Consider the following 137,991-nt stretch of genomic DNA (forward strand, 5'->3'; position numbering starts at 1 on the left):
ACCAGAGACAGGCTAAGGAACGTGTGACCTTCAAAATAAATTCAGGACCACGACACTGACGCCAAAGAGAAAATGACTTCTGCTGAAACTATTTGTACTATGACAAATTGCAATAACAGTATACAACAATTTATGTATTCACATTGAACTAATATCTAATGGAATTATTAATATAAAAACATACATCAAACAATCAGAAAAAAAATGAGTGTGTGTGTTGTTTAGGTACTGACATGAAAGAATATAAAACAGAATTCAAAAACAACAAAATAGATATAATAAAAAGAGTAAGAAGAACATGTTGGATAACACAGTTCATCATTGTGACACTGAAAAATCAAATTGTATTCTCTGAAGACACAAAATAAAACGTGCAAAATATTGTTGCATTTCATATGCTATTTTGTAAGTTTAAGTTTTATGACCATATTTTCAATTGTTGCAAATTGAGAGTCTAATTCAGGGGGATGAACAAGTTTGGGTGTTGACAGACAGGGAATTTGATTTGTGATCTGTGAGTCGTAGAACAGTTTTGTAAAAAAAAAAGAAAGAAAGAAAGAAAGAAAAAAATATATTTTACCATTTTTTATTGGTTAAATTTTAAGATTTAAATCGTGTGATAATAGACGCCAATATATGTAAAACTACCTAAACTAAATTACAAAAGAACAAATTACACAAGAATGCCTATGTTGCAGCTTAGACTTTTATTTTGAAATCTATAACCGGAAGTTCCGTGTGTTGCCCGTGTCTTGACCACTTCCCACTCAAACCCATGACAGAATCGTGCAGGCGGGCTAGTGGCTAACAAGTTGCCGGAACATCGGTCACAAATTGCCAGTAGAAAATATAGCAGCGCTTGTAAAAGTTATTGTTTTAATTTTTTTTATTTTTCACCGTCCAGACTTTAATGTTGGACCTACACGAGGCGGCCGGACCGAGGAGAAGAACCGCGGCCATCACGGACTGAAGCGGCGACTCTCTAGTAACAAACATTAAAACGTCGTCAGCTAACAGTTAGCAGACGGACAGACAGACAGACAGACAGACGTCCCTGAGGACCGGCGGAACAGGCAGACAGCCCCCCCACCGGCAGACCGACCCCCAGCGACACAGAGGTGAGCGCCTAAACCACCGTGTGTGTGTGTATGTGTGTGTGTGTAGCCTATGTGTGTATGTGTGGCGAGTTGACAGCCGTGACTCTGCAGTCGAGCAGTGCGTACTATTATGTAATAAAACAAGGTTAGCGATAGCTGAGGAGGCGCGAGTCTGACTGGCAGCTTCTGCATCTCCGCCTGCGTCTCTGCAGACTGTCCCGACTGGCTCACACGTTGGGAGGAAAGGTCTATATTTATTTACTCAGTGCTGGTAAATGTCGGCGTATGTATTTGCATCTGTGCGGTCACAACCTCATGCAGCAAAGTGGTGAGTAGTGAAGCGCGTACGATCTGTATCCTATATCCTTGAACAGCATTGTGTCATGTTGATGTATATGGATGAGGATGTGGATCTGGGATCTGTTTTGGCCTTGTTGTGTGGAGAGTGATACGTTATAAGATCGGATGGATGGTAGTGCCGGAGAGGTGTTGCTTTATTCTCCATCCATGATCCTGCTGCAGTGTTGCATGTCTGCAGCCTCCTGCTCAGCCCTCTGGTGCTCTGTTTCCACTTTCACTTGGCGGTAGGACCGGTGGGCAGAAACAGGACACTACACCGGCATCAGGAACAGGTCCTGATTGTGTCAAACAACTGATGCATCCGGCAGATCCTGGCCTGTCATTGGATACCAGACATCAGCCTGTCATGTCGTCCTCTTTGTGATATTATGATGCTTTCTCTTTCCAGCTCTGTGCACAGTCTGTGTAATCATACACAGCATTGAATAGGTTCTATGATTAAATGCTAATTCTGCATTTAAAGGCACATAGAATATCAATATCAGTGCATTTAGTATAAATATGGGAGTATCCTGCACCTCAGGTGGTTTGAGGTAGAAGATGAAAACACCCATCTGTGCAGGTTCTCTCCCAGTCGCAAGTTGCATTTCCATGTTTTCCATCCATTTGTGTATGTGCATTTAAATGAAGGGTAATCCCAAACTTTCCATGACAAACTTTTGTTGAGGTGAGGTGCGCAATCCAGGGTCACAACTAGAGCAGGCCAGCTCATTTGTCAGTCAAATGCAGTTTCCATTCAGCCCTTCACGAAAACCACAGCTCGTTGCCTACCTGTGTGTGCGCACCTCTGTGGTGGACACACGTGTATAGCTTTGAATTTAAATTCAGAACGTATTAGTGAGCGTCAGAAATGTATTAATAGTGGCACAGGAATAAACAGAGTGTGGCTGGTTTTCACAGTGATGGAAGGAAACTACTGAGTCAGAAATAGAAATGGAAGTGGTTTTAACATGGTATAACACGGTGGCATTGGTTGCACAAAATAAGGGTTAGGGTTTTTTATTTAAGCAAATCTGGATGCCTGTTATAGGTCAGTCTTATTTGGTACTCAATTTATTAATACATTTTCTATAGATTGTAAGAAAATGTGAATGTATTATGATGTTGTGTAACACGTCAACACATCTGTGCCTGACTATACTGTGACAAATTCATCTTAACCCAAATCTCCACAAACAATGGACAAGGTTTGGAAAATCTAGAGTATAATCCTTGTCCAATCTGCAATGTGTTAGAATCAAATGAAATGTAAGATGCAGCTGTCATGGAGGGAAATTTGGTTACAGCTTCAGGAATGGCTGAGCATCCCTAGGCCTACTGTTGTTGCTCTTTGGTGCAAAATGCATTCTGCGATACTTCGCTGTCTCAAGTCCACACAAGTCACACACTCTGATGCAGCCTTAATGAAATAAAGGGGAGGCGGAGCGAAACACTTCCAGATATGTGATGTGTAATTTGGTTGCTGTAGACTGTGAGGCTGATGGTGTTTCACAATAGTATATGGAGGAGAACGCAGATTGAGAAATTGTTGTGGTCTCTGTTAAAGGGACAACAAGGAGTTTTGGAAAAGTGAAGCATTTTCACACTACATTTATGAGCCTCCGTGCACCGTGAAATTCTTTGACCGGCGCAAGACAGACTCATGTTTTCATTCATCAAGAATTAAAGTCAGAGGTTCAAAGACGATAACATACCGTCGCAGTTCCGACCATAAACAGCGATTCTGCTGCGTTATTCTCATAACTCGCCGCAAAACCGAAAGTAAAAAACGCTGGTCGGTTCGCCCAGCGTTTCCGCCACCACTAATAATAACAAAATAACAATAGAGACAAAACCATATATTTATCGAAAATGGGCCCATTAACAAGTGGTAACGTAGATTCATCCACATTAATATGAGACTTTTTTGTAACCAAATAGAAACTCCTCGTTGTCCCTTTAATTATCAGATTATAACGTCCTCTAGGTAAAGATCTACAATCTTGGATAATTTACTTCTTCCTCTCCTAAATGACACCCTACAGACATATTGACTGCTTTGAACCAGTGAATCTTTAAAAAAAATATGTTTATTGATTTTCAATATAGAAAAAATAAAGAAAAAAGAGAGAGAAAATACATAGAAGAGAAGAAAAAAAGAACACAACACATAACATGTAGAACACAGCACATCTAGCATTAGAACGCTATTTCATGGTCATTATAAGGTGAGTATCTACTAGACAGAAAACATATAGGCTAAGAGTACAGAAAATAAAGTTATACAAAATCGTATACTCGTTTGCACTGTGAGGTTTTGTACAATAGCCAGTGATTCAGTACCGGGTCCCATGTTTTATCAAACTCATCTCCTCTATCTTCATTGTAGAATCTCCGTTTCTCCAGATGTAAAGTGTTTGACAATTCTCCCAACAATAAATTATATGTAGGCACGGAGTCTGTTTTCCACACTCGTAAAATCAGCTTTTTCACAATCACCATCCCAAATTGAATTGGTCTTATTTAAAATTCATTAACAGAAGAAAAGACAGTTGTGGCCCCTAGAATGGCAACCAGAGGGTTGGGTGCCAGATTCTTACCAAAAGCCTCAGAAAAACACTAACAAATACACTTTGAAGCAATGAATCTTGACTTTTTGGTGCTCGACTATAGTTCAGATGTTTTGCAGGAAAAACCTTGTAGCCTATATTTACCGTTTCCTGTTGTTGCCACTTATTGCCACTTGTTTGAAAGCTTTCATGGAGACTTGTGAATGTGAAAAGCTGTCAGTGGAACATTTACCTTGATGCACATGCACAGTTATGTTAATGAAGCTGATTAATTATGCCGAGTGCTGCTGTATAGAGGACCAACTTGTGGGAGTGTGGCTGTTTGTTTCTATACAAGGCCGTGTCTGAAGAAAATGTTCTGGGAGGTGGCATATTTGTGTTTTATGGATAGAATTCTTTCCTAAGTATATTGGACAAGATACTACACGTGCCACTACATGTGTTTTTACAGAGCAGGATGTGTCAGCACTACGGTATAGCTTTCATTTGTTTGTTGTTGCTTCATCTGTTTGCAAATGAGAACTCACATGACGGTAAAATGAACTGGACAAAATGTGGGGAGCAGCAGATATGACCGGCTCTTCTTCCAGTCGTGTTCTGTTGAGCATGAAACTTTTTGTCAGCTCCACCTTCTTCTTCTTAAAATCTCCTTGTCATGAAAAGAAATGTGAATCTGAGGAGTGTTTTTTCAATATATTTTTGACTGTGACTGTCCAATGTCAGCTCCTTTCTTGTGTGCACCTAATCGTTTGCCTGAGATTCCAACAGAATCAACTATCAACTAGAAGCTCAATAGGCTGCAAGAGATGCAATCATTCATACTCAATAATATTCTTATTGAGCAGTTCAGATAATTCAGACAAATTGTGTTCATTATAAAATTCATTTGACATGTGTTTATTGTTTTAGATGTGAAGGCACTTGGTTGCTCTCCAGTTGAAATGAGTCACTCAGTCATACAAAGATCTGCTGTCAGACACACATGACTGTGACTTGCAGCAACATGTCTGTGTGCCATCCTTTCAGAATGTCATACACAGTCAAACTATACAGAGTTCATTCAGTCTTATGAGCAGCAGTGCTAGTGAAGTCAACCTTTAATATGACTAATTGACTGGGAAAGTCTTTGGTTGGGGGAAATCCCTCTTAAATATAGCAATATATTAATATCATTGCTGAAACTGCTGATGCCCTTTTCCACTAGCGCTACTCGACTTGACTCGACTCAACTTGACTCAAATGTTTTGATACCTGATACTGTTTATTTTGGTATCACCACTGGCGAGGTTCCAGGCGAGCTGAGCAGAAACCAAAATGTGCCGTCAATCGACTGCCGACCACTGATTGGCCAGATTGTCGTCACTGGAAGAGTCATGAGCGCGACGTCCGACATAAGAATCAAACCGGATAGAAGAGCGAAAAACATTAGCATATTACTGGAACGCACACCTGAACAGGGATGTCTTCAACTGACTTTTAAAGGTCATGGGATTTCTTGGTTTCCCTCATCAAACTCATCAAATACACAATCCAACAACTCCACAACGCTCTGGTGGACAAGTTGTGAGTTGCACATTCACCATGCTATGAGATAATAACACAACGTTACGAGATGGAGTTGTTTTAGAGGTAAATTCATGCAAAACCGCTGATGCACATTACTGTCGGGGGCAGTTTTTCGGCAAGCAGTCTCTGCATTTGCCTCAAAAACAACTCTTCTGCTTGCGCTCCTAAAATTTAAAGTCAGGGGGCCACTGTGCTCTTCGTAAAAAAAGTTGGTCTGTAGCCCTGGTCGCGTGGAGTCGTGCTGTAACTGTAATGGAAAAGGGCCAGTAGACAGAACACAGTTAGTGTTTTCCATGTATTACCAACAGAGGCTAAGCACAGCGCCTTGTGAAATAAAGAATATATTTATAGTCCTCAGTCCCAGTTACAGTCTTTGAAGGTCTTCACAGCAGCCACATTATGAAACAATAAAACAATCCCAGCATCTTGCATCCCTGTCTGGTCAAATACTCACCTGTCAGTAAGTCAGCGGTCTCCCTTCGCCTCCAGACTGAAACTCAGTCAGGAGACATAACAAATACCGCGCTGCTCTTGCACTTATCGAAATGCCAAGGCCGGTGCTTCAGTGCAGGCTGATCTTCCCAGCTGGGACACTCTGGCCACTGGCTGCGGTTTGGCTGATTGGATGCATTTGCTCTGACAAATGCCAGATGCGCTTGAAGTGAGATAGTCGACTCTCACTTCTTGTCAGTGGGGATTAATCCAACTGAGGCACACAAATCAGGTTCAACTCTGGCCCACTTTGCCTCGGTGTTGTAGTTCGGCAGCCTTTGTTACCGTCCACGAGAGGGTTAGCCAGGGCTTAACGGTGAAAACAGCTGTTTTTATCCCACTGTGACCATATTATTGTGTAACTTTGATTCCATTGTCTCAGCCTCCGATATTCCGAGGAGCCGGACCGCTGTCGGCTCACACATCACATCCGTGGCTTTAATTTGCACCTGTCTCCAGCGACGACGGGGTTCATCCGAGCGTGGCCTCTCATGTCGGCAGATAGAGCAGAAATATTTGCTTATTTGATAAAGCAGCGGGGGCGCGTCAGGCCCTGTGCGAGTGTCTCAGTCTATTAACTGGAGTGTCCACCCCCGTCAGGCCCAAGAGCATCGTTTCCGAGGGAGCCTTATTACTGCCCACCTGAGCTGCTGCCTCTGCCTGCACCACACACAGATCTGCAGGCTTCCTGAGCCACACAGGTGGGCTGATCCCATTATTAAACACTGCAGGAAACCCTCAAGTCCTGGCAGCATGTGGCAACCACACTTTTATAACTTTGGGACTGAGAGACACAAAATTAACTGCTCATTCATTCCTCTTTGATCAGGCAACAGCAAGATGATTGCTGGCTGGCACAACTGTCATGTCTGTCAATGACCTGCAAAGTTTTCTTTAGATTAACTTTGGCTGTAAAGCCGTGTGGGAAACTGAAGGCAGCAACGGGCTACAATAATGACTTTGCTTTGCACCATGTCCCTGACTGACATGTAGTTAATAAACCCTGCACTCTCTGTGTTAGCAGTCAGGACACTGGCCAAATGAAGGTGTAGGATGATACTTAAAAACATCAGGGACAAAAATGTGAAAAATTTTCATTGATTATTTATTCATGTATTTGATTAATTTATTTCTTTTATAGTGAAGTGTTGAGAGACATCATCATATCATGAATTCCCCAAGGGATAAATTAAATATCCATCCATCAATCAATCCATCCATGCATGACACCTTGGCAGTTTAAAATGTGTGTGTCCTATTTGGAAAAGTGTAATGAGATGAAAGATTTGTGCAGTGTAGCAGTTTTGACTCTCTATGTCAGGGGTCTCCAACCTTTTTCCTCTGAGAGCTACTTTTACAAAGTGAAAATGGCAAAGAGCTACTCATGTTTTGTAACATTAAAGGTTGGGTTGGAGATATTTTTCTGGATCATTTTTTACTAATCTGCTAAAAATCCTCTTAACACCCGATTGTAAATAAAGGCTTTTTCACAAAAATGAAAAAAATCACTTGCCTGGGGAACGAACAAGCCTCAAAAAACACCATCCAATCACGTACAATGTCACGTTGTAGTCAATTGGATCGTGATGTGTCAATCAAAAAAGGCGAAGGTGGCTTTAGACAGAAGTCTGAAGATAGGGGCTGGGACTTTTGACTTGTGTATTTTCTAAATGTGGCCCGAACCGATTTTCCAGGATCTCCAACCCTTTGTTTTTGGCCTCTATCATACTGAAACTGAAATTATGACTTTCAAGTATTGTCCCTCCTCTATTAAATATGAAAGGAGGCTGAAAATCACATGTCTGTTCTGATGATACAAGTCAGTGGTCCTGAAATGTGTGTTTCTCTTCTATAATACACATTCTACATCTTGGGGCAGCGCTCGTGGGAAACGGTAGCGGAGAAACGGCTGGACGGGGAACCAGGATTTGACAAGCTCTGAGATGTTGCTGTATAGGAGAAGCAGGTCCATGGAGCTGATTGGTCGATTCTTATCACATGAAATGTGGTGCACTTGCTGCCTCCCAAAAAGTTGATATTTTTCCTCTGTGTGCCTCAGACATGCATGAAAAAACAGACGCAATCAAGTTTTCAAATTTATGTATGATTCATTAATCCTTTGGCGAGCTACTGGGAAAAGGGCTGTGAGCCACTGGTAGGCTGCGAGCGACATGTTGGAGATGACTGCTCTATTTTATTCTTGCTAATTTATTCTGGTATTGACGGTCGTGTGTATAATTGGTGTGTATTGGTATGAGGGGTGGGGGTTTTGCCTGGGGAACCAAATAAGCCAGAACAGCCACTCGGTACAAGAGCTTCAACTTACCACCATGTAGGAATCTTGCCTTGCTGCATAACAGTCATTTCCAGACTCCATACTCACAGAACACAATGCTTCCACCCCAAAAATTAATTGTGTCCGAAGTGAAGAGATGAGTGATGACCGCCAGACTGAGAGAGAAGCTTGGCTCAGGACACGATGTGGAACTGGAGCTAATTTTAGCCACTGACCACACCTGCAGTTACACAGAGGACAACTGGAGGCGTGTCGCAGCAGGTCTACGAGAGGGAAAAACAAACACTAAATAAAATGTGTGCCAGGTGGTGCCAGTGATCGCCAGTGAACCATTGAAGCTGAATGACTCCAATCCACTGGTGCAGCGTTCTGAAGGGATTAGCAATATTGTTTTCTACTGAAATCATTAGGGAACAAAGGCACCAGAGTTTACTTTCCTTTTGCTGTATTACTCCACCTTTGTGCCCTGGGCGATGGTTTTTGAAGGTTTATATTTTGAGTGGTTGTAAATATTTTCCAGAGCGGAAACAAAGAGTAGATACAGGTAGTAAAGGAAAAGGAAAAACCATCTCAGAGGAGTGCTTTATCACAAGTACAACTTTTTTAGTTTGTGGACAAAGAGCTTGTTCGAAGTGATTTTTGTTTTAGTTTGGAGTTGTGTTGCTTAATGCCTTCTTCCTCGCACTGTTTTGAAGGGGAGGCAGCAAACCAAACAGCACTTAAAACTGAGCATGCTAATTAGAAGAGAAGTGGTATTTTCTGTCCCCATGTTAAAGCAGGAATATAATATTCTAGCATCAAAGATCTGAAACTAAATGCATTTTGTGTTATACTGTCCATTCTATGATTCTGTCACAGAAAGACTGTTTAGTAAGCTAGACCCCAAAAATGAATTTGTGTGGTTGGACGATGTGGAGAGGCTAAAGCGTCTTTTTCAGTTTGATATATTAGCATTTTCTTGGTATTTTGAAAAGGCCACAGCGGTGGCATGACACGAAAATAAAAAATATTCATTCATTCATTCATTCATTCATTCATTCATTCATTCATTCATTCATTCATTCATACATACACAGATGCTCATTTATGGGCAAAAGGGTGGAATCACAAATCAAAATCTGAATAATTATTTGCACCATCATTATACTAACGAGTTTAAATAAAGGTAACTAAACTAAACTAATGATATTTTTCTACCATAGTTTTATTGTGAAAGTCCTGACTGGAATTGGCGATAGGTGCCACCACTTTGAGTTTGGATGTTAGCAGGCTAACCGTTAACAATGGGATGCTTTTTCAGCAGTATGTTCTTGCATCTTTATGCTGATTAAGATTTTTCTTGGATCTCAACATGGATTGAGAAAAAGGAAACTTTTATTTATTTTGTGATGTATTGTTTGACTTTCATATCTCTGCTTCTCTTTTGTTCTGTTGTGCTTATCAACTTTTTAAGTGTTTTCTGAAACCTCCCCGAGCCTTATCACTTCCTAGATAAGTTATCTTGTCGGGCCCACCTCTTCACCTTTGTGTTCAGGTCGAGCAGGCTTGACTGAAAGATTTGGTCTGATAATAACAGTAGGTGACAGGCCTGCTCCTTTAACAAAGAGATGTTTAACTTTGAGGTATTCTTGAAGAATGAAGCCTTTGGCTCTGCTCCTCCCTCTCTTTTACTTTAAAACTCTCACAGAACTTGTAGTCGATGCTCCACACTCTCCACAAATTTGACTCCGTTTTTTTCTATCTTTCTTGATGCTCATTAATCCCTTTAAAGATGTCTTTTCCTTGCAGTGGGGTAATCTCCTCACATTGGCCATGACTTGTTCAAGGTCAGATGAGCTCCCCTGGCCTCTCATTCAAAAGCTCATTTGCAGGCAACATTTAGTCTGATCTTGGAAACTGCTGAGGGAGATGGTTCAGGTTGAATTTAAAGCTGAGCCAGAGGAGGGGCTGATGCTTTCCAGGCCAAAAAACTTGATTACTGATTAATCTGTTTCATAAGCCTAAAGTAGTTTCATCCAAATCTTGTTTTGTCTGACCAACAGTCCAAAACTAAGATTAAGATAACCAGTAAACGCTCACTTTTAAAGTCTGGGGCCACATTTGAGGACAAATTCTTTAACATAATTAAAAGATTGCACAAAATAGACGGTTGATGAAATGCCTATTGACTTCTAAAGGTTTATAATTCTAGTCATCTCTTGAAAGTGCCTCTCTTCTCGCACTCCTCCATTTTGTTCACCATTTTAAATCATTTTGTTCAATAAGTGGTGGAAAATGAGAGACATGCACTTGCTAACGGTCAGTTAGCAAACTCATGAGCTCATTAGCATAGCTCAGTCAAGCAATAAATTGACTGAGTTTATTCAAAAGACATTGTACCATTAAGTCCTGTCTGGTAACTGCCTGCAGACCATTACCGGAGCTGTTAATGACAGAGGAAGTTAAAGATAAGTGGATGATGACACATGGCTAAAAAGCTACAAGGCTTCCCACCATTTTGCACTCTGTGGCTCTCAGAGGTTAGAAAGGTCGACATGTCAGGCTGCTGGTTGGTAGCTCAGATTTGAGGAACAAAGTTGAACAAAGTGCTGTGATAAGGCAGTTCTGGTGGCAGCCCGTTCTTATTGAAATACGACTTAGAGCCTGTCCACACGGATACGGGTTGAAGTGAATCCGCATACGTTTTTTATCATTTCGCTTTTGTTTTGTCCGAACAGTGTTTAATTTATAAGCCCAGCGGATTGAGACACTTTAGGGGGGTTATTATTCATAGCCTTTTTCCACTTGTGTGACTCGGCTCGACTGGCCACGGCTCTACTTGGTTTTTTGATGTCGTTTTTTTCTTTTTTTTTTGCTTTTCCACTAGCACTCAAATGCAATGTCCGACACGAGAATCAAACCCACTAATTTTAAAAACACAATGGCAACAGCGCCCACTGATCTGTACTGAGACTGTTGTTGTTATTTCACCTGAGTTCACTAACTGCTGTATGGAAAACCACGCTGCGGTCCGTTAACAAGGTGTAGAAGAATGAGTTTGGAGGATCGAAAAAAGAGAGCGAGATGACGTGGCCGTAGCCGTTGGATATGATGATGACCCCGCCCACACTGAGGAGGAACTATGAAGAACTCAGCTGTGATGGAAAAGCACCTAAACCGAGTCGAATAGAGCTGTAACTGTGTAGTGGAAAGGGGTGCAAAGTAATGGTAACTAGTAGCAGAAACCCTGCTTTACATTGTTTTAACATCTAAAAAAAAAAAATCATAATTCTGAAGGTGTGGCGGCTTTTATTTTACCATGGCGGTGCGCCACGATCAATTAGGCCTACATGTAGCGGAAACCCTGAAACAAGAAAAAGATTGTTTTGGGTGAAGCTCCGTTTCCAAGTGGACAAGGCGTTAGAAATATCCTTCAGCCTTCAGCCTAAGAGCATTTGAGAATGAGGATTTTAATTGTCAGACAAAGTGCTGGTTGACAAATGGGTTTGGACAGCTACCAATCATACAAGCAGATGCGCTATCAAGCTACAACAATCCCATTAACCTGTCGATAAATACTGTATAAATCATCAATCATCATTGTTACATAAACAGGTCCGTTTGTGCAGGATAGACACAGCAGCATAAAACACAAATTAAAAGGCAGATAAAAATGCAGAAGTGACAAAGTGCACACCAGAGAACAGAAAACCATTTAAAAAGCCTGATGAAAACAATGAACCTGCCAAAGTTTGAAGACACATTTTTCACAATATTTCTGCTGCGGTGCATATTTTGCAGGAGATGGGTGGTCTGTATGTGCTGCCTTATCATCTGCTGCTCCGTTAGATTAGTCCAGTGACTGCAGCCTCTCGTCTGCCACAGGCTGGTCCAGGCTGATGCTCCACTGCTGCTTCAAGCTCCATACAACTGTGTAATTCAGTTTAGAGCGGTGCATCTATCCATGGAGAGATGCAGGAATAGAGAGAGATAGAACGGTTTCATTCTTCCCCTCCGGTCAGCCAGGTCTCCAATATATATTTTTTCCAATATCGTTTTGACAGATAAATACTGAAAGCAGCTTTTAATAGATCTTCTAGAAACATTTTGTTATGTTCTGGGAGTTTTGCTAAATGTTCCAGCAGGATGGATTTTTTTTCTTCTAATAGATGTGTGTTTTTGATGTTAGGCTGTTGTAGAAATCAGGCTGTTTATTTCTTCAGTGGAGCAACTAACAGAGCAGTGAAGGTTGGAAGTTCATGTAGGATCTCAGACTCCATTATGGCAATTCAGTGAAAAATCATAAAGCATCAGTATACGGTATCAGTGGTCAGGTGATGGGTGAAGGGCAGCAACACACGATGCACTCGGCACCATGCAGCAAGGTGCATCGAATAAAATCACCCTTCAAATTCCAAATGTCATGTGCTTTCATTTTATCATCCTTATCCAAACGCCCATGGCTATGCATCGCTCCGATATAGTGTGCATGAGTGCGCACATGTATACTGTGTAAGTGTGTAGCGTAGATTCGTGGGCCATCCTTTCTGACACACCAAACTCAGCCCTGACCTGCCTGCTCTTCCCTCAGGAGGACACTCACAGCTGGGTGCTTTTGTCGGCAGCATGTGATCCCCTGCAGCTGGACCGGGACAAGACACACAACACAACACAACACAACACAATCACAAAGACATCTGTTAGTGAAGCGACGCAACAGCTCGGGGAAAAAAAGACACATCGCGTCTTCAATCTTAAAGGAGACATATTATGCCCCCTTTTCTACAAATTTAAATAGTTCCCATGTGTCTTAAAGACATGTCTGTGACATGCTTTGGTCAAAATCCCCCAAGGATCAAACATCACAGCTCTTTTCATCCTCTCAAAACAGCCCTGTTCAGAACGGCTGGTTTCAGTGCCTGTCCCTTTAAATGCAAATGAACCACTGCTTTCCCCGCCCTTATGCAAATTCAAAAACTAGCTACATCCCTGGAAGACAACTGAGGGAACAGCTCATAAAACCACATGGATTTCTGAAAATTACAGATTTTTTTTGTAAATTCTCAGATTTTGGGGGCCGGAAGGCAAGACAAACACCCAAATATATGTTAAAGAGCCTTCAAAAAGTGATAATATGTCCCCTTTAAAATATAAAACAAACACTGGGCTGCGTTACCTCTTTTCCATCACCACGGTTCTTCCAAAAGCAGCGCCTCGGTTGCACTTTGTGCCACAAAAGAATAAACTTTGAGCGTTATCTCACCGTATTACAAGCAACTGCTGGGACAAGGTCAGAGCATGATTATGCTCCTGCTGTGCTGCACCATAACAATATAGAGGGTAGGTGTAGAAATGGGACATAAGGGGAAAGAAGAGGAGGATTCATTTTGATGTTATGAGCCACACAAGGACCTGAATCCACTTAACCGGGAAATTTCGAAGCTATCACATCGGGTGAATTATGGTGGGCGCCATTTCCACCATCACTATCGTGTGTAGATTTTGTTGTTCAGACTCCTTTACTTTTTTCAAAAAAACAATGAGTGACAAATCTACTTGCTTTTTTATTGACAGTTGCCACCAAACTTGGTGTCTGGTTTTGACTGCAGCCCTGCTGGCTAACATGTAGTCTTATTGGGCTTTAGTATTCTTCTGAATGATGTAATTGTTGCACTGATGGTAGACACATAAAAATATGTAATGTGGTGATAAATCTGCTGATTTGCTTTTTATGATGTCATTTACCGACATTATGTATTGACTTGTCAAATAAAGAACTGAATAATATGTTCTACACCGATAACTCAAGGTAGGCCAATGTTACATAATGCTTACTTATTGTGACTGACCAGCCCAGTCCAGGCACATGCATGCAGCACACTCTGCACCCTGAATGACAGGCTCATAGAGAAGGCAGTAAAGAGACAGAAGGTGAAGACTTAATGATTTTTCCTTGAGGAGGCTTAGAGAGGTTTAGCTAATCAATGCATTGAACACCTCAAGACTGAAGTGGTTAAAAAAATATGTGTTATCATCAGTGATAATGTTGGTTGGAAAAACACAAATACATTTTTGTGTGAAACAATGATAACCTCAAACATGTTTTTTTTTGGTATCCAAGGAAAAGCAATTTAAAAGATAGTGAAAATCAAAGCCTTGCAGTGGCAGCACATATTTGCCCATTAAGATGCAGTACAATAGGCCAGGGGCAGTGTTTTCCATTGTCTCATATCAGTCTTGCTTTGTTGTAATCGTTGCTCTCATGCAGGTCACTGGCCTCATTCACTGTTAGAAGTAAAGTCGTGTCTACTGCTCTTAATGACTGAATGAATGATTTAAACATTGGGGAGTTGTTTACAGTTCCTGGGTCAGTGACCGGGCTCAGTGAAGTACTTTTGAACATGTTAGTTTTTAAAGAAAACAGCACTCGGCTTCAGTAACTGTCAGTAGTCTGGGTTTGGGTAGAAGTAGCATTAGTTCTGAACCATGGAGTTAATTGCATTGTGTTGATTGCTCTTGGTAATCTCAGTATTGGCACACATCCGAGTCGGTGTGGTGTAACTGATCACACAGAACCTGATCCATTTCTTGTCTTTGCTATGTAATGGTTTAAAGGTCTCTTAAAGTGTAAGGGTAGATGTTCATGTGTTCTTTGATTATAGATCAGCTCTAGTTAATACTGTGAAAGTATCAAAGCCTCAGTCCACAGAGAAAAACACAGTCTGTATTCAGAAACTGAGACTTAAAACCAGCCGTCAGGACTTCTGTGACTTTGTAATGTCACGACTCTCAGCCATGACCCATGCTCCGCCCACCTGGATGCACCATCCAACCTAGCAGGATGTGGTTTCTCTTATCTTTTCATTTTTTTTATTTATCGCTCAGAAAACAGCCAGCCAATCAGAAGAGAGGATCAGTGCTTCCTTGCTTCTCATTGGCTCATCGACATATTGTCACCAGAGCTCTAAAAAAAAGCCAGGTGTTAAAGGTACATTGTGTAGGAATTACTCCCATCTAGCGTTGCGGTTGTATATCGCAAGCAACTCAATCGTATTTTTCATGCTGCATTCACGTGAAATTGGGCAGAAGGGCGACAGCCGCTGCACGTAACGGCATAAACAAGTGGTCCGTCAGCACGAGGCAAAACAATACACCTGACAATATGTTGTCATGGCGATGTGGTATTGTTTACCTGACCCACGTTTTACCGGCTTTCTCTCCACTTCTGTGACTAAAATGACATCTGGTTTGTTACCGACGGCCGTCTGCCCGACTGCACATGAATGCAGCATCAGAGTAACGCTCCATTCCTCCTCGTTACCGCGGTGACTTTTCACAGACGCCACCTCGACCTGAGCCGACAGTGTCTCCGCTGAGTTTCCGTGGTTTCCTACCGTCACGCTGCCACTGAACGTAAAAACATGGCGACACCACATGGCAGCCAGCACCGAGCTTACCCGCTCCATGTAGATATGAATGATATGAACGGCTCATTCAGAGCTTACCGGAATTTCGTGAATAGATAACAGGTGAAGTTACACAATGTCCCTTTAAAGCAACAACCACCATATTCATCACTCAGAGTCTCCTACTGAGGTTCAGCTTATTGCAGCACTTATATAAGTGTTGTTGCACGATACTGTTCGATTTTAGAGTGAGAAAAGAGTTCATTCCCTCAGTGTGTGTGCATGTGAGTGTGTGTGAGACTCTGCTGGGGGTCTAGACACTAAAACACTGAGGTCACAGCAGCAAGGGAAGGCTGTCTGCCGCTGAACGTGACGCGAGCTGGCGCCGCCGCTCGCCTAGCCTACATTTCAGAGGAGGAGGGAGAAAAGTACGGTGATGTCATCTCCACGTCTCTCTCCCTCCCTCCCTCTCTCTCTCCCCTTTCCCTCTCTCAGAGGCTGTGTTGTGAATGTAATGGTGCTTTCGCCTGCCCGGGCTGCACGAGGTAGGTTCCTTCATTTTACTCCCCCCCTGTCCTCCACACGTGCATGCTGCGTTGGTCTGGTTGCATCCACGCCTCCGTGTTTGCGTCTTTCACTTTAAATTCACTTGATCTCATCTTTTTATGACGTTGTGGGTCATAATATGTAACCCTTGTGGCATATTTTTGATGTTTTTCTACTCCGTTAGAGTAAAAGAGGCTAATAAATTGAGGTCACATCACACAGTAGCCTGGTTATGTGTCCTGATCCTGAGCTTGCTGCTTAGTCCTCATGTGGCGTTACACTGTGGATCGCTGTCAAAATCCCAGGCTGAGAGGAGATGGTGCTGCTTCACAGATGATGTCTTCCACCTCCATGTTTTTTTCCCACGTTCTATTTGCTTCCAGAGGCTGTTGCTGGGTCACATGCATACCACCTGCTTCCATGACCTATGCTCCCTCACCTTCCACGTGATGTGCAAATTCTTTAGCATCTACAAAATGATGGATTTGCACCTGTAGACCGAGTGGATGCGTCCCCGTCTCAGCCTCACATCTTGCCTCCCTTTCCTGTTATGCAAGAGCCATCACATATACACAGACACATATTATTCAACTCAGGCTGTGTGCGTCACATACATTCTCAGCGTGCGGCTCTGTAGTGGAGTCGTGTCTTTTGTTCTGCGGTCTGTGGCAGTGATGGGTTCGTGCCGTCCGTTCGAGTCGACAGTGAGTTAAAATAAAACCAAGAAGCCGCCGCGCTCCTCCTCCGAGGGAGGAATCAATCGTCCGAGGTCGCCACATTCTCCTTGACACCACACGAGTTCAGACCTTCTCAATCTTCTCCTCTTCATTAGCATTCCCGTCCGCACGTCGTCCTGATGGATCAGATAAATGGATGTCAGCGAGTGCTGAGTCACCTTGTATCATTTGAAAGCGTAATACGGTTTTAATTTTGCAAGGTGACACACGTGGTGCTCCACATTCCTTTCTCCCACATGAGGAGGGGGATATAATAGAAAGAAAAGAGAGTCGGTGTCGTTAGGGAATTACGGTGTCCCCTCTGAGGCACATGAAATTAATAATGATATTCTTAATAGGCAATTTTATCTCTTCCTCAGCAACCCGACTCTTGACAGTGTCACCTGTTCTGACCAGCTTTAATGGAGCTGATATATGACACTGCGTTTCCAACTACTGACAGATTGTAAATAGATTAGATAGAATAGATAGACTTAATTGTGTTTCCTTGGAGTAATGTGGATGTATAGCAGCTCATTAGTAGTAATATTATTAGGTAATAACAAACAGTAATAGAAGTAGCGTAGGTCAGGAGCCACTTCCTTTGGCTTGAAATTGTAATATTTCCAAATCTTTGTTTGATCACACTACTCGACAAGACTACTGGTAAACCAGGTGAATTAGAATTAACGCTTGATCAGTGTGTGACATGCATTGTTTGTAGCACAAACTGACAGACCTCTATCCATAAGTCAGACAGTTCCCAGCAACGATTCCCAGTTTGAGTAGCCTCCTGACAAGACCCGGCATCTCAGAACCCAAATGCACGACTCTGAAATCCAGTTTCTGTAATTGGACGAGGTGCAAACAAAAAATCACTCTTTCGAGAGCAAAAAACAACAGTTACGGTACAAAACAAAAAATCACTCTTTTGAGAAAGAAAGAAAAAGCAAAACAAAGTAGCAAACAAACGGGCAAAACCAGACTTGGGCAAGAGAGCGTGGCATGGAGTAGACACAGAATAATGCTGCGTTCGAGACAAGTTGGAAGTCTGATCGTTCTGACCTCCTACTTGAAAAAGTGCAATTGAACTCCACCTGAAGTCAGAGCTCCCACTCTGCGAAGTGGGAGAAAAAAGTCTACCCCGACTTCTCAGAGAATCAGTTGTGTGACATCACACAACATTCTGCACCGGTGCAGAACCACACCGTCAAAGGTGAAACATCAATGAAAATGCATTTAAATGCATTTTGTAATGTTTTTATGTGAATGCAAAGTTTGTCCAGGACCGCCATGTTTGTGGTTATTCTGGCGTGGTGCGTCTCGAACGCTTTGAAGACGGAACTCAGAGTTTTCAACCGGGACATTCTGAGTTCCAACTTGTCTGCAACGCTGCATAAGTCAATCAGGGCGGGGAAGACAATCAGACGGAAGGGGCAAGTCACCTGAAACTAGAGGAGAGATAAATTTCAAAATAAAATAGGAAACCACAAGACAACATAGACTAAACAAAACAACCTAAACATGACTGGACACGACAGCACCACGTCTGTCTGTAAAAACATTTGCAGCTATCATTCAGGCCAAACAGGCACTGTCCAACAGGGGAGGGTGTGCTGCCAATATTACTTAAACAGGAACTTGGGAAATGGAGAATTGGGAACTGAGATTTGGCATAACTAAAGGCCAGTCAAGGTTCCTGAGCCAGCCGACCTGCTTTTTTTAGAGACAGTTCTTCTTTATGAGACGGACGTCACGTGACGACACTGTCTCCAACCAGACCTTCACGGCTCTCACAGGGACAGAGAAATGTAAAGTCATCCTGTACTTATGAAAACAGGATCTACAGAGGGCTGAGATTTAATCTGAGCGAAGCGGCTGCCAGATAATATTTAATTGTGCAAAGATCTGCAAGTCTCTGTTCTCTCCAGCATCGTCATGCTATCCTGCTCTCTGAGACTCTGTGTTCCTGCGTGTACAGTATCACCACTTAGATTATTTTCTCTCCCGGTCACAGGGGCTGGAAAGTGATTCCTCCAGTGCTGGTTCTCTGTGGTCTAGCGAGGCAGAATCCTCTTCCTCTGCTTACATGCTTGATTAATATTCCTGGCTCCCTGACCTACATGGATTAATTCTGTTTAAAGATGTCTCTCCGTGAGCACAGCACCAAACTGGGACAGACAGAAGATTACATTTGACTCAGCAACTTTGGATTCACCTGTTCCCCTCGTCTTTGTTCAGTTTGTTTTTCATAGAGAGCATTAGGGTGAGAACGCTTCAGTCCCTCAGTCCTGAGCTGCATGTTTGATTTGACTCTATGTTGGCTCAGTAGATTTTACCTCCATATAATATGAAATAATATAATATAATATATCTTAGCTAAAACAACCAGATTGAATGCAAGTACACTTGAATATCCTTTCATTTAACATTTTGAATGGGACTTTTTTGGGGGGGATAGGGGGTAATATTGTACTCAACATTCATGTTTTTGTTGTTCAGTAAAATAATTGATTAATCATACAAGAATTAAAACTTGATAAAGTTCTACTCACAAATAAATCTGTTGAAATGTCATATTTTTTTAATTTAACAAAACAAGTTTGTTTAAATTACCCACAATTTCCAGTTCATTCCCATAAATTCCTAATAATTCCCAATAATTCCTAGAATTCCCATGGAAAGTTTCCAAAATTCCCCAGCTTAACTTCTCATGGAAAGTTTCTGGAAATTTACTGGAAATCTTCCGCCCCTTTACAAACCTAAATATAATATGATATAATATAATATAATATATCTGTACTATAGTCAACGTACTGATGATGTCACAGTTACCAAAACCGTCACATCATGTTTGAACCTGAAGCTGTGGCTGACCACAGAGGTTTGGAAAATTGCTGCGAATCTGAGCTATTGTATTCAGATGTGCAGAGGCAGCTCAACAGCTCAAAGCAGCAAGAACTGACATGTCACATGACTTCAGAGAGAGAGAGAACAGAATTATCTGCAGAGAATCAGCAGCCACTTCGCCGACAAACAGAGACACACAGCAGCACTGGAGGTGCATCCAGGCCATCATCACAGAAGACAAGGCACAACCACACACTCGTGACAGCGATGCGAATGATGGAGACAATAATGGAGGGACTGGAGCTTCTGCTTGTGACTGCAGACGGTGGGAGGAGGTTGTTCTCCAGTGTTAACCCTCACAAAACAGCAGGATGAGACAACAGCATCCAGTGTTATGCCTTCAAATCCTCTATGGCGTTTTCTTCTGTATTTTTCTCGCTTGGCCTCCTTGTGTGTTAATGCTTGTAAAACCTCAGCCCTGTGATGCACAATCAAGTAACTGACAGTGTTTTATTCAGGACAACCTTGGCTTTCAGAATATTCATTCTGTAGTGGTGTCATATGAATGTAGAAAAAGCTATTATCTACTATCCGAAACAGAAAGGAAAATCAAAAATGGAACATAAATTCACATATATTTGTTGGAAACACACACAAAATTATTATAAACATCTTTTTAGACACTATATAACTGTTCTTTAAGGCATTGGGTATTAGGGGAAAAAGGAATAAGGGCTTGATACAAAATATATTATTTCCAAAAGTGCCCCACTCGCCTGGCATGAAAACAGTGTGTGTCTGCAATAAGAAAGACTCCTACAGGACTTTGGCCCATCCTGTGATGTGATAGGAGTCTCCTATTGGACACAGGTGTTTGAGGCAGGACTACTCCGCTTCTGGGTGAGCTACGGACACATCAGTGGACTCTTTGTAAAGGCAGAAGTGTCCCGCTTTCAATAAAAAAACAATTACGTCGCTTTCTTTCGGCGTTCCAGTGATAGACGCGAGTAAAACAATACTACCCCCACCATCGTATACGACGACACCGACCTCAGAGGGTTAAATATCTCTCTGTCATTTCCACATGTGTCAAACCAACCACCATCATCTCCTGTCCTGTGTGCTGTCTGAATAACTACCACCTCTGGTAGCATATTAAGTCCAGCCTCCCTGCATCAACATCTGCCCTTCACCTGTCCTACCTGGAAAATACAGCTCAACTCAGTCCAACACACAGAGCAGATACAGTATACCTCCCTCTGCAACCGGGTCCTGCAAAATAATCAATTATCACATTAGAATCACATTAGAATTTAAAGTCTGTCTCTACAGATACAGAATGGATTGATATTAGCCTGCTTGTGTCACAGCGAGTTTAGCCCGCCAGTCCGGGAAATGGCTCCACGTCGGTTTCTGGCAAAGTATCCCTCTGTGGCTTCGAGTGAGAAAAAAGTGCAGTGAGCGGTGGAAGATAGAAAAAAAGTAATTCACCCCGCTCCAGCTTCTCTGAAGGCAGCGTTTGGACACATTTCAAATTTCAGAAGGCGAGAAGGAAAAGGGAAGAGGCAGCTCTTTCAGGCTCATGTTATCTGCAGGCTTCATACACACACCTTTAGAGATCTGATCATCACTAAAACCCATGTCATGTAGAGATCTGATAACAAACTAAAGACATTTTCAAGGTTGTCATTGAGATTTGAGGTGGATCAATCGATTTCCAGACACTGTGGTCATGCACACACACAAGAAAACAATCCACCTTAAAAAGTTGGCGTTAGCTGCTGGTAGCTGCTGATACTGGTGAATGGTGACATCACCTGTCTGACTGGACAGAAGCTTCTTCCCTCAACCTGTGGAGGCATTAGGATGCTCAGAAGCTTCAGATTCTCCCATTTACATCAACTTGTTGTGATTGCAGATGTATTTTATTTGATGTATTTACTTCAACTGTGATGTCTCTGAGCTGAACTTCCAGAAAACTCTTCAGATCTTAAAGGGATAGTTCAATATTTTGGCAAATTGGCCCATTTGTCGGTTTGTTACCTTTAATTGTCAGTGCAAGCTGTTTTTAGAACGGCGGAGCAGAGCTGCGAGCTGCTCAGAGCTACGCTACAGAGGCTAATGGGATTGCTTGGTTTCTCTCATCAAACTCATCAAATACACAACTCCGAAACACTCGTGGAAAAGTTGTGACCTGCACATTCACCACGCTATGAGATAATAACGGAACGTTATGAGACAGAGTTGTTTTAGCGGTAAATGCAGAGACTGCTTGCCCCACACGGGAACGCGCATCAGCACTTTTGCATGAATTTACCTCTAATACAACTCTGTCTCGTAACGTTCCGTTATTATCTCATAGTGTGGTGAATGTGCAGGTCACAACTTGTCCACCAGAGCGTTTTGGAGTTGTTGGATTGTGTATTTGATGAGTTTGATGAGGGAAACCAAGAAATCCCATTAGCCTCCGTAGCGTAGCTCTGAATATGAAAATAGCTTGCACCGACAATCAAAGGTAACAAACCTACTCCTAAAACTATAGGGATTATGGCAATGGGCCATTTTGCCAAAATGTTGAACTATCCCTTTAACGTTAATTCCTATCAGGTTTGTTTTATTAAACTGTGAAACAAAAAAAATGTAATCATGCGAGCCACGTGACTTTAGGGATGGCACCATATTTCTTTATGCATTAAACGTCAACATGTCGATACGCTAACCTGAAATGTGGACTGTGTTAATCTTTGAACCTGCTGAACATCAGCATGTTGACATCGATATGCTGATGTTAACATTCAGCTCATGGCATAGCATTCATCTTGGCCTCGAGGCGGGGTATATATTTGTGGTTACCCCGCCGCTTCCTCTCCTGCAGTTCATCAAGTTTGTGTCCCGGCCCTTGTCAGTGATCTTAATGAGTCTTGATGAATGTTAGCCTGGAGCTGCAGTAAACTGGCGCTGGAGCCAGCGCAGGTGTCAACGAGCCGACAGTCAGTCATTTATAAGCAAACACAGCTGGTATTTACTGTTGGTTTGGTGGTATGAGCAGCACAGTGAAAAAGGCTGATTCAGACAGACGAGTTCAGCACATACAGGATCACACACTGATGATATATATTTACAGCAATGGAACTGGAGGTGCTCTTCAACAATTAGTCATTGCTGCCTCTAGTAAACGAATGCATAACAGCACATCTTTTCTTTTCTATCAGAGCCATTCGGTGTCCTCCTCCTCAACATAGGTGGCGATATGCGTCGTTTCAGCAGGATAGTACGGACCCCTTTCTGCCTGACTTTTCTGTCACTGAGCAATAAAATGAAAATAACTTAGAGTTCTCAACTTATACGGTACCTATATAACACATCTTCGCGTTGGTCACACTGTGTGAAATACACTCAATTGGCTCTGATGCCACTTTGTTTTATTTTCTTTGCTGGGTTCGGGCCGGTTTCTGTGCTACACTTTGTGCTATCTTTACTGTCGTGAAGCATGCACACACGTATTGTCCAGTTTCAGTCAGATTAAGGTGTATAATACATGCAGAAGAAAATTGATTTCCAATCACTTTATCTGGGTGTTTTAGTCGGATTTGGAGAACTCCGGTATTAGCCGGACTAACACGCTTACATGCACTTCAGTTGTCCAGTTATAGTTGGATTAAGGCAATAATTTGTTTTTTTTCAACTGTCATGTAAACGTACTGAGTGACTCTGCATCTAAGTGTATGATGGATGGATGGATGGATGGATGGATGGATGGATGGATGGATGGATGGATGGATGGAAGGGTTAGTGGTGGAAATAATCCTAAAACTTCACTATCACTGAGCAGAAGTGGAGGCCTGGTTCAGAGAGATCAGAGTGACTGACAGTTGCCTCAAGAAGTGGTGATGAAAAAGACAAAAGTATCAAAAGGACAGATCGTCTCAGCATCGGTTTGATGTTCAACTTTTATTGTTGCATTTGGTAAAAATATCAGGGATCAACATGTGACCTCCTGTTCTCTCTCTCTGTCTCCCTCTTGTAGCACCGTAGCTCTGTATGTCTCACTTAACCACTGGTAATCATTTCCCAAACACTCAGCAGTGATGGGCCACTATAGATCTGCCTGCCGGCCTGTCACGGAGCTGCCTCCCTCTCTTGAGAGCAGACAGTAACATCACTACAATCAGCTTAGCATCCTGAAATGATTGCTGTCCTTGGCTGCCCTTGAGCAGGGCCCCACTGTTAATCTAAAAACAATCACGGTCATAGTGTTCAGTGCAGCAGATCGTATAATAAAATACAAACAAGCAATCCAAATTAAATATTTAAGTCTAATTTCATTCTCTTAAAATTTCATATTAATTTATGTAACAGATATGTTGGCAAAACACCCTGCTTTGACTTACTCCTTATGAGTCATACTTTTTATATTATTTAATTGAATACAGTCAGTTTAACTAAGCAAATTGTCACTATAATTATGGGTTAATTGGAGCACAATTGCTTTGCAACTCCTACTCATAACTGTTGGAAGTTTATGTTTGTGAAACAATGTTACAAGATGCATTTGAAGATGTAAAGGTAACCAGAAACAGAAGGAAGATCCAGAGGGACTGGAATAACCTTTGAGTTAAATCATTGGTACAAACCTTTTTGCATTGGTCATACCAGTATTACAGCTGACTGTAATGACTGCTCTGAATTCAATTATGTAATTGAATTCTAAAAAATAAATAAATAAATTAGATTGTGAAAATGAATACTTGATTGTGGGGAGAAAAAAAGCAGCACTGCAGCCTGGGCTTTATCAGATGACAGACAGGAGTGGTGTGACGTCATGCTGACTGATTGAAAATGAAATGTGGGTCAGGCTGAAACAAACAACCTTGTAATAATGATGGCTGCCTCCACTTTGGATCTTGTCTAGTAGTCGGGAGATGAGTAGAAGCTATAAATGAAGCTTTTTAGCAACAGTTGGTCTAGCCTACAGGTCTCCGCTCCGACTCCGATTCGGTTTAGCTCCGTGAACACAGATGTGTATATAAGTGAGATTAAACCAGCACTAAGTAACTTTTCAACCTTCATAAAATATTTTCATAACTTTTGTGATGGTACATCGACTTACAACAAGTTGAATGACACCTCTGTCATGGCCTGAGGGGGTCTGTATTGTTTTCTCTGGCACTAAGCAGTTTCAAGGTGGATGGTAGGAACCCGGCTCTCACTTAAGTTTCACTTTCGCGAGTCACGACGAGGAGGGAGCAGCAATGCGGCACGTTCCCGTCGGATTGTGTATGTGTGTTTACTGTGAAATTATCTGCTGGAAACAGAAACTTAGTTTGGACGTCTTCTGTTAATTTCCATGCACCGGGAGATCAGAATGTTTACGGCGCTATTCGCTGGTGCTCATGGGAGATGGAGTCTCCCTTCAAGAAAAACACTACCGCTTTGGTCCACTGGTGCCGCCAAACTCAACCAAAAATGAAAGTTCTTTAGTATTGCTTTAAAATGTAAAACAACAGATAACTTTGTCTTTCTGAGGTAGATTTTCTGTCAGGTCCTGTTTTTTTTGTTTGTTTTTTTACTCTCAGTTTGTGTTCTTGTAGAATGGGTGTGTTGTATCATAAAATATCACGATTTCCCCCCTCCATGATTATTATTTTTTCATCCATGACGTCCTGTTAGCTTTAGGTCCCCTGCCCTGATTGATTGATGACTTGTTGCTTGTGCCAGTGGGTGAAACTCATGAACAAAGTGATGATTTACAATCGGAAAGTTTGTCTGTGTGGAGCGATCTAATCGACTGATTGATGCGTGACGGCTCCATCGCCCGGCACACATAGACCTTTACACGGGTCAGACCTGTGTGCATTGTGTCATAAAACCACATTCACCACCTACATCCTTTGTCTGTTAAATGATGCAGAACAAAGAGGAGTCAAAACAGCATTGTGTCCATCAGTGGTTGATCCTATCACACAGACTTGTGCTGCTTGGCACCGTGCGATCTGTCCATTTACTCATTCGTTAAATCCAATGAGGAGGAAAGCCAATGCCACTCAGTCACATACCTGGTGTTTGTGCTGTTGCATTGGAGTCTGAGCTGAAAACACACGTTATACTCTGCTTGTTCAGGTCTTAGTGAAATAATTCCCAGAGGTTCCCTGTTATCTTCTGGCTCTGTGGAAAAACCCCTCAGTCTGATTGTAGCCCTGCTTTTGGGGCCACTGCCAAGCCACTAGTTTAGGATTCCCGGTGCGTTCGCCCTCTATCTTTGGCAGTGATTCACAGCTCTTAGCTCACAGGCAGCTGCGCTACAACTAAAACAGATTGTTATGTAGCAGCGTGTGTGGAGGGGCAGAGTGTCAGTGAAGTGTAGGAGACAGTGAACACAATAGAGCCACAGCAGAGAAGATTGTCTGTCACTGGCTTGTCCTTTGTTTGGAAAGTGAAGACTCCAGCATGCCCCTATGACTAGTGTTTGGTGTTGATTTAGAAAAAGTGTGTGGTAATGATTAGACTATAAAAAAGAAAGTTAAGAGTCCACAGTTCTACTTGTGGATCTGCATAATTGAGTACAGTAAATGCTAACATGTCTGAGGCTCAGTCTGTAATGTCTTCTCTAACCATCCTCGCAGCTCATGGCTCTGCTCCGCCGTTCAAAAAATAGCTTGCACCGACAATTAAAGGTAACAAACCTACTCCTAAAACTATAGGGATTATGGCAATGGGCCAATTTGCCAAAAATGTTGAACTATCCCTTTAAGTGTCATAATCCCCATCAGTTTTCTGTTTAAGCACAAGAATAATGCATGATTGTTTAGCACTATATAGGCCACACATGTCAAACTCAAGGCCCTGGGGGCCAGATCTGGCCCGCGAGATACTTTCATATTTCTATTATTAATGGCCCGCCTGTATAGCGCTCACATACTCACACGAAGAATCCCATCATACAGCTTCTGTATGGTCATGACCAAGCAATAGATCGACAAGCGCCAAGCCCTATCTGCTGCTCTGTCGACAACAAATCGGATTCGGTACATTGTATCAATATATGTAGTGCTTTACATTTAGGCTCTTGTGTGATTGAGTTTGACACTCCTGAAATACAGTGTATATATAATAATCCTATGCATTAGGACTCAGTGTACAGTGGACTGAACAGGAGGTAGTGAGTGATTTTGAACACAGCCTCAATTCTCTGGAGTAGATGTGCTCTCAACTACAGTTTATCTTTGTTTTGCCACAGAAAATATGAATTATGTGAATGTTTTTACATAATTTAAAACACGTCTTGAGAGCTTTGATATTTCCTAATTAGCACTTAACACAAACACAGCTATAGCTACTGGGGATCATCTGTCACTTAGTGTGCATGGAACTGGTCATAGCAAAGTAATACTGTAGATAAGAAATATTTGTGCTGCTGCTGCTGCTGGTGCTAGAGGAAAAGTCATTGAAGGCATCACCAAAGTAGACATTGAGAGATTTTATTCAGAAAAAACTAATTGTAGCTTTATCTTCACAGAGGCAGCTGCAAACAGAGGTCACCTTCAAAGCTAACGTGACTTTGGTCAGTGGGATGAAAACCGTACCAAAAAAATAAATAAATAAGTCGACTTCCCACAAACTGTGACAAAACATAACATTCCCCATTGTTCCAGCCAGGCCCTGTTATTTTTTATTTATTTATTTATTTTAATTCCCCCTCTTATTTCTCACCTCAGCTGTGTGACTGCTGCTCCGGGCTGAGTCATGAGCTGATTGCTAAAGCTGGGCTTGAGAGAGAGTGGAAAGCATCTGTCTCAGTGTGACGGGTCCTTGAGAGCCAAGGTTTAGATGAAGTGTGTGTGCCGGCTGGAGCCGGGAGAGGCGAGTCGGAGCGCCGGAGCGTTACATTAGCAGGATGAATGACGGAGCGGGGGAGGACGACGGCTTTAGTGAGCGTCTTACTGTCAGGATGTCGTCCTGTCCTCTTGTCCTCTGTCTGTCTGTCTGTCTGTTTGTCTCTCTCATAAACCTACTGTCAAACTGTTTGGGAGAGATGCAGCTTTCCTCACTTTATTTATATCAATAGTGTAGGATAGGCATAGGCCTGTTCCAGCAACAACTTTCTGGCCAATCAGTGGAAGGCAGTCTTTGGATGGATGGATGGATGGATGGATGGATGGATGGACGATTTTTAAATCGATTTTTTTGGGGGGGGGAATTCTTTTTTTTTTCTTTTTTGTGCAATGTGCATTGTTCGCCTTTTTTACAGAGAGTCCAGGGGCCGTATTCACAAAGAATCTTAAGGCTAAAAGTAGCTCCTAAGGTCCGAATTTAGGAGCAACTCCTAAAAAAAGTGGGTGTGTCAGTCTTAAATTTAGGACTCCTAGTTTTTTAAAATAAGAGTAATTCACAAAGTATTTTATGCCTAAAAGTAGCTCCTAAGTCTGGGAGAGCTTAAAAGTCCTCGTGAGGACTCCTAACTCAGTAAGACCTATTCACAAAGAATCGCAAATGGCTGCAGCCAGGCAAATGTATGGAGGACTGCGAATTGCTGCAGAGGGGGGTGCTGGAGCACCTGCCCCTTTGCCCTTTGATGCCCAACGTGCCTTTTTGTCGGTGTTTTTTTTTTTTTTTTTTTTTGGGGTCATCTACAACATTTTCGCTATAAAACGGGAGTAGTGACGGTGACGGACTGTCCAATATAGGCGTCACAACGGTCGGACCGAGGTAACTGCGACTGCTGCGATGCAGTCATGCTGATGTGAGCCAAAAATATTTTTTAAAAGTTGCTGGGTGCGCTAGACACACAAATCTGTTAGTAGTAATAGCTCACGTGATAAGGCTGCTCCCCCAGTAAACTAAACTTATTGTTAGTCTGGGTTCAAATCCTGCTTTGGCCACAAATGTGGGTAATGCATTTTCTTTTCTCATCATTATTATGATCACCATATAGGGCTGTCAACGAATGTGAAAATTAATATTAAAATGTGGGAAGAAAAAAAACCAGCGGCTGCTTTGCGAGTGGACGCACTGACCCTCATTGCATTTGCACAGCGTCACACTGCAGAAAGTGAAAGTGAGACGCGACAAAAACTGTAGCAGAAAGATGCAGATGGCAGAGAGACAGACAGAAAGTTCAGAGCCCAACTCGGCAGCAGAGACAGTGGTTTGGACTCGAAGCAATCTAAAAAGCCCCGTCGGACCTGACGGCAAATAAATAAAAAAAAAGTGGAGCGGAGCGGCCGTCGGCGAGGAGGAGGAGAAGGAGGAGGAGAAGGAGGAGGGAGGGGAGGGGGGGCGCCGCCGGCACTCAACAACCAATCACCGTGTTGAGCGCCTCGAATTCGTGCACGAGAATTGACGTAATCCATAGCAACGGGGCGTCACCAGGGGCGTGACTCTTAGTTTGCTCTTAGTGATTTATCCTTAGTAAGAGTAGGTCTCAGCGGCTTTGTGAATAGCTTTTAAGAAAAAACTCCTACGTAAAAACTTTTAGTGCGAGTTAGGAGCACTCCTAGCGGTAAGATAAAATGCTTTGTGAATACGGCCCCAGGTTTTGAAAAGGGTTTAAGTTCACTTTATAATGGAGTATGTTAATTTATAGGCTCCTACAGTATTTGTGTGCAGATAAATGTTAAAAATGCAGACAAAAAATCGAGAGAATCGGCAATATGATAGAATCGCAATTTAAATCGAATCGCCATCCAAAAAATCGTAGAAGAATCAAATCGGGAGAAAAGCATATCGTCCCAGCCCTGATAGATAGATAGATAGATAGATAGATAGATAGATAGATAGATAGATAGATAGATAGATAGATAGATAGATAGACTTTATTATTAGACTCCAGGGGCCGTATTCACAAAGAATCTTAAGGTTAAAAGTAGCTCCTAAGGGCCGAATTTAGGAGCAACTCCTAAAAAAAGTGGGCGTGTCAGTCTTAAATTTAGGACTCCTAGTTTTTTAAAATAAGAGTAATTCACAAAGTATTTTATGCCTAAAAGTAGCTCCTAAGTCTGGGAGAGCTTAGAAGTCCTCGTGAGGACTCCTAACTCAGTAAGACCTATTCACAAAGAATCGCAAATGGCTGCAGCCAGGCAAATGTATGGAGGACTGCGAATTGCTGCAGAGGGGGGTGCTGGAGCACCTGCCCCTTTGCCCTTTGATGCCCAAAGTGCCTTTTTGTCGGTGTTTTTTTTTTTTTTTTTTTTGGTCATCTACAACATTTTCGCTATAAAACGGGAGTAGTGACGGTGACGGACTGTCCAATATCGGCGTCACAACAGTCGGACCGAGGTGACTGCGACCGCTGCGATGCAGTCATGCTGATGTGAGCCGACAGCGCCGACGGCACTCAACAACCAATCACCGTGTTGAGCGCCTCAAATTCGTGCACGAGAATTGACGTAATCCATAGCAACGGGGCGTCACCAGGGGCGTCACTCTTAGTGTGCTCTTAGTGATTTATCCTTAGTAAGAGTAGGTCTCAGCGGCTTTGTGAATAGCTTTTAAGAAAAAACTCCTACGTAAAAACTTTTAGTGCGAGTTAGGAGCACTCCTAGCGGTAAGATAAAAGGCTTTGTGAATACGGCCCCTGGTCCATTTAAAAAAAGTTGGGCAAAATCCAAGAGCCCTAGTGTAGGATAGTAAGGGATGGCCAGATTGATCAGCTGCCAATGTCATTGATGTTGTCATTAAGAAAATGTGACCAACACAACTGACCACCAAAACAAAACAACTTCAACAATGTGTGTGGGATCTGCACAGCAGGCCAGAATGATCAATATCAGACGTGAATCCGTCAGTCTCACTTATCGATGATCGGTATCAACAGCAACAAAACGTGATCGGGCCCGTCTCTACCTCACACTACAATCAATACAGAACAGCACCTGCACTATTTCATCATTCACAGTGTTATTCTGCTGCTTCTCTGTACAATACAACCTCATCCCACTGTTGCACCCTGTTTTTTTTTCTGTGGATTTCATGCTCTGAACATTAAACGGCCGTTCCCTGTTCTTAGGAGGCGTTTTATGTCGCCGTTCAGAGCTCTGACCGGTTTGGACGAGCTCATGCTCAAATTACTGTTCTCAGCACGGTGAATAAAGGACAATTGGTAAATCAAATGGTTTACGTTTAACCTTTATTTGCAGGGTGACTAAACACATTGGGCTTTGTTTCACATATCGACCGCTGAAGCCAGAGTCAGCGGGCTGAGGCTGTTATTGGCAGGTAACAAAGAGAAACACTGTGCCAGTAGGTAAAGCTAAACTCACTCTCTCCCTGAGAGTTGTACAGTGTTACCTTTGGATCAGCTCAGTTATTGAAATAATAGTGTTGGTCATATGACTTGAAGGTTGTGTGAGGCACTTATCTATAATATGTGATGTTTTGCAGTAGATTCTGATGTGGGAGAGTTTGGACAAGCAGCAGAAGCATCAGCACAGAGGACAGAGTCAGAGGACAAAATCATGATGTAGCCACTTTAAAGACGTCCACAGGCATGAAGTGTCTTTGTCCATTTCCATCTGCTTTTAAACAGTTGTTTTTCATTTTTTTCAACCACTTAACCACTGCATTATTACCATAAACTCTGAATAAAGATGCACATAGTCTTCTTATCACCAGCTTAACCTTACATGACCCTGCTGCACTCCTGGCTAATACAACAATGGAAAAAAAAGAAAAGAAAGAGGGACATGTTTGGTGGCCAGTACACGCTGTCTTGTGGCAGAGCATAGGCTGACCTGCCTGTTGCTAAGAGACCATGTCCTAATCATGCTTACCTTTTTTTTTCAGTTATTTTTTGGGCATTTTTGTCTTTATTAGATAGGTCAGTGGAGATATGGCATGAAACAGGGGAACTAGGGCTGCAACTAACCATTATTTTCATTATTGATTAATCTGTTGATTGTTTAAGCGATTAATTGATTAGAACTGTTTGGTCAATAAAATGTAAAAAAAAATGCTGAAAAATGTCAGTGTTTCCCAAACCAGAAGATGACGTCCTCGAAGAGATTCTCAGTTTATTGTCATAAAGGAACAAAGAAACCAGAAATATTCACATTTAAGAAGCTGAAATCAGAGAATTTTGACTTTTTTTTCTTAAAAAAAAACTACTCAAACTGATTATTCCATTATCAATAGCTGACAATTGATTTAATAATCCATTATTGTTCGATTAATCAATGAATTGTTGCAGCTATAAGGTGACAAATGATTATTTACTGCATATGGGCATGCTCTCATAACTGCTCTCATAACCTGGCCAGATGACATGTTTGGAGCATCTCCCAGTCAGCAGTGATGACGAGCAGCTACCTGCATCGATCTGAGGAGATAAAAACCCACAAACCGGCGCTTCATTGATACATAAGGGCCGTGGAGGCGACTCCATCTGCTCCACGTCAACAGAAGGTCTGCTGTGTCACAAGTCGCGTCACATTTTACGGTTATGGGAGGAATGTGTCACAACACACAGCGCGTGGCGGTGCAGCTGCACACCGGTCACGAGTCGACGCTGTAGCTCATCAGCGTGCGTACACCTGTTTAATGAGGCATCGTGTTATTCTGCAAACAATCCCTGGATCTGCAGCGTCGGGTCAATACACCGTCACCTCATCACAGCTTCCTCCTGGCTTCTGATAGGCTGATCAGGTGTAATCTCAGGTGGGGCCATAGTAGCCTTAGAAAAAAAAACAAAAAAACAGCAAAAACAGCAATCAGCATAAGTGGCTGCCCGCCCTGTAATCTTGAAAGCATTTTCAGGACAAGCACGTGTTGGTCGGCAGCTGCTCCGTACAAAATAATCTCCAGTAAAGCAGCGAGTGTAATTAACAGATGGCCCCACTTGATCGCGAAGTCATTTCAAGGACTTGCTGACAGTTGTGTCACTGCTGCGGACACTGGGGTTAAGCCTGTGTCTTACTGTGCGCACATGAGGCAAAGAACAAACAGGTGATGTGCAGCAGTGAGTGTGGTGGTGAACAGATGTGGAGCGTGGCCAGCTGATGTGGACAGACGGCCTCTGTTTGCTTCATTCTCCCATTTGTTTTAGGATGCAACTGTGAAGTTTTGATAATTGGTTGTTGGGTAAACCCTTTCAGTTTTTGGATCAGAGTTTTATCTTTTATCGGGAAGTGTGTAGTTTGTTTTTGGGCTTGGGGGGGTTTATTTTGTTTTGTTTCAGTTGACTGAGCAGAATCCGATTTCGTGTATGTTCTTGTTATCCCTGTGTGAACCTGTGGCCAGACGGTTGAGTAAATACACAGTCTGAAGAGTTTTTCCAAGTGTTATTAATGTTTGTTGTTAATGTACAACCTGAGCCAGTGCATGCCAGAGTCGGCCTGCACAACATTTATAATTGTCATGTGGTCAGTGTGGACCGGAGGCAGAGGCCAGGGCTCAACTGTTCCACCTGAACATCCATCCATTAGCCGTGCTGCTCATCCTGTTAGGGTCACCAGGGACCGGAGCCTCTCCCAGCCCACAACCCTCAACATGTTGTCAGTCTATCACAGGGCAATAGAAAACCAGTCACACTCACATTCAGGGTTGCAACGATCCGATATTAAAGGGATGGTTCAACATTTTTGGCAAATTCGCCCATTGCCATAATCCCTATAGTCATAGCAGTAGGTTACCTTTAATTGTCGGTGCAAGCTGTTTTTAGATCGGCGGGGCAGAGACGTGAGTTCTGCATGGCACGCGGTACTTTCGCCTTTCCCTCATCAAACTCATCAAATACACAATCCAGCAACTCCAAAACGCTCTCGTGGACAAGTTGTAATAATGTAACATTACGAGACAAAGTTGTTTTTTGTGTCGAAATGTTACATAAGTATACATTATTATTTCATAGCGTGGTGAATGTGCACAACTTGTCCATGAGAGTGTTTTGGAGTTGTTGGATTGTGTATTTAGTTTGAGGGAAACGCGAAAGTCCCTTGCAGCTCGCGTCTCTGCCCCGCCGATCTAAAAACAGCTTGCACCAAGGGATTATGTCGATTAACTAGAATTTTTGACATCCACACAAGCAACAGTTTCCACACCGTACTTAATGCTGCTGCTCTGCAGAATGGAGTGTTTTCAGGTGTTAAATCAGAATCAGGTTTTAAGAAGGAGACCAAAGCACAAGACCTGCTCTGAACCTTTTCTTGTAACACCCCTGCCTCACATATACAAGAGGGGCAGTTTGGTCACATTCCTGTGGCTCCGTAAAGAGACCGACAACAGGTGTCCTCTCGCTCTGGTCCAGTGAACTGGGTAAGTGGCAGCTGGCAGAAACCCTCCCCGGATAGATAAAGGTTAAAAACAGTGTCATGCTCCAACATTTCTATAGGGAGAGGAGCTGGGGGCAGACAGGGGAAAGAGAGATTTAAAGAATGAATTTCCAAGACTCTTGGGAAAGGGAGCTGACAGACTGGCTGATCCTCTGCTTGCATTAGAAACAATCTGTTTACTAAAGCCCTGGAGCTACAACACCTTTTGTTTGGGTGGGAAAAGACAGTAGGGGATAGTGAGAAGGCGTCTGCTGCTTCTACAGCAGGAGGGGGAGACTGTGTGTGTGTGTGTGTGTGTGTGTGTGTGTGTGTGTGTGTGTGTGTGTGTGTGTGTGTGTGTGTGTGTGTGTGTGTGTGTGTGTGTGTGTGTGTGTGTGTGTGTGTGTGTGTGTGTGTTGTACGTCTGCGTCACAGTGCAGCCTGTTTCTTCAGAAATGCAATAGATGAGTAGGCATGATGTTGCAAAGAAGTCCAATCTTGCAAAGTAACGCAACCCACATGAGATTAAAGTGCACCCTGGGAATTTCAGCGCTCTTCCAATTTTCGAAGAAAGCTTTTCCAGCCTGATGAAGGCTGCCATGTTGTCCTGTTGTGGTAACACACTGCCTCTCCTCCTGACAGATATGCAGTTGTCGGAGCGGCGCTGACGGGCCTGACTCTGGTTTGACCTGACCATGGAGTCCTCCTCTGAGTCCCAACAGGAGCCTGAGAAGACTTTGGTGAGTCAGCACGCCGGGGTTTGTGGGTACAGTTGCACCTGAACATGCACATGCACACAAGATAATAATTCCTAAACCTTTCTTAAAAGGATAATTCAACATTTTGGCAAATTGGTCCATTGCCATAATCCCTATAGTTTTAGGAGTAGGTTCGTTACCTTTAATTGTCAGTGCAAGCTGTTTTTAGATCGTTGGAGCAGAGCCGTGAGCTGCTCAGAGCTACGCTACGGAGGCACATGGGATTTCTTGGTTTCCCTCATCAAACTCATCAGATAGACAATCCAACAACTCCAAAACGCTCTGGTGGATAAGTTGTGACCCGCACATTCACCACGCTATGAGATAATAATGGAACATTACGAGATATAGTTGTTTTTGAGGTAAATACAGAGACTGCTCACTGCGCATCAGCGGTCTTGCATGAATTTACCTCGAAAACAACTCTTGTAACTCTTGTCTCGTAACGTTCTGTTATTATCTCATAGCGTGGTGAATGTGCAGGTCACAACTTGTCCACCAGAGCGTTTTGGAGTTGTTGGATTGTGTATTTGATGACTTTGATGAGGAAAACCAATAAAGCCTCTGTAGCGTAGCTCTGAGCAGCTTGCGGCTCTGCTCCGCTGTTCTAAAAATAGCTTGCACCGACAATTAAAGCTAATGAACCTATATAAAATCCCATAGTTTTGATGTCTTAAGTATGAATTTACAATATAGAAAGTAATAAAACATAAAGGAAGGCCATTGAATGAGAAGGTGTGTCCAAACTTTTGATTGGTGGTGTATGTCCATTCAGCTACTATGTTTAAAGCTTCTGATTGATAAAGTCCACAATTACTATACACAAAGACCACACTATAATCTGGAGGTTTCAGTTAAAATAAAGTAAATTATCTTGAATCCACCCATTGTGCGTCATTGCCTCTAATAGTCTCTAATAATTGGTCTTTTTCCTAATTTAACTGCTATATCGTCTTGAGTCAGTAGTGGTTCCTGTTTTCCGCTGGCATCGGTGACAGGATGGTTTGCCGCACAAGCACACACACTGAACACACTGAACCGTAATCATTAGCTTAAGGTGCTAAATGTTGCTAACCTGCCACAGCTATGTCAGGCTGACGGTGGCAGACACTGCACTTTGCTGTAAGTAATTAAACTGCTGTCAGGGCATGTGTCAGGAGGAATACAGACAGTCAGTGTGCCTGTGGACCATTAAAGGTCATGAGGTGTGTGTGTGTGTGTGTGTTTTTTCTTTCTTTCTTTTTTTCTTTTTTTGTTCCCACCCTGGAGCAGATATGGTGCCGCATCAGGCCACTGAAAAAAAAAGGAAAGAAAAGACGTGATTGACCCCAGCCCTCGTCTTTGTGCACTAAAATATGAAGTTGTTGTAATTTCCTGTTTGGTGTGTCAGGTTGACAGTGGCACTGCTACAGTAGTTCCTCATCACTCAGGTCTCCTTTTCTAAATGTTTTTCTAAATTACACGGCAGATTGTGTTGTTAAATCCAGTACATATGTTATGAAAGATCTTCTCTTTGGCTACCAGTACGGCGTGATAAAATCTGGTGGCTCTCAAATTGTTTTGCACTACTAGCCACCCATTCAGAGGTGTGGTTTTACTTTGTTTACCTGTGGCAGGACTCAGATAGAGAGGTTCAGGCTCCAGTATTTTGTCTGGACCGTTATGTCTTCATTTTTAACAGTTTTTAACACATCAGAAAATGAAGCCAGTGAAAGGCCCACTTACTCTTTTGTGAGTTTTTTCAGTGGTTTTGGTCGTTACCAGGAAGATTACTGTGAACTGCAGGACACATTAAAAGGGGATTGTTTCTTTTCTTTTCTTTTTTTAGACATGTTTTTCTTGCACTTTTTCTTGCAAAGCAGATGCAACAGAGACAACCTAAAACATAGCACCAGCAACCATGCACAGAATACAGACACTGAAGCCTGACAGGGGAAGATAAATAAATAGAAAATAAATTAGTAAAAATAATAGTAAAAGTGATAATAAAAGTAATTCAAAAACATAATAATAATAACAGAGACAAATTTTCAGGGAGTTCAAGGAGGACATAATAGGGATTGTTTCTTTTGAGAATAAAATTATTTTATTCAGCACAAGTTAATGTCATGGAAAGAAAAGTATTAAAAGTGGACTGTAGTGTAAAAACATCATTAGTTTGAGCAGAGCCATTTGCATACACATCTGCTTGGAAATGTATTTAACGCGTTGCAGTAAGAATATTTATTATATGTACTATAGATCCATGTGCCCCCCCCATTTATTACATGGGGGTCAGTCTGAGACCATCACCAGCTCTAAGCAGGAGCCAAGCTACATCTACTACTGCTATCTAGGAGTGTGTAAGTACTTTCTCTAATGCGACGTTGGCACTCGCACACATACAACACCACCTCCGTGCTGTCAGATCCCAGGTCTGTTATTCTGCCCTTTTCATTTCACCTTAATCATAATCCTCAGTCTCCATTTTTGCGGTTAGTGGGAGGGCAATTATAACAGCTGATAACCTGGCTGATAATAGGGCTGGCCGTGGCTCCCTCAGGCCTCCACACACAATGACACACGATTGGATTGTATGGAAGCAGAGCGTGGAAAAAAAAGAAGCCCCTTCCCTCCTCTTGGCCTCTCAGAGTGGGAGTGACTTTTAATAACCTTCAATATCTGTTATTAGTGCGAGCTAATTTCTCACCCCACCTTCTCTGGAGCCCATTGTAGTTTCCTTATAATGAAACTGCTGATGCATAAATTAGTTTGAAAGCCAAGTCTGTGTGTTTACTCTTCCTTTTCAATGCTTTGTGTTTGACTGAATTGAATTTGATGAGCGTGTACCTCTCTGCAATTTTTTTTGCAATAAAGCCTGGGCGGCGGAGGCTCCTGGACAGTGTGTTGTTATCACTTCTTGATCACACATTACGAGCGGCCGCGAGTGCCAGGACGGTGTGAGACTCAGGCTGTGCGGGGACGTATTGTGTCGCTGGCACGTCCCGCTGTTTGCTGAAAGAGCCGGTCGGTGGAGAGGACGGTTTCCCAACACCACATGAAAGGCTCCGGGAAGCGCGCCAGGTGTCTGCAGCTTCTCCCCGCGCGCTCACATCCTCACAGTCAGGACTGGAGACGCTTCAGGAGAGAAGGGGTGGGAGTGGGGGTGGGGGTGGGTTAATGGTGGCAACCCCCCTCCCTCCCCTCCCCGCAGTCCCGTTTCAAACACCCACCACCATTCACTCTCCTGTCATTTGCATTGTACATACTGTAATGAAAGCGCTGGTGACCTGCTGCTCAGAATAAGCAGAACTGAAAAGGCACACAGACGACTATTATGCACTTCAACAATGGCTCGGAGATAGCTCGGAGCTAAGAGAAGAGGATCTGTGACTGGGGGGATTTCAGCAGCTGAAATGAATGAGGAAAAAAAGAAAAAAAAACTTTTATTCCTCATTGCTGTTGAATTTCCCTTTTAGTTCCAGAGCAGCAAAAGGCTGTTTGTGCTCGGAAGTTCCTAGATTTTAATGCAAGATATGATATTGCTGGGAGAAGACACAAGTCACGTGAACTATGCAAGATTATTGCCCTATTTTAACAGCTTCGGAGTAATTGTGATAAATTAAATGACTTGTTACAGGGAGAATGGAGGCTCTCTGCATTCCACTTTGCAAGATTAGCGTCTCTGGCCTGGTGTCCGCTATCCTGTCTTGCGAGAAACATGGACTGCTGCTTTAGGGCACTAAATCTTACCGACAACCGGTCTTTATTCTGGAAGTTTAGTTTATTTGCACATTATATAAAATCAAGGAAAATGATGAAATTAAACATTGCGCAGGCGAGGAAGAAGCCCAAAAAGGTCTATGAAAATACCACAACAGCGGTGGTCTTCCAAGTAAAAAAGATAATACATAACAATACAATAAATTCATAAGATAAAAAAAAGAGATAGGAGAAAAGAAATTAACAATTTACATAGAAAATGAAAGATAAAGACAGGTATGCAGCAAATGCAGAGACTGCTTGCTGAAAAACTGCCCCCGACGGGAACGCGCATTCATGTTTTACATGAATTTACCTCGAAAACAACTCCGTCTCGTAACGTTCCATTATTATCTCATAGCGTGATGAATGTGCAGGTCACAACTTGTCCACCAGAGTTGTTGGACTGTGTATTTGATGAGTTTGATGGAGGGAAACCAAGAGCAGTGCGCGGCTCTGCTCCGCCGTTCTAAAAATAGCCTGCACCGACAATTAAAGGTAACAAACCTACTGCTATGACTATAGGGATTATGGCAATGGGCCAATTTGCCAAAATGTTGAACTATCCCTTTAACTATACCCATCTGGTGCAGCCCAGTACAGTATGACCAGCACACTGCATCTGAATCAACCTGACGTTTTAGCTATAGGAGCCGAAAAAGAAGAGTTCCCGCACACATGGCCAACTTGCAGAATTTATTATGCAACGTTTCAGTACTAGACCTTTTTCAAGCAAGGAGCAGAACATGGAGTTTGCAGTTTGAAAGCAGATTGGAGCAGAAGTGTGCATTTCTTGTTGTTTACTGCCCATAAATACTGATATGGAACGGCCCGGGTGCGTGGAGATCACTTCTATAATAAAAATCGACCAATGGTGCAACTCCTTAATGGACTCCTCTCATGCGTGGCAGAAAGTCCTCCACTGTTCAATCGATCATCAATGGGAAAAAACTGATATTATAGATTACTGACTCGAAGGTTCACCCAGGAGCCTTTTAAAGTTTTTTGCTTTGCCAGCAGTTTGACTCTGGAGATGACAGAGTCGCAGGATCTGTTTCTTTTGTCATGAGATTTGATCTGGGAGATTCACTGTCTTCCCATATTTAACACTTTGCTTTGAAGTGTGGATCCATAAAAGATATATCAGCGGTATTAAGAACAAAAAAACCATCTCAGTTCCATCTCTTCCGTCTGCAGCTCCAGTAACAGCAGGTCAGTGAGAGGCCCCGAGCCTCTCCTCTGACGCCTCTGCTGTTTTAAAGTCATTTCTAACTGGCAGAGCGAGACACAGGGTCTTGGTGCTCAGACCTACAATTCCTCATCATGTGACAGGAATACGCTGCAGGAGGCAGCGAGAAGCCAGAGGTGAAATTTGTCTGGAGGCTGCTCTCGGAGAGCGAGAAGCTGAGGCTGCATCAGCTATTGCACATCAGCGATCGGACCCATGGAGCTGTTGACAGAGCCGAGCTGACAGCCCAGGCACATGAGACACATTCTCACCTCTCAAGTAAACAGGAAAAGCAAGCTTATCCTCCACAGCTTTAGATGTGGAAAAACTGCAAATGAAAGACTGAAAACTGCACACATTTTGTCAAGAAGACTCGACAAAGTGAAAACGATGTGGGGGAAGTTGCTTTTTTTTTAAGCATATTGGATTGGACTGAGTGCATCGGAGGAACTGTGTCTCCTGCCAAGACCTGTCCAGTCCGTCTCTGACTGGAAAATGAGCCTTTCAGCTGAGTGAAGGTGTTGGGCTGGCTGTTTATCTGAGGGCACTGGTCAATACAAAATTGATTTATTAACACAGGGAGAAGACAAAGGCCTAGGGCATAGCATCACACAACTGCAGTGTGTGTGTGTGTGTGTGCGTGTACCCCCAAGGGATCCCCAAGTGTTAAAGGGATAGTTCACCCAAAATTCAAATTTCACTCATTATCTGCTCACCCTCATGTCGACTAAGAGCTGTGAGAATTTTCAGAGTCCTCCGTCCCTTCTCTGAGTTACGGGGGGGGGGGGGGGGGGGTCCGCGCAGCAGTATTTGTCCATATAATGGTTGTCAATGGATACCAACTTTCTTCGTCCAAAAAGACACACCAAAAAACATCCAAATACCTCCATACTGCTCGTCTGTAATGTCCCTCTTGTATTGAAGCCCCGACATGAGAAATTGTTCCGCCGGTCAGTGCAAATCACGAGAGATTTGCACTGACACCGGCAGAGCAGTGAACCGAGACACTGGGAGCTTCCGCTACAAACAAGCTTAAAATATAGACTTATTTAATTTTTTTCGGAACAATTTCTCATGTCGGGGCTTCAATACAAGAGGGACATTACAGACGAGCAGTATGGAGGTATTTGGATGTTTTTTGGTGTGTCTTTTTGGACGAAGAAAGTTGGTATCCATTGACAACCAGGACAAATACTGCTGCGCGGACCCCCCCGTAACTCAGAGAAGGAACGGAGGACTCTGAAAATTCTCACAGCTCTTAGTCGACATGAGGGTGAGTAGATAATGAGTGAAATTTGAATTTTGGGTGAACTATCCCTTTAAGTATAAAACCTATGAGAAAGAAACATCTTGCTGTTTTCCTGCTGGGGAGAACTGTCCATTGGTCATACAGTAGCTGTGTCCTTATCAGAGGCCGTGCCCTTCGGAGCAAACAGTCTACTAAAGAGAACACGCCCCTTCCGTTGCATCGCAAAGCATGGTCCCTGTCGCCTATAGCAACCTTGACAATGTGTAACTTTGAGGTCTTGGTTTTAACAGTTCATACCAACTGGGCTGAAACCCAGTCCTCATATTTCAAAGGGTAATCGCTGGGTTCTCTGTCAGGGCTGTTTGCGGCCATATTATTTTATTAACCAATGAATCTAGGGATATATATTGGGCCAGAAAGGATCCATCAGTTTGCCGCCTTTGAAATGGGACAGCCTAGGTGTGCTGCTGATGTAATGCAGCCTTCAAAGGGGTGCAGCTGCTGATTTAGGACACAGTTCATGTCCTCTTCCTATAGATATCATAGACTGATACTTGTATGCAACTCTATACACAGTAGGATCCATTGTTAAGTCATCAAAGCATTCATTATATATCCTCCATCTGTTGCAAATATACCCAAGGCTGTAAATTGATGGAGTGATATACTTAGATACAAAAATATGTACATGTAAGTATTTAAAAGCATTAACCTGGGAAAAATGGCTGATAATATTGGACGTTTTTGGGGGGGTTTTGCGCCTCATTGTTCGTTTACTGAGGATGAGTCTAGTTGCTGAGGAGGGTGTAAGAGTAACAGTGTGTGTGTGTGTGGTTTGTTGGCAAAGCTTGAGGTTTTTGTTTTCTGTGGTGTTTCCTGTCTCTGCTGGCACTGAGTGTTTGGATTAAATAATTGAAGTGAGCACTGTTTCAGGCTATCTCATCCAGTTCATGGTCACAAAGGTTACGAAAAAGTAACCAGAGTAACTTAAATGAGCACACATATTCTTTCCTCATACATCGACGCTACATGGGCTTCTTGTGACTCTCAGTAGCAATGCAGTCACTATTATGATTGAAATCATTTTTCCTGTAATATTTTAATGATATGGAGTCAGAAAAATAAAATAGATAAGTCTAATACAGGTTTTCAGGTGGTACAATAAAATGTTTTATCATTGTTCAATTTTTGATGTATTTTATTCACACATACAGTAAAGCATTACAAAATACTTAATGTATAGTTTCTCTATGAAGTGGATGTGCAGGGGAGGTTAAAACCATCAAGGCAAGTGGGAGAAAAAAGAAGAAAAGGAGACAAAGAAAATAATATTGAACGAAAAAATGGAAAACCAACAAGTTGAAAGAAACGGTAAAAGAGAACATAGTATATGCAACACAGTATATGCAATGGATTCATTAAAAAATGAATTATCAACAGGGATTAGTGCAGAAAAGCCCAAAACAAAACAAACCCAAGTAAGACAAACAACACAGTGGGTTTAGCCTGATTCCCATCTGGGTGCTTATTAATACCTCTTTACATTTTCTCTCACAACTAACAACTGACTAGGAGCCCATGAAAAGAGTTTTTGAAGGCTCTCCCTCTGTCAAAATGAGACTTTAGAACAAAAAAACAAATTTACCGCACTAACAACACACTTACTGTTATGGATTTTGTGCTGCTGCCATGGTAATTACCATAAACGGATGCTTTGTTTCCCCTTTTTTCTTTGGGAAAACATTATCAAAGTCGCCGACTGAATCGCACTCGGCAGGAGTTTCCTGCCTGCAGCTGAGCTCTTTAGTCTAATTAAAATAGCCACTGTTCCATTGCAAATAAGCTTTACATTTCTGAGTGTGATGGATGCAGGTTTTTTAGTTTCAGTCTGCTCTTTTCAAACTCCTTGAAGGCTTGTTCTACTTTAGAACAGCGCGGGGAACAGTTCTTTTTTGTCAAGAGCAAAATCGTTTCTCTAATCTAACCCCATGATGTGAATCATGGTCATCTCTCTCAGCAGACTGTAGACTGCTCCATTACAACTGCTCCTTTGTAGGCCTGTTGGGGAGGAATTAGCCAATTAGCCAGGACAGAGCATTTTCTGTGCACCGCTGCACTTCTCTGAAAGAGTGTTTCCAGAACCTCCTGTATCTTCAAAAACCTGGTTTTCCAATGCTGACAAACACACAACCTCAGGTTCATGGGGGTGGAGGTAAACGCTGCTGCTGACCCTGGTTTAGTTTAAAAACTCCAGGGTGATTTGTAGTATGGACGAAGACAAACTGAGACCTTTGGGGATGGTGATGTCATCACACCCAGGTGCTCCCTGATCTGGTTTTGTCTGCCATGACGACCGGTCGTGAAAGCAACACGGATAATGAAATCAAAGTGTTACTGACCTTGTTGTTTTTGCCAGCAGCCATTGTCCAGTTAGATTTGTTTGAGGTTCATGCGAGGTCTGAGAGCCGACCTGTCAGATTGGCTAAAAATGCATGTGGAGACTTGTTTTAATGCTAGGTGTTTGCCATCTTGCCAAGACTAGATGTCATATGACACTGTTCAATGCTATGGCGAGCAGTCGGTTAGCATAGCTTAGCATAAAGACTGAAAACAGTGGTAAACTGTTAGCCTTGTGTTCAGAGGTCGGAAATGGTGTCAATCACCCCGTTTACACCTGGCATTAACTCATTGAGTGCCAACCACGTAATTTCTCGTTTTTCGTTCCCATGCGTTGAGTGCCAAAAAGGAGATTTTTCGTTTTTTGCTTTTTTTTTATATTATGAAAATAGACACTTTAATACACATTATATGTAAATTTGGGGACTCTACGACGAGGAGAACTGAAATAGATGACGATCAAAGTCACATGACAGCTCATGATCTGGAAGTTTTTATCATAACTCGGCTTCTGCAAACGGAGTTCTGCATGCAGATGCAGCGCAGCTGCTCCGCAGCTGCTCTGCTCTCACCCGCGCTGCTGCAGCAGCTCGGAGCTGAACCAGGAAGCTCTCAGCCGACAGTCCCGCCCGGTCTTCACCTCGAGCAACACCGTGTCCTCCCCAAAGTCCTCCCGCGGTAAAATCTGATGGTCTCTGGGCCAAAGCAGACCGGTACCACCGACCCGTACCACAGCAGGACCGCGACCACCGGCGGGACCGTTGTTTGCGAGCCGCGGTGGCCGACAGACCCTCACGCTCCGCGGCGAGTGGCTGTGACATGGCACGGTGCGTCTGTGTTATTGTTGTTTAGTGGCGCCCCCCCCGCCCCCGCTGGTGGATTTGTGAATAGAACAACCAGTGTTGTATATATTTATCTTATACGAGCCCTTTGATCCAGAAATGCGAGTGTCAGAAGAGCGACAGACACAAACAGCGCACCTTTCATAAAAGACGCTCTATCTCCTTTTCTAGAAAAAAAGGAGGGATTTTGGTGAAACCCAGCCATGTTTAGCTTGACTTTTCTCAGGAACGGAGGCACGTAGAAACAAACGGTTTGTGGTCATTTGAAGCATTAAGTTAAACCTTTCAATTGAGCTACAGTATGTGTTGGTGGCAATAATATAGAATACACTATGGCTCTACATAAAAAGTCAAAAATGGTCTAAATTGCCGGTACACTTGACTAAAACTTTGGAAAGGAGCGCGGCACTCAATGAGTTAACATGCGTCTCATACCCAGATTATCTGGATACAGTTTGACCGGACAGCATTTACACCCGGCGTTAATGTGGGTCTCCAGTGTCCACACTGAGATCCGGGTCAATTAAAGGTTGAATATGGAGAATGAACAGAATACCACCATCTGTTGATCAAGATAGGAATTGCAACAACAGAAAAATAATTCCAGCAGTCGGTGGCCAGACCTTTGCTAAGTATAACACACCGTTGCTCGGGACGCTGCTCTGATCAGAGGAGCACAGAGGAACTATGCAGGATATTTACCTTATGTTTCATTTTTACCTTCATTAAACAGCTTCGGACTAATTGTGATGTTGTGTCACAGCTCTCGTCTTGGTGAAAAAAAAAAAAAAGCTCTTACCGTAAAACACCAAATAAGGGCCCGGGCGTTTATTTGCTTAAATCGCTCAAATCAACCGGCGTTTATTAGGGACCTGCGTTTATTTGAGACCTGCGTTTATTAATAGTATTCAACCTGGACCTCTTTCTGGGGAAAGAGGCTTCACTCTGTGGCGGCAGGCGGCGGTGGAATGATACGTGCGTTTCTCAAGGCATTACTGTAAATACGGCCAGGGCGGACTCGTTCTCGGTCTCGCTGACCTCCGCGGTCCTGGCCCGCACAGGTACCTAACCAAGAGACTGAGACCCCCGTCATGTCGGTCCTCCGCCCTTCTTAATCCGCCGCAAGTTGCAAAAACCCTGCGGACGCCCAGTCTCTCCACTCCTCTCTCACACTTCAGCACCTGTGTTGGCTCGCACCACTGTCCTTTTTTTTTTTTTTTTTTTTGATTGAATGAAGTAGGCCTATAATGCAACGTATAGCCTAACTAAATACGCGCATGAGTAATCAGAGAACAGTAGGCTGTTTACGCTACTTTTAAAAGGAGTCATTTAAAACGAGGAGCGAGCCGAGCCGAGCCGAGCTGACACGGTGCAGCCCAGGACAGGTGCTGAAGTGTGGATGAGAGGAGTGGACAGACCGGGCAGGAGCAACCAGCTGACGTCTCGTCGGTCCTCGGCCGACTTTAATGTCTAGAGACGCCCGCTATATTTGCATAGAATGTTTTTTGGCAACCAGAAAAACAATGTTTGACCCGGCGTTTATTTGGGATGGGCGTTTAATATAAAAAATATTTTGCTACACCCGGCGGTTAATTGGGACCGGCGGCAATTTGGGACTCGGCCATTATTTGAAGTTTTACGGTAAATAGGGTTAGGTTAGGCTCATTTTTTATGGAAAGGTAATACTTGCGTCCTGCACCCCTCTAAACGCCCCATGGATGTTTTTTTTTTTTTTAATATATAACTTTTAATAAGCATTCTCCATGTTCATCTTTTAAAAAAGAAAAAAGAAAATAAATAGTAGAAGTATTTCTGCCTGTGTCGTTGGATCTGGATACACAACGCATTACCATTTACATTTGTGTTCAATGTGGTCACAATGTGTCCCTGACCACCTTCGGAGGTGGTTTGGCCGATCGGATCACAACTCGTCCTCAATGTGTCTTGGGTGCTTTAACACCTCTACTTTCATGTGGTCAAGCACTATCCAATTACAATCAAACACATGTTATTGCCAGGTGTAAAGATGAATGTTACCTCTTGTCAGGTAAGTTAGCATGCTAACAAGCTGTTTGCAGTTTCCAATAGGGACTCACAGTGTATGTATTAAATATCTCCCCCATTATTATTCCCATTCTCCACAATAAACCTTGTTTGGTTGCAGACATATGTATAGAACTCACATGCAGCATCTTTAAATCAACAAAGTGAGGGATAGTCTGTTGCCGTCACTACCCTGAGCAACCTGAAGGTGACGACAAGACTGTATCAAATAATAGGCCTCATCAGGATCAAAAGGTCAACCTGTTCCTTCAAATAATTCACATGCATGAATCTAGAATGGTCGACTTTGAAGTGGTTTTCCACTGGTGAGGTGACATGTGGAGTTTTCACACCCAGTATTTTTCTCAGCGTTGTCGCTAATCCTGTTATCAAGATCTGAATCATACCTCAAATGGGCTGGTGACAAATTTGGTGAGAACTAGGGCAGGGTACAGCCAAGCAGCAGGCAGCACTTCCTGCTCTCTTCTTACCCTAATTGCAGAGTACTAACAAGAATGTTGAAGCATTACGTGGTGTAAACACAGAGGACCTCAGTTTGACCTTGCCCCCTAGGAGGTTTAATGTGTTTGTTGAGTTGAATCAGTTGTTGCTTTGCGAATGATTTCCACTTTCGGGAAGATGAGACCAAAATGAAAATGAAAATGAAATCCCGGTGTGTGTTGCCTGCTTCTGTAAATGACCTCTGGGTATCGCATCCCGCAGTAATGACAAACTCTTCAACATGTGTTTATGTTCATCCCTGTGCGGTTGTGTCTTTAAACGACCCCCCCACCCCTCCACGCCTGCTCCGTGGTGTGTGGAAAACAGCTGAGCAGGTAAATGGAAACTGTAGCAGAGGGAAAATGCATTAAAGCTTGAATTATTGGGCCCATAATAAGGTCAGAGGGTGGCTGCGGCAGCGTATACGCGTCTTCCTCCGGGGTGATTTTCCATGATGTGCTGGGGGAGATTGGCTTGGTGGCTCTGGTTTATTGGTGCAGAAGGGCCTCAGTCAACAAGAGCACGAGGAAGAGCCATGTGGTTACAGTAGCTGAAGCTGGAGGGCATGCACGCAGCTCTGACTGGCACCGCTCAACTGCCTCCGTTTCATCACAGCTTTAAGTTCAACCCTTTTATAAACAATGACAGCCCACTTCCGCGTTTCTGCGGTCGCGTGGTGTTTTTGTCGGTGCAGCATATCAGATGATACTGACATATGTTATTAAGAGCTGCCGCCAGAATGCCTGTTAATAGGAAGATCAGAGAGATGAAAAAGTAATGGGGAAGAAGAAAGGATGGAAGGATGGAGAGAATAGATAGTGAAAGAGTAAATTATGAGCGCTTAGTGGGCAGATAAAAGCAGAGAAAGAGTAAACAAATGATGTAGTGATACGACAAATGTACAGAGGAGGACAAGGAAGAAAGATACCGAAGGCTGCAAGTGATGAGAAGAGAAAAAAAAGATCAGGAAAGACAGAGAGAGAGAGAGGGTTTGAATTCTCTTGCATGCTTGTTCTCTCTTCCTTTTCTCCTCCCTTCAGTGTCAGTGTGTGTGTGTGTGTGTGTGTGTGTGTGTGTGTGTGTGGGAGAGAGAGAGAGAGAGAGAGACGGGGCTGAGCTCAGTGGCTCGTCGTACCAGCTTCAGTCTGACCAAGAAGCAGTAGCAGCGACGAGCTCGCCTCCCTCCAACCGAGTGACACCACGGTATGCATTTCCTCTTTTTCTGTAAGCGAAGCATTTCACTGTCAAAACTGTCAGAACAGGGGGGGGCAGGGGGGGCTGCCAAAACGGACCAAAACTGGGTGAAGCCACGTTTTTTTTAAAGAATCTATTCTCTAGCTCTACAATAAGATGGAGACAGATTTTGAAACCTTTCAGTCATGCCGAGTCGCCGTCAAAGCACGGAGACTGGTCTCTGTGGTACGGCTTCCCACACAGAGTGCACTGTGTTGTTTCCACTCTGGCTTGTTGTTTGCTCAGTGTGTTGTCACTGAGCGAAGGCAAGGCTCTCTGCCACGCTCTGCTCTGCTCTGCTCAGGAGCTGCGTGTTGCAGCTAACCCAGATCATGCAGTTTCTGTTAGCTGAGTTGGAGGGCTGAGTATTCGCCGTTTTCAAACTGTCTTTGCAGAGTTTCCCTTGCATGTGTGCAAACAGGGACGGCTGCTGCAGGCTGATACCCAGAGCATGGGTCTAATCGGGGGGCCTGATGACAGGGAGGAGGGGGGGGGGGGGGGGGGGGGTTCGTCTCTGGTTGCTCGCAACTGAGGAAAGAGGGCATTATAGAAACACGATAGCCCCTGAATGCCACACTCAAGTCCAATTAAAACCCCTGATGGGGCTTCAAAGAAAAACACAATGAAGTGCTTCTACGTTTTTTTTTGGCAATCACATAAATGAACAGAGAGAAATGTGCAAATCAGAATTCTTAATTGCCACCTTATGTGTGACCATGTGCGCTGTTCATTTGAATGAGGACAAATTAAGCGGTTATCTATTGCAGGGATGCCGTTATGTAACAGCGGTTTTCCAGGAATCGGTTGTGTTTTTCATCCCCCCCTCCCGTAAAAGCGGCTCTGCAGGAGTCTTGGCTGCAGCTCAGGGGTGCAGGCAGCTGGGCTGAAGTGAGCCCTAATCACATAGATAGTACTAGCCAAGGCCTGTGTTCGTTCACTTCACCGACTTGATGCTGCTTCCTACAACACAACATGGAACCATTTCAGTTCAAGCATCTATGGTACAGTCACTGTTTAACTTCCAAAACACTCATGTGCAGTCATTTAAATCAGTGATTACTTGGTGATCTGAGTGAATTGATTTCATTATTCAGTCTCACAGTATGTTCATTAGGGATGCTGCCCTCATATTTGTTGCTGCTGATAAAGATACTGATCGTCTGTGTGTGTGATCAGCCAATCCAGAGCTGATACGAGGTCTGAGTGATCCAGCAAAACCGTCACATCACATTACTTTTGGCTTAAATCTCAACACATAATGTTGAGGCGTTTTCACACCAGGAAAGTCTGTTAATTTTTTTGTTTGGTGCGGTTCACTTTCACATGGAACAGAATTTGTAAACAAAGCCACATGGACAGAGGTCGCTCAATCATTGGTCAGAAACGTCTGAGGCGGGGGAAAGCAGGGAGCGCTAAGTTGAAGTTAACAATCACACTGCAGTCATTGTTCTGATATTGATCTGGCTCATCAGCTTCAGACAAGAGCATTTAATACAACGTCAGTTCTACGATGCTGTTCTCATAATCGTGCGACGAAGAACACCTTCTGCAAGACGGCTGCAAAGGAGAGCGCATGTTCTCATGTGTAACAAAGGCACTTGATTCAGATCGATCCACTTTCAGAGCTCAAACAAACCTTTAACTGGGTCCCGATGCGTCTGTTAGGTCCGCACCTGAGTTCGATGGCTGTATTCATTGTTTTCAACCTATACTAGGCAGGTGTGAAAACTTCATGATTTGTATTTTGTTTCTGATCTGGTTCGTGCTACACGACACAACACACCACACAGTGCTCCTGTAAGCCACAGACACCAGATCACTAAACACAGCTGATCAGTTTTATGGTGATCAGTGATTAGGAGTATTATGCTAATCTGCTGAACACAGGTTTTTAATGAAAAATTACTTAAAGCATAACATTTTTTTTTCAAAAACATCTGCAAACATTCCCGTAACATGACCCATGCTGTCACCAGACATGTGGCCCACTGAGCTGGTCTGGGATGATCTAGGACAGCGTTGCTCCACTTTCTGCCAATATCCAGCAGATATGACAGCCGTTAAAGAGGAGAGGTCCCACGTCAGCTAATAAACTTTATGCAGAGGAGATGTGTCGCACTGCAGGAGGCAGATGTTGACACAGACTCAATTTCTGATCCACTTTCCCTAAAAAAAAAAAAAAAAACACAAAAAAGGCACATCTGTTGGCCAAGTCTGCCTTTCAAAATAAAAGTGCACATTTAAAAGTGGTCTCATACCATGAATAGCCCAGAGCACACCTTTTGTATGCTTAGAAAAAATCTAAATCAAGTGAAACAAAGAAAGAAAGAAAAAAAGAAAGTTTAATCTGTATGTTTGCTCAGTGTACAGCTTGGTTGTTTGTATAGATAGATATACCTTATTGATCCCAAGCTGGGAAATTACAGTGTACCATGTGTGACTGTGTAGCTCTGAGATGTTGTGGAGTAGAGTTCACGGTGTATGGCTGCATAAAAAGGAAGTACCTAATTATTAACACAGAATTATACTTAAAGCAGAAGTGAGTGGTCCGGTCGTTTTCGCTAATGCTGCGTTCCAGGCAGGCTTTTGAAATCGTAAATTACAGCTTCAAGTCACAACTTACGACTTTGTAGCGTTTCAGGCAACCCACTCGTGTTTTTCCGACCTGTTTTACCGGTGAAAGTCACTATAACGGCCACTCGTAACTTCCGACCCGTGAACTCGTACCAGATCGAACTGGTACCACTTCACGGTCGGAAAAATACGAGTTTCCTTGAACGCACCATAACAGTCCTCGTCGCTACGTCACCACATTCACGGCGTTCCTTGGCTGCACACACAGCCCTGCATGCCGTTCTCTCTCCTCATTGGATAAAAACTGTAGGATACGATAAATGTTTTCTCTTCGGCTCAGAGCAGAGCAGAGGGACTGAGAGACCCGTGTTTCAGTCCAAACACTCTATGTAAGTGATTGCTGTCGGAAGATATAACTATTTAAGACTTATATTAACACAAATATATCACTCACTTCTGCTTTAAGTAAAGTCTAACATAGTAACTAACAGTCCACCGATGGCTGTTCTGTTTTTGTGAGGGCAGTTCTGTAGTAAGTGATCTATCTGCACCAAAGCTGCCTGTGTCCATTCTCTCCTGCAGAGAGGCAGATAGCAGTATCTGTTGCTGGGGTAACATATATTGGTCAGTTGTCGTCGTTTTTTTTTTTTAAACGTCTTTATATTTCACAATGAATATACAAAAAAACATCTGCCCTGATACCATGTAATAGTGGCAGTAAATTGTGCAATTTCTTCTTGTGCTCACATCCATTCCCTCCCCCATAGTTCCCATGAAATTAAGAGAGAAAAGAAAAACCAAAACAGAGTACAAAAGCAAACAAACACATTGAGTGAGAAAGGAAACAAACAAAAAAGAATAAAAAGAGGGCAGCAACAATGAAATCAACAGACTATATACTGTATGTTGCTGGTTTTTGTCCATAGCCATCCTGTGAAGCTAACATCCCCAGTCTTCCTCCATCCTTCCCACACAGCTTTGATCAGCGTGAGGAGGCTGGCCTCAGACCAGTCTTAACCTTCGCCTGAACTGATGTAACCAGCGTGTTAATATGTAATATGCAATTAAGGTACAAGGCTTTATTTCCAGTTTGAAGAGAGAGAGAGAAATCCAGCTGTTATCCACCGCTGGTTCAGCTTCCTCGTTGCTGAGCCAATCCTCGGTGCCTCTGTGAGGTTTGAAATTTCATAGCGCTAATGATCTACCTCACAGCTTTGCCATGCTGAGACCGGCTCAACTTTTTTACTGTGCTGCTGCTGCATTTGATCAATGGCAGTGTTTCTGCTAGAATTTTTTTAAGGAGTGTCGGCGGTGGACTTTTTGCCACTTGCACTTGACACGAGAATCAAACGCGCTAATTTAAAAAACACACCGGCAACAGTGGCCACTAATCTATTCTGTACTGAGACATTTGTTATTCTTTTTTCACACAAGTTAATTGACTGCTGTGTGGAAAACAACGCTGTGGGCCGTAATCGAGGTGCACTGCAGACGAGTGAGTTTGGAGCTGACGAGAGGAGAGAAAATAGAGTGTGAGATGATGCTGCTGTAGCCGCCGTGATATGGTGAGGTGACCCCGCCCACACTGAGGAGGGCCTATGAAGAACTCAGCTATGATTGGCCTCGCGTCACGAGGCCTGGTGTCTGTTAACTCCGAATTTTGTCTGCATTCTGGTTCCGGTCTTCTAGCGGATCGGGAAATCACCAAATTCACCAAAGTAAAAGCGTTCACCAACATAAAACTTACAAAATAGACAATAACTTGTAATATAATAAAAAGCAAAAGGTTAACTTAATGGCTCGGGGATTTTCTTGTAAATTATATTTCTTAAATTAAAAAGTTTCACCGCATTTTATTAGCTTGGTGCTTTTATTTTGACATAAAGGCCTGTCTCTCTCACCCTGGTTCTGGTTGCTTACTGTACCAAAACAGCGAGTCAACGGCCCCAGACTAAGCTGTGATGATGGAAAAGGACCGAAACCGAGTTGAGTCGAGCCAAGTAGAGCTGTAACTGGAGTGGAAAAGGGCGCACTGCAAAGTAATAGTAACTGGTAGATTATTATTCTGCGTCTGCCCCAATACTGAAGCAGTGGTGGCAATAATTTAGTGCATGTAGCGGAAACCCTGAATGGACAGAGCATTTTTAAAAGTACAATACAGGGCAGGTCATCTCCACTGTACAGAGACAGCATCCGCTACTGTTTCTGTGTTTTGTGAATAACAGGTTCTGACCTCATTAATCTTCAGTTGAACTGTAGCAACTGACCACAGTTTTGCCTCATGATCATTTTACATCATCATCATTACTGCCACTCTTCCTCTCAGCAGCATCTACCCCTCCATCTCCTCTCGGCTGTCCCCTGAACCCTCAGCCGCCCCCCCCCTGCTGTGATGAAACCGAGACCTGGCTCTGCGTGAGGCCGGTGGACCCACCCAGCTGCCCTGTTTTGAAGAGTGACGTGTTGAAACGCTACCATCTAATATAATGAAAAGCTGCCTCTGTGAGGTCGAGTGTCGATCCCCTCCACACCTCTCCTGCTCGCGAAAGATAAAACATCGGCGAGATACGATTGTCCACCACGCTGCTGTAGATCCTAAACCAACAGGTGTCTGTCTTTTTAATCTACTTCCTCTTCCCAGCTCTTTATTGAGTTTAATGTTAGCAGTAGAGTTAAAGAGTGGGAAACCAAACTCCACTGGGATTGCTCCTGTTGGCTTAAGCGTTGGAATTTGCTCCGAGAATGATCTCGGTATGGATTTCCTGTCTGACCATACAAGGCGTCCAGTTTCCTCTCTATGGTCCTCTGACCTCATCACTGATAGACATTAGATACTGCTGAATTTGAGTTCAGCTTCGCTTAACACATTTTATACTGTTTATTTCAGTGTGAGTGTTATTTATGACAGTGTGAGATCAAATGTGGCTCAGATACTGCCAGTGTTTATTCATAGTCGACACTTATAGATAGATACACATCACAGTCATCACATATTTATAAACACTCTCAAGAAAATGTACTATACCATTATGTGTCATGGATTTTAATACATGTATTGAATCATATTAGTTCTGCCTTTTGACCCATTAATATGACTTAGAGCAGCTTGTTGTTTTCACTTCCCAACCAACTCATGGCTGTCGGCTCACATTTGACCCCATAACAATATGGAGACCAGGTAATCTCTTCTTAGAGCACTTTTTATTTGAGTGACAGTGAGTGAACATTCAGGGCTGAACTGGAGGCAGAGGGAGCTCAGTTTCCTTTTTGTTGGACAGGGAGAGATTCATCATCTGTCTCCAACTCTCTCTCCTTTTCATTTTTCCTGTTGCTAACCAGCTATCTGTTTTCCTACTGCAGGCCCTGTATAAATGCACAACAACATGAAAGTCCCTGTCTTTGCCTTATCACAGTGATCCACCTTAATAGGAGAGAAGGTAACACTTTATAATAAGTACTGTATACACTATTAAGCATTAGTTAAGCATTAATAAATACTGAATTCTTCATTTATAACGCATGAATAGTCATTCATACAGTAGTATGTAGTTTATAAATACAGTTAGTGCTTATTAATGATGAGTAAAACATTTTAACTGTGTTTATAAACTACATACTAATTTCACAATTTCGTCATATTCATGTGTTATAAATGATGAATTCAGTATTTAATGCTTAATAGTGTGTATTTATTATAAAGTGTTCCCCAGATAAACAAAAATACATATTTGAAAAATATTTACAGCAAAGATGGGGAGAATTCTCAGGGAAACAACAGGGTTGATAAATCGTTTTTGTAAGGTAAGGATAGGAAATGCTTTATATACGAATGAATCACAAGAATATTCAACAAAGGAGGGAATTTATAGCTGTTGTGCTAATTCCAGACAGCAGACAGTCCACTGCTGCTCCAACCAGTGTTTGGAAAAGCTGCTCTGATTCACTCACTGGTTCTGTTCACACTCTAATCTTTGGTTTGGAATCTTCAGCCCGACCAGAGGAAGAAATGCCAATGCCTTGTTCACAGTTTTACACCCACCACGACATGTATGAACTTTTCTCCAACGGTGCATCAGATGTCAGCCCTGCTCAGTATTAACAGTGACCAGAAAGTGTGAACTCTGTCCTCACCTCGTCCTCATCTGCCGCTTCGCTTCTCGTCCGTCTGTGCGCTCCTCGCAGACAGACTGTCACTCCTACCTTCCTGCCAGCTCTTGAAATTTGGGTCTCACTAGTGAATTGTTTTAGTTTCCTTGGCTCCACTTTGACTTGGCAGAACAGAGTCGGCTCTCGTCGTGGCTCTCTCGGGTGCCCGTGTGATTAGACGTTATATTTATTGTGCCTGCTGCGGTTCCGCGCCGGTTGTAAATCAGGCTGTGCCATATGGGCACCACCACACTGTAGATCTCTGGCTGTCTGAACCCAGGCTTTGGCCTTGACCCTCCTCCTGCTGACAGATGTGTCGGTTCTGTGATGGATGGACCTGCTCTGGCTCTACAGTCTGCTGCAGAGGAGAGTGGGATGTGGTACTTTGGCAAATACTGTAAAAATAGTTGTGCAGAGACATTACTTTTTAATTTTTTTTTTTGTACTACTCTTTTTTCCTAATGAATATAATTTGTTTTCCATATTCTATTACTTCTATGACAATCCACTAAATTATGAAATGAAGGAAATATGTTGAGACATTTCTTAGTCCAGTGTGCTAATGTCAGTAATTTACATTACTTAAAAGAATAGTTCACCCAAAATTGAAATTGCACTCATTATCTACTCACCCTCATGTCGACTAAGGGCTGGGAGAAGTTTCAGAGTCCTCCGTGGCTTCTCTGAGTTACAGGGGGTCTCGGCGTAGCAGTGCATGTCCACATAACGGTTGCAAATGGATACCAACTGTCTTCGTAACAAAAAGACACACCAAAAAACATCCAAATACCTCCATGCTGCTTGTATGTAATGTCCGTCTTGTATTGAAGCCCCGAAATGCGAAATTGTTCCGAAAAAAATTAAATAAGTCTATATTTCAAGCTTGTTTGAACAATTTCGCATTTCGGGGCTTCAATACAAGACAGACATTACATACGAGCACTATGGAGGTATTTGGATGTTTTTTGGTGTGTCTTTTTGTTACGAAGAAAAGTGGTATCCATTTGCAACCGTCATATGGACATGTAGTGCTGCATGGAGCCCCGCTGTTACTCAGAGAAGCCACGGAGGACTCTGAAACTTCTCCCAGCCCTTAGACATGAGGGTGAGTAGATAATGAGTGAAATTTCAATTTTGAATGAACTATCCCTTTAAAAACTGTTTTCATCACCTTTATGTTATTTTCATGTTTCCCTTAAATGTTATATTGCTATCCTGTGCTATGTAGGGTAATTATTATTTATCTTGAATCATTTTTAGTTCAGGTTTTTCATTTTAATGCATTTCATTAGTGTTATCCACTGCAGATTTCCTCTGTCTGGGACTAATTAAAGACTCAATGTTACATTATTGAAACATGACATTAGCGCTCATTTAGCTGGTCGTTAGCTGAATTCAGGGCCGTCTAATTCCTGCTCTCCCAAAAAGTATGGCTGCCTCCCTGTTGCTGCCACCTGAAGCTACATCACCTTCTTGAAACCAGTCTGCAGTCTGCGGTGACTCACCCTTTTAGAGAATTAGTCCTTAAATTAAACAGTTGGTGGCCACTGAGCAGAGCAGCATCTGGGCCAGAAAGCTGCGGATCGGGGCGTCCTGACCAGACCTTAGCTGCTATCAGGTTGCTTATAATGTGGCCTCGGAGAATGAAAGGTGATCGCATCCTGTGCCATGTGCTTCCTGGAAACTATAAAAAGAGGATCTTCAATTTATATGCAAGTTGTGGGTTTTGTTTCAGAGAATACAGCTCCACACATTTTCATCAGACTAATTAGAATTACCATAAACGATGGGAGTTTGCGTCTTGAAATCTAGTAAACGGAATGAGTTTTTTTTTATTTGAATTTGAATAAAGTTCTTTGAAATTTGCAAACAGCATTGCCTCACCCCTTGAAATCCTGTTGCTAATTTAGTATAGACAATGTACTATCCCATCACACATGCAGCAGTCATTGGCCTCAGGAATATCAAAGCTCTTAGCTGGTCTCTGTAAACACTGAACAGCTGCTGGGAGAAACTTCATTACAGTGTGTTTAAGCCAAGAGACTTTCTCATTAACCTACGAGGCTGCACAGTCACTCCCAGAGAGGCACACACACACACACACACACACACACACACACACACACACACACACACACACACACACACACACACACACACACACACACACACACACACACAGACAATACAAACTCAACATTTTACATTCAGCTATTTAACTTTAAGGAGTTTAAATACATGTTAATACTTAAACACAATGTAAATGTTCTGTGGTCAAAAGACTGAATACATTACATTTCACTTATGTTTATTTATGTGGCACCACTCTAATCAGTATTTTTATATTAACCGTGCATCACAAACCTATAGACACTTATCAGTTGGTTCACTTTTACATTGTTTTAACCCCTTAAAGCCTAAACCATCAAATGATTGATAGAAAATTCTAAGTCTAACACTGGAGTCTTTATTTGACCTTCTGACAAACAATTTGGAATAAAAAGAAAATAGCAATTTGCATATTTTTTTTAATTTTCATTTGTATCATACTTGATACATCTGGCATTTTTCAAATGTATTGCTCACCGTTTAAGTATTAAACTTTTATATTGTATCCAGAAGATTCTTTAGAAGAAGTATGACACTGATGATGTAGTTCTCAAAAACTGTATGTATCAAATATGAAACACTTGGCTTTCAGCTCATTGTTATGGTTCAGCTCTCTCATCAGGACCAAACATACTGCAGATTGTGATTATTTGAGCAGATATTGTGATTGTTATATACGTTTCATTTTCACTTGGAGTCAGCGTTTTTCTATTTGATTTTCATTGGAAAAAATTATGATGAAGTAATTTTTGCTGAGGTCTATAGGGCAGCCATGATAAGACGCCACAATCGATGACATTGACTAAGAGAACGGTGAAGTAAAGAAAACTGTGATCACTGGAGTAGACGATGGTGGAAAGAACAAAAAGTTAAAGGCCAACAATAACTTTATCAAACCACCTGTTCATCTAGCAACAGAGAAAAAGTTTTCCATCCATTGCTAACAGAAAAAAAAAACAAAGCTTAAAACAACAGCCATCTGCATGTGAGTGTAACTGATTATCAAAGTTCACCACAAACCGTGGAATATGCCAGATTGTTCTAAACTGAGCAGCTGGCTGAGACAGGACTATTTTGAGATGATTGTTTGTAATGGCACACCACGAGATCAGTCACAAACATGTGAAGGATTACTTCATTTCCATTTACTTCATTGTTCTGTTTTATTGTGAAACAACAAACAGCTACCGGTGGTGACTCATCAGCTGTCTTGCACCTACAAAGACGTCACTCTCCTTCTTTTTCCACATCCTTTATCTTGTTTTTTAGTCTCTTCAATCTCCATTAGTTATTTTTATGGCAGTATGACCTCTTATGTCAACTTCCCCACAGATCCTGTTGGGGGGATTTGTTAGAAGCTCGAAGTTTTTTTTTTTTTTAGATATTTCTGTCTTGAAAACACAGGACAGTCCCTTCAGTATTTGAACAAAGTGTTTTGATTCCGAGCTGAATAAATGGCAAAAGGTGCCTTACAGACATAGGGGGAAAAGAGAAGAAAAAAGTTGTTGTTATTATCTCCTCTTTCCCTGCTACTGAATAGAAAGTGGGTCAGGAATCTGCTGCGAGTGATGTTTAAACATTATGTAATATGTCATGGCATTTTATCCAGCGTAAGCACTCTTCATCTTTTCAGGGGCAGAGAGCGTGAGCTGTGTTTAAGGCAGTGTTTCCTGTGGAAGGGTGGACGCTTTTAAGCAGATGGGGGATAGGCTACTCTCTGTTGTTTGTAGTTTACTTATGAATGTTCATGTTCCTGTGCATGATTTGACTATTATTACAGTATACAGTACTTCAATCTGTTTGTTTATATACTGTATATAGGTATAGCCATTATAGGACAGAACTGTTTGAACAGGGTTCACCTTTAGGGGCATAAAGAGCCAGAGAATCCAAAATGGAGGAGCACATACTGTATATCAATGGCATAGAAAACATGTTACTATGTCATAGCTTATATAACTTGTGGACATCAATTTATATGCAACAGCCATCCTTTAAGTGGATTGTGTAGTTTTTTTAAAGGGATAGTTCAACATTTTGGCAAATTGGCCCATTGCCGTAATCATTATAGTCTGAGGAATAGGTTTGTTACCTTTAATTGTCGGTGCAAGCTATTTCTAGAACGGTGGAGCAGAGCCGTGAGCTGCTCAGAGCTATGCTATGAGATAATAACAGAACATTACGAGACGGAGTTGTTTTCGAGGCAAATGCAGAGACTGCTTGCTGAGCAACTGCCCCCGACGGGCGAGCGTGGTGAATATGCAGGTCACAACTTGTCCACCAGAGCGTTTTGGAGTTGTTGGATTGTGTATTTGATGAGTTTGATGAGGGAAACCAAGAAATCCCATTATAGCGTCTGTAACATAGCTCTGAGCAGCTTGCGGCTCTGCTCCGCCGTTCTAAAAATAGCTTGCACCGACAATACTCCTAAAACTGTAGGGATTAAGACGATGGGCCAATTTGCCAAAATGTTGAACTTTCCCTTTAAGTCCATAGGTCCCTTTGATAGACGTTAGCTGTGGCAGCTCACATGATGGCGTTCCAGTGTAAAACTGCAGTAAGCAGCAATGATGATGCTGAGCAAACTGTACACAAAGTGAGTGACACAAATGGAGACGTCAGGCAACAGAATGACTTTATAGAACACAGGTCTGCTACCGTTAGCGCAAAAAACATTCTAACCTTACATCCTGCTGCCTCTTCACAATATACCACACACTGGATTTCTGTCAGATGTGCTATGCTAATAAAGAAACTCAGAGGTCACAGCGGTGTAAACAGTCAGAGCTTCACTCCTGATAATCTGTGTCAATACAGGATTTTATCAGTTTGATCAGCTGCAAAGAATCAGGAACAGAGACTCACCGCTGATGAGCAAACTGAAACTCTAATGCATGTCAATACTGAGATGACGAGTTTTAGCAGTGTTCAGAAAACAGTGTGAGCTGACTAAGCTCAATACTACCTGCAATCTACCCGTCCTCCGTCCAAGAGAGCATTCAAGATGCACAGATCTCTATAGCTGTTATTGAGAATCAATGAAAGTCTGTCACTATCGGTCAAAAACAGATCAATCATTTTAACGTCTTATAATACATGACTCGTGAGTCATGTGTAACGTGAGTGACTCTTGTGATTTTTTTTTCGGCTGATTTAAAAGATGCCAAACGTCCAAGAAATGCAGAAACATAGCTGCGCAGTACAATGACAAAAGCACAGATATCGATGGTAAAATGATTTCTAGAGACAAAATGGAAAAGAAACCAGCTTCTGTCAAAATAAAGGAAAAAACCCAGCAACACACACAGATGACTTAACACCAGTACTCTTCTCTCTGCTTTTACAACTGCCAGTGAGTGTATTAATGCATACAGTACACATCACCTCCCAGGTACAACAAAAAGCCCTCAGTCAGACAAATCCTGTGATCCAGGATCCACTTCATATAGTCCCACACTGTGGCTCAGACCTCAGGATCTCCATGTGTGAGCCTTTACTCTCAGTCTATTTGCTTTGAGTCTATTTTCTGACTTGGCCTTAATCAAACACAGAAGGTTCAGGTTTGCTCACCTTCTCTGTCCGGCCTTGTTTTCTGTATTGATGTTGATGACATCACTTCTGAGACCTGTGATCATGTTTAGTAACATATTGTTATGGCTGCTGGACTCTACTGTAGGCATGGGCATTTCGAGTAAGCTGCTTCGGAGGAGAATTTTTTATTTGTTTTCAGTCATTAGAGGTGCTTATTCATTAGTCCACACTACAATTTGTTGACTCTGCTCCTCTCTGCCTCGCATCGTCTCAGGAAATAACTCAGAAGGTTTCAGAATGTTTGATTTCTATTTTCTAACAGACTTGATGGCACCTGTCGTCTCCCTCCCTATACGGTTTACCCCAAGGGAACTAGCACAGATTCTTGTAAAAGGTTTGAAAGTAAGAAAAAGCCGAACCATGATATGATTATGTAGTTTGATCCGATGCTAGACTCTGCTCTAACATGCCATTTTTTTAATCCGAGGTTAACCGGGTAATAATTTGTAAGCGATGAGCAGATTGCCTACTCGGGTACTCACACTGCCAGCTCTTATCACTGGCAGTGACATTTCTAAATGTATATGCACTGTTCTCTCCTGGTCAGTGTGTCTTTCTCACAGACCTCAGGACAGTTTGTTCTAGTGCCACCTTGAGTTCCTCCAGCACACACGCTGACTAGACTGTCGCTGGCAACAGTGGTTTTTTAATGGGATCACACACACAGTTTCATCTTGAACGTATCTTCCGTCCTTGTTTGCACACACTCTTGTCTCTCTTCTTCTCTCAGCTGTGTCTGATACTGTAGCTCTCTGCCTCAGTCCTCCTAACCCTCCAACACACTGCTGCGTTAAAAAGGAAGAGAAAGAATCATTAACAGGAAGCAGCTGATCTTGTTCTTATCTGCCTTCTCCCCCTCTCCTGTGTGTTTGTGTGTGTACTATTTCAATCAGTACATTAGAACTTTTTTGCTTTTTGAGTTAGTGAGGTATATAGTGGAATTTATAGGTCTTAACCTCATAAAATACATCTATTATCTTTCAAACTAAAATAATTGTGATACTTCACAACTTCCTGGTAATGATACTGTGTATTTTCCATTCAGCATCATTACTTGCATTTTACAGAGTGATATGAGGCTGCACTTTCCTGTCTAGAAACCACTTGACTAAAATAAACTGGATCATTTACATCTACACTGTAAAACATTGCAAGTTAATTCAAGTAAAACACAACAGGGGACTGCTCCTTTAAAATGTGACATTACTGAACTAAATTTGATAAATTAAAAAAACAAAAACAACATAATAAAGAATACTTTATTAATCCCTGTAGGGAAATTCAAATTAGCATTTTGCAGCCAAACCAGCTGATAAAAGCTGACTGACCACTTGTTCCACTACAAGTCAAGTTTACCTTTCTGCTCAGACTGAGTACACACACACACTGGAAGGAGCAACATCGTCACACACACACACACACACACACACAGTGGAGAGAGCTGACTCCGAGCCATCGTACAAACTGGTAAAACAGATCCATCCCACCTCATCTCCACGTCGGTGTCAGAGCCTCAGTGTGAGATGTTTCAACCAGCGACTGGTTGGTTTTAAACTTTGCGGCTGCAGCTCACTCTTTTCCTGCAGAACGCTGCGTCGTGACAGCACCTCTGGTTTAGCAGCACCGTGCTGGACAGGTGACAGATGTGTAACAGCGTCTCCACTCTGAAAATCGACATTTGTATCCCTGCTGATCGTAACCGCACCAGATAAATATTGATTGATGTTGACTTGGGTGTGAATGCTGACAGAAGCTAAATGTTGGCAGGTCTTTGCAGGTTTCTAACCAGAGGAAATAGACTTAATTCTTGCTTTTACACTGTCAAAGCAACTATATCACATCCACTGACCTTTAGAAAATCTATTTAGTCCAATCAATAACTGTTAAGTCACACCACTAAACATTTATATATACTGTATTTAGCTTGGTTTTCCAGTTGAGCCTGTCACTTAATTACTTTCAAGGGAAATAACTTCCACTTAAGTTATTAAAGACACAGAGAGTTTCCATCATGCACTGTCAGGTTGTGCAAAACATATAAAAGTCAATGAAACAGTTCATCCACTCGTGCTATTATTAGTTAGATGAACCAGTTATTATTAACCCCCCTTTGCTTAGTCTGTCTTGGATGTAGATCTGCCCCCCCTACCCCCCATCCTCACAGTGGAGTTACACACCAGTCTCTGTTGTTTGATTGTCAATCAGGAGTCAAGGAAGCTTTTCAGACACTAACACAGCCCTCTCATTACACTCTACCCAAAAAATTATAATTACGGTAGTATTTTTTGCCAGTGACACTCGGAGATGATTCATTGCTCTTTACTTTGTCTCACTGTGAGTTTCTGTCCCACTCCGCACACTCATCTGCATAATTAATCAGCTGTAATCATCAGGTAAGACTTTTCTACCCTGGAATCAGCCGTCAGTCTGTCATTCAGAGAGGTTGGCCTCTTGTTGAACCGGACCAGAGACTGTGAGATGGTTTATTTCAGGGCTAGATTAGACTGTGGTCGTGGATGGTAGTGCTGTTATACAGAGTTTGAATCCCTGGAGTATAAATGAGGAGCTATCTAGGAACTATCTCGGTCGGACCCCACCCCCTCTGACCTCTGTGCTCCTCTGACTCAGTGTTTTGCAACAACAGAGAGGGCGTGGCCAAAGTGAAACTTGAGCTTTCCCCCCCGCTGCGAGAGACAATGGACTGAGCCAAGATTAAATTAGAAAAGCACTCTTCTTCTCCACAAAGCCTTGTTAAGTGACCTCTGACGTTCTGTGACTGCTTCTAATCCGTTCGCCTTATTGTTGTAAGCAGCTCTCGCCGTTGTCTATCCTCTCAGCCGGGGGCTCTCAAGTTCCTAACCAATCAGAACGAGGCCATCCCGTTTCCCCTTCCTGATTAACCGAGCAATATCCAATCACTGGCATTGTTTTCTCTTTCACCTCGCCGAGAAGCCGGTGGTTGTGGTTGTGTTTGGCCTGGGTGGGGATTAGAGGATCCGCACTTCTGGGTAAACTGTGACGTCAGGGTTCCCTATACGGATTGTCATCAGGCGTAAATGAAAGACCGTGTTGAATGGACGCTTTCATGCAAACCAGTATGAGTCCAGCATCCTTCGGAGGAGGGGGAGTAGTGGATGTGATGGGATAGAAACAGTGCAGTTAGTGCTCTCAGCCTGTTCAGCTGCGTCCTGCCCTCGGCTGTGCACAGGAGCAGGTGGAGGGAGGGAGGGACGACTGTGGCCTGGACACAACATCTGGCCAATCACAGGCACCGTTGCTGCTCAGTGAATTGGACCGCATTACATAATTAGGTGACATCTACTACTGATGACACATCTCACTGCTGCTCTGTCTTGTCTGGCAGCGTCTTATCACACAGTGACCTTAACGTGACTGCAGAACAAATGGAGCATGGCTGCTGTTATACTTTCTACAATTACAACTACACAGTGATGGGTGGGTGTGCTGTGTATGTGTCCTCCAAGCAGACTAGAAAACAGTATAATAACAACAACTATGTGTCTGTGGTCTCTGCAACTGTCCATGTGCTCATCTGTGAGGGAGTACAACTGAGGGTTTGGCATGTTGATATTAGCATTTTACTGATAGTGCTATTGTAAGTGCTGTGCATAAATACAGCCTCACAGAGCTGCTAGCATGGCTGCAGATTCAATGCATACTTAAAGGGGACATATTATGGAAATATCACTTTTTGACTCTTTAACATATATTTAGGTGTTTGTCTTGCCTTCCAGCCCCCAAAATGTGAGAATTGACAAAAAAAATCTGTAATTTTACTTCCAGTGATGTAACTAGGATTCGAATTTGCATAAATCCCACCCATACCTGGGACCGATAGAAGGGGCCAGGGCTGTTTTGAGAGGATGAAAAGAGCTGTGATGTTTGATCCTTGGGGTATTTTGACCAAAGCATGTCACAGACATGACTTTAAGACACCTGGGAACTATTTTAATTTGTGGGAAGGGGACATAATATGTCTCCTTTAATGTCCACATTCGATGAAATTGATGTTACTCATTAAGTTCAGTTTAAACTGGAGCTGAAGTAGTTTCCTGATATATCCAGTAATTTAAGTGAAAGTCAATCTTAATAGTCAATTAATGGTTTCAGTCATTTCTTTTTCTTTCTTTTTTTGAAGTATATTTTTTGGGCTTTCAGGGCTCCAGACTAACTTTTTTTACTAAGAGCACTTACTAAGCACTTACTAATATTAAGTTAGGGGCCACTGCCCCTAACTTAATATTTTAGGAGCACAGGCAGAAAATGTAAGGGCGCACACCATGAATCAACTTGCAAATCAAATATTTACATTATCTTTCATTCATGATCCTCACACACGTTGGGCTGCCACCTGTAATGAGAGATTCCAGAGTCTTTGAGTCGCCACTTCCATGTTTCGCGTGTTCATGTGTTAAAAGAAAAAAAAAAAACAATGGAGATTTAATGGTTGCACATGTACAAGTAGATAAAAAAAATGTACTTGCACACTCTCAAATTTTAGGGGCAAAATGACCCCATTTAGGGGCAGGCTGGAGCCTCGGCTTTTTGCCTTTAATTGATGGGATAGTTGAGAGAGACAGGAAATGGAGAGACAGCGAGAGAGGGGGGATGACATGCAGCAATGGACCGCCGGATACGGGATTTGAACCGGGGCCTGCTGCAGCAAGGACTCTTTAGTTTCTTATAAAATTTACTTGGGTTATCTTTGTCTAATATTAGACAATTCTTTGTTTTAATAGCCTATTAAGTGCTAAGTGTGACAAATATATATATATATATATATATATATATATATATATATATATATATATATATATATATATATATATATATATATATATATATATATATATATATATATATATATATATATATATATATATATACTGTATATACTGTATATATATATACTGTATATATATATATATATATATATAATACTGTATGTGTGTGTGTACACATAGATAGGGATACCTGGGAATTATACTGGGCTGAACAACTCCTGACAATAATAGTTGTCTGCAACACTACATTAGATGCTGTGTAATTATTCTGTTGGCCTTATGAGTGGATATAACAGTCATTTCCATGTCAGTTAAGTCGACAGCATTCATTATGTGTCTCCAGGTGAACTATTGTATTAAGTGTGTGTGCTGCTCGCTAATGGCAGCTTATGTATCCCTCTTGTATGACCTCTGTCCCCGTCCCCTCCCACTGCCTCGATCTGTTGCCAGTTTTGTGTCAAGTTGTGTCTGTTTAGTTTAGTTTAAACTAATGTGTATTTTTGTTCTTTTGTTTTCTGTCTCTTGTCTCCTCTTTTTTTTGTCTTTTTTCACATATATCATTTGTTGTCGTCCTGTGTGGCTGCGGCTTCTTCCACTGCTGCTGCTGCTGCTGTTGCTGATGCTGCCAACCCTGCCGCACGCAAACCCACCACTGCCAACATCTGGTCAACACCACACGATGGACGTCCGTCTCCCCCCCACCTTCTGCCACGCACCGTCTCATAAATCCTCATCATCACACACTTTCTCAAACCCTTTCACTTTCTGTCTTGCTCTTTCGGTTCCTACCTACTTTTATTTTTTCCTCCTCCCCCTCCTCTTTTTCTTTTTCTTTCCTTGTCTCCACCCTTTCCCCCCCGCTAGCCCCACGCAGAGTTGAGAGAGCACCATGCCACCTCCGGTAAGCCAGTGACCTTTCAGAGGAAGGGCTAAGGGCCAGTGCACACAGTCATGGGAAGGGGCCAGGGGTTGATTGAACATAAGGGTGTGTGTTTCATGTAGGACTTAAAGGACATACATGAATGCTTATTTGAAGTGTGTTATTTAGTTGTTGCTTTATCCAGCACCTTCATTTCTCCATCAAAGGTCCAGCCTCATTAATAAACCATTACCTGCAGTTTGTCACAGAGCAGAATTTGCATACAGACTCTTCTCGTGACATTAACTTTTGCTTTCTTTGTTCTGCAGCCTGTTTGTCTGTTTTTGCACCACACCAGGCTCATTTAAAAACATGGCCTGCCTTCTCCTTAGTGCTTTTACCATCTTGCCATTTTAAAGACTCAGACCTTTAATCTCTTTAAAACTCTTTAAACTTAACAAATAATTCCAAAGTTTGTAGTAATAATTATGTAAAATACATCTCCGGAGAAATGTAAGTTTGTAGAAAACAGACTGTGGATAAAGTGTTGGTGAGGTTTCACAAAGTCACAATGAGAGAAGACGTGTGAACATCTGTGTAGAACTCAGGGGGCTGGTGGAGCTGCTACTTTTTTATGGATAAACTCTAATTCTTATGCAGATTTATTTAGATTTAGATTTACAGGTTTAAAAAAAGCTCATCTACATCTCCAAACTTTTACTCTAAGAACACACTGCCTGCATTGTGTGTGTGTGTGGTGGATGAGCCAGTGAGGCTGACACATGGGTGCACGTTCACACCAGCTGTTTGTCTGCTGCTGTGCTGCTTCTCTAGGCCTCATAGAGTTAGTTTTGGATCATAGCCATCAGCAGGCTAGTCAAGTATTTGATTTATTTTCATTATATAGGGATTTCTTTTATTTATTTATTTATTGTTACAGAAAAAACCTCACTCACATGTCACTTCACAAGTTCAGAACCAGTTTGACCCAAATTTGAGCCTATAGAACTACGTGTTTGGAAAATATGTGTCGCTCCATATGATGTTCACGCCTCTGTTTGCTCCTGTTTGTGTGTGTTTCTCCTAACCACCGTCCTCTTTACTACAGTCACCTGACTGACTGGTGCTGGCAAGTATGTCAGGGTGTAAATATAGTGATCGCACACAGACGAGAGAGCACATACACATGTACGCACAGCTGCATTTACACATCCACAACAACTCACCTGCTGAACACACACCGCTGTCCTATAGGTCAGACAGGAGCTGACGTGGCAGGATTATGATGTGGATACTAAAATATAAGAACACACCAATACCAAACAATCTGAACATGTAAAAGGAGTTTAATATCTGTCTTTTACAGATTGATAGTGCTTGCTTAAATAGGTTGTTAAATAGTGTTGGTGGAAAACTGGAACATCTGGCCTTTCAATAAATTCATGTGCCATTTCAAAGTGGGGAAACTGTAGTAGAGTAGCTTGTCAGCCTTCAATTTTAGCACATACAGTACTGTGCAAAAGTTTAGGGCAGGTATGAAAAAATACTGTAAAGTAGCAATGCTTATCCATCATGCAATGCCATCAGGGAGGCATCTGATTGTCGGTGCAAGCTATTTTTAGAACGGCGGAGCAGAGCCGCGAGCTGTTCAGAGTTACGCTACGGAGGCTAATGGGATTTCTTGGTTTCCCTCATCAAACCTGAATGAGAAATCCCATTAGCCTCCGTAGCGTAGCTCTGAGCAGCTCGCGGCTCTGCTCCGCCGTCCTAAAAATAGCTTGCACCGACAATCGTTAAGAATTATCTTCAGCGTAAAGAAGAACAAGAAGTCCTGGAGGTGATGGTGTGGCCCCCACAGAGCTCAACATCATGGAGTCTGTCTGGGATCACATGAAGAGACAGAAGGATCTGAGGAGGCCACATCCATCCTACAACCTTCACAAACTGTCTGCAAGTGTACCTAGAAGATGCTGTTTTTTTTAAGGCAAAGGGTGGAACCACCAAGTATTGATTTGATTTAGATTCTCGTCTGTTCATTCACTGCATTTTGTTAACTGATGAAGATAAACTATTAACACTTCCGTTTTTGAAAGCAAGCTTAGTTAACAGCATCTTTTCACACCTGCCTAAAGCTGTTGCACAGTACTGTACATTCTAGTTTGCCACCAGCACTTAAATAAAGACCTGGAGGGGAAGCTCAAAACCCCACATGCAATCATGTTTTTTAATTATTTGTAAGCCGTAGTTTTGAAAATGATCTGTGAAATTGAAGTTAAAAATCTGTCCGGTGAAAGCGCCACACCGGAGTCGAATGAGACGTGTGTGTCATACAAAGCAGTATTAATAACCACCACATAACAAACTCAGACTGTCTCGACAAACAAAGATAAAAAAGACTTTTTTAATTTCATGGGTTTATTTTGGTCCTCGGTCAAACAAGCATCGTTCACATTGCAGAGCAATAGCAACAGCAGTCGGCCTGCTTCATTAGCACCTGGTAAACAAGGTGCAGTGATAAGGGGTGAACACACATATTGAGGCTGTCGGTGCAGATGAAACGTGTATTCTCCATTATCATGAGGCCTGGATGAAAACAAATATTATATAAGTGAGGCTGCAGATGCTGGACAGGAGGGCTGGCAGGAGAGGTTCTGTGATCTGAAGTAGAAGATGGACCCATCATGTCTGATCTCTCTCTCTCTCTCTCTCTTCCTCCACAGCTGCTGTAGTGTGCAGTGATGACACCGTCCTTCTGACCCCAGGCAGGATGAGCCAGCGCCAGGTGAAAGAGCGGGACAAAGAGAGGGAGAAGGAGGCGGGCCTCCAGACGCCCAACAGGGAGCACATCGCCACTCCTTCCACCCTCAGCCCGGGGGTCAGCTACACCCACGGTAAGACCACAGGCTCTCTGCACTGAAGGCTTCGAACTGGAGCACAGAAAACCTTTCTGGTCGGGCAACAACACATGAAATCTGAATTATTTATATTATATATATATAGAGTTGTGTGTGTCCAGTGTTAGATTATGTAGTAGGAGTATGGGGATTCAAACAGTACCCTAAATGTGAGGCTGTGCAAAACAGAGCCATGCGGTATTTTCTTGGCGTACATAAATTCACACCAACACTAGCCGTTATGGGAGATATGGGCTGGGAACCCAATGAGGTACGGTGGAGTGTATATATGGTGCGTTTATGGAATAGGATACTAGGATTAAATCGTAACAGGATTGCAAGAAAAATCTTTGAGTGGGACACTCTGACCAATGGGGCTTGGGATAGGGACATATATGACATCTTGCTGAGAGCTGGATATGAAGACCATTATTATAACAAAGAGAAAGTTGAGATTAACGTATTAAAAGAAATTATTTTTCAACAAAGTAAAGATAGATGGGCATTAGATATCTGGGGTAAACCAAAGCTGCGTACTTACTGTGAAATAAAACAGGTATTTGGCCCAGAAAACTATGTTTTGTATAATTTGTCTAAAAAGAAAAGATCTCTGTGTGCTCAACTGAGAGCTGGTATTCTTGGTCTTCATATCGAGACAGGCAGATATGTTGGCACAGCAGATGATGATAGAATTTGTAACTTATGTGACATCTGAGAGGTGGAGAATGAAATGCATTTTGTGTTCTACTGTCCTTTCTATGACTCTATAAGACAAAAATTATTTAGTAAAGTAGATCCAAATAATGAATTTGTGTGGTTGGACGATGCTGAGAAGCTAAAACTTCTTTTTTATTTGAATATTTTTGCATTTTCTTTGTTTCTTGAAGAGGCTTGGGCAATGAGACGAAGAGCGATATATTGTTGAGTACTGAAAGTAATCTGAAATTGTTTATTTATGTCACACTTGTGTGGCAAGTAACACCAACAGGAAGGACTGTCTAGTTTTTGTTTTTTTGTATTTGTTATTGTGTCTTGTAATCCCATATGGGATGGGCCACAGTGGTGGCATGACACGAAAATAAAATTCATTCATTCATTCATTCATTCATTCATATAGAGTGCAATGCAGGCTGAGGACACACAACCAAATAATACAGGGGTGTAACATAGGTGATTAACAAACAACAGCACAGCACAAACAAGACTCAAAATAGGCAAACAGAGAAAAAGAAGAATTAAAAAAAAAAAGAAAACAAGACAAAAAAAGGTGGGCTTCGTATTAAGTAAAGAGAGAATGAGAGAGAAAGAGAAAGAGAAAAAAAAAAAGAAAATAAGTAAAAATAAATAGTAGTACTTAATCCATAACTGGAACCTAAATTTAAATAACATAAATGACAACTACCTTTATAAAAAGGGGGGGAAATGAAGGAAAAATAACCAAATACGCATAGAAATATCACAATATCACATTGAACGACAGGTACAAGAGTTATCTGATGTGAAAATATAGCTATAAAATTGCTAGTAGGGTATATGCAGTCTTATTTGACATTCAGACATCATCCCTGTTCAAACAGGACTTGCACAAATTCATTATCCTGTTAATTGTTGTTTTATGGCCTGCACTCACACCAGTCTTTGTATTTTATAGCTCACATGTCTCATTTGCAGATGATGGAAAGGAAAAACAGATTTTCAAACAAACAAAAAAAAGTCGTGCCCACGGCCTTTATGTCTCTCACTGAGATAACCAGGCCTGTGTTTTGTAATTCATCACTTTATGAGCACATTTAACCACAAGTTAGTGAGAATTCTCTGTTTGCTATCGATGGAAACTTCAAATGTTCCTCTGGGAATCAACTAATGCACTTTATATTTCCATAAACGTCACTAAACACTCAAACCGAGAAAATGAGCAACATGCGTTTTATTTAGTTGTTCTTTCTCTGGGTATTAAGCTTATCGTACATCCTGCAGAAGTTTCACATGGAGGTGAGAACCAGAAAGAACCGGTTGACCCTCGAGGAAATGTATGTATGAAGTGAGTGATGGCAGATGTGAGCCAACTTTAGATAGACACTGCAGTTACTCACATTCCTCATGACTCCTCTGTACTCTCAGCATCACCTCATAATTTCCACTCACCGCCTCAGTTCAGCATCATTTGCATAGGGTTGCTTTAAAAAAAAAAAAAACATGCCAGCGATTCAGAGAGGAATGTCTTACATGACAGATTTCATACACTCCAATCCCCTCACAGCTCCTGGTGCTGCCGCTTCTGCTGTTTAATGCGGCTGAAGGCTGAACTCCTCAGTTGAGATAAAAAAAAAAAGGAAAAAGGCATGAATATTAATTGGTTGCTGAATAATCAGAATGGCTGTCTCATAACAGAAAGGTCACAGAGTGGATCAGCAGCAGCAGCAGCAGTAGCCACGTATCTCAGTGTGAGTGTGGGCAAGCTGCACACCCACTTGCTCACTGAATGTCCGACGATCCAGATAAGAGCGCTAACCACATGTAAACAGAGTGTATCACACTGTATGCATCACCGAGCAGACCTACATAGACCCTGAGCCTCTTAACCGGTGTAATCCTGCTTTGTTTGTCTCTTTTCTTTGGTTTGTGTTTCCTTAGATTTAGGTGACACTGGATATTTAAAAGCCCACTGTTGTTGAGTTTAGTTTTTACCTTTCCAGCAACTCCAGGTGGAGGAACAGTGACTCACACTGACTTGCTAACTGGTTCTCAGCCCACACATCTGCAGCATGGTTTGGTTTATATCTGCTGGTTTTGTGTTCTCTGCGATATGGAAGTGGTTTACTGAGCTGATGTGGACACATGGGAGCTACAGTGAGAAACTAGCATGTGAATCAGCTGTGAACGCTCCCCGGAGTCTCGGTGTTCCTCGATTTGAAAACGCTGTTATCTTCAACCTTTAGCTTTCGAGAGGTCATCAGAATCTGGCTGAATCTGGCTCTGTTGATGCTGATTACACACTACACTCTGACCGAGGTCCTCGTACATCAAAGAAGGAGCAAATCAAAGAGACGATGCGCGAGTGACTGTGGAGGGGGAAAAAAGGCCCAAGGGTAGATTTGGTCAGGGTCTTACATCACCCTCCACACTGCTCATACCTTGTTCTTATGTTGCAGTGCCCCCTTGTGGATCCTTTGCTGTGGTTAGACAACCGATTTTCACTTTCTATACAGTATACAGACATACATGTTGTGTTGGTCCCTTTTGCTGCCAAATGCACAACAAACTGTGATGCTCTGTGTATTCTGACAGCTTTCTATCAGAACCAGCATGAACAGTCTGATCAATAGTAGCTGGTCTGTTGGATGGGAGTACACGGACCATGCAGCCTTCTCTCCCCACGTGTATCAATGAGCCTGTGGCCGCTTCACCACTGTTCCTTCCTTGGACCAACTTCTGATAGATCCTGACCACTGCAGACCGGCAAACCCCACAAGAGCTGCAGCTTTTCACATGAGAGACCCAGTCCTCCCACTGTCCACTTTTCCTACTTCCTACTTTGAGGACATCATGTTCACTTCACCTATTATATCCCACTCACTAACAGGTGCCATGATGAAGTGTTGTTCAGTGTTATTCACTTCACCTGTCGGTTCTCATAATGTTATGCCTGATCAGTTTATAATCTCAGTTGGATTTTGCTGGTGATGGACATGGAAGAGGCTTATTTTGCAGTAGCTACAGAAACCAGCGGTGATCAGGAAGGAGGAAGTTTAGGTTAAAATCCTTTGAATTGTGGTTGTTAAAGGGATAGTTCAGTATTTTGGCAAATTGGCCCGTTACCATAATCCCTATAGTTTTAGGAGCAGGTTCATTACTTTAATTGTCGGTGCAAGCTATTTTAAGAACGGCGGAGCAGAGCCGCGAGCTGCTCAGAGCTACGCTACGGAGGCTAATGGGATTTCTTGGTTTCCCTCATCAAACTCATCAAATACACAATCCAACAACTCCAAAACGCTGCACATTCACCACGCTATGAGATAACAACCACCGACAATTAAAGGTAACAAACCTACTCCTAAAACTATAGGGATTATGGCAGTGGGCCAATTTGCCAAAATGTTGAACTATCCCTTTAAGTTGCTTTCAAAGAACACTCCTGTGTATCAACATTGGAAGAGTACCAGTTATAAACATGACATTGAAATGACTGCTGATCGTCCTGGTATTGATCATCTCAAGGTGGCAGGTCAAGGACGGTTGTAAACTCATTAAGTGTGTGTTTGGTTTCTGTGACCTAATTGCTCAACTGTGAGGATTTAAATTATATTGAAAATATTTTTGGCTAAATCTAAATCTGTTGTTATACAGTATTTGTCTGCTACACAAGTTGAATCTTGTTGTATTATTGCAGCAGCAGGAGCAGCTCAGGCTGGGTCCAGTTTTTTCCAGTTTTCTTACAGTTGTAAGTCACTTTCCCGCCACAAGAGGGAGCAGGCAGAGCAGGGAATAGAGTGGCTGTTCATGTTGTTTGCCAACCCACCTACATCACATACATGAGCTACATAGCGTCTCCACTCAAGGAGCGTTTAAGTGTCATTGTAAATGTGCTTTGCGTGCACATACATGCTCATTACACTAACAATGACAGGCTCTGCATCGCTGCTGTCCAGCATTCAGACGTGATGATTTCCTCATGTCACGTACACAGTCGGAGCAGCTCATGTTGTTACCTGTGTAGCTGCACAGGGTCCATGTGAATCACACTGATGTAATAATGAAAACGATGAGCAACAAAGAGCAAATGAATGTAAAGGTGAGATGTAAACAGTGAACCAGCATCACCACCTTCTAACTATAGTTGCATCTGGGAAACAAAAGCTAAAAGCTTTCCTTGTTCATTGATTTGGTGAAGCCCGGACACTGGTATCCATGGCAACTGATTTCAGTTCAACAAGCCCTCAGTCTTGCGTCAAAGCAATCACAGCGCGCTTTGATTTGTTTTTCTTGACCGGCGTTAAAATATTCTGTGAGATATTTTGCAGTCATGACTGAATGCTTCATGAGGCCTTCACTTGTATATTTCATCACAGAGTATAAAGAATATTTTAGAGTCGGAGGGTGATGACTTGCTGCTTCCACAGAGTTATTTCTGAATTTGAGAAGAAGGTTGGAGGAGGTGTGTGAATATTCACAGCTAAAGTGGGAAGAACGACAGTTCTCTCTCCTTTTTTCATTTCCGTGGCTCATTTTAGTAAGTCAGCGCAGCTCAGCAAACAATAAGCACCATCCGTAGAGATTGGTTTTTCTCAAGGTCTGTTGAAACATAATTACATTTGAAGTGAAGTGACTCACCTCTGACTTAGACCTGCAACAGAACTGCAGCTGCCCTCTCTGATGCAGAATGTGAAACATCAGTATCAGTCTTGTGGATTCTTTAATTTGCATGTTCACATTGATAAAGTATGTAGATTAATGCCCATTATATTTCCCTCCCACTGTGTTTATATCAGGGTGACGCTCTCCTCTGAAGATCACTACAGCTTAACCACTAGAACTTGATAGTAGAAATCTGATAAAATATCCAACTCTCTCCCTTTATTTTTTTCTCCATGTAACATGAAGACACTTTTAGGACTTTGGCTCTACTACAGAACTGTTTTTTCTGTCTTTACTGTATTTGAAGCGCCTTGAGATGACTTCTGGTGTGACTTTACCCACATTCTCAATCTCATCCCAGCTGAATTCAAAGTAGTCTGTCCTGGGCAGGTTAGCATTCATTTCACCCACCTTCCTTCAAGTTAAACATCCAGGCCAGACTGAAAATGACATTTTACAACTGAAAAGTTCTCTGGAGCTTATATTCGAGACATAGTTTCCCCATGTCCTCGCTATGTCTCTATCTCTTGGTAACTATCTTCTGACCAATACATTGTATTTGTGACAAACTGATACTGGCACTACTGATTCAAACACAACACTGATTTAAACTCTGCTCAGGCCCTGTATGGACCTGAAACAGTTTTTAAATGAGATGAACCTGGTCATAAATTCAGATCAAGCAAGGTGAATAATAATCAGATTACTACATGACTGAATGGACGACAATTATTTTATTCCCTTTAAAGGTCCAGTGTGTAATATTTGTCAAGATTTAGTGGCAAAATCTGAATATACTACCAATGGATATATTTGTATAAGGGTATAATCCTCCTACCTCCTGGACCTTTAACTTTTTATTAATATTGATCGGATCTAAATATTAACTCTCAACCCTGAACAATGTTTTTATAGTTGACTCCAATATTTTTTAAGATTATTTTTAAAGGTGAGTTTCATACAGCTCCATCGTTTAATAACTATTTTTCTTACCCTCATCAAAACAAACTGGCCTCTATTTATAGTAACTTCCTTGTGTCTGACTTGAACTGCTTTCATAATGTGGTGGGAGTGTTGTTTGGGTTATTCAGTTTAATCTGAGATGGGTTGCATCATCACGTACGCACAGACAGACTCAGGTGTCTGTGGTCCTGACTCTCTTTATGATTCACTTAGAACAAAAATAAACCCACAGGCTTCGAAGCCACTCTCGCTTTGCTGACTCGCTGTCCTCTTTCTATAGGTAAATGCAAAGTCTACCTGTACTGGGACGCTGGGGAATGAGGGTGACATAGTTTAATGATTTAATGGAAGAGGATGAGACAGTGAGAGAATTGAATGAGAGATTAAAAACCAAAAAAAAAAGAGATGATGGAGAGATGAAGAATGTGTAAATGGAAGGGAAGTGAGTTGAACAGAGGAGGGGCGGGGGGGGTGAAAAGCAAAGGAGTGCAAGAGCGAGGGAGCAGGTGGGGTCAGCGTGGATTTAAGCTCAGCCTCAGGGATTATACCCTGTCAGACGGAGTTAACCACACGGAGGGGGCGGGCCCTATCTGCACCCTCAGCCACTGCCGCTCCAGCGTCCCCTTCTTCCGCCTGCGTCCCGGTCCAATCAGCCGCTGAGCCCTGGGAGCTTGAGCTCTAAGAGGGACCGGGCTCGACGGTGGTGATATGCACCGTAGATAACGGTGGTGGAGAGTGTGTGTGTGGAGGTGAAGCGGCGCAGGAAGACGTGGTGGTGATGGAGGATATCCTGGCTGCGGGGCCTGAGCTCTGCTCGGATGGCCGAAGGCTCGTTTGGACCGACACCGTGTGGATCTAAAGTAGGACTGATTCCAACGCGGTGCAGGACACGTCCATGTCTTGACCTTGGTGCTACTTTTTCTTTAAGTTCTAGCCTGAAGGGAAACAAGGTACAGTATTGAAGTACCAGTTTGCCACGTATAGTGCTTGGTAGTGTTTGGGCTAGAGCAACACCTTGACGCCTCTGTTGTCTTAGTCCCCTGCTTCACATCAAACCCTTTAGGATCCCTGATCTGTGGTGTCTCCTTCCTCTCCGTGTCGTGCTTCTGCATGTGTGCTTTTCTTTCTGTGTGATGCAGCTCTCAGAAGGACAGAAGGAAGACCACGCCAACTTAAAAATCGCTTTTACTGCGCTAAAGTTGTCATACGGACAGGGACGAAAGAGTTGTTTCTTGAAAGGCCCTGAATGTCGCAACGTGAGTCTGAGAGGAGAGGTGTCCAGCAGAAGATGTCTGCAGGACTGCGTTCAAAAAGCCTCTTTGTTCTAAAGATAATCCCAGGCTTACAGGGTTTCCTTGGAGCCTTTATGTAAGACTAGAGTTGTTTGTGTGCATGTGACCTACTGTCTGCACTGTATGTATCACTTGCATTGCGAGGTATCCAGTGGATTGCAGCTGGTGGGTCACTGTGTCATAGTTGGTCTGCATGTGACTCATAAAGCTTCACTGTTCTGTCAAAATATCTTACGTGACCATCGCAAGATCAGGCGCTTCTGACAGTGATGTCAAAGTTTCTTTGGTCAGCTGAGGAGAATAACTAGACAGATGATCAGCACAGAAAGCTTTGTTTTGTTCTCAACCAACCAACACAGTGTATCTGATGCTAGCTTGAGCTTCTCTGAAGGAATTTAACATCACCTTCTTTAATATCTACAGCCATGCTAGCATCTTTAAGACAGCAGAGAAGAGTTTTAGCTAACATTAGCAGCCTAGCATGCTCAAAATGACAATGCTAACAAGCTAATGTTCAGCATGTATAACGTTTACTATGTTCTCAGTATTATTATAGCTTGCTACAGTAGCCTGCTAACGTTTGCTTATTAGCATGAAGCTCAAAGTCCAAATGACCATGATATCAAAAATCGCATATTTCACAAATATTACTGTGTTTGTGTTACTCTATACAAGATAAATTGTTTTTTTTAAGTACCAAAACTATCTCAATGTAGTTTTACCTCTCCTCTCCCAGACTTTTCAGTGGAGCACAGTGGGTCCAGGTGGGCAGAGCTGAGACCAATGACTTTTAATGCTCTGTTTCTGAATCTAGGCTTTGCGCAGGGTTTAATACTATCAGTAGTTCATTAATTCAATCATTAATATTATTTGTCCAGAAAGCAAAGTAGTGGCCGAATTAAAAAGTTGCCCTAATGATTGTGCTCAAATACAGGTTGTGAGATCACCACCAGTATTGTAACAAGTCATCCTGATTGGATATCAGTTTCATGTCAGTCCACCCAGAAGCTGTTTCAGTATTTCACCAAAACCATAAATGTCACAGTCACTTGACTTGACTGGAGTCATGGGGATTCATCTTACAGATACCATGGCAGCTGCTTCCAACATTACCATCTTGACAGCTTGACTCTTTCTCAGGGCGAAATCAGGTAATCCTGACTGTTCCACAGGGCAGCTATAGATCCTCACTCAATCCTCTGTTGGCCTGTTGGGCACAGCAGCACTCCTTATATCTGATAGCAGCTCACCTGAGACACATGAGACACGAGGTACTGGGGCGGGAGAGGAGAGGGGGGTGGAGAAAGCTGGCTAAGACTTACTACACCTGATTGTATTCCTGTCTGTTAAAAAAATAAAAATATAAAACAGGTACAGTATGTACCATGAATACAGACGGCAAAGACTTGAGGCCATAGTAAGAAAAAGGTGAGGATGGATGACAGATTGATAGCAGACTGAATGTTTACAGTAGGTTAAAGCCATACTTGCTTTTGGATTCAGCAGCTACAGTTGAAAAATGACCCAGATAGTGGCTATACTTAGTCGATTTTTTTTTTTCTGAAGTGCCTCTCAAATGCAATTGGAACCAGCAGAAATTGACTTTTTTTCTCCATAAGCAGGTTAATTAGCTCTGAGACCTGAATTATACATACGGAACATCATAATTACCTGTGTTAATTAAAGCACATTTGAGTCAGACGGGCGGAGCTGCAGATTTATCATGTTTTACATTCATCAGTCAGCTCTCCAAGCTGTCCAGATGAAATGGTTAGAGGGGTCTCACTCAGTGGTGGGGGTTTAAAGGACGGAGTTACGAGATGGAGTTGTATTCGAGGCAAATGCAGAGAAAACTGCTCCCGATGGGAACACACATCATCGCTCTCGCCCTCGAAAACAACTCTGTCTCTTAGCGTTCCGTTATTATCTCATAGCGTGGTGAATGTGCAGGTCACAACTTGTCCACCAGAGCGTTGTGGAGTTGTTGGATTGTGTATTTGATGAAGGAAACCAAGAAATTCCATAAGCCTCCGTAGCGTAGCTCTGAGCAGCTCACGGCTCTGCTCCGCCATTCAAAAAATAGCTTGCACTGACAAATAAAGGTAACAAACCTACTGCTAAAACTATAGGGATTATGACAATGGGCCAGTTTGCCAAAATGTTGAACTATCCCTTAAAAAAAATGCAGGTGAGCTGAAAGCAAGATGCCAGTGGACTGTGGAAGGATCAGCAGCAGACAATGAGCCTCCCAGACTCAGTTTCAAAGATAAGGCCCAATGCCAAGTCTATTCATTCCTGCTCAGATACATTAACCACTCATCTCCTTGCAGAATCGTTTTTTTTCAAAGCGCTATCTACTCACTTTGTATGAGACTTCCTGTCTGATGACTTTAATTATCTCCCATGGCCTTCAGCTGACTAAACAAGTTTTCTTTTTTTTCTTTAAAAAATAAATCACATTTGTCCATGAAAATCCAGCTCAGAAACCATGTGTTACAGATATCTGCATTTGGTCTCAGCATTATTTAAATGTATTCATGAGAAGAATACAGTGACGTCTTCTCACCACTGTGGAGCTGGGTACTGACTCTCCAACTGAGTACAATAAGTATGTGTTTTTATTGGATTACGTTTAAATTTTGGTCGCTCACGTTGGCCAGATCAATGGCCTGTATTCAGAGGTAATTGAGTGTATTGATTTACATCTTGAATATGGCCACTGGTGTGAAAAAAGGTGCTTTCTTCTGTCCTCAGCAGAGTTGATGTTTTGTGATTGTATGTGCTTGTGTGTGTGTGTTTGGTAGTCTGGTCAGCATAGCGCTCACAGTTGACAGGCTGCAGGGGATACGTAGTGTGGTTGTCAAGAGGAGGGAAGAGGATGAGCAGAGAGGCGTCTTAAAGGGACATTTCACTGCTGGTAATGTGGCTGTTATTAAATACCAGTGATTGAACATTGCACACAGTAATACGTATGTATCACTGAATGCTAGTGTTCATACAGGAAATCAAGCATTCCTGCTTGGCTGAACACAGCAGAACACATGAAACTGGATTCTGCTCAGGTGCACACACATTGGTTGGCAGGTTTGGGTTCTGGTAGACCAACACATTCTGGATCCAGGTCCAAGTCCAAGTTATCAAACTCAGTGCCTCTTGCAGCTATTGGTTGTGTATGATTTTGCTGCCTAAAGTTGTTGATAACTAAATTTAAATGACCAGGATGAGGAACAATCAGACATCATGCTGTATTCCACTTCATTGAAAAGCTTACATTAACTTTTGTAATTACTACATCTAACACTAGTTAAAGGGATACTTCACCCAAAATCGATAATTCACCAATTTTCTACTCACCGTCATGCCAACGTAGGGTTTGGAGAACTTTCAGAGTTATCAAAGCGCTTTTGGAGTTCCAGGGGGGGTCCAGTTGGCAACAGATTTTCATATAATGGTGGTGGATAGTGCTCACTTCTGAATCGTCAAAAACACACACTATGAAACATCCAGATACCTCCATACTGCTCATCTGTACTGACCCAAGTGTCCTGAAGCCGCCACATGAAAAATTTAATTTGATCTCTTGAGCTCCCAGTGGCTCTGTTGATGTTTGCACGCATGTGTGATATTTGCTGTGAGATGTTCTTCCGTGTTTACATCATACATCTGTGTTTACAACATACATCCAATGGTTTACAACGACAAACACTTCAGGACACTTGGGTCAGTACAGACGAGCAGTATGGAGGTATTTAGATGTTTCATAGTGTGTGTTTTGGACGATTCAAAAGTGAACTCTATCCGCCGCCATTATATGAAAATCCATTGCCAGCCAGACCCCCCCCCCCCCCCCCTGGAACTCCAACAGCGTTTTGATGACTCTGAAAGTTCTCCAAACCCAACCTTGGCATGTGATGGTGAGTCACCAATATATGACTGGTGAATTATCGATTTTGGGTGAAGTATCCCTTTAACTAGCCAGTCTAGAAGAAATCGTATGAGTTCAATATCAGACTTAATTCCTTTACTCACCAACAGCTGGAGCCTCCAGTCTGCCTCGATGATGTAGCTACTCAGAGGACATGTTATAAGCTCCGTTATTATAAAGAAAACAGAAGGTCTTGTCAGAAGTGGCATCACCAAAACTCACTCTTAATAGGAAACAATGTTCACTAAGCAGAGAAAACTTACAAATATCCCCATTAAACCAGAGCTAGAGTAGTCAGTCACCATGTATTCATACAAACCAGCTCTTCCTCTGTTGTGGCAACACTCAGCAAAAATAAATAGTCAGCCGCTAAAAGAGATCACAGTGGTGGGTAACTGGATTAAACCGTTACCTGGCCTGGTTATATACGACTTGGTGGAAGGGGGTAAGATTGTCAACAGCAGTCCAAGCTAATGCTTCTGCTTGTTGCATTTACTCCGCTTTTATTTGTGGCTTACACAATCAGTTTGCCTACTGTGACAGGTGCTGTGGATGTGTTGAGTCCCGACAATATGTCAACAAGTGTTTTTTCTTTATTTTTAATGTTCCATAGCTGTTGTGACAGAGGAAGAAGACACTTACTATATCTCCACCAAACCTTCCCTGCATTTGTGTCCATACACTGATGTCAACAAAGTGAATGCTGATTCATTTGGAGTGATATAACAGGTGTTCTCTGTGTCATAGACCTGCCATCCCTGTGACAAATCTAATGAAAAAAGGTTGAAAAAGCAGTGAAATGTGCCTTTTTGTATCAGGAGTAATGAATGCAGAATGTAGCGAGAGATTGAGCTGATGAGAGAGATGAGATGTGGAACACAAGAGTTATTTTTCCAGCTAAGATGCAGCTCTCCTCCCCATCCAGAGGAGAGGGAGTGGGAGGGGCTCGGCTTATTCGTTATTAAGTACTTACAGGCTGCTGCCTTTCACACACGCTCTAGAGCAGAGCAGAGAGGGAGACGGTGTGTGTGTGGGAGGAAGGGAGCAGTTGGCTGAAGAGGCAGGCAGCATACTGCACCGGTTCACTGCCTGGTGTCTGAGCTACTCTGTGTGTGTGTGTGTGTGTGTGTGTGGTGGTCTCTACACTAGCCGACAGGGACAGATCGGACTGTTTCCCGACCCTCCTCGACCCTCTACCCTTGAGTTTCCTTTCCCCCCCCACACACCCCTACGCCCCCCACCTCCTGCCCCCCCACCACCTCCCCGGCGTGGGAGCTACCGCCGGCCGACCCCATGATGAAGGAGGAGGGCCTGCTGAGTCGTCGCCGTTTCTCCACGTGCGGCGGGACAGCATCGCTTCGACCTCCGCATCCGGACGGACGCAAACTCATCCGCAACGCCTCCTTCGGGGGCTATAACGAGCTGTCGCCCATCTCGCTGCCAGGTTGGTGCACGACGGTGTGGAGCGATGAGATGGAGCTCCACACCGGGGGAAGTGTTGGCTGGCCTGTTAGTGTATAATACCCTGTAGTTTCACCCTGTGACTGACAGCTACTTGTGTTGTTGTAGTGTCTCAGGTTAACTGTTGTAGAGTTTTCCTCTGATAGACTGACTGTTCTTCTTTGAAAAATGGAAATGAAGTGAGATGCTGTGATCAGTAGAAGTCTGATTTGGGGTCAGTGCTCGGTCTTGGCTTTCATAGGGGATTGTGACTGGGTTTGAATAAGATTCACCTGTGTTGACATTTACTCAGGACCAGTGATGGGAATAAGGGTGTTATTATTGGCACAAAAAAGTTACTGTGATAACACTTTTTAATAAATACACACTATTAAGCATTAGTTAAGCATTAATAAATACTGAATAATTCATTTATAACACATGAATACTCATTAGTATGTAGTTTATAAACAGTTAGTGCTTATCAATAATGAGTAAAACATTTTAACTGTGTTTATAAACTATATACTAATGAGTATTCATGTGTAATAAATGATGAATTAAAAAGTATTTAATGCTTAACTAATGCTTAATAGTGTGTACTTACTTAGTATTACCGTTACTGTTTCCCCCGTTATAACGCCGTTAGCGTTACTGACAATAAAACGCGCTGTTACAGGACTAAAGAAGTCCCGTCTCAAAATAATACACTCGTTAAAGTGTATGTTATATACATATTTGTTTTAGTCCATCAACTGGTCGGAAAAGAGATGTTTATCTGGAACCAACCAACTCACTCAGTCCACTGCTCAAGACTATTCATGTAAAGGCAAAATTCTCATATTGGCATCAAACAGGCTGCAAAGAGAACTTAGAGATCTGTGCTTCAGCGGACACAGTCGGGAGGCTACGTCGAGTTTATAATGTCAGAGGTGTTCTCAAAATGAACTTGTTAAGTGACATTGCAACTTCGCCCTTCTAAAGGCGGAAGTGTTTATAGTTGTTCCTAACGTCCCGAGGGCCAGGGAGGAAATCTGTCATCAGAGGAGACGAGGTGATTGTATCAGACATGCCTCACGCTTTCCTGTTGCCTCTTTTACCTTCTACTGTACATACTCAGAGTGGGAGGAGATAACAGATGAAGAAGTGAAGCAGTGACCCTTAAAGGCTGTGAAGAGGAAGACTGCGAGTTGGATTTGCCAAATTTGAAATATTAAAAACAATTTAAAAAAGCATATTTCAAAGGGTTACTATGGAAGGAAATGTATCAGAATATTCACAGATGTGCTTTGGTGAGAATGTAGTAAATGTAAATATGATGATGTTGCATAAGGAAATGCTCAGTACATATATATCCCTCCGTGATTTTATGAGGAATATACTTCTGGTTAAATCAAAAATACATTTTAATGGCCAAAGGTTAGCAAACATTTCAAGTATAGTAGGATTTATACCTGTGACTTGAGACCTGGGATTGAGAGAGTTTAAGGAAAACAAGAAGCAGCTTCATCCATGACAATGTTCCTCTGGCATTTTTTTAAGTTAGTCTTTGTGATGGGAGATTTTAGGCAGAGAGAGCGAGGGGATGACATGCAGCCAACGCGGTGAAGCACTGAGGTTCTCCATACAGTATTTGTGCTTATGTGTCAGAAAGGTGCAGGTGCACTGTGCACACTGGTTTGTGTTTTGAGTGTGCAACACATGACAACAGCAGTGGCAAACAGTGGGTGTACATATTTGTGCTCCAGACAACAGAACATTGTTTGCATAAACAGTTCTTGTCCAACATAGAGGAAGCTGGCGTCAGTCCTGTCGATGCTGGAGTAGACCTTCATAAACCAAAACAGAATCATTGCAGCTGAACCTGTTTTACATTTTCTCTTGGTGAAAGCTGTGGGATGTTGCAAGTACTCTCTCCTGTCTATTGAGAAATATGGTTGGAAGAACCAAATGGAAAACTGTTGCAACAGGGATCTGGACTAAGTTTCCCCCATGCACTGGTGTAATATTCAATTTAATTACACCTAGAACTTTATATCACAGCAGCATTTATCAAGCCTTAGCAACAGAAAGTGGACAAGCCTTTTTTGCAGAAGGTAGTGACTTTGGCTTGTTAGTGTGTTGCAGACTGAGGATGTTGAGTCAGGATTAGGCATCTTGTCAGAACAGCGGGGGTTATCTTCATTGATGATGTTGAAGGCGTGGGACAGGGGCAGCATGTCTCCTCGTGGTTTTCTTTATTGTGAATCTTGACGTCATACTGTACAAGGTTGTCGTGATATTCTCAGCATCAGGGCCAATCAGAGTGCCATTAGGTCTTTGTAAAAACGCAGGTGGTTTGCTGTTCCACTTCCTCTCTGAGAGTGCATTGATAATCCTTATTTTTTTTAGAAGGACACCGAATCCCACAAAACACTTAGGATTAAATCAGTTTAGTGTTCATTTGTAAAGTCTCTGTCTCTTTGTTTGTCCTGCTGAAGAGGACACAGGACACGGACCTGCAGGCAGACAGCTGGCAGAGAGAGGATGTTCTGTTCCACCTTTGCAGATGACTGTTATTAATCCAGGGAAGGCTGACCGGGCACTAATTCTGTTTTTTCAGCACGGCCACACTTTGGTGCGGTAATTGAAACTCATCCGACCCGGTGCAAACTTAAAGCAGATATCAGTGGAATGTTTTTGTTAATATAAGTCCTAAATAGTCCTATTTTCCGTCAGCAATCACTTACATGAAGTGTTTCAGCCTAAACACGAGTCTCTCCGTCACTCTGCTCTGCTGTAACCCGAGGAGAAAATTTTCCTTGTGGGATACAAGTGTTATCCAATGAGGAGAGAGAACGGCATGAAGGGCTGTGTGTGCAGCCAAGGGATGCGCGTGAATGTGGTGACGTAGCACGAGGACCAATTGATGCCTGACAAGGGCGGGGGCTGCTAACTCATGGTGCGTTCAAAGAAACTCGTACTTTGTGTTTTTCCTTCCTGTGAAGTCATACCAGTTCGATCTGGTACGAGTTCACGGGTCGGAAGTTACGAGTGGCCGTTATAGGGAACTTTCACAGACAACAGGATGGTAAAAACACGAGCTACGGGTTACCTGGAACGCTACCAAGTCGTAGTTGTGACTTGAAGCTGTAACTTACGGTTTCAAAAGCCTGCCTTGAACGCAGCATTAGCCGAAACGGCCGTGAAGCTGATATCTGCTTTAAAGTCTTCTGCTGTTTACCACCGCGCAGCTCCGTCACGACACCGCTTTGCTCAAGGGCAACAGCAGTTGTTTGTCATGTTTTTTTTTGTTTTGTTTTTTTTTCCTCCTCAGACCTTTGCACCTCTGGGGATTTGGGGCGAGTGACCTTTTGGCCACAAGCCCTCTTCCTTCCCCTCTGAAACAACACTGCCTCCAGCTACGCAAATAGCTGGAGCTGCTAGATGTCGTCTGAGTCACGGTGTTTGTCTCTCCGTCAGCTCCCAGCCTCAGTGCCATTCATTCTTATTTGAGACTCCGTGCTACAGGCGTCCGCTGTGAGACAAACTGTGGGAAACGGGTTGCATTTGTTTCGTATCTTTCTGAACCTCTGTCCCTTTTCTTTTTTCATCCACACCTACAGAAGAGCCTTCTCCACATGGTGGTGTTTGCTCCTGCGTAGCTGTTACATTCAGGGGTTTTTTTTTCTCCTTGAGGCTGTTTCTCTTAGAAAACAGCTCACGGATGGTTGATGACTCAGTTTTGGTTGGTATGCTGCTAATGTGAGTGATGTCAGAAGCTCCACATTGTGCACATTCTTACCGGTCGGCTAATTGTCCTCAGGCATTTAATTTCCTATCCTGACTGGTGCTGGCCATCAATCTGCGTACGTCTGTAACGTTTTAATCACCGGTGTCTGCTTCAGTGAGTCTCTCAACATCCTTTTCTTTACAAAACACACTATATTAGTCTACCAACAGATAATATACAGTGGCATGCAAAAGTTTGAGCACCCCTGGTCAAAACCTCTGTTAATGTGAACAGTCAAGTTAAACATGAAACACTCTTTTGCAATATTTTAAGCAATATCAGTTTATTATTTTAGTTTTCTACAGTTTTAGAGTGAAAAAGGGGAAACAAAGCAGCAGCCTGCAAAAGAATGGGAAACCCAGGAGACTTGAGCTCTCAGATAACTTTGACCAATGTATCAAGATATTTACTATTTACACACTGTGATAGTTTCCAAAGGGGGGGCTACTAGCTACGAACTATGCAGAAGGCCCAAACCTTTGCTGAAGGTCCTTTTCCTTTTCTGTCATTTTGAAAATGTAAAAGATGAAAATTAAAAATATATATATTTAAATTATTAAAAGGTATAATGTGTAGGAATTACCCCCATCTAGCGGTGCGGTTGCATATCGGAACGTATTCTTGATGTTGCATTCACGTGAAATCAGGCAGACGTCAGACAGACAACAGACGCTGCATGTAACAGGATAAACAAGCGTCTATGTAAACAAGTGGTCCGCCAGCACGAGGCAAAACAATACAGGCCTGACAATATGTTGTCATGGTGATGTCGTATTGTTTCTTTCTCTGGTGGAGTAAAATGACATCCGGTTGGTTTGCCGACAGCCGTCTGCCTGACTGCACCTGAATGCAACATCAGTGCCTCCGTCCTTCCTCACACTACACAGTGGTGACAGTTTTAACAGGCGCTACCTGGAAAACTTTCTCCCCAAGCCGACAGCTCCGGTGAGTTTCTATGGTTACCTACGGTCACGCTGCCACTGAACGTAAAAAATGGCGATGCAACATGGCCGCCTTGGTTCGGTGCGTCGCCCACTTATGTATTTGTAACGACTTGTAACAAGTTCATTCTAAGGTACCAGAAAGCTTTCATTTGTATGCGGGTGTGATTCGACTTCAGTGAAATATGTATTTATGAAAGACATATTTGATTTTTGCTGATAAAAAGCCAAATAAGTTACATACTGGGGCTTTAAAGTTGTTTAAAATGTAAAGGGAATGTGTCATCTGTAACTTTCTTTCTATCTTCCACTTGCTGAACTGTAATTTAGACCAGGGGTGCCCAAACTTTTGCATGCCACTGTATGTCTTATCTTTACCAAGTATTTGATTATTCCATATTAGAATGGGAAATATACTGCTACTCCACTCCTTCTCAGTGTATAATATACATTTCACTTAAAGTACTTTGGCCAAAAATGTATTTAGTGTGACTTCATTTCTTTTCTTTTTTTCTCTCTGGGAGAATTTTTATTAACAAAGCACTGCAGCTTCATCAATCTAAACTTCACTCTAAAATATGAGACGACAGGTCAATAGATCATTGTCTGCAGCCTTCACCAAGGACTGAGGGAGATGCCAGGTCCCGGCAGTGCACACGAACCCCAGGTGAACTATAAATATATAACAGCCATGGTAATACAAGCAGGCTAATGCCCCCACTCTCATCCAGACACATCCTGCTTGAAATATCATCCCCTCCTAGAGATAATGTGCTTTTGTGTCGTCAAGCCGCCGGTGTGCAGACAGAATAAAGTACAAGCTTTTTCTTTTTTTTAATGTGGATTGGGACCAGTTGATCTCAGTTAGTGTGTTTTTTGTTCCTGAAACACTCAGATAGGCTGCAGAAGAAACCGGTTTGAAGGCTGTGATAGGAGACCTGCAGATTAAAATGGTGAAGGGCAAGGACACGTTGTGCTGCTGAGTGAAACTCTAATTTTTGTGATCTGTTAAAAGCCTACTCCCACAAATACACTCAGACAATGCATTATTCATCAGTGGAATTACTGCTTAATATTTTAACATTAAGTGAGAGAATACGCCCTTTTATGTGGCGTGTGCACTCTCAGCTGTTTTGTTTACTGTTGTTTCCTGTAGCCAGGGAGTAGCGGCAAGGGAAATCCACTTGGAGTTTGAAACGGGACCCTTATAGGAGAGTGGAAAAAAGCCGTACCCTAGTGGTCGGTAATTAGCTGGATTCACAGTTCGTTCTGAGGTCAGCATGACTTGGCAAACTGCATGTTGGAACACTGGGTGGAATCTCTGACCATGAAGATGAGATGAGATGAGCTTTTGATTACCAAGAGGAAGTGGTGCACAACTGTAGCAAAGGACAGAGGTGGGCTGTGGGCTGGATATTAAAGACCTTCAAGGATATTCAGAGGTCTTAACTGTGCAGTGTGTGCACTGCTCCTCTGTTTTATTTGAGGCATTGATCCATAAGATATACTAGTAGTTTTAAGAGCCAAAAGCCATCGAAGTGTACTTTCATCGTTTTATCTTCTCTCTCAGATCTCTCTCTGGAGCTTTAATAACGACAGCTCAGTGAGCCAATCAGGAGAGAGGAGGCTCTGAAACTAAATCCTAGAAGGTTGGATTGTGGGTTCGGGTGGGCGGGGCTTGTGAAGTGGTAAGGGGTAAGTGCTTTGTTGTGACATCACAAAGTTGTCAGTTTCTGAATAGAGTCAGTCGGCATTTTTCTGTGAACTGAGGATACTGTTTTAAAGGGATAGTTCAACATTTTGGCAAATTGGCCATTGCCATAATCCCTATAGTCTTAGGAGTAGGTTAGTTACCTTTAATTGTCGGTGCAAGCTATTTTTAGAACGGCGGGGCCAAGCCATGAGCTGCTCAGAGCTACGCTACGGCGGCTAATGGAATTTCTTGATTTGATGAGTTTAATGAGGGAAACCAAGAAATACCATTAGCCTCCGTAGCGTAGCTCTGAGCAGCTCACGGTTCTGCACCGCCGTTCTAGAAATAGCTTGCACCGACAATTACTGCTACTGCTACTGCTATGACTATAGGGATTATGGCAATGGGCCAATTTGCCAAACTGTTCAACTATCCCTTTAATATTGAACCCAGGCCTAATTTATATATAGATTATACAGATACCTACCGTGGTACAATATGACACTTAAGTATTTGAAATAATAGTTTTACTAGTGTCCATTTCCGCAGACTTGCATGGGAAGGAGTTTGCACAAGAAGTGTGATAGTTGATCTGTGTTAACTTTCTGTGTTGACTGAACTGATTCCTGTATCAACAGATGTCTGTACTTTGTACTTGGCAGACTTCCACTCCTACTGTGTGAATTAAGGGATTCAGAGTGTGGCTACTAATTGGGAAGACATCAAAAATCAAGTGAAAAATTCAGTGCCAGTGAAATGTTCCCACTCGTGTCTCTTCTGCCTTAACTGGGCCAGCCATCTCTCGGCTGTTGTGAATCCGGAGCCAAACTAGTACAGACATTGTGCCGTGGCACGTTTCCCACAGGCAATTTGCTCCCTAAAATGGATTATTCTGAAGAGTAAGTGGGCTGCCAGCTTTTACCTCTATTTGTTGTTGTCAGGTCACTTGTTGCTATGGTAACCACCACACTTCCCTTAAAGTACAGCAGCATTAGTAATACCTGTTCTTGCTTTTCAGCACAGCTTAAAGGCAGGCAGCTGTAGATGGAGCATTCAGTGCATTTGGATGAACCATCTCCTTCACATATAGAGATACAGTATATAAATGAACCACACTCATACACAGTGTTGTTTACAGTCAGATACCCAGCAGTTCATTCCCCTTTATCATCTTCTGAACTATTGTGCACGTTGTCTGACGCATATTGGTGTAATTTGTCTGGTGAGGTGAAGCGTTGCCGTAGAGAGACATTCATCGTGGTAGCAGCACACAGCTCTGATCCGTTCTCCTCTCTCCATGATGTTTGATGCAGAGTGAGATCACTGCAGCGCCGTTTCTTTTTTTTCTTTTTTTTTACAGGAAAAATATCCCCAGTCAGTCTGCAGTGGGGCGTGAGTCTCTTACTACTTCAACCTTACACACGCAGGAAGGACTAGGTGTCGCTAGGCTGCACATTGAATGTTGAGGAATTAAATCTCAAAAATAAATAAAGACCAAACAGATGCATATACTGTATGTTCATTATTGTAGCTTTAATCCAGTGAAATCTCAAGTGCAGTTTAGGGTTAGTCACTTTTACTTTTTGTGCAATTGTAGCCCATACAAATTAGACTGATACTCTGAATGGTTAAATAATTGACTGGATCCTAATAAATAGTTCATTGTGAAAACAGACATCACAGAATGTACAGGTTGATGTAGCCTCTGTGACATCACCCATATATTTCTGAAGAGTAGTTTTTCACTCGGAGTGAGCGGCTCCTCCTCCCTGCTGTTCCACCTGTCACTTATAGAGGTGATGGCCTCAATTATGGATGATGTAAAGCCTAATGTTGAGCCACACTCTAGTGGTCATAAGAGAAACTGCAGCTTTTGTAACTTGATGTTTTGAGCCCTGGAGGCTGCAGCAGGGCTTTGGCTCCAAACAGGGCCAGGCAGAGCTCCAACTCCGTTTTGGATGCTCGACCATTGTGTTTTCCCAGCAGCCCACTGGGCAGGAGGGCGAGGTAGACGTCAGAAAGGTAAAATGTTGGAATTAAAGGTCAGTAATTCTTAAGTTGCCAAGCAACCGAGGCTCAGTGTCACAGAGACATGTCAGCATTGTATGTAACAAAATAAAATAATACAATCAAAGTGATGCCTCTCTCCATCCTTCATAATAATCTTTGAAGTGCGTGTGAGGGAGACGGGACTCTGACCTCTGTTCTTGTCAGCTCTTTCTCCATTATCTTTGTGACAGGGAACCGGAAAACAGGAACATCTTTGCCAGCTGATGTTTGCACCTCTAAGTGATTCCTTGAAGCCTTCCTATTAAAAGGAAAAGCTCTCCATCACAAACACAACTGATCAGCATCATCAAATGTACTAGATAGATAGATAGATAGATAGATAGATAGATAGATAGATAGATAGATAGATAGATAGATAGATAGATAGATAGATAGATAGATAGATAGATAGATACTTTAATAATCCTTCACAGGAAATTATGGTTGTTACAGCAGCAGCATTCACCAATAAAAAAATCTAAGAATTGCAGACCTAAATATAAAATTAAGCTAACACCCAATAAACTAATAAACCTACAAGTAGAAATGCAAAAATACATATATAAATAAATATAGATAAATACATCAGAGGTAAAAGACTAAAACTAGTTAATTATTATTTAAAACAAGTTCTATTTTAAAAGAACAAGTAAAGTGCAGGAGTGTTGCACATAAGACTGAGCTATTGCACATTGAAGAGTTTTATGGCGGCAAGGAGGAAAGGAAGTCAAGAGTCACACACATCTGAAACCTGGAGCCACTGAATGATAAATAATGAGAATTCATCTAAATAGTTACTGTAATGCAAGTTTTCTGTTAATAAATAAACCATTGCAGCTCTACTGTCAGTTTTCAGTGAATTATAACACAAAGGAGCACTTCCTGTTATTTTGCAGTGTAACACTGCTTTGATGAATGGTCTAAAAATACAGATTCTTAGAAAAGCAGTCCTCGCCACATTCAGGGGCTCAGTCTGTTCAGCCAAACTGGTCCGTGACAGCTCAGAAACGAATTGCACCTTCTCTGAAAAATCACAGGATGTTCATACACACACACACACACACCAGTCAAACTGCAGGTGGCTTCACACACTCACTGAGTTGTCCTTAGCAGTGGAAACGTTTATCACATTCTTTTCTTAAGACCTCGATGTAGCGCACATTAGAAAGCCCAGTGTTTGTCCTGAACATTTAACATAATAAAGATATTTACCAAATTCATAATGAGGATTAAAGCTGCCAGGTGGATTATTTCAGAAGCTGATTTTTTGTATCGTTTGATGCTTAAAAAAACAAAAACATCCACACACAGCACACTACTTTCTTATTCAAAACACACCAACACACAAACACACACTACAGTGATTCTTTCTTTTGAAAAACAAACTATCATCATTGTCCCTCATGTCACGTAGCTCTAGCTGTAATCATTTAACAGGCTGCCTCAGGTCTGAGGCGTATGGACGTGGAGAAGTGGCATCCTGGTGTTGATATGGGGCTCTCAGTGGACAACATTCACTTAGTCTGACCGCCTGATTGCAGATTGGGTGGATATCAAGTATGCGGATTAGCACTGGACTGTTGACTCTGTGGAGACTGATGTTTATTATAGTGTTATCATGAGACAGAGGCTGCCGGGTGCAGTCTGACCTATGAAAGCTGTGTTATTGTAGCTTTCATTGTGTTAAAACTAGTTTTCAGAGCAACTTTCTAATTTCATTACATTTTATTAATGCAATTATTCCATGATTGTCCACTTTTCTCTGTTTAAATGCATAAATGAAGGGAATAGGACGATCAGCTACGTAGCCTCTTGAGTGGTTGGATTGCCCTTGAGTTGTTTTCCAGCTGAAGTTGGCATGGAGATGTCCGTCAAGTGGACACAGATGGTCTGGTGGGACGTCCAGTATACCATTACTGAGGAAGCACAGACAATCGTCTGCCTTCATTTCTTGATGTATATCTTTGCGGTTACTTACCATAATTGCAGCTTTAAGTCATTTAAACAAACAAAGTGCAGCAGCTTCGATGTTAATCAGCTAAATGAGAAGATGTTTGGTACAGAAACGGTCCTGATGCCTCTGTGATGTGATGGATGAAGTGTTCTTGAACACGAATGCAGCTGCTTCGTGCTCAAGTAGCACTTTTACAACAGGACCGTTGACCTGCTGCTGCAGCAGTTTGTTTCATTCCCAGGAGGTTTTTATTTAGTTCCACTGTTTCCCCCATTTGTGTTAATTATCTAGTTACAGCGAACATCCACCTGCAGTGTGAAACACTCACATTGGCACTGTCTTCACTTCACTAGGTGCCTTTAAGGTGGGAGTTTATTATTACTCTCTCTGTGTGGCACACTGAATGCACCTCCAGCAAGCTGGCTAGTTTGTTGATGGGCGTCACAGGAAATTGAAGAACCAGGGCAAATGAGGCGGTTTAATTAAAAGTGGATGTGATGAAAACATTTAGTCCTTCAATCCTCTAAACATCAGGTTGTTATTACAAAGAGTTTAAAACTGGTTTCTCTATAAACATTTAGGACAACATTAAAACACACATTTAAAGGGCCAGTGTGTAAAACGAGGGGTGGCGGCTGATATCTAGCGTTCATATTACAATATGTCTGCTGTTTCCTACTCATTCTTTCCTACAAACATGGCGGCACAAGATGGCGACGCTCTCTAAAGCAATATATATATATGTATATTGTGGCAACCCAGGGGAGAATGCAACCAGATTCACATAAAATAGACTCCAAGACAGATGAGGCAAAATCAAAAAGTCTTTAATAGACAAGTTAAAGGGAGGGAGAGGGGCACAGGGTTAAAGGTAAACTAAGGTTTCTTCCCGGCTGGGGCGTTTGTCCTCAGGTTTCAGTCCTGGGTCTCCAACGAAACAGGCTCCTGGATAGGGCAGAGAGAGGGAGAGAGGTGAGGCATGGGTTACTTGCCACGGGGTCCAAGGGCTACTCAAACAGTCCCACGTCTCTGGCTCCTGGCTTTCTGACGTCTGTTGCCTGTCGTTCCTCCTGGTCGAAGAGCAGCCAGATTGAGTGGGAGAGCAGGGAGTAAATCTTCTCCCCTGATTACCTGATGGGCTGCAGGTGTGTCCAGTGCCAGATTCCCAGTGGCTGCACCACCTCCACTGGGTAGAACACACCCCCTGCTACCTCCCCTAACCGGAGCCTGGGGTTTCCCGGTCGGGTTGGGCCTGTGGCTTCTCCTGGCTTGCCACAATATATAAAAGAATAATTATAAGGCTACGAAAACCAAACTAATTTTATTTTATAGTGATTGATTATACACTTATACTAATATATTCATGGGTAGTATATTAAGATTTTGCCAATAAACCTAGCCAATTATTACAAACTGGACCTTTAACACCCGAAATGAATACCTCTTCTTCTTGCAACCATACACACATTTGTTATTATAGCAGTTTGTTGCTCAAATTAAATGTGACTCATCCAAATGACGAATATGATTAGTTAATGAAACTCAGCAGCAGCGGCTCCTTCACTCTCAGCCTGTGGATATGAAACGGAAGCTATAAAATATTTACAGGCCCTTTGTCACCTTGAGACCACCAGTGTCAGGATCACAGTGGGGGAATCTGGAGTAATTAATAGACACAAGATGGGAAACGCTAAGGTGGAGGCTTATCGGAGGTTTATCAGTTTCTCGTCTGCTGCCCACATCATCCACCCGGTCCCGGCCAAACGGTGGATTAAAACATGAAGCCATGTTCTCTACGTTCAGAGCTCAGTTCAGATTAGCTGACTTGCAGCAGGTGCCACCTTGTTGCCAGCCAGATTCTTTGGCTCGCCTCCAGTCGCTCCCGTGACTGACATTATGTAACGGGATTCCGGTTGGAGACTCATGTGGATGTGAGGCTATTTTCAAACGCACTTGATTTCCTTGCGGACACTTAATGTACTAACTGATGGAGCCAGTGAGAGCTGAAGGAATCACAAAACAACAGGAAACAATTAGGATGCTGATAGAGCAAAGTGCGGTTGCATTTCATCACTAATTGATGATTGCTCATTTTTCAATTACTGAATAAATCCAAAAATAGAAAAATGATTCACATATCCAGGGCCGTTGTAAAGGGGAGAAAGGTGATGATAATTCCAGGGGCCCAGCGCCCAGTAGGGCCCACAAAAAACCCCAGTCTAATCTTTGTATGACTGAATTATTCTGCGTAAGACCCTGACTAATACTCATAGTAAATTAGCATCAAAACAAAGTTAATAAAACTTGATAATACATACGTAGTCTAAGAATAAAAGTGGAAAAGTCAGGTGGCAGGGGCCCACTGTAGTATTCTTTCAGGGGGGCCAGAATTCCTAGCAACGGCCCTGCACATATCATATGAAAACACTCAAAGTGATCTCCAAACCAAATCAGATGATTTGTTGAGCAGATATCAGATATCGATGTCCATAATTCACGTTCTGTATTGTATTGTATCAGTGCTTCTGTCTGTTTGATTTCATTTAACGTGGTGTACATTTACTGAAATGTACTGAACTGTACATCCATGTTTTGTACACACTATGTTCTCCACCTCTGCGTACGTTACTGGCAGCCACCTGTTGATCCCAGCTTTTAGTCAATTATCAGAATTGCTGATAATTAAATATCATGCTGGTTGACTAATTGGATCATTTCCTTGTACTAGAGCTCATGACACATGAGTTGTGTACAGTGAAACGGTTTAGTGTGAACAACATGGCAGGGTTCCTACACATTTGTAATTTCCAAATTCCATACTTTTTCCAGACCCTAATTTCCAGACTTCTCTGTTGTGATATTTACTCTAAGTAAATAGACGTGCATAATATAAAAAAAGCATGAAATTTATCATTTGTTTTCATTATTCTGAATGGGTATGCCATTATGCAACCAAATAATTTCCAGGAGATTGTAGCTAGGTACAAAAGCGCATACAAAATAATTAACCCAAATAACTTCAGATGAGACCAAACCAAGATAAGGATTAAGAAAAATATATTTCCATACAATAGTTTCCATTTTCCATACTTTTCCAGACTTGGAAATGTATAAAATCAAATTCCATACTTTTCCATACTTTCCATACTTGCGTAGGGACCCTGAAGATGGGAACAGAACCTGAGTCCAGTCTCGATACCTGACTAGACCAGGTTCTAAAACAGGAACAAGATCAGATTCTGATGGACTGGTCCGTCCTCACGCTTGTGTGTTTTTCTGTTGCAGGTTTTGAGAGAGGGAAGGAGGACCTCCTGCCTCTGCCTTTGAAAGAGGACTCACATTCCATATCTAAGAGCAAGGTAAGATGAATTGCTCCACTGCGATGGTGGGGTGGGCATGACTCGATGTGTTTGTGTTGTAATGAGACCAGAGAATTTGGGAATTAGCGCACATATTCTTTTTCTCTTCGCGCTTTAGCCTCCGGCGTCAGATAGCCTACATCGAGACGAGTCGCACATCATACACACTGTGCACATCAAACATTTACTATCTAAAATTCAAACTCTGTTGTTCTTCCAACTGAGTGTGGAGGAGGCCCGTCTGCTTTATCCGACGAGGTCCACATCAAACAGGTTTGTCAGAGCGAGCAGACGTGGGCGCGCGAGACACAGCAGAGAGGTTTGCATCAGACGGGGATCACCTCTCGCTTTTTTTGTTGTGATTCTGAAGCATAAAAACATATGACAGGATGCTGATTACGGAGGTTGGCCTGCTTCAAAGAGGCTCTCTCTGGGAGCTTTGATGAATCTTTATCTTTGGACTCTATCGTCTTGGAACAGCTGCGGAGAAGCGGAGTTGAGCCGTAGCTGCGTGTGCATGAGCCTTCACAGAAATCAGCGCGGTCCCCGTGGACGGCTTTAGCTTCGGGACTTGTTCATGTACCGCTGATCTCTCTCCAGCTCGGTCTGTGGGCGGTTTAAGGCCTTAAGTAGCCCTGTTTTAGGAATGCCACACATCCCTTTCTGCCTCTGCTCTTTAAATTACTCCAATTGGCTTGCAAAGGGACCTGGCAGAGTTGCACCTGCACCGCCATTTATAGGCTTCATTCCACTAACTGAGTTTGAGCTGCTGCAAAACAAAAGGACTCCAGAGGGAAAACAAAAAAATCACTTTGAGATTATGTTTTCCATTGATGTTAGTGTCGGTAAACATCTAATATTGTGTCCTCATTTCAGTGGAGTCTGTGTTGATCGTATCATTTGTGTTAACAGATGTATTTTTAATAAGAAGCACTCTGAGGCTTAGACCGCAGTAGATCATTTAACTGATGGTTGTTACGTAGCTTGCAGACATTTAAAAACACAAATCCTCATATGAAGTCTACACTGTATATACACAGTTGCCCATAAAATTTGAATAATTCTCTATAACATAATAATAATAACACTCTTTTTACGAAGATAAACACTTTATATGTCAAGAATAAATCACATTGTCACAATCATTTTATGAAAAGAGGTTAAAAAAGTATTTTATTCCATCTTTAGGGGGCAACAGTGTATATAATAAAGTACGATCAAGAGTTTAGGGGAAAATAATCTTTTGTCAATTTTCTGCTATTAACCCTTTCTTTTCTCTTGTGCTCTGACAGTCTGAAACTAAACTGTACAATGGCTCCGACAAGGATGTGTCCACGTCTGGAGGAAAGCTCACCAAGAAGGAGTCCCTCAAGGTAAGACAGATTAAATCAGCTTAAAGTCTCCAATATCCGGACGGCTAATTCTCCACACAGGCAAAATGAGTCTTAAAAATATTCTAATAATGGAAAGTGTTACGTGTGTCGTCTAATCACCGAGGCCTGTCAGGACTGTCATCTCACTCCGTCAGTCATGGTGAATAAAATCCTGCGCACTAGTTGGGCTGAGTTTACTGTTCCTCCTTCACATCGTAACAATACAGAGCTGCCAGGATACGTGACAAGGCAGAAACTTCACACTGCAGTTGAAAGCTCCCAGGTGTTATTTTAACAGAGACACTGAGGAGTGTGACTCCACTCTTATTTGCAGCCAAATGTAATTCAGTGAGAAAAGAAAGTGCGGCATATTATTATTCACCGTCACGCAGACTGAAGCTCTCTGAGCTTTGTCCACATCTCTGTTGTCACTGCAGGTGCAAAAGAAAAACTACAGGGAGGAAAAGAAGAGGGCGACAAAGGAGCTGCTCAGCACCATCACTGATCCCTCTGTCATCGTCATGGCCGACTGGCTGAAGGTGAGAACAAGTGTTTATTGCTGTATTCGGGGTCTCTGTACGAATAATAGTTGGATTTCATGCCATGTGTAACAGTCAACATAAAGGTTTGGGAAATTACAGATTCCTATATTTAAAGAGGAGCTATGCTACATGTTTACCTTAATTAAACAGCTTCAGAGTAATAGTGCTGGTAGCATCTCTCCGATGCTCCGGTGTCCCAGCTCTCGTCTCTGTGGCACCGCAACACAAACGCGCCCCATAACCCGTAATCTCTTGTTTATGACAGATAAGACTACACATATACTGTATACACATCGGAACATCCCTTTATCCACCCACTGCTCCATACTTTCTCGCCGGCTTCGTTGAAAACAAATGTACATGGCTGAGAGGAGGGTTAGCAAAACAGCAGAAAAGTGACCGATCATGCATAGTTCCCCTTTAAAGGGACAACGAGGAGTTTGTATTTGGTTATAAAAAAGTCTTATATTAATGTAGATGAATCTACGTTACCCACACTTGTTAATGGCTCCATTTTCGATCAATATATCGTTTTGTCTCTATCGTTATTTTGTTATTTTAATTAATGGTGGAAATGCTGGACGAGCCGACCAGCGTTTCCTTACTTTCGGTTTCGTGGACGCTGCCCGGCGGATCATGGGAATAACGCTGCCGAATCGCAGTTTATGGTCGTAGCTACGAGGGTATCTGATCGTCTTCGAATCTCTGACTTTCATTCTTGATGAATGAAAACATTCTTGGCAAGGTGTCCGTCTTGCACCGGTCCAAGAATTTCACCGTGCGTGCGGAGGCTCATGGTAAATGTAGTATGAAAACACGTAGCTTTCCAAAACTCCTCGTTGTCCCTTTAATATATTTAAGAATTGAATAAATATTATTCCAATCATGGCAGCTAATTGCTTCAACATGACCTTTGCCTAATCAAAGCAAGACATCTGGATTTCCTTTGAAAAAGAAATGGTTACATGACCACTCATAAATATATAACTAGGCACCTGGCATGTGGCTCAACCTGGCAACTTCCTGACCCTTTTTCTAGCACACAGTTCATATGACCTGTGTTGGGAATGACAGAACGACTTGACTTCATGTGACATAAGGAAACAAAGCAGTCGTTTTAGAGTTAGAGAAAAACAGTGTGGATGTGTTTATGTTTTGTACCAGAGGGTAATGCAGTCAGGTGAGGCCTTATCACATCTGACATCCCTGTGTTGGTGTTTTCAACTCTTAGATCCGTGGCACTCTGAAGAGCTGGACCAAGCTGTGGTGCGTGCTGAAGCCGGGCGTCCTGCTCATCTACAAAACCCACAAGAACGGCCAGTGGGTGGGAACGGTGCTGCTTAACGCCTGCGAGCTGATCGAGAGGCCATCCAAGAAGGACGGCTTCTGCTTCAAGCTCTTCCACCCGCTGGAGCAGTCCATCTGGGCTGTCAAGGTCAGGACATACTGAGCCTCCAAAACACAGGATTCACTGATGGTCTTCAACACATTTTTAGTATGGATGAGACTGTTCATGACAAACTTTAACAAACATGAAAAGAAAAAACCAAGCAGTCTGACTTATGGTGAAAGATGGAAACTGCAGATACACTAGATCACTGCAGCAAAGAAGAGACATTTTATCCTCTGAACAGAGTAAAACATACTAATATGAATAAATGACAGGCTTGTAAAGGGTTAAATCTTTTACACTATTATGAGTAACATTGAAAAGCAGTTTAACTACTGTTTTTAAATTATGCCCAGGTTATGATATATCCTATTACTCAAAAGGAGAAAATCCTACATTTGAAAGGAAATGAGAGAATAATTCATACTGGTTCAAAACTGGTTTTCTTCCCCTTTGGCTGGTACTTTAGTGTAGCCATGTAAGAACCATGTAATAACAATAAGGGACTCTGAGTTTAAAGACGCCCCTCTGCACTTTCTTGGACATAGACTTATGAAAGAATGAAGAAATACTGCCTGAAGTCAAAGTCTGGGTTCTGTTGTTTTCAAGCATTTGTTTGAATACAGGGAAGTTGAAAGCACATGAATTATGCTCTCCACATTAGACTGGAAGGACTGAATAGTTTAGCTCAGTGTAAATTTCTTTAATCCAAACAAAAGCCACAGTGTTAGATCTGTTCATATGTTGGATAGTTTGTTGGCCACACACACACACAACCCCCTATAAAAGCATGCTGTCATGTCTTTGTACAGTCATATTGTACAAACAGCCACAGTGGCATCAAACTTCTCATCTAACTAAAACAGCAAATCAGTCTATTTCTGTTATTAATCACAGTAAATGGATCATTGGGAAGCCGGGGAGGCATAATAATAACGCTGATGGTTTGTTATGCAGATGAGTGCAGCCTGTGTTGCTTTCCAGTGATGAATGAAACCAAACGAACGCAAACAGATCATCAAGATTTTCCATTAGAGACAAATCCTTTGTTCCCCGCAGCTAGAACAAATAGTTCCACAAACATGGACGTGAAAGGAGTTAAGAGCTCTTATTTGTTTAATTTAGGACAAGACAAAGACAATTATGCATCCGATCCAGACATTTCCATATTTGGCAGTGCACGTTTGTCCTGTTTGTTCCTGTGTTTACAGCTCTGTTCTGTCGTCCACTCCAACTGTGATTTGGTTTTCATCACCAAATTCGCATTTCGAGTGTTTGTCCCTTTGTGGGTGATATGAAAAAAGCTTGAATCACAATTAGCAGTCTGTGCGTTCGAGTACAGTTCCTTCTCTCCACACTGTCCTCCTCACTGTGGAAACACTTCTCTGTCTCCTCTCTTTGCTCATTCACATAATCACATACTCAAGGGTGCAGATTTCCTTTGTTTGCACATACAAAGGATTAAAAAACACTTAAGGGGGAAACCATCTATAAAAAAAAAGGAGAGACACAGATCAAAATCCAACAATCAAGAAAGTCATCCTCCCCTCTGAGCCTTAAAACACTGAAACCCTGGTTCTTGTTCCAAACAGGGTCCTAAAGGAGAAGCAGTGGGCTCCATCACGCAGCCATTACCCAGCAGCCACCTCATCTTCCGTGCTGCCTCTGAGTCTGATGGTAAGAAACAGGCTCTCAAGCACACTCCAGCTATCTGTCTTCTCTAAGTCTTCACAGTTTGCTTTCATTGTGTGACATTAGTTGGCATCACATTGGCAACAATTTTCTAAAGCAACATTATCATCAGCTCAGCCCTACATTAACTGCTGCCATGTGGCATTTTGTTAAGATGACACTAATCCTAATCCTTTTTTTTTTTCTTTTTTAAAATCTGTGCAGTTTTTTAAAATGTGTGTCAGAGGGCTGATATTAGTGCAGGCTGTAAATACTGTATCTATATAACATATGTGTATATACAGCTCTGGAAAAAATTAAGAGACCACTTCAAAATGATCAGTTCCTCTGGTTTTACTATTCATAGGTATGTGTTTGAGTAAAATGAACACTTTTGTTTCATTCTATAACCTACTGACAAAATCTCTCCCAAATTGGAAATAAAAATATTGTCATTTAGAGCATTTATTTGCATAAAATGCAGGTCAAAATGAACAGGTCAAAATAACAAAAACATTCTGTTTTCAGACCTTGTATAATGCAAAGAAAACAAGTTCATATTCATTTTAAAACAACACAACACTACTTTTTAAATTTGGGAAGAGTTTAGAAATCAACATTGGTGGAATAATCCCAAATTTTAATCGCAGCAGTGTTTTTTTTATTTATTTATAATCTTTCTTCCTCACTTTATTTTTTCCAGAGCTGTATATTGTAAATAAAATCCTCAGTAAGTTTCACAAAAAATAAATATTCAATGTAATGTGTAAGAAAACTAATTCAAGACCATTTCTGTTGAGTCCAGTGACTCTCAAGCTGGTTGTTCATATAAAAACTTGGATTATTGTTCAGTCTCTCATCATGTGAGGGTGAAAAGAGAGAAGTTGAGGCAAAATGAAGAGATAATGTAAAAGAAAAGAAATGAATGAGACCTGAGTTCTGTTTGAAGTGGATGTTTGAGTTTTGGCAACCGAAGCTTTGTAAGATTGTTTCCGTGAATCACTCTCACATTAATGGAGGTAAGTGAGAGGTTCCAGCCCCAGCCCAGCTCTGTGTCTCTGTCCATGGTGCTGAAACATCCAGCCCCCGTCTCCCTGTCTCTCCCACATCCGTCCTGTCTCTCTCCATGGTGCTGGAACAGTCAACCACTCCGCAGGTTAATGATGAATTTCCATCTCTCTCTCAGGTCGATGCTGGATGGACGCCTTAGAGCTGGCCCTGAAGTGCTCCAGTCTGCTGAAGAGGACCATGATCCGCGAGGGGAAGGAGGACATGAGCACGGTGGCCACCGGCGGAGAACACTCCATCAACTTCTACAGCCTCCTCCGAGCCCACAACATGCACGGCTTCCAGTGAGTTGTAAAATCGCGCCTGCACTCACATCACAGCTCGGTCGTCTCCGCCAGGAAACGTTCCTCAACCCTCTTCCTCACGTATCTCCCTCTAGGTTCAATGACAGCGACCATCTGAAAGACCCCGACCTGTACTCAGATAAGTCAGACCGGGAGGGGGAGCAGGACCACGAGGAGTCGGACCCAGAAGGCCTGGAGAAGAGCGAGGAGAGCGACAGCGACACGTCAGAGCGTCAGGACGACTCGTACATTGACCTGGATCCTAACGAACATCTGCGGGAAACCCCGTACCTGGAACAGTCCCATGAGGAACTGGGAGAGGTGGGAGATGAAGTCTACTGTCTTACAGAAGCTTTAATCTACAAAATAGCTCAGTCATGTTTGCAGCATTAGGACACGGTCTCATAAGATTTTTAGCAAAATGCTTATTTCTTACAAAGTTTCTTGTTAATGAGAATAAATTAGCACGTTCCACTGCTGTGGCGATTAAGAAAAGTGTATCGCAGTCAGGCTTTGATCACCATGTGGGTTGGTGTGCGTGGGCTCCTGCCAGGGACTGCAGTGGTACGACAACAAGTGTGAAAGTGCTAATATGCATTTCCATACTGATGAAATCTGAGTTTGACAGCTCATTATTTTAACGCTTACTGAGGCCAAGGCAGTGGGTGGAGGGGACGGGTGGGGGGTGGTGGGGGGTCTGGAGTGAGTACATAACGGGTTCAAAGCCTGCTGCAGTCAGCATAGAATATGCCAGCAACTGAGTTCCAATAGGAGCGAGTGAATTGTAATGCGTCTGCAGTCTTTTCCATGACCTCTCTACCATTGTGTGTTCTCCTTTCTTTAGGCGGGTGAGGCTGCCCAGACAGAGACAGTATCAGAAGAGAATAAATCTCTGATCTGGACTTTGCTGAAGCAGGTCCGACCTGGCATGGACCTATCCAAGGTGGTGTTACCCACCTTCATCCTGGAGCCAAGATCCTTCCTGGACAAACTCTCCGACTACTACTACCATGCAGACTTCCTGTCAGAGTAAGTCCAGCCTCAGGTTTTGTTTTAAAGGTCCCATATAGTATCGAGCGAGGTGGCCATGTGTTGTATGATCATAAATCAGCTCTAGATTCTATATTAATGATGTAAAAGTATTAAACCCTCAGTCCACAGAAAAATACACACAGTCTATATTCACAAACTTAAAACCAGCGGTCAGGACTTCTGTAACTTTGTGATGTCACAACAAAGCAGTCACCATCCACAGCCATTTTCCAAGCCCCACCCACCTGGACCCACCTTTCAACTTTGCAGGATTTGGTTTACTTGAAATAATCTATTTGATTTTTGTAGATCACTAAGACAACAGTCAGCCAATCAGAAAAGAGCCTCCTCTCTTCTGATTGGTTCACTGACCTGTTGTTACCAGAACTTGTTACTAGAGCTCCGGAGAGGCCTGAGAAAGGAGATGTAAAACTACACAGAAAAAAATTAGATCACAACACATTCATTTTTTTTTTCAGGTAATTGATGGTGAGGTTTACTTTAGTTTTTTTTTTTTTTTTTTTTTCTTCTTTTTCTTCTCAATGTAACATATGGTCACATTCATTCACTGTGTCTTACTGTCAGAATAAACCAAGACATGTATATGATGTATTTGCTACCTATGTAGAGGCTCTGTGGACACTAAAATGTCTGGGAAGATAATAAAGAGGATTCTGTAATAGATGGAGCGAAGTTGTAACTATGGGTTTACATAGGAATAGTATTTGTTCTAGTGCAGCATCAGTCTAAGCTTTGACTGTTTATTTTCTTGTCAGAGCTGCAATCGAAGAGAACGCCTATAACCGCATGAAGAAGGTGGTGAAGTGGTACATCTCTGGATTTTACAAAAAGCCAAAGGTGAGCAGAAATAACACACACCTTACTTCCTGTCACACAGACTCTTGAGTATTCAGTATGTCGGTCTAGCATCGTATCATTGTTGCTTTTTAATCCTCAGGGGTTGAAGAAGCCTTACAATCCAATTATAGGGGAGACGTTTCGCTGCATGTGGCTCCACCAGAAGACCAACAGCAAAACCTTCTACATCGCAGAGCAGGTAACAGCAGCTCCACACCGACAGAGACCAAGCCATCTGATTGGGCCACAGCTGTCAGCTGTTTATAATGTGATGAATCTGTGGCTGCTGGTTGCTACTTTGTCTGCTGTCAGTCCTTAAGATGAGTTTCAGACGTCTACCTCATTACAATTCAAGCTGACTGGCTCACTCTGTGTTCTCAGGTATCCCATCATCCCCCGGTCTCAGCCTTCTACGTGAGCAACAGGAAGGATGGATTCTGCCTCAGTGGCAGCATCCTGGCCAAGTCCAAGTTTTACGGTACAAACAAAAAATCCAATTAATATCTCACCCTCAGGAAGAGTTAGTAAAAGAAACATGAGCTTTGGTCGCTGCTGTTCTAGCTCTGTGTTCTTGTATTTCAGGAAACTCGCTGTCGGCCATATTGGACGGGGAGGCTCGGCTCAATTTTCTCAATCGAGGGGAGGACTATGTGATGAACATGCCCTACGCCCACTGTAAAGGTCAGAGAGCACACTGTACACCCACACTAAACTGATCCAGAGGTCAAACCAATCACGCAACATTTGTGTTATAGCACAAAATAGAGTGGAATAAAACAGTTTTTTTCTATACTTTATTCTTGTTTTTTTGTACAAAACATGGGCAGCATCAATGCAATGAATATAAACAGGTGTGGTTACAATATGATGTGACAAAATAATTCAGATGCTAACCATGTAGTGCCCTTATTGATACAAAAGAAACAACAACTAAAAGTAAAGGAAAAAAAGTTTCAAGTTTATTTATTTAAGAAATGCATATTAATGAACATTTTAAAAAAATATGAGAAGAGATTGTATGGACTATAAGTTTGGGATGACACATGATTAACTAGGTCAATGTTAAAATCCTACTGTGAACATGGATTATACAGTAAAGTGCTAAATTGTATTGCAGGTGGCCGAATAAAGTGCTAATAATTGCAAGAATTTATTGCAGAAATCCCATAGTAAAGTGCATCATGCGTTCAACAAACAACATATTGAAATACAACAAGCATACAGCAAACAGACAAAAAAGTATACAAATTTAAGTAGGACCATGTTCACAAATAATGCAAAAGGTAGATATGCACCCATACATACCCATGCACCTGAACACATACGTGCACATGTTCACATAGCACCCATATGACCACATAATCGTAAACATATTCATAATTGCACACATACATATGCGCACATTCATACTAACAAAACATGAGAGAACCATGGGGTTGCAAGTACTGTAGGTCTCCACTGAAATAAAACAGGATTGATATCCATACCTGGTTCATTCTGTGACAGGCCCTGAAGTGTCAGTGCAGTCCACTGTTTGCTTTTGTGGAAAAAGACAGAATAAGAAACAGTCCTGGCATTAAAGTTTCAGTTTGTGTCTGGGTCCTTCAGTTATCTGAGCTGACTGACATTTCTGCTGGCGCTTGTTCATCTGATAGGGATCCTGTACGGCACCATGACCCTGGAGCTGGGTGGCCAGATCACCATTGCGTGCGAGAAGACGGGCTACAGCGCTCAGCTGGAGTTCAAACTGAAGGTACGGCTGTGTTTTCCTGTGCACTGATATGAGACAGAGTCCTGCAGCCGTGGTAGAGTACAGTAGGACGTGTAGACGTTTAGAGGTGTACAGTGATAAACCTGTTAGTGAGGGGGGAACTCACAGGTTCTCACATGACGTCTGAATGTCTCGCTCCTCTACGCCATCACCAACCCCACTATTCCATCTCCTCGCCCTCCCTGAAATACACCCCCCATACTTTTATTTACCTGCTGTGTTATCTTGTCATAAACCAGCGGCAGGTACAGAGAGCACAAACAGACACACACATGTCCATTTAAAGGGATAGTTCAACATTTTGCCATAATCCCTATAGTTTTAGGAGTAGGATCGTTACCTTTAATTGCCTGTGCAAGCTATTTTTAGAACGGCGGAGCAGAGCCACGAGCTGCTCAGAGCTACGCTACGGTAATGGAATTTCTTGGTTTCCCTTATCAAACTCATCAAATACACAATCCAACAACTCCAAAACGCTCTGGTGGACAAGTTATGACCTGCACATTCACCAAACTATGAGGTAATAACAGAACGTTACGAGACAGAGTTGTTTTAGAGGTAAATTCATGCAAAACCGCTTATGCAGGTTACCATCGGGGGCAGCCTCAAAAACAACAACAAAACATCTTGCAACGTTCCGTTATTATCTCATAGCGTGGTGAATGTGCAGGTCACAACTTGTCCACCAGAGCGTTTTGGAGTTGTTGGATTGCGTATTTGATGTGTTTGATGAGGGAAACCAAGAAATCCCATTAGCCTCCATATAGCGTAGCTCTGAGCAGCTCATGGCTCTGCTCCGTCGTTCTAAAAATAGCTTGCATCGACAATTAAAGGTAAAGAACCTACTCCTAAAACTATAGGGATTATGGCAATGGGCAATTGCAATGGCTAAAATGTTGAACTATCCCTTTAACCTACAGTATTACTCCTAATGAGGATGAGTTTGGCTCCAAGTTTTGATAAACAATGTTTTTCATGATCATAAAAGATGCTAGACATGTCAGTCCTGCATCTTCCTGCTGTAGAGCAGAGTGGTGAGTGTAGAGTGGATGTGATGGAAACAATCAATGAATCGTCTTTATTTGAAGGTTGGTGGCAGAAGCTGTAAGAAAACGTTTATTCTTTTGTTTGTTAAATGATTTTAAATAGTTGGAAAGAACAGCAGAATTGGAGCACAACAACATTTTGACATAGACACGGACACAATGCAGAGACAGTGAAGCACAGGTGGATTTCCACGGTAACAGCAGCATGTAAACTGTATGTGTGCGGATATCTCTCCTTCCCCTCCCCTTAAAAACCCTACCTCACTTTCCTTCCTCTTTCCTTCCTTCCTCCCTCTCCTCCTCTTCACCTCTGTTCCTCTGTACCTGGCTTTTCCTCCCTCCATCCCCTCCTCATCCTCCTCCCTGCCGCCTCCTCTCTCTCTTCTCTCTCCTCCAGCCGTTCCTGGGCAGCAGCGACAGTGTCAACCAGATCTCTGGAAAGATCAAGCTGGGGAAGGAGGTGTTGGCTACACTAGAAGGACACTGGGTGAGACACACTATCGACTGACTGCTTCTTTGTCATTGAAGGAACAAAACTCTCCTGTGGGCAGGAGTTGTTTTTCATGGGTTCATTAAAGGTACAGTATGTAAGAAATCTAAAGCAACTGGCCGTAAAATCCTCCTAATATGTCACAGAGACTCAGGAATAATGTTCATATAACATGATGAACTCACCAACAACAATAGCACAGCCAGAGTATTCGCATTAAAAATCTTTTTTTGCAGACTGCAAATCATGTTTATGTTTTGAATTTACGTGTTTACATGTAGCGCCACCTAGCGCTCTCTCCCAGTCACTGCGGTGTCAGTGGCATTTCAGCCTCTGTCTGCTTCCACTGAGCTGCTGCTACGGCTGGGAGGAAAAATGAGATCACTGTGTTTTGAATTTGACTGCAGTAACCGTTTTTGGCCACATTCTTACATACTGTACCTTTAAGTTGTTGTGTTGCTTCTTGTGAGATTTGTGTTGGAATGAAAACTTTATTTTGAAAAACAAAACAAAACAAAACAAAATTGTAAGTCATACAGTTCTATGAGGATGACAAGCTTACATCAAATATAAAAGCTCTTAGTCATGAAAACAGTGTTGCTTCTAATACTCTAGCTACATGCATCTTGTCAGTGTAAACACAGTTTTATTTGTGGAAAAGGAAACAGTGGGAGACTTTTGGTAGAGTGTGTCCTTAATGAGAGGTTCTGACTCCACTCACAGGACAGCGAGATCTTCATCAACGACAAGAAGACAGGGACAGTGGACACTTTCTGGAACCCCACACAGGACCTGAGACAGAGTCGACTGACCCGCTGCACCGTCCCCCCGGAGGAGCAGGGGGAGTACGAGGCAGAGAGGTACATACCGTACTCTACATCCTCACCGCTGTCTGCACCTACATCGTTCACATTCTGAACTGGTCCTCCTCTGTGTCCGTCAGGCTGTGGCAGCACGTGACCCGGGCCATCAACAACAAGGACCAGACCGAGGCCACCAACGAGAAGTTCATCCTGGAGGAGGTTCAGAGGAAGTCGGCCCGCGAGCGGAAAGCCAAATGTGAAGAGTGGATCCCCGCCCTGTTTGAGCAGGACTCTGTCACTGGAGAGTGGCATTACAGATATGCTGAGTGAGTGACTCTGCTGCCTGTCAGATCACATCTACTGCAGTGAAGCTGCTGCAGCTCTTACGACCTTCCTGCTGTGACTCACTGAAAATCAAACTACGTTCGAGGATAAATCCATACTTCAGTTCTACAGTGTAATACTAATAAATACATGTGAAGGGCCTCACTATAGTAATTCTACAGTATGGACAAGTACTAACAGGCAGACTGATACTCAATTGATCAGTCTGGTACAATCAATATCTGATAGTTAATATACTAGAGAGCAATATATTTCCTGCTTGTATTCTACCTTTTCTTTAAAAATAGCCACTAAAAGAGAGAAACCCAGGATGTACTCAGTGAGTCATTTTAACAAGAGGCTTGTCAGTGGTTCATTGGGACACAAAGTGCTGATATAATTAAAGATAATATCAGCCAATAATATTTATTGGTTAGTTTTCTCATCTTAATATTAGGTAGCAAGTAAATATTTGATGAAAATGCTAAAAAATATATAAAGCTGGGTTTGAATTAAGACACATTTAAGATTTCATATTTGGATCATAATGAAATGTATGACCACCCACGTCCGATCCACTGAACATATCATAAAAATCTTCTTCTATTCTAGGACTTTCACATCTTCCAGTCGCTTGATCAATAGAACAGGACTTCTCCAATAGAACAGGCTGCCATCTAGTGGTCACTCCTTGTAACTGCACAGTTGTTTTCAAACCTGCTTCATGAGTAGAATAGAATAGAATATACTTTATTGAATTAATAATATAATAATAATAATAATAATAATAATAATAATAATAATAATATAGTTTATTTATACAACATCTGGAGTGATGAACAAAGCGTTTTACATAACAGATACAAAGAGAAAGAGAACACAGAATGATAAAATACATGACAAATGACAAGCAATAGAAATAATAAGTGTAAAAAATATGTACAAACAAACAAAAGAAAACAAAAAAACAAAATACACATAGCAGCATCCAGATGGAGGGGGTGTAGATGAATAGACTGTGTTTATATTGAGTATAAATGACAGGAACGCCCTCTACCCTGCACTGTAAAGAAAATGTTTTTACTGGTAAGATATGCAGGTGGGCGGTTGATGTATTTGCCATCTTTTCCTCTTTCTCTTTCTTTCTCTCTCCCTCTCCCTCTCCCTCTCCCTCTCCCTCTCCCTCTCCCTCTCTCTCTGTGACTCCTCATCTCTGTCTTCGTGTCTCTCCCCCTCCCCCTCCCCAGCACGAGGCCCTGGGATCCGCTCAACGACCTGATCCAGTTTGAGAAAGACGGCTGTATCCAGACCAAGGTCCGACACCGCACCCCTATGGTACGTTCTGGCAGTCTTATTAGTCTGAGTAACCAGGGGCCGCGGAGGGACAATTGCAAGTGCCAGGTAGGTCGTCCCGATCGAAAAACAACCAAAAACAAAGCATCTCGCCGCCTCAGCCTCCTTCACCGCAGCACCCGTTGCACCGTCTTCATTGTCGCTTCTTCTCTTTGTGTCGTCATGGCTGTGCTGACGCCGCCGTCATCGCCTCTGCTCCTTTTGTGTCTCTACCTCTGTTTTTTTTTTGTCTATTTTTTTTTTTTTTTTTCATTTGTCGCTCTGACACCTGCTGCTCTCTCTGTATGGGAGGGAAGGGCATGTCACACTGCATCATACTGTAAGTCAACAGCGAGGTTTTTCCTTCCTTCTCCTGCCTTTAATGGGAGGAAAATAACAATGCAACACAAAGGAACGCACTTACCACACTGGCAGCTGATGGAGACGTCGTTCCATATCTACCTGTAACAATGAGGTTATGAAGCTGTTGGTAGATTGTAAGTGATTAAGAGCACGGTGAGGGTTAGAGCCTCTCCTCAGCCACTGGATGCTGAACTCAGTCTGCTCTAAATCTAACACTATGTGCGATATAAATGCTGTCGCTCATAGTGACAAACAGTTTCAGCAAAATGTTTCAGCATCTTTCTACGCAGGCGATAAAACAGTTCTAATAAACTCTCTGTCCTCTTCCAGTCCAGCATCAAATAACACAGACAGAGTTACAACTAGCTGGAGACCGCAGTCAAGTTTTCAGCAGCTCAGAATCTAATTATTTCCCTCAGGAAACCCAACCACAGTAAAAAAAAAAAAAAGGAAAGAGGAAAAGAAATGAGAAAGGAAAGAGAAAAGTTCCTCCTCAGCTCCGCCCGTCACCAGTGGCTGGCTGCAGCCACCATGCCCTCCTCACCTCCCACCTGTCCTCGTCTTCATCGCGTCTGTTTCTATGTTGTGTTCACTAATCGGCTCCTAACTGTGACATTGAATCACAGTTTCTCGTTCTGTTCAGAGGCTGCAGGCTGCTCTGGTGCAGCCAGTAAAACCACTGGCTGCTTGTTTGGCGTCTGTGCGTGTGTGTATGTGTGTGTGTTTAAAGGGATAGTTCAACATTTTGGCAAATTGGCCCAATGCTAAAATCCCTATAGTTTTAGGAATAGGTTCGTTAGCTTTGATTGTCGGTGCAAGCTGTTTTTAGAACGGCGGAGCAGAGCCGCGAGTTGCTCAGAGCTACGCTACGGAGGCTAATGGAATTTCTTGGTTCCCTCATCAAACTCATCAATTACACAATGCGAAAACAACTCTGTCTAGTAATGTTCCGTTATTATCTCATAGCGTCATGAATGTGCAGGTCACAATTTGTCCACGAGAGTGTTTCGGAGTTGTTGGATTGTGTATTTCGATGAGGGAAACAAAGAAATCCCATTAGCCTCCGTAGCATAGCTCTGAGCAGCTCCCAGCTCTGCTCCGCCGTTCTAAAAATAGCTTGCACTGACAATTAAAGGTAACGAACCTACTGCTATGACTATAGGGATTATGGCAATGGGCCAATTTGCTAAAATGTTGAACTATCCCTTTAAAGTAACCCCCTGCTTAGAGCCAGAGCCAGTGAAGTTTCATTCTGTGGATAGTTGTCTGCCACCATCGGTACCTTTGTCTCTACTGGGCACAAACAGCACAGACACTGTCTGTAGGTCGAATGTGTCAGATCAAGTAAAACAGTGTCTCCACGTCAGACAGGCCTGTGATTGGCTGCTCCACACACACAGTAACATCCAGAGCAAGTCAAACACACCTTCATGCTTAATGCTTCCTTAAATCTGATATTAGAATAAATCAAATTCTAAAAAGCATTATTCCCTCATTTGGAACAGGCCTCCATCTGTTTAAATGTTTTGACCTTATGATGTTTGTCATCCAAAATGTTTTTATGCGGCCAACATTGAATCAACAAACTCTGTCTTAGTGCATCACATTAAAAAGCTGTAATCCAGTCAGAGTTTAATCCTCTTGAATCATTTTAATGTCCCGGCTCTCGGCAGGTTGGGGTTATTTTGGATGTTGGCTGTGTGTCATCTAGTGTTTAAGTTGGATGTAACCTATTGATATGCATGCATTGCACAGCTGTCATTACTGCGCCGACTAGCATGTGTGTGTGGGAGGGAGTCTTGCATCATAGCATCAGTTTGTGGTGTTGATTGTATTTAAACTATTCACTTTTCTGTTTTCTTTCTTTCTTTTTTTTGTCCTTATGTAATTTTCTCTGCATGTAGCTGCTCTGTGTGTGTGGCCTGTGTTATAACCTGTCTATCTTTGCGTGTTTGTGTGTGTTTGTGTGTGTGTACGGGTGTGTGAACAGGTAACGGTGCCAAAGAGGAAACACAAGAGTGACAAGCCCAAAAGCCCAGAGAGCGGCTGCTCGTCACCTGAACCCGACCGTCAAGACTCGTCTGGCAGCGAACGTGAGTCATTAACAGTAACATCACTGCTCATATCAACATCAGCCTAAATGATCACTGATGTGTAGTATGGAGCAGCTCCTAGCTACATGTTGACAGCATCATGGTCCTGTCCAAACTGGATCTAGTTGTGTAAATCCTCTAAACACCGAATAAGTGAGTTATAAAAGCTATAAAAGCTATTAAAAAAAGTGGACAGCTTGATGGAGGTTGAATATGAATGTATTTGTGAAAGGATGAACAATGATCTGGGATCAGTGGAGACCTCTGCTGGTCATGAGTCAGCATTTTCTGGGACACATCACAAAAAGTCCACTGTCAGTACAGTACAGTACATACTACATCACATATGAAATAAAATCATTTTTATGGCTTAACACAAAACAAAAATCTGTATCTATCTTCTATCTAGACTTCATAGAAGGGCTGTTAAAGGGATAGTTCAGCTTTTTTTGAAGTGGGGTTGTATTAGGTACAATTGTTTATCTGGAACTACCCAACTCACTCAGTACTCCACACAGACAGGCTACGCAACACGCTGTATCACTCCGCTGATCCAAACAGCTGATAGGCGGAGTGATACAGCACATCGCGGAGCCTGTCTGTACTGAGCGAGTTGGTTAGTTCCAGATACAGTGATGCATTGTAAATGTTTATTGAACTGGTGTATTATTTTGAGAGGCAGCAAAAATACGCTGATTAATCGTCCCTCATTGACAACAGTGTACTGCCTGAGTCCGGTGTTTCTCAGTGGGGGGGGGGGGGGGGGGGCAGAGACCTTTCTAGTGCAGATGTTATTCTTAATGGCCATTTGTTCCTAAAAAAAAAGCTGAACTATCCCTTTAAGGGAATGTTAAGGCTTTTAATCTGAAATATTATTAGTTATCTGTTTTTTTTTTTTCATTTATCACTATTATTATCAGCATTATATTATTAATTTCAGTGTGTGAGTGTATGTTTGTGTATGATATGAATAAAAAATAATTATATATACTGTGTATATATATATATAAAAAAGAAGATACCAGACCCAGACTTAAACTCCACACTGTTATGGTGTTAGTTATTTCTTCTTGTGTTTCCTGTGGGGGTGATACAGTAGGAACTTGCTGCTACATCATATTTAATTGAGCCCATACCCAATTTTAGAATCTAAACTTTACAAAGAAACTTTCAGCTGAAGACGTTTTTTTTCCTTGAGAAAAGTAAGATTTGCTTTAACATGTCAGCTTTATGCTGGTACTGTATCTGAGCCACTGAATTCACTTCTCCCCCAAAAAGGCTTTAGAGAGTATTAAAGTCTTATATTTCATTTACAAAGCTCTGCATGTTTCCTCCTGCCTCCCCTCACACTGCACTGTTAGATCTACTCAGAGATGTTGTACAACATGTCTGTGCTCATACAGTCAGTGCAGCAGTGCAGGTCTTTACCTTAACGATGTTGCTGAACTGGCTGTGATGTAAATGTCACTAACTTCATGTGTTACATCTCATTTTGTCGCAGGACACAAAAGCAAACACAACAGTCGTCTGAGGAAAAAAGGAGCCGACCTCAGTGAACTTCAAAGTGCCATTGAATCTATAAAGAAGACGCAGGAGGACATCAACAGGTGAGACCACACACCTCCCGTCCTTTCCTGTCTCTGGGTCATGTGGGTTCTGTCCCAGGTTCTCACAGATCTTCTTAAAGGGATACTTCACCCAAAATCAATAATTCACCATCACCAATCATCTTACTCACAGTCATGCCAAGGAAGGGTTCGGGGAACTTTCTGCGCGAGATTTGCTGCAAGATGTTCTTCCGTGTTTACATCATCCAGCCAATGGTTTACAACGACAAACAAACATCTCTCAGTAAATCTCGTGCATGCATCAACAGAGCCAATGGGAGCTACTGCTACATCAAGGCTAAAAACAGAGATCAAATTAATATTTTCCGAACAACTTTTTTATGTGGCGGCTTCAGGACACTTGGGTCAGTAAGGACGAGCAGTATGGAGGTATTTGGATGTTTCATAGTGTGTGTTTTGGACGATTCAAAAGTGAACTCTATCTGCCGCCATTATATGAAAATCTGTTGCCAGTCGGACCCCCCCTGGAACTCCAAAAGCGTTTTGATAACTCTGAAAGTTCTCCAAACCCTTCCTTGGCATGACGGGGAGTAGAAAATTGGTGAATTATCGATTTTGTCTCTCAACAAACACTCTCTCTGTTGGTTCTGGTTTTGGTGTCATTTCCCAACAGAGAAGAAGTTTAGAGGGGTTCAAAGGAGAAACCATGAATTACAAGTGAAAACTAGAGAATGCATTTCCTGAAGGAAATAAGGGTGAAAGCTGGAAGCTGAATGAGTTGAATAAATTGTTGAAACAATACTGAATTAAGTGAAGAAAGTGCTGAAGAAATCTTGACAAGATGAAACAATATCTGAAGAGTAAAAGTAAAACATGTAAGAAGGAGGCTGTATGAAATGGTTTTAGATTAGCATGAAGAAACAGAAAAACCGAACTGTTCTCAAATATTTTTAAAACTGAAGTTTAGAGGGGTTCAAAGGTGAAACCATGAATTACAAGTGAAAACTAAAACACAGGGGAAACACAGAGTGTGGTTAGATGGTATGATCTCTTGCTGAGTTAATCAGATTTTAGGGAGTGGTTAGAGAACACATCCCATATGGGCTCTGGCCCTTGTGCAGGAGATCGCTGGTTTGACTCCCGACCAAGACGATCATTTACTCTGTGTGTTCCCTCATTCTCGCTCTTGTTTCCTGTCAAACCTCCACTGTCCTATCCAATAAAGGCAAAAATAACAACCACAGTATCTTTGACTGCACTATGAGCCGATGATGTCACCTGCCTCTTCACCTCTGACATCCTGTGTGTGTGTGTTTGTGTGTGTGTGTGTTTGCAGGAGCGTCAGCGTCCTGCGGAGTCGCGCGGTGGGCCGGGCGGAGGGCGGCTCCTTCCTCCAGCAGCGCGACTACGTCATCATCGTTTTCCTCATCCTCCTTCAGGTCCTGATCAACTATGTGTTCAAGTAGCAGCCATAACCCCACAGAGAGAGTGGTGCCCTTACACACACACACACCCACACACACACACACACACACACACACACACACACACACACACACACACACACACACACACACACACACACACACACACACACACACAGATGCAGTCTCACACTCTTTGAGCCTTAGGCGTCACGATGGGGTACTGAGAGACATGAACTTTGACGTCCCATGATAAGTGACTGCAGCAGCGTCCTCCACTTCTCTTCTTATCTGTCTTTATTAAACCCCGACCGCACACGTCCAGAAAAGTGGAGACTTCAACGCAGAAAGGAGAAAACAAAACTCGTATTTATTTTGAACCAGTCCATTCCAAAAACTCTTGAGGGATCCACAGATTTCAAAGCGGAGAGGAGAAGCTGCTGGAGGAGAGATTCTGGTGTGATGAAGTCTCGACGTCCTCTCTGGAGCGTTCTGATTTGCCTTGATGTGAGAGGCAAAGACAGCAGCCATTTTTCTTTTCTTTTTTTTTAAACTGTTCTTTGTTTTTCTTTGTTTTGTTTTTCTTTTTTTCCGATGGAGTGAAACCACTCTGTCGATTCACATTTCACCTCAAACGACAGGGAAACCTTTTAACATGGAGACAAGTCCCACGTCTCAGATGGTAACAAAGATATAAAAAAAAACAACGACAAAAAAAACCCAACCTTTAATTTAAATGTTTCTTAATGTTTTGTTTCTTTGCTCGGTGTGTCCTGCGTGGACAGGGGTCTGCTTGGAACAAAAAAAAAAAAAGCAAAGCGTTGATAAGGGAGAAAAAGTGGTCCAAATCTCTGTGAGTTTTATTTTTTTATAATCACATACTTTTCATATCGTCTGGGTTTTTAAACGCGTGGAAACGGACCAGAAAGACAAATAACAAAGTGATACTGTCAAAAGGAACAGAAGCTATAATTTCTGCTGTATAATAAAAACGTCACCTTTTTCATACAAAGTCGATGTTAAAAAAAAACTAAAACAAAAACAACGTCATTGTAAACTGTAGGTAGCAAATGTACAGACGGGAGCGAGGGTAGGACGTCCGCCCGCTGTACAGAGTTTTGTTTTTAAGGCACAAATGCACTGGAAATGTTTGTATTAATTAATTCATTTCGTTAGTTCGACTTGTTTCTCAAGTGGACGTCTCTGAACTTTTTTATATTTCTGCTCTGACGCGGTCTGGAGCGTCGACAGGGGCCAAAGAGCTCAGTGACCACTGCCCCCAGTTTCAGGTAAAGACAGTACCACGTGATCAAATTCTTATTCAGAAGTGGTCTGGTCCACATGTGTCCACATTGTTTTAATCAGTCTGAGGGTGAATGTGTGTCTCCAGCTTCGTAACGGTGACTTGAAGCAGCAGAGGTTGAAGGGACGGCTGCAGAATGACTCGACACTTCTACGGCTGCAGGAAGTTGAGCCTTTTAGAGACGAGGCCATGACTCACCGTCATCCAATCATCAGTGTGATACAGTCTGGGATGTTTCATTTTACACAGACTTGCAGCAGGTGAACATCGGTGTCAGAATAATCTCGTTCGGCGAAGTTATCATCGCGTCCTGTTGACAAAGACTTGAGCTTGTGGAGCTGTCCTTGACTCTTCAACTGCTCTGAGATCAGTTATAATATCACAGCATTATCCTCATGCACTAAAACTGCACTCAGAAGCAGCAGTAGGGAGTTTTTGTGTATAGGAAAGAAGCAAAGGAGTGGATCAGTAGCTAGTTAGAAGTTAGTAGCATAGTATACGGGTTCAACCATTACAAAGTGCAGGGGCCGCTTGATTTTCACTGCCGCAAGTGTTTTTTGGGGCATCACATGATAGAATCCTGGTTCCAGACCAGTTCTTTCCCATCTACGTCATCACCTCATGTCGTCACCACTTCAACCATCGCTGCTTTAAGTCTCTGTTGACTTTCGAGGAGCGTTATCAATCCTCCCATCTGACTGCAAGAAAGCGAGGAGGTGGAGAAGGATGAATTCAAACAGTTTCTTTAAAATGATTTATTCTAATAGCAGAGTTAAGTTGTGGAAGCACATAGAGAGAGAAAGACATAGACAATGGTGCATATACAGTTTTAACTGAAGGCCTCCAGACCGAGCGTCAGAGGAGAGAGGCCGTAACACTCCACTCCATCATCGGGACAGAGTTCAGAGCATCGGTCGTGGCTTCCAGTGCTTTTGTGCCTCTGATGTAAAACCAGGAAAACTAGAGATTAGACACTTTAGCGAGCTCCAAGTGAGAGGAGAAGATAGACTTTTTCTACGTACTACTGTCACCATAGTATACCATTCCAAATGTACGCAAGTACCAGCCAAACTCAGTGTGTAGAGTAGGAGTCGGCCCCGTTCACTGTGTAAATATCCAATGGGACGGCTCGGTCCTCGCGACTATAGCGCGGTGCGGCGTCTCAGCACCAAGGTTGTTTTTTTGTTTTGTTTTTTTCGCAATACAGACACTCCTGCGCTCTGTGCACAAGCCAGTCTTTAACCTTGTGTGTCCTTCTGTCCACTGCTCTGTAGATACACATGGACATCCGTCAGATTCCCACCGGAAAAAAAAAAAAAAAAAAAGCTCGCGGCCTCGACGTGTGGCTCGTCACTCAGCAGTGGTTTAACCCGCAGCTTCAGAACACTTGAACGCACCCTGACGATAAGCAGGCTCATGAGCACTGAGGCAGATTTGACACTCTGAAGGTTCAGAAGCTGCTTGCTATTTGATAAAGTCCAGAAGGTTTGTCCTCCTGCTTCCCAGAAAGACAAACTGTTTGTTTTTTTTTCTGCTGCAAAGTGTCTGTGTGTGTTTTCACCATGAAGGCAGCACAGGAGAACTCCTTCCTGACCTTTCTAACCACACCGTCAGGGTTTTCTAAGTAAGAAGCTACAAACCGAGGCCATTCAGAAAGATCAGACCCCCCCGCCCCCCCCCTCCCCACCCCAGATATCGGAAAACATTGATTTTGTATCTCTCTTCGCCTGTCATGATGTTAGCCTTGTCAATGTTTACATATCCAATTGCCTCCGCCGTCAGCAGACTGTTAAGCGATGCAAACTCTGTAACGCTGACAACAGGTTTAAAAGACAAACTGGTCTGGTAGCATCGTCGGACGGGAGCCAGCTGTACCCCCCCCACCCCGCCACCCCCTCCCCCTCTCCGTAAGTTACCCGGCTGGCCCGTGTGTATCTGTACATGTATGTGTGTGTGTTGATCCTCATTGCCTCAATCGCTCATCTTGATCCAGATATTAGAATGTGGAGAAATACGTTTATACCAGTGCCTTCTAGAGTCAGACTGGGGGAAGGGGTAGATAGGGGAGGGGAGGGGGGAGGGGGGGGGGTGGATGTGGGCTGGTACAGATGTGGCCAGGTGTTGAGGCGGCGGAGTGTGTGTGTGTGTGTGTGTGTGTGTGTGTGTGTGTGTGTGTGTGTGTGCTGTCGAGCGGACGTGCCATATGAAGCCTTAGAAACGAGTCTGACTCCGGCTCCACAGCCCCCGCCTCCTCCTCTCCTCAAGTGTCGCCATAGTAACGCACCTGTAGGTTTTTTTTTTTTTTTTTTTTTGGGTCTTTCTTCTCCCCCGGATGCTGATTCCTGCCACAGGAGAGAGATGGAGGGAGGGAGAGAGACCCCTCCTCTCCTCTGCTTTGTCCTCGTCTCTCTCTCTCTCTCCCGCTCTCTCTCGCAACACACAATTCAGAGGGAAACAAACATCTCGGCTGTTCTGTTGTTGTCGTCGTCGTCGTCGTCGTCGTCGTCGTTGTTGTTGTTGCCGTCTCTGTAAAATAATCCATTTTATTTATGACTCTTTTCTATGTGGGTTTCTGTTTGATTAGATTCTCTCCGTCTTTCATGTTTTTCAAAGATGATTTTAAAACGATGTACAGTTGCTTTTATTTCCACTCCTCCTTACTTGACACCACACACAGGCAACTGGCCTCAACTTGTGCACACTGTCAACTGACAACTGCCCTGCAACACCCCCCTCCACACACACACACACTCAAACACACACACACATACCCTTTTTCCTATCTGAGTACCTGAATATATTTAATGTATCTCCATGGCAACTATAACTTCTTAGAAGTTTATGGTCACATGTAACATAACAGAATAAAAACAAATGACACTCGGGGTCTTCTGTCATCATTGGAACTAAACTCACTGGGTGTGTTGTTTCTTCTTCACTGTGTTGTCGTGTGTCATTATGTAACTGCAACCAGGTGAAACGTGAACAAGAAAATGAATAAGTTGATTAGGAAACATGAACAGAAGCTTAAAGGTCCATAGTGTAAAATAAGGGGACATCTACACTTCTGATTCTATTATTTATCTATTAAATAATTCTATTAGAAATAGAATAGAATAGAATAGAAAAAAAACGTATTAATCCCTAGGAGGGAAATTCAGAAAACTCAGAGCTACAAGACTTTGCTGCTCCCAGTTGAAGCGCATGTTCTATTGTTTATTTCAGAACGTGAAACTCTTGAATCGTGCTCTCTGGTTGGCTGTATTTTCCATTCCGTACAAACCTGGCGGTGCAAGATGGTGACACTCTCTAAGCAAGATCCTCGCTCTATGTATATATAAAAGAAGAATTATAAGGCTATGAAAACCAAACAGATTTTATTTTAAAGGGATTATACACACAAAAATTGGTAGTATATTCAGATTTGCCAATAAACCTTGACAAATATTACACACTGGACCTTTAAATCAGTGCAGAGAAAGACTCAGGGAAAAGAAGCAAAATAACACGAGGCAGATAAACTGATGGAAAGTGAATGAATAGCAATAAGACGTGTAAAATGAAAACAGGCTGATAGGTGGAGAACAATCACAGCCTGTGTGATGGAGAGAGAGAGAATTGGTTCAGCATGGAAATCAGATTTAATTTAGTTTTGGTTGTTCCCCTCAAATAAACTATTGTATTTTTTTATTTTTTATTTTTATTTTTCATCCGAATATCATTTATCATTTTCAGCTACAACATCACACTCTTCACACAAGTCAGATAAACCTGAGCCCAACTAGATAAACAAATTAAACTCATTAAACTGATTTCCTTTTAATTCATGTGCAGATGTTGTGAGAAGTACAAACCAGTATGAGAATGTAGCAACTGGTGACAATTTTAAGCTAAAATACACATTATTAGGAACATGTATGTTGCTAAATGCAGACTTGCCTGTCCATAGCATAATTAAAGACTAGTGTGCAATCATTAATAATTATAACAGCAAGATTATTCATTCAATCACCAATAAAAACAATAGTTATAATTCATATAACATCTTCAATGACGATGTGATAGTTTGATATTTCAGGGGGCAGAATCAGCAGAGCAGGATCCACTGTTTGAACCACTCGTTTCATTTACCATTAGAGGGGGATGTAGAGTCTCTTTTCCAGCAGAGCGGCCGCTGGTTTAAAGTGATCAGAGCTGACAGTGTGATTTCCACCGCCACACGTCTACATCCAGCTGTGACCCTGGTGTGTCGGGTTTTCTAATAATCTGCCACTTCTTAGCGGCCGGGAGGTCACAGAGGGTTGAAGACGGACTGATGCACTTTCATATGAAGCAATCATCTCTTCAAGCGACTGCTGCCCTTGAGCAAGACGTCAACCGGAGGTTAAAGACCACGGATGTTCTGCAGCAACATTAAGGCGTGAAAGAGACCAGGAAATGTCTTTGTCTCATGACATGTTTGTGGTACAGATGCAAGCATCATATTTGGAAATATATGATTATCATGCTTAATAACCAAATAAATGTGATTACCAATTATTAACATTAAAAACTGATAGCATTGGCAAAGAAATTATAGAAATGGATGAGAATGAAGGAAATCTATATGACAGCCTTTCTCCAAACTGTATCTACAGCTCTGATGCATCTGAGCAATTGTTTGATTCCAGTGGCCGATCGTCCCCAGTGTCAGTTCCTCAGCCAAGGACGTTGACGAAGGTTGAGGGAGCAGAACAGTCCTTCCTGTCCCTCTCAGATAACAACCAAACATCTGATATCAATCCCCACTCCAGCCCCTTTCTACTCTGCATGGCTGCTTTGCATCAACACCGCACTGGTGCTGCTGTTGGAGGGGGGTGGGAGGAGGGACAGAGTGGAAAAGACTGAATTGCAAGGAGGAACAAAAAAGAGAGGCAGAGGGAGAGTCGAGCAGGGAAGGAGGGATGCAGGGTGTGAGAGGACGAGTGTGAGGAGAGGAGGAGAGGTAAATAAGCTTCCGACAAAACTGGAACACAGCTGGTTTTTGTTGCAATGATTAATTCATCTATGTGTCATTATTAATATTTCCCTCATCGGTTGGCCAAGATGTGACAGTGATGCCTCCGTCTGTGCCTCTTCTACACTGTGGAGGTTAAAGGGATAGTTCAACATTTTTGGCAAATTGGCCCATTGCCATAATCCCTATAGTTTTAGGAGTAGGTTTGTTACCTTTAATTGCCGGTGCAAGCTATTTTTAGAACGGCGGAGCAGAGCCGCAAGCTGCTCAGAGCTACACTACGGAGGCTAATGGAATTTTTTTTTTTTTTTAAAAGGACAGTGTGCAGTGACATTAATTATTGAGAAAAATAAAAAGATGGCTGCACCAGATTTAGCGGAGCCGCTAATTTCCATCTGTAGTCCTCTGGGGAAATGGGGTACTTAAATAAATATAACAAGGAATTTATTGGTTTCCCTCATCAAACTCATCAAATACACAATCCAACAACTCCAAAACGCTCTGGTGGACAAGTTGTGACCTGCACATTCACCACGCTATGAGATAATAAAGGAACGTTACGAGACAGAGTTGTTTTAGAGGTACTGTAAATTCATGCAAAATCGCTGATGCGCGTTCCTGTCGGGGGCTGTTTTTCGGCAAGCAGTCTCTGCATTTGCCTCAAAACGTTCTGTTATTATCTCATAGCATGGTGAATGTGCAGGTCACAACTTGTCCACCAGAGTGTTTTGGAGTTGTTGGATCCTATTTGATGAGTTTGGTGAGGGAAACCAAGAAATCCCATTAGCCTCCGAAGCGTAGCTCTGAGCAGTTCTAAAAACAGCTTGCTTGGTAACGAACCTACTCCTAAAACTATAGGGATTATGGCAATGGGCCAATTTGCCAAAATGTTGAACTATCCCTTTAAAGTGGACCCTTAAGATCACTTTAGTCATACAGTGTCAGAGAGGTAGAGGTATCCCATGATGCATACTCAAGAGCTACGCTGCTGAAAACATCTGTATGATGCTGTTTGCTAGACACACCTGAACATCACATGATGATTTATCTCAGTGTGGTTTTTCCTCGTCAGGATTCATTCAGTTTTCACTTTGACCTGAACTTCATCTTCATAAGGAGAAGCTTGGATGGTCTCTCTGAGAAAGCCTTCTTTTCCTTCATCACCACAGAAAAGTGAAGATCAAGCGTCACTTCCACAGCTGGAGCCTCTTCAGTTCACACAACTCCTCGGCTCATCTCCTCGCAGAGCGTCTCCTGCAGCCCAACCTCACACCATGAGTGGACTTGGATCTTGTTCCACTCCTTGGTGTGAAGCTTCAAAGATCAGAAGTTCTGGGCAAGCTGGCGGTGATGAAAGCTTCTTTCCCCCCCTTTTCTGCTTCTTCCCAAACGTCTCTCTGCAGACTGTGTCGGAGCAGTGAAGACCTGAACTCTCACTGCTCTCTCTTTATCTGCATCTTCATATTGATCTTCACTCACTGTTTGATCTTCTGGTTCTCCAGTCGTCTCTCCAAGATCATCTGTGAACTTCATGTTCTTCTCCAGCAGGAACAGTGTGATGTGTTTCGGTGCAAACCTCTCTCACACACACATCTGGCCAGTCTCACAGATCATCTCAAGAGCTCTCTCATTCTGCCTTGAAGGTTCTCCACAGGACTTTCTGCCTCCTTAGACCTGTGATCCAGCTCCAGCAGGTGTTGACCTCTGGAGAAAAGCTCCTCAGACTGGAACCTTCACGCAGCCGCAGTGTCTCCTCATTGAGAGCAAAAGTGAAAGTGTAAAACAACATTATTTAAACATTAGCATTAAATCAAAACAATTATTTTTGAATGATTTATTCATTTAAAACCTTTGAAATATTAATAACAGACCTGTCAGTGCTGTCAGTGCTGATGGGATTTCCCCAGATTAATGATGTGTTGATGTTTGTTATTCACACAGGTCATGTGTTTGTCTGTTGTTTTAAGGGTTTCGTTGTGCTAACGAGCTCTATCTTGAAATAAGCTTCATGATTTCATTGCAGCGTCTAGACTTTAGTTTTGCATATTCCGAGTTACTTCCTGTTTCAGATAAGATCATGTGAACCAATCCCCTCCTTTGTTTTCAACTTTTATTTCCTCCTCAACAACTGAACTTTAGCACAGTGACATACATTTGAACTGGAATACAAAACTAAACATGGCATACAACAGTTGAGTGAATTATTGTTGGTACAAATGAGTTCATCACCCGCAGCCATTTGCTTTTGCTTTTCTTGAATGATGTATTGTGTTCTCTGCTGTGAGTATTGATTGATATTGTTATCGTCATGTTATTGTTATGTGTACTTACCACTGGCTACAAATCAAATTGTCCCTTGGGGACATTAAAACGTCACTTGCCTGTCACTAATGTTGCGGTTGTACTAAGTATTTTTAGACAACAACTGATGATTGACACAAATATTGACATAGGTTTATTTTCTTTACATTCTTTTAATGTAAAACCTGAATGCACAGCTCTATATCATCTTTAAACAGCTCTTCAGACGTACATCTGCATGCAATTTCCTCTTTTTAACTTGTTCCAGTAACTATTGTTAGACCTGGTGATTCTTCAGATTTTTTTTAACAAATGTAGAAGTAAATGCAGATGATAGATTAAACTGGGCTGGACTGAATGTGTCATGATTTAACCTGTTACACTCTCTGGACTGTATTTTACTTTGAAATGATTGACTTTCTGTGTTGCAGGCCTGTCTTCCTTCCTGTCTTTGTGTTATTTTCCAGCCATTGTGATCGTCTGACACACCTCATTGTGTTACAACGGTGCATTGTTGCACAGTGCTCTGTGATACTGTTAAAGTCTCTGTCTTTGTCAGTGGACTCTGTCTCAACAATTTCCAAGGATGGGAGGTGTTGGAGGTGGTGGAGGTGGTGGAGGTGGTGGAGGTGGTCTTGTCTCCTGAACCTTCAGTCGTCTCTCCTGGATCATCTTTAGAATTGAAGCAGGTTCCACTCATTCATGTTCATCTTTAAAGGAACAGTCTGATGTTTCTGTGGCTTTAGTGCAGAGAACAGCTCCAGAGGTCTCTCAGACTTCCTACACATCTGGCCTTCAAGGTTCTCCTCTGGTTCTTCAGCTTTGTTTCAGTGCAGATGCTACGGAGAACTTCCTCTGGTTCTCTGATGTGAAGGTGTTGACATGCAGCTCAGGTCGTCTGTGAGAAGGCTCATTACACCGGGGACACTGACACTGGACATTAATATTCCAGCGCTCTGTGATGCAGCTCTTGCAGAGGTTGTGCTCAGGTGGTTTGGTGAAGGACACGGGATCAGTGGACTGGGTTTGTTTAAATACAACATTTTGTTAAGGGTCATGAATGTGGACTAAAATGATGTTAACAGTTTTTTATGGGCTTGCAAAAAGAGGGAACTTATTTTGTAGACACACTTCCACTACTTGTTCATGCTTGTAATTGTGTTAGTGTGCTGCTATCAGGCTGTAGTGTTGACTGAATGTCTGTATCTTAGTTTTAGGTAAAGAGGAACAGAGTGAGACTTCCTCACTGCTCTGAGTTAATGAGAATCTGAATTAATATCAGTTGAGCAAACCCATGAAGCCTCTCCTTCCTGTGTTGCTTCACGTCTTGCTAAAGTGAGGCTGGTTTCCACAGGTTTACAGATGAAGTGTTGTGTTGTTCTTACAGATTCCTATATTTATTAAGGCTGCACACTCTGATTCCTGCAGGAGTGGCCAGCTGGCTCGTTTTCAGCCTCGGTCCTGTGGCAATATGTTCCAGAAGCAACGCAGTCCAATACAAACAGAAGATACTAAGATGCTGTTTTGACACAGAAGCACAAATCGTGCATGCATGAGACAGGAGGCAGCACGACATCGTGCAATGCAACAATACTGTTTGAGCTATAAAGTAAAACAGTAAGTAAGTAAATAGTGAAATTACTCTTGATTGGACAACCTCACATGTTCACATTCAAACCTAAAGGGTATTTTAGAATCACCATAATCTACTGGATCTACTGGACTGAGTGAGGAAGCTGGAGAACCCAAGAGAACCCAAGAAAACCCACACAGACTCCACCCAGGAAGACCCCAGACCCACCCATGCATCAAACCAAAGTATGAATTAAAATAAATGAAGTAAATATTATCTGTCAGTGGTAATTTTACTATTGACTAATGATAGTAAATTGGTATCATGTAGCCTACTCAACACATACAAAAACATACAGAACTGACTTAAAAGATATTTGAAAGTATTGACACATTATGTTAAATATCCATAATCCATCCATGCAAAATGAATTTAGCTAAATAATATTGTGCATTGAAAGTGATCACAGGTTTGCAGAAGCCTAACTGTTATCTCAGCTGGTTAGCTATTTCATGTTTAAGAAGCACAGGGCTGGTCCTGTGAGGGATCATTCTGTCACAGTTGTTGACTCTTGTTTCCTGTTTTATTTTGAAATTCCCCATGTCTAGCCTCCCTGTGCTCTCCCCCCTCTGATCAACTCATATGTCTCACCTGTGTGTGATTGCTCCACCTGTGTCTCTTTCCTCCCTGTGTTTTTTTCCTCAGCTATGGTCTGCGTTGGTTCTCAGTGTTTCCTGTGTGTTCATGTCAGTTCCTTTGAGTCCTTTCTGTAAGTCCATACATCATTTCTTTATTCTACTTTACCTGCCTTTTGATTCTCTGAATTTTCAGCTGTGTTGAAAACCCTAACCTACAGTACAGTCCCCTTGACAAGCAACACTAGAAGCCCCATTGTTGTTGTTTTATTATTTATAAAAGTGTCTGGGGAGCTTTGTTGTGTTTCTTTATTTTTACCGGCATAACTTGACCCATCACGCTTGTGTTCTCTCCAGCATCTCTATTAAGAAGCTCCTGTTCCTGCTTTAAGAAACTCTCACATGTTGTTTTTTCCCGAATATGCAAACTGTTTAACCAAGGACATGTGGACCAGAGTGAAACACAGTACAGAAGTACAGTCAGTGTTTGATGTTTGAATTAATGCTGTTATATGGACAATAGATACAAAACTGTAGCCTTTTCAATGTCTGATATAAGCTCCCTCCTCCTCCCCTCCACTCCCACCAATCACAGCCTCCCTCTCTTCATCCAAAAATTAAATTTGGTTCATCCTGATGCTGAATGGGTGGGATGTCACTGTTGCTAGGATACATCATCCTGACGACTGGCTGGCTTTCCTTCAAGGCTAGACAGGAAACCAACGAGGAGGGAATGAGGAAGGATGTAGGAGGGATGGACCAAGGATAAAAAAGCAGGGAGCGTCGCAAGGGAAGGAGAAGGAGATGTAGGGGTGGGAAAGAAGAAAAGGAAGGTAGGAGGGATCCTGAAATGGAAAAAGAGGGAGTATGAAAGGAAGACAAAGGGAAGGAGGGAGGGAGGGAGGCAGTGGGGAAGAAAGGAGATTACGAGGAAGGAAAGAAAGTGAGAGAAAGGTGATGAAATGAGGGAGAAAGGGAATGAGGAAGGGTGAAAAGGATAAATAAGAGGAGGCGGTGTGTGAAAGGAGGAGGGAAGGAGACGAAACTTGAAAAAGATGAAGAGCAAGAAGGAAAGGAACGGAAGGAGAGCAGGTGGATGATAAAGGGAACACCTCATGTTTTGTTGATCATTATGTAATCTGCTTTCCTCTCTTTGCGGTCATCGTCCTTTTCCTTGGGCCTACACACAGACTCCGCCCCTCTTGGCATCGTCCTGGCAACAGGCGGCAGTCCGCCTGATGTTGCTGGGTGTGACTCAACAGTTACACTTTGCATCAGTGGACATACGTAGAGAAATGCTTTAAAGTGTACTAAAGAGGTCAGAGAAAAATGCTGGCATTGTACAAAGCTGCACTTCTGCTTCATAGGGAGAAGTTGTGCATTTATTCACCCAACCCTTTTATTTATTTATTGGAGAGCACTTATTAATATTTACAGGAACCATACTGTAGTTGGTGGTGGAGGCATTTGAGTTGTTCTAAAACTGATCTGCCATTCATGCTGTTTTACATGTGTAACAATAGGAATACATTGCTACATGAAAGCTACATTGTATAATAAGGATCTGCTGATGCATCAGGATCTATGACAAGAGGAAATGTTTTTTTTAAGAAATCAGAACAGTTATAGCTGGAGATGTAGGCTAAGCAGGGCAAAAAATAGAAACATACAGAGGGATAAGGGGGATGGATGTAATGTATGGGTTGTGTGTTTGTGAGCTTGACTGATGAAGAGGTTTCTGCTTCGAAATATTTTCACGTTATCGCTTAAAGGAGCTGCATTTACATAGCCAACATTAGCATTAACAGCTGTTTACTTAATTAGTCTTAATGGACAGACAGGATGTTTAACACAGTGTTTGATCATAGCTACAGAGGCCACAATGACTTGTTTTGACAGATGGGTCAAATACACTGGAACTAGCTTGTTAGCATGATAACCTCAGTTTACAGAAATAGAAGCAAAGTTTGATGCTGAACCTGCCACAGTTTCCAAGACTGGTAAGCTAGTAGGCTAAAAAGCTGTTAATGCTAATGTTGGCTATGTAGCCTAGCATGAAAATAGGCTACATTTTATTTATAAGGTGACTTTCATGACAGTCAAGGTCACCGTACAGAACTGAGTAAAAACAGTCAGCAAAAGTGCAAACATGAGAATTAGATAAAACAATATCAAAGTGCAACTGTGCAGCATTAATTGAAGTAATTGGCAGTAATTGAAGTTCAAGTTTTGAAGTGCATAAGAAAGTCTTATGTTACATTGGGCTAATAGCCTACCTGTCCTCATTTTGGGTGTGGTTCACCTCATTCAAAACAAATGGATGGTCTTCAGACCTTTGGACTGAATTTGGACATTAAATTCATCAGCAGACCACTGCTTCAATTTTGTAACGGGTGCCGGCCGCCATTCTGACATCCCACCAGTCCAACATAGGCCTCTAATTGTTTAAATGGCAACACTTATTTTCAATCAAACGTCCCATCATTCTGACAATTTTTGCCTCCTATGGTCGGAATGACGGTATTTTTTTCTTTTTTTAAACATCCTGCCTTTCCGACAATTCCTTTAAAAGCGTATTTTTCCCAAAAATGATTTTGCACTGGTTGGGCTTAGGCAATGATGACGTTCGCATGTCGGAATCGTGGTATGTCTAAATGGTGGGATGTCGGAGTGGTAGGATGTTGGAATGACAGCATGTAACCTTTTGTAACACATATGTACACTTTAAAGGTCCAGTGTGTAAAATGGGGGAAAACAGTGACATCTAGCATTCTGATTCTATTATTTATCTATTAAATAATTCTATAGTTTATTTATGAACGTGAAACTCTTGAAACGTGCTCTCTGGTTGGCTGGATTTTCTATTCCGTACAAGCATGGCCGTGCAAGATAGCGACACTCTCTAAGCAAGACCCTTGCCTATGTATATATAAAAGAAGAATTACAAGGCTATGAAAACCAAGCAGATTTTATTTTATAGGGATTATACATTTGTACAAATATTCATTGGTAGTGTTAAGATTTTGCCAATGAACCTTGACATAAATGACACACTGGACCTTTAAAAAAACAAACAAAAAACATACTGTTATTATTGAAAGTCAAAATATTTGCTACGAAGGCTACCTGATTCATGATTCATTGCATCAACCACATGTAAAATGAAAAAGGCTTTTCCTCAGACTCGGTGGTTCGACAGCCGAAGTGGTGGACCTTAAATATGGCCGCCAGAGCGCGTGTGTTACGTCACCTGAGAGTCCTCTGCCCACTTTGGCAGCTCTAGGTGCCGACAGGCTTAAATGGGTTAACAGACATAAAATGAGGTAATCCGCAGTGCTTGCAGTGCAGCGGGGTTGGTGAGGTTGCGCTGGGTGCTGGCTCAGCATTGTGTTTATCCCCCTGTGGAATCGACAGAGCATAAAAGAACTGCTGCAGCGAGCCGCTCTTATTCACAGCCGGATTAGTGGAGCATTTAGTCGTCTTTTTATTATGATGTTTTTTTTTCCTCTTTTCTTTTTTACCCTGCCTGCCCCTGACAACACAGACACGAACACACTATCCAGTGACCTAGCTGACTCTCAGGGCAGTGCGGTCCATATAATCAGCTCTTTGCACGTCATCCCTGCCCTCTCCTCTCCAGCCTCCTAACATCTGGGTCAGAGATAAGAAAAGTGTGACATGTAATTGAAGCAACGCTTACGAAGTACATTTGAAGAGCAAAAGCCTTTTCACCATCATTTTCTCTGGAGGTTGCCCTTGCTTTTGGTTAATCTGTCATTTTTTTTGTATTTTGTCTCTTTGGACGTTTTATGACCATCAAACACTGTATGAGCTTTTTAGATGGATTTCAAATCACTGTGCTGAGAATCAATTGCTGGCGATGGGAATGATCTTTGCCTCTCACCCTCCCGCCCTGTCTCTCTCTCTCTCTTCATTTAAATGCGTGCCTTGGATAGTGATGAGCTTTTTTTTTTTTTTTTTTTTTAACTCTTGTCCAGGTTGGCAGAGCTGCAGCTATTTTTAGAAAGAGGAATTGCTTTGGGGAACCCCTATAAGTACAGCTGCCTCCCTCTGCCTCTCCCAGCTCTCTGAGCACAGCTCTAATGCAGATGTGGTGCTGCTCAGGGTGATTCCCTCTTCCTTCCTTCCTGGGTTTTCTATTTCATCCTCATGATTGTCAGACTAAGATCCAATGAAAATGTCCATTTTCTATTGAGAAGCCTGGGGGCAACAAAGCTAATGAAAGACAGTCTTGACGGGTATATATGTTTTGGGAATGATATCCATTACGACCGTCTGTTCACGACCACGGTGATATTTATTCTTTAGAGGTGACCTTTTTGAGCTGACATTAACTAAGACAGGTGATGAGCTTCCACATTACTCAGATATTAGCACAATAGGCTGCTGGTACATGCAGGGGCTGAGGTGGAGCTCAGTCCTTCACTCAGTTAGTCTTGGACTGCAAACCTGCTCATGATGTGTAACGGCAAATGAATCACCTTTCCGTTTTATTAATTTGCAAGTTTAATGGAAAATATAGATGATGTATTGATGTTTGTCTAGACTTTTTGTCAAAACTCAACAATGTAGTCACAAAATCACATGTTATCAGTACATTATGTGACCTTGAATGATGTCATGTTGTTGAATCTCTGATCTCTGCTTGAATGCAACCTGTGACCACTCAGTTTTGCAAAGCTCTGTCCAACCACTAGTCTGCAACAGCTCTGCTTCCCAAATCATCCATCGTTGTAAAGGGATCAATTTCATTTTAATTTCTTGAAGAGGATTCACACACAGCTACACATTTTTAATGAACAACCAGATTCACTGGAATCCCCAATAGCTAAACAACATGATAGAAGTTTAGGTTCTAATGTTCGGTATAGGTATGATGTTTACATAGGCTAATTCAAAACCTTATTATTATTATTTATAAAAGTGTCTAGGGAGCTTTGTTGTGTTTCTTTATTTTTACCAGCATAACTTGACCCATCATGCTTGTGTTCTCTCCAGCATCTCTATTAAGAAGCTCCTGTTCCTGCTTTAAGAAACTCTCACATGTTGTTTTTTCCGAATATGCAAACTGTTTAACCAAGGACATGTGGACCAGAATGAAACACAGTACAGAAGTACAGTCAGTGTTTGATGTTTGAATTAATGCTGTTATGGACAATAGATACAAAACTGTATCCTTTTCAATGTCTGATATAAGCTCCCTCCTCCTCCACTCCACTCCCACCAATCACAGCCTCCCTGTGAAATGTCATTGAATAGAATTTTGACTTTTTGTACTTGATAAAAACAACAGGTGATACTCGAGTCGTTGGGACTCGTCCTCCGACGGTCATGACTCTCTGTGCATCATTTTCATGATAATCCATTTGGCTGGACCAATATAATGGACCTATCATCATGTTCCCAGAAGCGTGTTGCTAGCATGATTGACTATGATTGTTTAGTCATTTGTTGCCACTGAGCGACCCAGGTCTGTTGGTTGTGAACTAACACCTGTCATTCTCCCCCCTGGTCCAGAAACATCACCAAAGACAAATTCTTTGCATACGTCGTTCCTCTCTGTTTCACTAATAGACTCCCGGGGCCTGTCTCAGGTTTCTCTCATTTAGCTTTGCATCGCCATAAAAACAAAAGCTGATGTAACGGCGGCGTAGCGGGGAGGAGATCATCAACACTGCACAGTGTGTTCAGATTGAGTTTCACCACCGCAGCGTTTTTAACAGAGGCCGCTTCGGACAGTGATTACTGCGGGTCTGCAGGTCCACGGCCAGGACACTGTTTGTGTGGCTTGATGACTTCTGAAGGATGTTGAGACTCATAAGCTCAGACTCCAACTGTTAGGACAGCTGCATGTTTTGCTCTGTGACAAACTAAATCAGGTATCAGTGATGTCCTGCTCTGTCTCTCACCACAGTTGTCTCTTTGTGTTCTTGCAGCAATAAGCATCAATAGAGTACAGCCTCCATGTGGACGTCATACTGTATGTTCGTTGTCTGTGAAAGGTGCTCCAGCATTTCGTCAGCTCAGAACCCAGTTACAGCACAAGCTGTTCTGAGGTAAGACAAAAACCCACTCCAATATGTTTTTCATGTTGCCACTCACAACCAAATCCCATCACCCTCAGGATGTGCTCACTGTGATATTGCTGTTTAAATCAAAGGAGGGAAAACTGTATCCTATTGATATTGTAAAGTAAAGTGCTTACCCTTTTGAAAGGATCATTCAGCTCCGAAATAAGTTTAAAATCTACATTTATCAATCAGCTAGTGAAATGACCATCTGTGATAATCAGAGGATCATCACCAGACATCACAGTCTTTCCCTTTTTAGAGTCTTTCAGGTTATTATTTTTGGTTCACTCAGTAATAGAAGACCTCCAACAAGACTGTCAACAAGGCAGCGGTTTTCAGTGAGAAGCTCTGATAACCTGTTGTACTGTAACAGACAAAGAGATGAGTGGTGAACACATGGAACACTCTGGAGTTGATAGAAACCAACAAGAAAGGTAAAATAATATAACACACTGCAAAAACTCAAAATCTTTCCAAGAATATTTGTCCTTTTTCTTGTCAAAATGTCTAGTCAAAACTAATCTCTTTCCACTTAAAATAAGACTCATCACCTAAAAATTAACTTGTTTTTAGATCATTTTCACTTGTTTCAAACAAATATTCACTTGAATTAAGTGGAATAATCTGTCAGTGAAAGCAAGTTTTTTGTGCTTGTAATAAGGAAGAAAAACTTGCTCCACTATCAGATTTTTCTACTTATTTCAAGTGAAAATATGCTTGAAATAAGTAAAAACTGTCTTAAAAACAAGCTACTTTTTATGTGATGTTTCTTATTTTAAGTATAATGAGATTTGTTTTGACTAAAAATGACATTTTGACTAGAGATAAGACAAATATTCTTGGTAAGATATTTGAGTTGTTGCAGTGCAATCAGTGACAGACTGGCCATAGGGCTAATATGGGCAAATTCCACAACAGCTGCCTAATGATGTGGCCGAAGCGGCCGCATATGCAGCCTTGCCGCAAAAAAACAAACAAAAAACGTGGGGCTGCATGGCCAGCCAACTCTGAAATACTTAAGACTCAGTATATGATATAAGGGCAGCATACAGTAGCTCACTTGGTAGAGCAACCCCCTACAATCACAAGCTGTATTGCAGCCTGGCTTTGATCAGGAGAAAATGATTTTGGTGGCAATGCATTTTCTCATCATCATTAAATGATCACTGCTATATAGTATTTGTTGTGTATAGTGTTTGTGTAATGTGTGGCTGCCAGGGCCTCTTTTTGGTGCCAGTCCGTCAATGATGATATGAAGGCTAATGCTCCTCCACATGTGCTGGATGTGTTTACTAGCACTTGAGCCACATTAACCTGCAGCTTCACTGTTTCCTCCAAATAATTCAGGATTTTATTATCAGACTAGCATAACAGTGAAGCTTTAAAATAATCAGAATCAAAATTAAGATATCCTCACGTTTTGATGAATACAAGCAAAGTTCAAAAACACTGGTTCCTACATTTCCCATAATGCAACCCAGCATTGTCCTCTCAGCAGACTCTTCCTGCCTGGTAAACACCCAGACGTTCAGTCTTTCAGACTTCTCATCACGTCCACAACAAAGGCTTTTTGTTAAGAAAATGATGTCTCTAGCCCATAATCCAAATCACTTGGCTGAAATAATGTTGTCAGACTTGACAAAGCTCAGAAGGCATTCAGCAGCTGTTTTCACAGGCTGAGTGCTGCTCTACGACTATAGGAAACATGTAATGTCTCAATGAGTAAAACAAGTGGAGCTCCTATCACATGTTTGCACAGAGAGAAATCCACAAAACCATCTGTTCTCTGACCTGTCATAAGGCTGAAGAGCACCATCTGATCCCTGTACACCAACACGGCCTTGTGCTCCGAATATTGTATGAAAAGGACTTCAAACCAATACGTTTAAAAGGTTCAAGTACTATAGGTTTCCAATCGCACTAAACTGCTGTTTTGTTTTGTTTCATTTCATTCACGAAGCCTGACATTACAATCATTACAATCACATTATGTAATGGCTAATTGCTAGTTAGAAATGTTCCATCTTCTGTCATCATCTGTCACTGTGTTGGACATTCCTATTGTCACAGCCGGTAGCTTGGATGTCAGTTGTTTGTGTGTCCAAATTAAATGGGAGCAGTGCTGTTTTATTGTGAGCTCAGAGTGAGGAGGAGTTGGTCAAAGCTTATTGTAGTGACAGAAAACAGACAGGAGGATGTGACTAGTCAGGTTTTCAGTGCAGCAGAAGCTTTGGAGCTGATTTTTCAAGGTGAAGGAAAAAAAACATTTGAGTACTGGCCAAAAGAATGAGTGTAGCTCTCGATCAGATAAAAATAGAAACTTCAAATCACCTCCATAAACACACCGTCCAACTTCCTGTGTTGAAGCTCTCCTCTGTTATTACAGTTTGCAGTGTTTTTATTCATGAAATAAGAAAAAATGATGGTGATTTTCTTGTTTTTTGCACTATTATCCTCCATTACAGTCCTCAGAGGTCTTCTGTGAGTGACAGCTGAGGTTGTGCTAATTCTCATTACATGTAGAATTGGGTGAAACTTTTAAAAATCACACCTGAACAATAGGAGAACACAAAAGATATGGAGTCTTATACTTTATATTAAAGTATAAGACTCCATTTGGGCTTCGGAGGGGGGTTTGAAGGGGAAATATTAGTCCAAGTAAACAACCTCTCTTTGTCGCTCTCCCTTTATCGTCTTTCTTCTCGCTGGCAATCTCAAGCTGCATTAGTGGAGCAGGCTGCTATAAATAGACAAATCGCTTTCACATCACTGGTGAAAACTGATCCCCTTTGTGTTGAAGTTGTTGACATCTTTTTTGTCAGTTTGTGGTTCTTTTCTCTATTAATTTCACCCCCTGTATCATCTCTGATTGTCCAGAAAATTAATCTGAACCTGCCAACAAACAGTTTGATGTCAAAAAGGTCAGGATCGATGCTCTTTTTCGAGGATCTTAATTTTTCGGGCTACAGACGGTTGTTCTGTCATTTGACCACAGATAGAAGAATTGCTACATACTTGTTCCTATCAAATCCCCACTGTGTCCTTTCAAATCTCTCCGCTCTTGCCCACTCTACCCGCTAATGAACTCCCCGAATTGTCTGAGTCGTCACTGTTCTCATGGCGGCCAAGGATTTCTCCCACTTAGCCTCCGTGTGCGACTGCTGCCTGACTCCTAACAGCTCTATTTGCATGTGCTGTCACTGAGACTGAAGGCTGAAACAACAGAGGAGAAGGAGGAGAAGTGGTGGCGGTGGTTGAGGAAGGGGGGGAGGGGGGGTGGGGGGGCAGCAATCAAAGGAAGCCAGGCGATGACTCAGAGATTTTGAAGCGCTGCCTCCTCTGGTTGCCAGCCTGCCTGCCTGCCTGCCTGCCTGTCTGTCTGTGTGGCCGCCAATCTGCTGACTCCTCATCGCCTTATCAGACACCTCTGTTGGTCTCTGCTCGGTGTGGTGGCGCTCTGTCCTGACCCAGACAAAACCATGTCTGATAGATCAACATTTAGACCAGTTTGGCTGTTTATTATATTTTCCATAAATGCAGAAATATAGAGAGTTTGTTTGTTTATTAAAAAATTGGTTTAGCCACCACTTAAGTCAAAGCGAAGTTCCCAAAAGCAAGTTTTAAAGGTCCATATAGTATTAAGGGAGACAATGTGTTTTATCATCATAGATCAGCTCTGTGTTCTATATTAATACTGTGAAAATATCAAAGCCTTAGTTCACAGAGAAATAGACAAATACTGTTTCTATTCAGAAACTGAGCCTTAAAACCAGTCGTCAGGACTTCTGTAACTTTGTGATGTCATAGCAAAGCAGGTATTGTTCCAAGCCCCGCACACCCAATGTGCAACCTTGCAGGATTTGGTTTCTCTGAGCGTTTTACCTGAAATCTCCTATATTATAATTGGATGTCCCAGAAAACAGTCGGCCAATCAGAAGAGAGGATCAAGGCCTCCTGTCTTCTGATTGGCTCACTGCTGTTACTAGAGCTCCAGAGAGAACCCTGAGAGAGGAGATAAAAAACTACACTGAGATGGTTTTTGGTTCTTAAAAGCACAAATATATCTTCTTATGGATCAACAGGAAAAGTGCAAAACATGAGACCTTTTAAAGGATTAACATTTGTTCATTAACTTCACTCTCGCGTCTGTGTATGGAGTTAGGGCCAGGAGGAGATTACTTTAGCTTATCTTAGCATAAAGACTGGAGGTGGGGGAGGCACTTTGCCTTGCTCTTTCCAAACTTCTCAAATACACCTACTCACTAATTAAACTAAAACACTGTTTCTCGTCTGTATAAATCGTACATAAGGAGAAATATAGAAATAACTTTTACAGGAAGATGCAGGCTGTTACAATTTCTTGGCAAACAACAGCTGTGTACAGTCATGACCTGGTGTCTTGTCATCAGCATGAAACTGCCAGGAGAAAAGTAAAAATGCTGCACAGCCAGAGACAAGTAGAGCAGACAGCTGATTATTCACTCATTTGCATCACTGTTTTGCGTGGATTAGCCAATGACTGGACAGAACGATGCGTGCCGCTTACAGCCTTTAATTGTATAATAATTTAATTGTTCCTCAGTTCTTTTTTTATGTATGAGAATGGTATTAGTGTTCCCATCTATGACCACATTTCCCAAACCTATCTTAGAGCTGTTGTATGTGTGATTTCTTTACTCCCCAAATGTGGTTCACATTGTTGTACTGTAATGGTTGCTAGCCAAGATGTTATAATAGACTTTATAATAAGTCCTCTGAGTGGCAATAGTGACTCGCTATCACAATGTGATGAGACTGACCAGTTGTTTCCCACCAGCTCTTGACATAAAGGAAAGAAATGTGATGCTGTATTTACATTAAAGTGATTTTATTTTGTTTCTACAGGACTCTAGCTTTATTCAGAATGTGTTTTCTTTGGGTCTCGAATGATTTAGAAATGCTCCACATTACATTTGTCAGAGACTGATTTTTTCTCCCCATAATGCAGTTAACAGCATGTCTTCATTAGAGTCAGGTCCACTCCTCACCCCTGGTGTGTATCACAGGTTGTTGTTTTCTTTCTCATCAGTTTGTTTTTTGGACACTAGACTAACAAGGTTCAGAGCTTGGGAGCTGCAGCAGACCATTAGCACTCAGCCAGTTTTCACCGTCTACTCCCCATGACAAGTCAACTGATCCGGATGTGTAAATTCAGTTGAAAAGATGTAAGGACACACACAGAAGTATGTTCTGCAGGCGCAGGTGCCTCATTAAATCTCTCTCTGCTGCCTGCTCATCCAACCTCAGCTCCACCCCGTCGCCACCCAAATTTCTTGAAATGCTAATTTTTTGTCTTCAAACAAATTGTGAAATGGTTCTGATCAGTGAACCCTGATCCCAGACAGGCTCCAACATGTAGGTGATTATATACACTCAGACTGTGTTTCTATAGGTGACAGTTTTGTTTTGGGAGGTTTTAGAATAAAAGACGTCAGCACCAACGTCAGGTTTAGTGTAACACGAGGCTGAATTAAAACAGAGGAAATTGGTGCCTCATGAGAGAACTGATTAAGGTTGGCTTCCCCTCCAAGAGAACATAGTCCCCACTCCCAGCACTGTGCATGTGTCCCTGTTGGATAGTTGGCTCTGCTGATCCTCTCAACACAGCAAACACCAGCGTGACCAGAATTTATGTTAAAAATTTGGACCAAACACGCCGGGAGCAGCTCGAGGAGGAAAGGAAACAAGAAATGACATATTGTTTTGGAATAGCAGGGACTATTTTTAGTGTAGTGGGTGATGTGTGCACAGCAAAAAAATCCCCGTGCAGCAGATGAATATGTGGGTGCTTGGCTGAAGGAATTCTT

The 137,991-nt window shown here is 42.4% G+C and overlaps 1 protein-coding gene across 4 annotated transcripts; it reads left to right on the top strand.

Moving 5' to 3' along the window:
- Positions 1–1,088: 1,088 nt before the first annotated feature.
- On the top strand, positions 1,089–116,290 carry osbpl8 (oxysterol binding protein-like 8). Of its 4 annotated transcripts, none has more exons than XM_083999999.1 (24): positions 1,089–1,118; positions 34,743–34,840; positions 66,182–66,218; positions 68,897–69,067; positions 95,740–95,813; positions 97,106–97,186; positions 97,624–97,725; positions 98,960–99,163; positions 100,711–100,795; positions 101,976–102,141; positions 102,237–102,462; positions 102,986–103,170; positions 103,950–104,031; positions 104,132–104,230; positions 104,413–104,509; positions 104,614–104,712; positions 105,687–105,784; positions 107,246–107,335; positions 108,062–108,198; positions 108,282–108,467; positions 109,713–109,866; positions 112,151–112,253; positions 113,755–113,860; positions 115,158–116,290. In XM_083999999.1, the coding sequence occupies exons 2-24, from the start codon at positions 34,796–34,798 to the stop codon at positions 115,285–115,287; spliced, it is 2,757 nt and encodes a 918-aa protein (XP_083856125.1). In that variant the 5' UTR covers positions 1,089–1,118; positions 34,743–34,795; the 3' UTR covers positions 115,288–116,290. The 4 variants fall into 4 exon arrangements, with proteins under 4 accessions (XP_083856125.1, XP_083856126.1, XP_083856127.1 ...); XM_084000000.1 differs by having other exon boundaries at positions 109,713–109,800; XM_084000002.1 differs by lacking the exons at positions 1,089–1,118; positions 34,743–34,840 and adding an exon at positions 47,976–48,062.
- The last annotated feature ends 21,701 nt before the right edge of the window (positions 116,291–137,991 follow it).

Source organism: Trachurus trachurus (assembly GCF_905171665.1).
Source record: "Trachurus trachurus genome assembly, chromosome: 23".
Taxonomy (NCBI): Eukaryota; Metazoa; Chordata; class Actinopteri; order Carangiformes; family Carangidae; genus Trachurus; species Trachurus trachurus.

Bases quoted from the DNA above. Each gene is read 5' to 3' on its own strand.
- osbpl8 (XM_083999999.1), top strand. From the start codon at position 34,796: ATGGAGTCCTCCTCTGAGTCCCAACAGGAGCCTGAGAAGACTTTG. The intron at 97,726-98,959 runs GTGAGAACAAGT...TTCAACTCTTAG, and splicing joins TCATGGCCGACTGGCTGAAG to ATCCGTGGCACTCTGAAGAG. The intron at 104,231-104,412 runs GTAACAGCAGCT...CTGTGTTCTCAG, and splicing joins CCTTCTACATCGCAGAGCAG to GTATCCCATCATCCCCCGGT.